Raw genomic sequence first — 127,684 nt, 5'->3', positions numbered from 1 at the left:
CGAAAAATTCCACAGCATGCTGAAAATAGCCACATATTTGGTTCCTACAACTGCTTCTTAACCCTATGACATGTCCTTTCCATATACTACTTTTTAACTTTATTCATATAATATATCTGTGCAAATTCCATTGCCTCCAAGTGTGTGATGAACCCGATTTAATGTTTTTTCATGTTAATGATACTTTAGGAAAGGTCTCTAAATTACAGACAAAGCATCTGTGTTGGGGGGTGCGGTGGCGCAGTGGGTTGGACCACAGTCCTCCTCTCCGGTGGGTCTGGGGTTCGAGTCCCGCTTGGGGTGCCTTGCGACGGACTGGCGTCCCATCCTGGGTGTGTCCCCTCCCCCTCCGGCCTTACGCCCTGTGTTGCCGGGTAGGCTCCGGTTCCCCGTGACCCTGTATGGGACAAGCATCTGTGTTGGACGCTACAATGCTCAGCAGTCCAGCTGTTCAACAAGAAAGGACAAAAGAGGAAGAACAAAATTACCATCGATGAAATTTAGAGGCCAGCAAAAAATATTCGCCATAAAAGAAATATATACGTTTTCATTTTGATGTCATTTAGCTCATTTTCTTAGTCCAGGTGGGCAGCTACCATGTGAGCTCTCCTTACAAAATATTTCAATATTTTTATTTGAAAATGCCTCCAGAGAGCACCTTGTAGAAATTGTGGAATAGGTCCTCACTCAGGGGTCATGGCTGCAATGAGTTGCCTCGCATTGGGAACCTGAAGCCTGGAGACAAGTATTTGAAAGTGAAGCGAGGAATAGTTAGCAGACCATAATTCTCAGTCATGCTCTTAAATAAGGAGGGTGCGGGGGGTGCGGTGGCGCAACAGGCTTGGCCGGGTCCTGTTCTGGTGGGTCTGGGGTTCGAGTCCTGCTTAGGGTGCCCTGTGATGGACTGGCGTCCCGTCCGGGGTGTGTCCCCTCCCCCTCCAGCCCTGTGTTACTGGGTTAGTCTGTGGTTTGCTGCGACCCTGCTTGGGACAAGCGGCTTCAGTGTGTGTGTGTTTGTGCGCTCCTAAATAAGTACAGAATAGCAGGGCAGTTAAAACTGCTGTTTTTCATTACTGAATCATTGTATAAAAATGCACTTAAATGTTTCCTGGTACTTTACTAACTGAGCCACATGTGCTTTTCAGGGCTTTTTCATTTCTCCCCTGGAACAGACCTGAATGAACCGTTCCAGAAGTACCATCTTCTGCTTATCTTGGAAAATACCTCCTGCTGTTCGCTTTTATGAATGAATCGCACGTGCGGCGTTAAACTGATCGTAATTGAATTGAACCAGTGATGGAAAAACACGAAATAAAATCTCCCGAGAAGAGCAACACAACCAAAATGAACAAACAAAGGGACAGAGAAACAGACGTAGAGACAAAGAAAGAAAGAAAAGCTCCTCTTTTAATTGCGCTCTGCTTTCACGTTAAGGTTTACCCTTGTGCCCTTTCGGTGAGAGCTGCCGTCACGGCCTTTATGTGAACGGGACGTCTGTCACAATCTTTCCGAGTTGTTTGTGTATTCAGGGATGAATTTGTACAGATGGAGCTAATTACTAAATGACTCCAGGTAGAATATAACGTACAGCTGGACTCTCTCACCGGACCGTCTGGCAGAATTTCACGTTCCTCTCCGATGGAATCTGTTTATTTCTTTCCCAAGCTAACGGGGCATGAAGACGTGAAAGACATTAGGACATGAAAAAAAAACTCACCGTACACATAAATATATCTTTGACATAAGTTCAGTAAGCGTGTTGGAAACACCAGGAAGTCGTTACCATGACCGCAGGCGGTTCTAAACCGCACTCTTACATTTACTCTTATTCATCTAGCAAATGCTTTTCTCCAAAGTGACGCGCATCTCAGAAAACGAAACGACAGCGCATTACAACTGCAAACGGTCTTTCCGACGAGGGCTGCTTCTGTCATCACTTCCCCGATGCCACGCGTTGCTCTGATTTGCAGCTGAAACATGTATGCTTGCTTAACAGTCACTCCATACATCACATGTCATTAGTGAGAAAAATAGCCATTCTTTCTCCAGCGCACGGAAGAACATCCTGGAGACACAATTTGCATATATGCTAATGGGATGTTTGTACACCTGCTTCGGTGGGAACAGGACATATAAAGCACTTTCCGAACAAATTCAGAGGTGTTAATCATGTAAAAGAGTAAAAAAAAAAACATGGGTGTAAAGTCATTCAACAGGTAACTTGATAATCAAAGGCAGTCCTTCCAGAAAAGCCCTTGTGTGCGGAGATCCTGCACAACGTTTCCTAATGTTGATCAGGTAGAAGTCATCGTCGTTGAGGTGTGTACCGCCATTACTTTGCCTTCCTTCGGCCTGTCTCCAGCCACACAACAACTCTGGCGATGTCAGGACCCAGGAGAGGGCACTCGCAAGCTGGCGGTTACCCAGTTTCAATGATTTCGCTGCCCCCTTCGCAAAACATTAATTACTAAATTTAATTTCATTAATCCGAGTTAATGACGTGTGAATTTAACAACTTGGGAGTGGTTTTGAGAGATCGATCGCGCAGCAGCGCAAGCCTGCTGAGAGCACCTTTAATTACTTATTTTCAGCGTGAGCATGGTAAATAATACTGCTCGGCGTGAGAACGTTGCACAAGGGCCTTCCACCTTGTTAATGGGCTGATAACAGCTGCCTCTCAGAAAAAAAAAAACAAAAAAACAGAAATGATGAATCCCGCCAGATACAGGCGAAACTCCGATCACCGCCGCGCATCTTTTTTTGTGTCGCTGGGAAGCTTTGCCGTGACCTTCATGGAAAATTGAACCCGGTCTCTTGTTCAATGCATTAATAGATCTGAGCAAATTCATAACCGATGCTTTCCTGTTTTTTTCCCCTCCGTCTGCCCCCTGCCCCACTCCCACTAGCAAGTCCTTGGAGTTTAAAGGGGTACTTATAAGAGTAAGCCGTACAATAAAATAGCAGTGTTTTAACTCTGCTGTTTGGAGAGCTTACACATGGATGAAGCTGTTGGATCGTGAACGCGAACTGGGATTCTTCTGACCTACAGGAGCACAGCTCTCCTTCAACAGAGCTCCTTGTACACTTTTGATGCCGCATTTCTTATTATCGCTGAAAGAAGTATATCTGCAGAGTTGCATTCCCATCTTCGACCCAAAGCGTCCGTGAGCACTTTGATGTCTGGCATCCGCCCAGCTACTCATGCAAATACAGTTAAAATGGGAATCCGAGTGTGATGGTAAACACATCTGAGCAAACGCCAATACCCTAGATACGAATGTACTGAGAGGATCCGGCCTCTCGGAAACAGACACGTTGCGTACCCCTGCCTTTCGTGCGGCTCAATTTGAGTATCTTCCAGAATGTTCAGATAATCCTGGAGCTCTTAGATAATGCAGTGAACCAAGACTCACATCACAGTTTGCAGGGCTTGCCAAAAGATCAATACCACACAAATGTTTACTGGAGCCCATCTATCCATCTAGTGGTGCTCGGGGAGGGAGGGGGGCTACTTTAGTACAGAACAATTTGGGCTGTTACACGTTTTCAGGTGCTCTTATGGTCTGTGATGTTAGGGTTTCGTGTTAAAGGAACTTTAATTTGCAGCTTTTTCTGTGGCATTTTTCCCCGGGAACACAAATGCGGTACTGTGGATGTGCGGCCCCTTGCTGTGTTCTGGCTCTGTAGTTAGAGGAATTATTGACCCATCTAGAGAATGCACTAGAGCGGGGAGCAGGGCTTCACCGTGTCAAACTGCCCTACTCCTGGAGGACACGTAAAATGTGGAACTATGATTTGTACACCCCCCACGGGTATGGGCCTATTATAGGCAATTGCACGTTGCAGGAACTGCTTGATTTTAAATGGGACAGTCTTATACAAGCAATCTGCGCCTCTTTGACTGACTTCTGTCTTATGCAATGGATGAAAGTGAAACAGAGGGAGAAAATGTATTTTTAACCTCACATACTAACAAGAAACCAAAATACATTATTTCGTATGGTGGCCACAACCTAAAACAAACAAACACAGTGTCTGAAACCTGAGCCTAACCCGACTACATAGGGTGCAGGGACACACCCAGGACGGGACACCAGTCCATTGCAAGGCATCCCAAGCGGAACTCGAACCCCAGACCCACCACAGAACAGGACCTGGTCAAACCCACTGTGTCACTGCATTCCCCTTAAGAAACATAAAAATTTTCTCATTTTTTACGAATAATTAAAGCTAAACGTTCTTGAAAATTTAATTTAGAATGTATAACCCTTCTGACAGAGGATGGAACTAATTCAATGAACAATTTAGTTTCATTCCAACCAAACTTTTGTTCAGTTTAATAGAGCATACTAGGATTTAGTTGGTCCTGCGCTTTACATGTGGATTTTATTACTGCTATGCTATTTTACGGTCAACCTCTGTATTTAGCTGCCTTACAATCGGCCTTAAAATCCTTATCCGAGTTTTATAGAGCTCGGTGTAGCACTCTGCATTCGCTTCTCTTCATATATTCTTTTGACTCCAGCTCTTGCCACAAAAATCCCCCGATCCCCTGAGAAGATCACACTATAACCTTAACATGTCTTGCCGGATTGAAGAGTGACTCAGTGCAACCGTGCAGCTTCAAGGGTGAAAACATCCAGCCTGAGACTACCCCCAAAAATATTTTGTGCTAAAGGTTACACTGTTTTTCCATTAAATGCCTGTTGCAGCAGCGGTGAAAAGAGGCTCGAGAAACACACAGCATTGTGTCCCTTGAGGGTTCAGAGTAATTTGTTTCACCTTCCAGCAGTTCAGTGTGTGCGAGCTTGAAAGTCCCTTACACCGCGAAGCAGATGAACCTGGTAAATGCAGGCCGGCAGTATATGTATTTGGAAGTATTACCAAAGCCCACATGAAGTATGCATTTATTTAGTTTATTTGTAAACTAAATCAGGCTCTCAGACACTAAAAATAGACACTTTTTGCCGCATAATAAGTGTTTTAATAAATTGGCCACCGTGTTTATGTCGCCACGTCGCTGCTTTACCGCGGATCCAGAATCTTGCCCTTGTTGCCACAGAAATGAAGAACGGAGCAGGCAGCTCCCGTCGGCTCGGCCTATCAAAGGGGAACGTTCGATGGTGGCTTCAGAAACGGAGGAGAAAATTACAACGCTTGCCGAAAGTGGCACTTCACATAAGAACTTAATCACGTTCTGTGTGGCTTCTTGCTCGAACATCCGCTCTTACGTGTTCTTTCATATTTAGTAAATTTTTCTTTTGACCTAGGGGGATGATCTGGAGGATACTGTGTGCCATATCATTCAAAATACGCATTTCCAAAGAAGGCACGTCTGAGTGCGTCAAGGCGCGCGAAGCATTAACCTCCGTGCCGTTGACGGAAAGGTGCCGGTTGAGAAAAACGCAGTGCGGTCTTCTGATGTCAGGTGCCACATTTCCCACATCATTATTCACTCCACATTAACAACAAACACAGATGATGCTGCGTGTTGTACTAGACTCCTATAGAGGTACTGAAAAGCTTTTCATTTTTAGTGCCCTTGGCTGTTAAAAGCAACAAACGTGTTTACGCCGGTGTCACAATTATGTTTCCTCACGCACGTCTGAAACGCTGGCTGCCGCGTCAGTGAGATGACTGAACACCTCCAGATCAGGGCAGCTCTGTCTCACAGGATCTGAATCATCTTCATATGCACTAAACCTAAGTGCTCCACATTATTCTTCACACTTATCGCCCTTATTAAGAACACGGCCTGAAGGGACTCATATACTATGTAACTCACCCTATTACTTATATGGGAGCCCGTGGCTTTCCCTGTCAGGGCCGTTGAAACTTTCTCCTTCGGCTTCGCTGCGAAAGCCTTTCTCGCCCTCATCTGTGCGTAGCGTCTCTGTCTGCAAGTAATTTGAGAGCTCTAAACTTCATCGTATGACCGGGTGAATAGACTGAACGCTCACAGGTCGTCTGCAACAGTTACGCATTATTTAGATTAATTTACAGATGCTATAGGAAGTTTTACTATTCCTATTGTCCCTCTCTCTTCTTTATTGGCCTTATTTTAAATTGTCTTGTAAATCACTGAGAAGTGAAGTGTACCAAACAAGTGTAACAACAACAAAAACAGAAGAAGCAAAATTTTTTTTGTTGTTGTTTCAATAATAATAATAATAATAATAATAAGCGCGCACACACACACACAAAACACTGCCTGAAACCACTTGTCCCAAGCAGGGTCACGGGGAACCGGAGCCCAACCCGGCAACACGGGACGCAAGGCTGGAGGGGGAGGGGACACACCCAGGATGGGATACCAGTCCATCACAAGGCACTCCAAGCGGGACTTGTACCCCAGACCCCCCAGAGAGCAGGACCCGGCCAAACCTACTGCACCACCGCACCCCCATTATAATAACAATAATAACAATATCTAAATTTAATGACAAAACCCTTTACACATTGATAATGAAGACGGTATGGGCTGAAACTACAGATGTGAAGCTTCAGAAACAGACTATGGTTGCAATGCTGCTATTGTCCCATAGTACTACACCATTTCAGGGCACGGTGGCGCAGTGGGTTGGACCGGGTCGTGCATTCTGGTGGGTCTGGGGTTTGAGTCTTGTTTGGGGTGCCTTGCGATGGACTGGCGTCCCGTCCTGGGTGTGTCCCCTCCCCCCTCAGCCTTGCGCCCTGTGTTGCTGGGTTAGGCTCCTGCTCCCCGTGACCCTGTATGGGACAAGCGGTTCACACAGTGTGTGTGTGTGTGTGTGTGTGTGTGTGTGTGTGTGTACCACCCCATTTCTGATGCCAGAGAGTCACAGTAGGAAACTTGTACCATTAGCACTGTGGGGAGTGGGATTACAATTTATAAGGTGTTTTTGGAGCAATTCAGATGGCATTTCACTGGAACATGTACCGTATCCAAAGAGAAAATTTCTCTCTCTGGGGCATGTTCCATTCACAAGAGTAAAGTATTGTTGGAGAGACAGCCAATTGTTAGAACTAGTAACCAAAAATTAAAAAAAAAAAAAAACAAGTTGTACATTTATCTGCTAATTTTAATGGTTGACAGTGCAATGCTTAGCAATTTCATACCATAATACTTGGGTGGTGTGGAAATTTGTCAGCCAGGGGAAACATCAGGATGCAATGACTGAGGCATTGACAATATAACAGAAAGTGCTTCTTCCTAAACACTTTTTGCACTTGCTCTAAAATGTCACTTTGCAGCTTAATCTCTCTTCTTGGTTTGACTTTGTTTTGGGGTAGAGAAATAACGCAAGTAGCTCTGACAGACATACAGAGCGGATGAAACAGCTGTTCTGTAACTACTTTAGAAGTTTTTATGAAAAAAAATAGCGCCTGTCAAAAGCCTGGCGGTTGAGCGAACAGAGTTTTGTTTGCTAAGAACATGACGCACTCAAAAAAGCATTTCCTCGGACTGGTGCATCCGTTTTGTGTTTTGGATGCAAAACACCCCCCCGCTGTCCACCGTTCAGCAAAAAACATATTTGAAATGCACAATGAGGTGAATTTGAAGACCATCTCCAGTACTAATTAACAACGTAATTTTAAGTTGAGCTTCTCCAAACCCATAGGGAGGCGGAAAAAAGGTTGAGCTTTGAGAGGATGGTTCAATTATGGCTTCTCAGATTGATCTGAAATGATGGCCTGCTGCAGGAGACACTCGTGTTTGTCGTCCCTTACATTGTATAATTATTTCTAAACGCTCAGACACACATACTAATCTTGATACTACTGTCAAGTGAGATGTCATGTTCGGATTTTTACATATTTTGGCAAAATGTTAAGCAGAAAAACGTACAGCATATTGTGTTTTTCAGGGCAGATATTGATTAATAATCTTTTTATATCACTCCTCACCACTCTGTAGTATAATAAATGTGTGAACTGCTTATTATAAAGTTAATCATAGGCAGAACAATCGTCTTACCTCAGCTGTCAGAGAGATGTCACACCGAGTTTATTTGGTGACAGCTCAGACAAGTGATATTCCCTTCAGGCAGGAGCGGTAACAGAAGAAAAAAAACAAATTGAAAGGGCTCCTTTTGAATTTTACATACTGAGTGTTTGTAAGAATCTGGTTTGTCTCTGTATGACCCCTCCAAGCATCCTCAGAACTGGGGATTTACATATATTTGGAACAAATAACTGTATACTGGAAATATTCTCAAACAAAACACCATCCTGTCACGCAGTCATCATTTCACCAGTTCTGTCTTCCTTCTCTCAATCAAAAGTAAGATGTACCAGAGTACCCCATTCCCTGGCATGGTATACACCATGGCTACTCAACTCAGTCAGGGAGACAAGAACCTCTTATCTGAGGCTTTTCTCCCAAGCAACATACAATGTTAAGATACTTACAATAATTTGCTCATTTGGACAATTTTGCCACAGCAACTTTTTGCAAGTACATTGCTTAAGGGTATTACAGCAGTAGGTGGGATACAAACCAGCAAATTCTGGATCCAAAGGAAGGAGCGCTAACCACTACCCTACCAGCACAGCACCTGGACTTGTCATCTTCTGTCATCACTGAACCCATCTGACACTTTTTCTGAGCAGTTTTTGGGTTAAGAGACATGAAGAACCTGCTAGACACTTTCCTCCAAGACCACAGGGTCAACATTGCTGATAGAGCTGTCTTGAGATTAATAGGTGTCAAAAATGTGGTCGGATGCTGGAATGAAGAATTATACCATCTGAAATACAATGGGTGCATGTAGTTAAAGAAATTCAAAGAGGAAGCTTAAAGCACCAGTGCTCCTGATCTGCATTTCTTCCATTAGTCTTCTGCTGCGCTGGTTTTGGACTCAGGTTGCAGAGTCTCAGCTAGTAAACTCTGTGAATTTGACTCTGCGAGAGAAGGAACACACAGTCATCCATGGCATGAAATTAGAAGTAAATTACATTTTTAATGATCTGTAAAACAAAAATGATGAAACATGAAAAAAAATTAATATGCCAGGTATGTTAAGATTGAAATGAAAGCGATTTTATTTCTACTTTCATGAAAATATTTATTCATCCTCTGTGCATGTTCTTAATGCAGTAGGACAGTAAAAATCTTCTAGAAGTTTTCAGTGCTAGTAAATGTGGTAATGCCCTGTCTCCCATCCTGTTCTTCTGAGATAGGCTCCAAACCATCAGGACCCTGCATTAGGATAAGCGGTAACTGATAATGACAGAATATTTAAAGGAATAAATATTCTGAGCCAGGGGGTGCGGCGGTGCAGCGGGTTTGGACACGTCCTGCTCTCCCGTGGGTCTGCAGGTTCGAGTCCTGCTGGGGGTGCCCTGCAATGGACTGGTGTCCTGTCCTTGGTGTGTCCCCTCCCCCTCCAGCCTTGCACCCTGTGTTGCTGGGTTAGGCTCCAGCTTGCCGTGACCCTGCTTGGGACAAGCAGCTTCAGCCTGTGTGTGTTAGTTAAGACTGCACCATTATATATGAATGGCATGCATCTGATAAACCATAATCCCACTACAACATAGTAAACATTATTATTTCTTGCAATAAAGAGTCACACAAGAGTATTCATGGAGCATAGAGATTACAGACATGGTTTTGTAATATGGACGTTGCTGGTTCATGCCCCGCTTTCTATTCCTATTGTGCCGTCTTTCAGCAAAGTACTTGTCCTGAACTGCTTTATTAAAAATACCCAGCTGTATATGTATATGGGTCAGATACTGTAAGTTCCTTCAGGCAGAAGTGACAGCTAAGCAAATATATCTATCATTAAATGCTTTAATATTTATTATTGATATAGTCAATATTATAAATGATTAATAATAATGCTGTGTTGTTACAGACTGTTCAGTGATGGAGTTTCATTACCTACTGCATGAAACCATTATTTTATTTCTATCAATGAGATTATGATTTGTTTTTAAATAGCTGAACTCACAAAATGGCCAGAAAAGAAAACTACGAAAAAGGCACAGTGAGGCAGAAACTTATTACTCAGAAGAGACACCCTGAGAAAATATTGCATTATAGCTAATGTACTGAACTATTAGTTCCGTTTGTCATTCTGACAGTTATCCAGAGTACAGCAAGAAGGGATTGTTAGTTAAATATGTCATTCATTGGATATGTATTATTAGTGTTATTTTGATGATGTTTCTTTTTAGAAGACATGCAAAATAAACATCTTTCTTTACATCAGTTACATTTACAGCATATGTATCTAAGGATTACAAAGAAATGTTACAGTTTCAAAACTGTAGGACAGCAGCGGTGAATTTCCATAAGCAATGTAAACACCGCATGAGCTGAGTGAGTTTTCTTTTGATTTCGTCGGACAATTTCCTATCACAGCTGCATACATATTAAAGAATAGGCGCAACAATTCAAGCACACAAACAAAACACAGGCTGCGATAGCAAGCGAGAGCCCACCCACCATCTGAAGCCGCTTGTCCCGTACGGGGTAGCGGGGAGCCGGAGCCTAACCTGGCAACACAGGGCTCAAGGCTGGAGGGGGGTGGGGTCACACCCAGGACGGGACGCCAGTCCATTGTAAGGCACCCCAAGTGGGATTTGAACCCCAGACCCACAGGAAAGCAGGAACCCGTCCAATGGAGTCTATAAGCCGGTTGATTTGCGCAAAACAACCAAAACTTAGAGTTAATCAGCTGAAAACTGACTACTCCAGTTTGATGCTGAAGTAACTAGCAGTGATGCTGACTCAGTGTCCTGCTGTGTCGTTTACCGTACGCTGAAGGTTACAGAGCCAAGCAGGAGAGCCTGTGGTGCCTGTAGCTGAGATCACCAAGCAGCTCTTCGGCTGTTTTATCAGTCTAATCAAACCAAATGGCTTTAGGGTCTTTCTATTCATTGTCCTGGTGCTTTTCACCAAAGCACATTACAATGTAAGGTTTGTATACTAAGACATTTACATTGATGAACCCATTTATACGGGTGATTCATTTCTAATGGAGCAATTCAGAGTGAGCATCTTGATAGAGGGTCCTACTGCAAGAAGTGGGATTTGAACCCAGGACCGCTAACGGCAAGACAGCAGTTCGAAACACGGTGCCACCTGCTGCTCGTTACATTAAAACCTTTATTTGCTGTGGTTTAGCTTTATATGTGTATGAGTTGAAGGCCCAGCTGATAATAACAGGGGGAGTAGCTGACCCTCCGTGCTATGACCATAGTTGCAGAAGTAGGACAATGAATTAAAGAAAAAGGTCTCAGCTGTCATCTGTTTGGACAGGTCCTGGACTTTCTTTTTCATCTTTCTGCTGAACCCAAGCCGCAGATGATGAGAAATACCTAATGACCCCCCTCAAAGCTGAAAAGTTTCCGAAAATTATTATCGGGAACATTCTGCAAAATGAATTTTTTTAAAAAAATTCTTGTTTATTTGACGCAAGACCAAAGAGAGGCACAGAGGATGCCGGTAGATACATCTGTTGAGTACAAAGCATTCCTTGAAAATCTCATTGAAGCATTACGGGAAAGAAAAGAACACTGACAAGGTTTAAAACAGAGAGAAAAAAACTTTGGAAAAATTAAGAGACTTGAGATGCTTAAAACTTCTGAAAAATTGTACTTCTCCTGTTTCAAAGCATAAATCCAAAGTGAGTTGCATCATGCAGACTTTCTCATATCCTAATTCTGGAGATCGTTCAGGAAATCATATTTCAGCTCTCTCCACGGGATTCTCCCAGCGGAATCACTACAGTATCACTGTAAATTATTCAGTGCTCTATACTGTATTCCAGAAAAAGGCTACACTCCCCGTACATGTGCCATCTTGCTGAAAATAAATTTCAGTTCACTGCTATTCTAAATAAACTGATATAATGAGAGATGGCAAAGGAAATTGATATTGCTGCAGTATCACTCATTTAACAGGTGTTAAATTGAACTGCTGAAGAGAAACAGAAATTACGTTATAATTCAAACACATATTTCAGTAGCTATGTAGCATTCATTCTGAACCTCATCTTCAGTCATTAAGCTTGCTAACTAACACCACATTAATAGGAACATTGCTAATTACTCATTTCAAAAATAATAATTACAATGACAGTTTAAAAAGCCCATTTAATACTATGAGGAAAATTGGTTCAGATATTTGTTTACTCATGTTACTTAGATTCTAGTTTATGGTCTTTCTATTGTCTCTTCAGTATCTGCTGATTTCCAAAATGAATGAATGAATGAATTAATAATTAATTAATTAATGAAACTTTATTAATCCCGAAGAGAAATTCTCTTTGGTTGCAAAGGCTCTCAGATATCTCTAGAGGTGCTCCCACAGTAACTGCAACATGTCTATGCCCTCTGAAATGTTTAATTCAAGATTTGTAATAAATATAATTGAACATATCAAACACAAAAAAAGTATGGAGAAACACTGAAGAAAAAGCACAGCGCACCTAATGGTAAATTATCACAAGTTATTAACAAATCTCTAACAAATCTGTATTTTTATGTGTCCTGCTTCTGCAGACAAATATGTGACCCTGTGCTACAGAAGAAACAGGAGTACTGGGCATATTTTGAATAGAGTACTTACATGCTGTAGAGAAAATGAACATATTTTTCAAGCATTTAACACTTATTAGTTTTTTTTTTTTTTCCTAAATTTCAGAGATAGATGTTACGCTGCACATTCTTACGCTGCACATTCTTTGCTGACTTTTACATTAAAAACACCATTCAGGCATTTTTAACTGTTGATTTGGACTGGTATTTCTGAAGAGCCCTTCTCTCCAAAGCTTCTTTATGAGGTTTTACCGCCACCTACTGGCTAAGATTAAAAAAATAAGCTCAAACGTAACCTATTACACACAATTTTTAGGCAGGACAAAAGTCTTGCATAGACTCCTTACTTAAAGCATAATCCAAATGAGAGTATAAAATACATATTTAGTTTAATAGCAGATTAACCTTTTGTAGTGGCACCCCACCTAATGCAGCTACAGCCATGTCCTGCTTACTGTATATAATAATTATGTGGAGAAATGTGTTACTGGGAACCGGTGGAACCAGTATCCGGCGCAGGACCTTCTAATGGATACAAGCTAAATGGTGCAAAACGAGGAAGGAGTTCACCCGATCTCCATCCAGCCGAAGACCACAGCACATTCAATCCTTACGTAGATACAGGATTGTTGTTATTGAATGAACAACAAAGTGGTGTACAGCACTCTCCGGGGAACCCAGTGATCCCAATCTAGTCTGGGTGGTGCCCTATGTCGTTTCCCTGCCCGGAGCGATCCTAACAGCTGGATGTCCTCGCCTCCAACAGGCTTTGGGAAAAGTTAGGTGAGCACATCATGGCTGTCACCATTCCAAGCATCCTTTCACCTGGAGCTGCTTGTTACATGTATTCATTTTGAAAACCAAATAAGCCAGTGGGTTATGGGACATCTTGAGCTTTGATGGAGTTCCAGAATACTGCAATATTTACTGAGGAAAGCCTGTCCAACATTTGCAGCTGAACATAGAGATGCAGTAAATGAACCTCACCTCTCACATGAAGAAAGCTTATAGAAATTATACTGGTTTAAAGTTGCAAAAATTATCAGTTACTGTAATTCATTCTCAAGGACTGCATGTTTTTTTTGTGAAAAACACACTCCCAGCACATTAAGCCTTGAAAAAGCATGTGTTCTGATCACAAGCCTGTCACCTCTTGTCAAATAAATTCAAATATCCATACCATTCAAGCAGTCCCATTAAAATGTCTTTATTTGGACTGAAAACTTAACAGAAGTGTAACTTTCCTGCATTTAAACTGCTGCTGCACTATATGTACATGGAGAAAAGTAGCATATCTGAAAATAATTCATAAAATAATGCCATAACATTGTATCATTGATCAGTTCCTAATATTACTGTAAACCAATAATTGGAAGAGCTTAATTGTTAAAAAGTGCTTAGCGGAGAGTTAATCAATCAAGCTACACATCTTGTTTTAAAAATTCAATATATTAGATTTCAGTTGTATACTATTTCATAATTTGGTTGTCACTGTCCTACTGTAGCAGTGAACCCACAAACATTAGAAAAATAAAGACAATTCTGACAAAAGAACAGAACATTAAGAAAATGCAAATTCCTTTGTTAATAACTACATACATTTATAAATGAGAATCACAACTTTTTATGAAATATCCCATTCAACAGTAGTGCTGCTTCTAGTTTCCGTAGTTTAACACTAGAGATAACAACCAGTCTCCTAATATGTATAATGTAAGCTACACAGAAACGTACTATCTATATACAGCATATTATTCATATTATACAAACTGAAAACGGGTTATTTCCACTTTGTTAAAGCAAAACATAAAACAAAAAAAAAATTGCATATCTATAAAGGGTGCAAAGACTGGACCATTCCATACAGTGGTCTGAATTTTAACATGTCCTGTCAACCAATTGTAATATTCTTCAACTAAAACTATTAACTGAAATGGTACAATAGAAAAAGAGTGATTTTTGTGCCAGAGGGCTGTTGCAAACACCAGTTACTGCATCAACACTATACATATGTAACTGTACAATGTTGAGAGGATATCTAGACAAGATGACAACATGAAAGTGAAGAGTTGCCTTTAGCATGATTATGTAGTTGGACAGATAAGAATTTTAACAAGATTCCATTTGGATATATTTATCAATAACTTGGCCATACTAGCAAAAGTGGAGCTGAGGACAACTTGTCTTCTTGAATCAATTGCATTTTTCTGTCCCAAAAGTCTGTCTTATGTATCATTGTTAATTTGTCTTTCTGTTTCTGAGGAATGTTAAAATCTTATGATTAAGTCTTTTAGTGACACATGCATTCTTCATTTCCAAGTAATAAAAAAAAAAAAAAATAAAAAAAAAGTATAATGATAAAAGAAACTGGATTAGAAACAATGCCATACAGAGTCTTTAGCTAGTCCACAGAGTGCTGGGGCCAAGGGGAACCTTGACCAGATGTTACAGAGTTAGAAAACCAAACTGCAAGGTGGGGTTAGTTGCTGCAGCAGGTGGCCTTGCTGGGCTGTGCCGTCTCAGTCAGGTCCACTCCTCTGTTTCTGACACTGCTTGCTCCAGAAGCTTGGGGTTCATTCTTGGGCAATCTCTTTGCTGTACAAAAGGAACCAAAGAAAGAACCTCACTGAATTTTCTCATAAAGCTGTTTTAAGTCTCAATCTTTTGCATGCCTCATTAAAGTTAAGACATTCACACAGAGTCAGTGTATATTAAAACTGAAAAAAGGGCCTGCTGTAACAGTGCACTCTATGTAGTGTGGGCCACAGAACATGTTCTTCAATATTTCATAGTTATTACTTTGTCGCTATAGATTCTCCGGCGGGAGTGAGGGGGAGTGTAGTGGCGCAGCGGGTTTGGCCTGTGCCTGCTCTCTGGTGGGTCTGGGGTTCGAGTCCCGCTTGGGGTGCCCTGCAACGGACTGAAGCCCCGTCTTGTGTGTGTCCCCTTCCCCTCCGGCCTTATGCCCCGTGTTGCTGGGTTAGCCTCCGGTTTGCCACGACCCCGCTTGGGACAAGCGGTTTCAGTCAATGTATGGGTGGATGAGTACTACTACTACTAATAATAGTACTTTGAATACCAAAATCCCTTGTTCCCACACCGGTGTGGTAAGGTCTGAAGTATTTACTGTTCCAAGTACAAACACGTGCACTGTGAATACTCATTCTACATTTAGCTTTTAACGTTCCCCATTACATCCACAGCTACAGTTTTGGTATCACCTAATAATTCTTAAGTTCCCTCAAAGCAAAACTGCTGTTAAGGTGATTAAAGAATCAAAATCAGAATTTAAGTTCTTAGGGCCAGGTTCAGTATTCAGTTTAAAAATATCCAGCCTTAACTGTTTTTCTTTTGTTCATTCTGATTTAAATAACTGGTCTCAATAGAATAAGAGTAAAATACCAGTGTAATGTGGCTTGGGAACAACAGGCTTTGCAACAGAATTGTTGTGGTTTCACACACTAGAAACACGACCGGTAAACTTAGTCAGCACTCATATTACGCCCCAAATTATCACCTACTGCACTTTTCACTTCACTGTTTGACTCCTACACAGTTCTTGTGTTTTCTCCAAACTCAAGATACCCAAAACATTCAGACCATGTTGATGAAATCCTGAGTTACACTAATAGTGTCAAAATGCTGAAGCAGTGCAACATCAGCTATACAAATCAGACAAAATTCCATCAGAATTAGCAAGGGAACACACAGGAAATGAGGATCCTATCCACCCCATGATCTTGTGCACTGCAATAGTTACTGAGGAAAACACTGTTTTGCCCCGTTTTACGTTGTCATGCAAAATAAATGAAACAGGAAGACACATGAATGCAGCTCCGAGGGCAATGACTGAAATTCACAGGAACACATGCAAACATACCAATTTCCATGAAAATTTCATTCACATTCATGGAAGTCTTTGCTGACGTCTCCATGAACAGCAAGCTGTTGTCATCTGCATATGACTGTGCATCCTGCAAAATAATTCAGCGCTGTCATACAGCAAAGAAAGGATGACAAGAACTGAAACACTGAAAATGACAAAGGAAAATATGCCAAATGTACAAAAGTACAACTCTCAACTAAACAGCATAATAATAGTCTAACGCACATTCCTCACATAACTGGGTGACTTTGTTCCATAAAAGCCTGGCAAATTCCTGTTGTGAGGAGGTCAAATGACCATTATTTCTTTCAAGGTTAGGAAAAAAGGTAGGGGACAGTGACACTTATCCAATGTGGCATTAGTGAAGTTGGGAGCAATCATCCCTATAAGCTGAGCACTTCTGCAGGACACGGTTCATTAACCACACATATAAGACAAAACACTGAACGCACATAAATCATTTGATTTCATGTCATCAAAAATAAGAAAAAAATTGGCTAGCTGCCACCATCAGGCCAGTATACACTATTACCGTTTTGCTGTTCCTGTTGATTTTTCTTCTTTGTCTACAGCTTACAATTTCAAAAATTCCCCTGCTACAAAAATGGGTAAATCATCCTAAGAAGTTTAACATTTAAGTCTCTTTTGAGAAAAGTGGTATCTAATTTAATAGTGGTATTAGTACAGCATCAGCTATTTCAGTTGATATTTTATATAACTAATTGAAGGCTGTGACTGGTTAATGTGAAAGGACGTAGGAAGTATTTACAGTAGTTGGTTTTGTTACAGAAGCCAAATGTCTGTATGCTTTTCGAAATAAAAGATGTAATAAGCAGCAAATAAAATCTCCACGGTGGAAGTAAAGTGACTAATAGGCAAAAAAAGCCAAACTGAATAAAGGGCTGTTGTATAGGGGGAGTATACATTTTTATGATGAACCAGAACCACAAACCTGGAAATTCACTGCTCTCTTGTTAGCAAGGTCAGCCTTGTTTCCAGCCAAAGCTATGACAATGTTTGGACTTGCTTGTCTCTGAAGTTCTTTGACCCAGTTTTTTGCCCGTGCAAAGGACTCCTGCCACAGAACAAAAGAACACACACTGCTGGAACAAATGATCACCAGAAAGCAGGAAACATCAAGCCACTCTATAAATAAAATTCATATTTGCTCTAGTAAGCAAAAAAGTATCCATGTCACTCATGACAAGAGCCTGGAATTTTTCACAGCTTTGCATTCAATCTCCGCAGAATTACAGCTGTTTCCATCATTGTATTACAAATACAAACTTCATACACAATTCCTACTGCAATAACACTTTATACTGCATTCATAATCACTAGAGGCACATGATCAAAAATTGGAATAAATACAACGAGTTCATGATCTTCGCAAACAAAGTTGAAAGACAATGTCTAACATTTTTAGGGAAAAAAAAAGATCAACCTACAACAGGAACATTAAGACATTTACACATTGACACCCTACTAATGAAATTACTTAATTTCAGTCTTTAGGCCAAATGTCACTTCATAAAAATTACAAAACCTACAAAAGCTATGACATCAACTGACAAAGAACTGTGATATGTACGTTTGTTATTTACTTAATGTTAATCCATCGGCAAACTATGTACTGTTCAAAATGCGTGTTAAACAAAGGTGTCACATCGATTGGAATGTCAGACATTAACATGACTGAATGGTGTAATTTACCTAAAAAATTATTAGCACGCTAGTGGTGATAAGTTAATGATTGATGACATTACTGGTGCAACTGAACAGCTGCTGAATGCATGCTTTGAATCCGTCTAAACTTTCTAGGCCAATAACGTCGATATAGCTCTACATGAGCATCTGGCCAAAAGTGCTCAATTTTTGACTACATCTCACATGTTGACTTCTTAAGTTCAAAGAGACAAGATTAATCATGTTAACTGTGTGCTGCACAGGAGTCAAACTATAGATGTTCATATACCTTTTGCCAAGCAGTAACAGATATTCATCAATGAACATATTAACGATTGAACAACTAGATCTCACCTTAAACATCCCAACATGTTTGTGTGTGTGTTGGAATACACATATAATGTTTAAATAGAGAAATACTGCCATTACTCCCAGTCAGTTATAAAAGATCAAGTTCAGTTAAACTACCAATGTAATTTGAGGCAGTAAACAAAAATAATCATTTTCAAAGTCAGCATTGCATACATAACACATTTAAAAAGAAATTAAATTATGATTAAAGGTAGCCCAGGCCTCAATTCATCAATAAACATGGACCTGTGAAACAACATTTAAAGTCACACAAGGTATACATTCAATAAAGCAAAAAACCCTTATGCAAAAGAACTCAGTTGTGATAGTCTTCATGTTAAATTTTTTTAAAGAAAAACTACAAGCACAATAAGCTGAGAGTGAGGGGAGGGGAGGGGAGAAAAAAAAAAAAAAAAAAAACACAACATTCACATTTTTACTGAGTCTGGACCTCTGTGGACTATTCCTGCAATACCTGTGTTCCATTGCTCATCTCTTACTTTGGATGTGACATTATTGTGACTCACTTCGTTTGTGATGTCATACACCACAATGGCGGCCTGCGCACCTCTGTAGTACATGGGTGCTAGACTGTGGTATCGCTCCTGACCAGCTGTGTCCCAGATTTCAAACTTCACCGTGGTGTCATCCAAACACACTGTCTGGGTCAGGAATGCCGCTAGATTGAAAACAGAGGTAACAAAGCTTTCTCTATTTCTGCGTGGCAGCAACAGTCAGCGATTCACATGAGCAAAAGACATTACCTCTGCTGTTACAACAAATATGAAGCTATGATTGAGTTACATATTTTGAAAATTTGACAGTACGGTTCATCCTCGTCTAAAAGTGTGTGAAAGGCATTTGGCTCACCTCCTATAGTGCTCTCCTGGAACTCGTGGAACTGTCCTTTGACAAAACGGAGGACGAGACTAGACTTTCCCACAGCCGACTCCCCCAGGAGCACCAACTTGAACTGACAGATCTTATTTCCAGCATTTGGTCCATTTGGTCGTGTAGCTCCTCCCCAGCTCGCCATGACTGCAACCCAGTCTCCTGCTCTGCACCCAAGGAGATTTGCCTTGCCGCAGATCACTCTCAAACTCTGTGAAGGATCAGAAGACAAATATCTATAAAAATTCACATGCTCACAGACTGATGAATTCATTTGTTAGAAATGGGGGTTAGGCTGGAATTCAATTCAGATTTGTTGGTTTTGGCTTTTTTTTTTTTTTTTTTTAAATTTCCTGGTCCGGCCCACCAATCACCAGCCAAAACACTGCATGATGCTGCCAACGGATTCACTTAGTGAAAACTAGCTATTAACATATACTCGAATATCATCTTCTAACCATTCTGCAGAAAAGCCAAATGTGCTGCAACCATAATTATACCATTAATGGGAAGCTAGCAGGTACTAGCAGGTACTGAAATTATACTGAGCCTAACAGTGTGCACTAACTTGGTGTTCATGTATGAATTAAATGTTAATTAAAATGTCTTTTCTTAAACATGCTGGATTGCAATTCCAAGCTCTAACACCTTTAATCACCTCACTAACTACTCCTAACTCCTGGTTATGTCTCTAGAGATCGTGGAATTTATCAAAGTGCTTTCTTACACACCGTGCTGACACTGAACACAAGAGTATTTCATTAAGCCTTCAGTACTCTCTCATTTATATTTGTGCAGTCACAATGATTAAAAAAAGAATTCTACATACATTCTACAGAAGCCAAGAAACAGCTAGAAGACAGCATGGTTTGGTGATCTGAACATTATTGCCCTGAACAGCAGCACTTTGAAACATGCTACATCCTCAAAAGCACATCACTTGGGATGGAAATGTACTTTGTTGTATAAACCTCAGAGTGGAGCATCCCAGGTCACACTGCTATTTTTGCAGACAAGATGCCTGCAGCCCATGTGGAAACCCGCAAAGTTTGTTAGCTGTCAAACGCCTCTTGGTCCTGAAGTATATCTATCCATCACAAGAGCTCTCTGTGCTTCTTTGGTCACAATGATGTCTTCTGCTGTTGAATTTGGCATTGCTATCAGTTACACTGAAATGACTGTGAAATGAGCACCGATGACACATGCTGAACATCACGAAATTCTTCTCTGGCACCCATGCTCACTTACTATACAAGAGCTCAGCAGGTTCAAGCACGCTAACACAAATACTGCTGTTAGCTACACTACAATCATTCTGTACTTTGTGTTTAACACATTTCTAGCAGCACTGCTACTTGATAAAATCTGGGTAATTGATTGCACTATGCTCCTTAAAAATACTTGTGATGGACTGAAGTGGTACCTGCATTTTAGGACCAATAAATACAAGTGGTGCAGAGTTAAGATAGTGAAAAGCAAGAACACGTTTACCTTTAATCTCAGCTTTCAAGTACCCCGAACACTTTTACCTTTAATCTCAGCTTTCAAGTACCCTTTTAAACTGAATCTGAACTGAATGAAAAGTTCTCTGGCCTTATTCTTTCAAACTGAAAAATTAAAAGACAAAACACATGAGGTATCTGCTCTATATTGCTGGACCAAAAAAGTGCATCATACAACAATGCAACACATAGCAGGGCTATTCTCATAAAAAACAAAGCATCATTAATGAGTAGTGGCACTATTTTCCTCAGTCAGGTGCTGAATGTCAATAATAAATCTCAATCAATACCCAAAAACAACACTGTAAGGATGTAAATCAGTATCCTAAAACATCTGTTATAATCACAAAATATTTCTTGTAACCTTCAAATTAAAATACATCCCACGACAGGTCTAGGGACTTATCTGTGGGCTCAGAGAGAGAGACACTGTCACAAGTAAGAAGCAAATGCATCTGCAGAACAATGTACAGTGAGGATCCTCAACTCTCCCAAACTGTGCAGTTTAGCTTCCCTAATTCTAGTTGCACTTCACTGACACTGTACAGAAGCATAACAATCAGCTAACAGTGTTTAAATGTGACGCTAACTAACTTTTAATGAGAACTTTGTCATTATCATTGCTTTACAGAATTCTACAGTGGGCTTTTGAATAGGAGATGCGGTATTAAGATGTAAGGTAATGAAAAGGTAGCTATTTAGAAAGCAACCACCAGAAAGAGAAAGACCATAGTCATTATAATAATGGCTGCCATGATAATCATAAGAACAATCATAATGTTCTATGCTGTCAGACCGCTGTTGGCTGTAGCCACAATTCAGTCGCATGAAACTCAAACCAAGATGTAATTTTACAATAGATTGCGTAGTTAAAAATGTGCAAAATGAGGGCATTCGGTCTAGACTTTCCAGTTCGCTGAGCACACACAGCAAATACAAATGCCATGACATGCATGTGTGAAACGTGTATGAAATCCAACAAAGGGAACAAGGTCGTGTCAGGCTGTATTGCTTTGTCTTTGTGGAAGAAAAGGAATCCCAGCAAGTCCATTCAGAAATACGAATGACACACAAGACCTAAATATTGCAGTATTGGCCTTTATTTCCCCGTCACCTTTGTCTAAGGTGACAACGTTAAACAATTTTGCAATAGTATACTCATTTATACAGCAGTGCATTTTTACTTTCCCAACTCAGGGTAAGTATCTTTAGCAAAGGTTCAGCAGCAGGAGTGGGATTCAAACCCGTAACCTTCAGGCAACAAGAAAACCTAACCAGTTCACTACCTGCTGTATAATTATAGTATCACTACAATTACACATCTAACATTAACAGTTTGGAAAATTAAGAGCAAAAAAAGACTGAAAGCATGTTTGTATAAACAGGAAAGACTCCATGAAAGCAAATTAAAGGCAAAGGACAACAGACACAAACACAGGAATTCAGTACGTAGGTATTTAACTTGCTAAACAGTCAGAACGTATCACAGGGGAAAATGCCCGCTATACTATGGTAAAAGCAACCAGTGTATCCAACTTGAGCAACTTAAAGTCACATTTGACATTACATCGTGGATGTTTTGGTCTCATACTTACTTGTCGCAACGATAAAAAGAGTTAAATCACCCTTCGCTATACTAGACTAGTATTAGTATGGCCATCAACTTTTCATTTATTCTCACGATGATTTCGTATCTAATCCTCAGTGACCTACTACTCAAAACTAAATAATTATAAACGTTTGTAAAAACAAATAAATACTTACTAGTAGCTCCTGGGCAAACCACCAGGCAGAGTAATATTTTCGGTAACCAAAACGTACGTCGTACCAGCTTACTAGTCGTTACGGTTACTCAAGTCCATTTTAATTTCATATTAAAAAAATAAAAGAAATACAGAATGAAAGCGCCGGCATTTGTACCTATAACTGAATTCGTTTTTTGGGGGGAGTTTCGAGTTTCCAGGCAGTGTTGAAAGCTGTACGTCCGCCTCGCGCCTGCTGTCCGCGATGGCGAAGAAGTGTCTGGCGAAGCAAAGAGTCCGTCATAAAAGACAAAGACGCAGCTAAAACTTTAGACTGTCATAACCGAGTCAAATTGGTTACGGACTGCGGAGAGGCGTCAACCCAGTGGTAGCAGAAGCAGGGTAAATAGTGTAACTAACAGGGTGTGTCGGCCGGTCCTTTTTGAGGAACTGACAGGACTCTTCCTCAGCTCGGCCTGCCGCTGCCTGCTGCTCGCGCTTTTCCGCGCGGACCGAGCCGAGCGAGAGAGCGAGCGAACTGAGCCGCGAATCATGAACATGTAGCTAACCAGCTTCGCCGGCTGCCTCACCTGATGGTAAAAAGCGATGAAGAACGGCGGATCAGAGTGTCCGAAACAGACAAGTTAGTTTAGTTAGGAAGAAAAATACAGCTGGAATACTTTCACATACACCGGTGACAGAATTTTCCTTCCTCCCGACTTCCCTCTAGCCTGGGAGCAAAAAGAGTCGCGTAGCCGAAGACTTCCGCCCCTCATGCCACGTCAAACAGCACCAGTGCTCTGCCACGCAGGGCGGATAAAATGCCTTTTTCCGCCACGCACAGCGGAACCACGCCCATTTCTTCCAACGAAAAGCGTAGCCACGCCCATTTCCTCTAACGCAAAGCGTAGCCACGCCTCTCGCCTACCGTACAGCGAGGGCACGGTGTAAGCTGAGCGCAGCATGTGTCAGTTGGTCTTCCACCCGCGATTAACTGACGAACAATACAATAGTTATTATTTTTACAGTGCATAGTCAGTTATACAGTTGGCTGTTTTTGTGGAGAAATTCAGGGTAAATATCTTATTCATGAATACAGCAGCAGTTGCACAGAATGGAGAAACTGAACTACCTTTGACTTATGCAGCTGACAAACTCTTAGTTTTCAAGGTTGAATTCAGATATGGAAAGCTGCATCAAACAAGAGACAAAAAACTTTAGATAGGACACACGATTATTCACCTAACTTTTTCAGATTCATGTTTTTAACGCTGTTGTCATAGTGAATATAACGTTTATAACATTTTACTTAATGTACGTACACGTTACTAGAATCTCCCATCCCCAACCACCAATGACACGTACAGTTATTATATATTATACTTCCTAATTGTCCAGCGGCCTAAAAGACCACAAGCTTACTGCTGTATATTTTTGGATTCTCTTATGCCAAACCACTAAAAGGTGCATAAAGTTAAGTTTCAAGTTAAGTTTCAAGTTTATTGTCATAGGTACAAGTACCATGTACAAGTATCATGAAATTCTTCTTGAATGCTTCTCCACAGACTATGGACAAAAGCAATAGAAATACTGCACAAAAGAATAACAATGACAATGAGTAATGCTAATAACAATAAATAATGGTAACAATACACACACACTTTCTGAACCGCTTGTCCCATATGGGGTCGCGGGGAACCGGAGCCAACCCGGTAACTCAGGGCGTAAGGCCGGAGGGGGAGGGGACGCACCCAGGACAGGACGCCAGTCCATCGCAAGGCACCCCAAGTGGGACTCGAACCCCAGACCCACTGGAGAGCAGGACCCGGTCCAACCCACTGCGCCACTGCGCCCCCTATGGTGACAATAATAACAATAAATAACAGTAGACAGCCAGAGAACTCAGAACATGAGAATGCTTAAAGTGACAGTGTAATTTATCAATGTGCTTGGAAGGAGGAGCACAACTCTAGTTACAAAAGGTGGCACATTTGTTAGTCTTCTATACTCTTACAGCATTGGGGTAAAAGCTGTTCCTGCACCTAGCAGCGCGGGTTCGAATAGACCTGAGCCGTTTTGCAGATGGCAGAGAAGAGAAAAGTGCCCGAGCGGGGTGACTATGATCTTTCATGATGCGCATCGTCTTTCTGAGGCAGCGTGTGGTGTAGGTGTCCTCGAGTGCTGGTAGCTGTGTGCCCATGATTCCCTGAGCTGTTTTGACCACCCTCTGTAGGGCTTTCTTGTCCTGTATGGAGCAGCTGCCACACCAGGATGTAATACACCCTGTGAGGACGGACTCCACGGCACACCTGTAGAAAGTGTTGAGGACTGTAGTGGACATCCGGGCTTTCTTCAGACGCCTGAGGAAGTGGAGACGTTGATGGGCCTTTTTAATGGATGATGCTGTGTGCTCAGACCATGTGAGTTTGGCAGTGAGGGTGACCCCTAGGAATCTGAAGCTGTTGACCCTCTCTACAACGTCCCCTCCTATGTAGATGGGTGCATGAACCGTATCCTGTTTCCTGAAGTCAATCACAAGCTCCTTAGTTTTACTGACATTGAGAGACAAATTGTTGTCCTGGCACCACTCTCCCAGGAGCCTCACCTCCTCTCTGTAGGCCGTCTCATCATTGTTGGTGATCAGAACCACAACGGTGGTATCGTCAGCAAACTTTATGATGGTGTTGGAGCTGTGACTGACCACACAGTCATATGTGAACAAGGAATACAGCACTGGGCTCAGGACGCTTCCCTGTGGAGTGCCAGTGTTGAGGGTCAGTGGGGAGGAGGTATTTCTGCCAATCCGCACACGCTGGGGTCTGTTGGTGAGGAAATCCAGGATCCAATTGCACAATGTGGCACTCAGTCCCAGCCCTAGTAGTTTTTGGATCAGCTTGGTTGGGATGACAGCGTTAAATGCCGAGCTATGGTCCACAAATAATAGCCTTGCATTGCAGTTTTTATTGTTCAGCTGAGCCAGAGTGGTGTGAAGGGTGTGTGATATCGTGTCTTCAGTGGATCTGTTGTGGCGGTAGGCAAACTGCAGTGGGTCCAAAGTGTCTGGGATGGTGTCCTTAATGTGTCCCAGCACCAGCCTCTCAAAGCACTTCATTGCAATGGGGGTCAGTGCCGCTGGGCGATAGTCATTAAGGCAGCTCACTTTGTTTTTCTTAGGAAAGTTATTATGTGTCATATTTGTACAGTAAGTTGGTGTACATGTAAGATTATGGTGTAGATATGTAAATGTCATTGGTGCCACGTATGTGAAACAGAGAAAAAGGTATACAATATTACTGTATGCCAGTATTATCTCCTCTGGGGGGTGGGGAAAGGAAAAAAAAAAAAAAAACAATAAAAGGGTGCATAAAGTTGTGTCATAGGCTGGCATGTCTCCTGACAAAGTCAGACTCAAAGCACCGAACGATTCCTATAGTTACCGCTACTTAATGGTTTCTTTTATACTAACACGTGCTTCAGGTTAGTACATATCATATGATATGTGGCTCTCACGGCAAACTAAGGAAGACATATGATTATGTAAACATACTATATGCGTCACTGGATTCTATTATTCCAAAGCACCGGAAGATACGCAAAGTTTCGTATCGTTCGTTGCTTAGTTACGTGTCTTTAAACTCGAGCAGGATTCCATTACTGTGGGGATATTATGGTCACTTGAGCAGGTCGTTTGAAGCCTTTTAATTATATTGCCTTTTGAAACGACGAAAGAAGTGACTTTTTTTCCACGAAATATGAGGCACCTAGAGCGAAATACTACACATCGCCGGAGAGTCATAGATCGATTCCCAGATATACGAGCGGTAACGTACATTTTTCACTTATTAAATATCACTTCCGTTATCCGCTTTTAATTTATAGTTATACCAGCTAACCTGTAAGGATATTTCATTGCTAATGTAAAACGTTCGTGTTATCACTGTACTCAGTTGAATGAACTTAGGTTCATGGAACTTGTACTTTTACAGATACAGCTCTATAATAAAACCATTATCAATAATAACGTTTCCTTACGTTAACCCCACTGACTGTAACAGTCCTCATAATTATACCTACCTGCGCGTACATTAACTTTAAATACAGCCTTACTGTTTTTTCTTAATCATTGATATTCATTCAGCAATACAGAAATGTACTTAGGTACAATAAAATATGTTGATTTATGAAAAATGAGTATCATCATCCTGGCATAATAGTGCATTTATTTATACATTGTTTTTTAACAAGACTTGTTTTCTTGCCCCCTCTCCAAAAATACCCAGGCAGGGAAAGCGTTACCCACTGAAGACAGATCACAGGGTTTTCTACAGGAGGTCACACCCAGGGTAAATTTATCATCTCATTGTGATCTGATGATCTTTAAAGACACTCTTAGACTATTAATAAAACTAATCAGGTAAAACCTGTCACAAAAAGAGTTTTGTTATCTATTATAATCAGAGGTGGGTTATCAAAAAACAATAATCAAGTACACTTACAAAATGAAAAGCACACATTTACTTAAAAACTACTCAAACGTAAGGTTAATTTGATTTAGACCAGACCGTTTAGTCTTATGAACTAAACATTGAATAGAAAACAGTATATGTCATTTTATTGCATTAAACCTGCTGTGCCAGTAAAATGAAACATAAACTGGAGCAATCAAATAAAAAGCAGTGTACTAAGTACCATTAAACATTATATATCTGACACCTCTGTCCAAAGCAGTTTACAATGGTAGATTTGTACACTCACTAAGCTCCCTATGAATTGCCCATTTACATATTTGAGTAGTTTTTACCTTGTCATTTCAGGGTAAGTACCTTGATAAAAGGTACTATAGCAGGAGCAGGGATTCACAACTTTGTGTGCTAGACAATGGCTGTAACTGTTATACTACCTTCTGTCCTGACCAAACAGTTATGTTATCCATTTGCATTTTAGCTGACACCTTTATATAGAGCGGTTTACAACTGTTTACTCATTTTTCATACTGGTATTTATGCTACAAAAATATTTGAACTGAGAACCTTCAACTTAAAGGTCATTTTACCTGTAACTGCTACATTATTCCTGCCACATACTGGGAAAATAAAAGCACAAAGTAAAATTATTGAAATAAAAAATGAAAAAGGTCAGATACGCATATTCATTTTTTTATTTAAAAAAAAATGTAGACCAGTCACATTGTATAAACTTTGTCAAACTCGTCCTCCAGAGCTGTCAAGTCTTCATAGTCTTTATAATTATCAAGCCAGCTACACAACAGGAAAAAAGCAACAACTTACTGTCATGTTTTTTAGAGAGGGTGTGGAGTTATGTACAGCAAACATGGCATACTTTGGCAGAGAAGGATGAAAACACAGGTGAAGTGCAGGTTAATATGTAACCAGCATACCCTTTAGAGTTACAATGGATGAGTAGCCAGTACATTTTTCATTGTGCCTGTGGGTCAGGGTGGGTATTTAGCCGCTATACCTTTTAGGTTGGATAAACCCCACATAACCAGACTGGTGGTTCCAATGGAAAGTAGTGGTATTCCATAAGTAGAAACTAAAATAAAGTATAAAGAAACCATCCAGCTTTACTATAAAATTAGGGAAATGAGTTCACAACATTCAAGTTACAATAAAAAATAAATCACTATAAATGGGAAATAAGTGCACAGAATTTATGCTCAAACTTTTCTTAAATCATTATCATTGAACATTTGTCATAACCTGGGTGCAGCTTTAGCTCACCAGAATTAAATAATATTAGGCTCCAAAGAATATAATGTTGCTGACCATGACTGGTTCTTGTTTACAATGCACATACAATTAGGATATTAGTCAACATATCAATTAACAGAAATTAACATAATTCCAAGCTTTGTGCAACTTAGATCTACAATTGTGTTCACGTACTACTTTTCAGGAGCAGTTATTGGCTGTTTAAATGAGTCAATGTTTTTACGTGCATGAATTTTGCAGTTAATTTCAGATAAGCTTAAAACTAGTTAAATAGGAGTGACTCACCAAAAAGAAAACACTTCCTAAAAATCACTGAAGTGTTTCTTAATAAAATTCTGCTCTCACAAGATAGAAAAAAAATAATTAATAAACAAAATGAACTTTTCTTTTCTTTAGTCCGGTGCACTTGAATGAACTAGGTTGTTCGTCAAGCCAAAACTCAATTTTAAACTCTTATCAGTAGTAATGACTGGTCTCATAACCAACCAACCAACCAACCAACCAACTATGATAACCAACAGCATCCAAAGAAATCAATAGAAATCAGCTGACACTGAGGAGATAATATCATTGCTAATAGTTTTAATAGTATTGCTAATAGTTTAAAAGTGACTGTGACTGATGCAGTAATGGCCAATGAAATCCACAAAGACAAAAGCCGAAACAGAAGAGGCAACACTAAATGGTTCACTGTTGGACTGACTTGACTGGTTTTAAGAAGAGAAAGTTAAAGCATTAAATGCGAAAAACTAAAATGTAAGTAGAAGACGGTGACATAAATGTATAATAATAAGGTATAATTTCCAAACACTTTGAAAAGTACATGCATGCACACACACAGTCTGAAACTGCTTGTCCCAAGCGGGGTTGTGGTAAAGCAGCGCCTAACCCGGCAACACATGGTGCAAGGCTGGAGGGGACACACCCAGGATGAGACACCACTCTATCACAAGGCATCCCAAGTGAGACTTGAACCCCTGCCCTGCTAGAGAGCAGGACCCGGCCAAGCCCGGTGTGCCACTGGGCCCCCCGTTTCTTTGGAAAGTATAATTTTTCCAAATATTTAAGTACAAGTAACAGTGAATGTAATTCATTACTACCCACCTCTCATGATTATCTCCTTTTTCAACAGTATATCACTTTTCAAACTCATTTTTCCCATTCCAGTACAACGCAACTTATTTAGCTAAACATAGTTATTATCTTAATGGATGTAAAGAAGCATACTCACATATCAGGTTTGAAGGTAACAGGACTGGAAATCTTTTTTTTAATCTTTAACTGTGCTGATGTTCCATATGGTTTTTCTGTAGAAATATCAAAGATGAGTCAAGATGAGGCTTCAGTAATTTTGTATAAAGCTCATTTGTACAGCACCTTAGTGAGAATGCACTCGGTCTGCATTTAGACCCCCCAAAAGTAAGTCTCTATACAAGTAAGCTTGTATTTTGCAGCCTGTCACTCCACCAGTGATCAAGAAGTTTCTGAACACGACGCGTCCAGAACCGGGAAAGATCCGCGTTTTTTATGGGAAGGCTGACGATCCTGATGTTGCCAGCGCTCTGATCCATGGCTTGCGAACAAAGGGCTCCACACCAGTGAGTTGTCCTAACTGCAGTGCAGCAGAAGTTTTTGAAAGTGAAATTACAAGAGCTCCAGGAACTTGTCCTGGGACTGTAAGATCAGAGTATTTCCTCTGTAGTGATATACCCACCTTTTAATCCTTTCAGTTAAGATCACAATAATGTCTTGTACAGATTTTTATTAATTTCCCTGGTGAAACTACATATTACATATGTGTAATGACATAAGTCAATGTGGTTTAGTTACATGAGACAACATTACTTAATAAATCAGAGATAATTACACTTTTTAAAAATTTCTAACTATTACAGATTAACCAACTTGGTTGGAATGTTGATTCCTGTGGTAAAGGATTCTATTATATTTCTGTGTATTCTAACAATTGTACCTTGTACTATTGCTGTAAATAAGAATGTAGTCCCCAGTAGTGTGTAGGGTTTGGGGAGTGTCATGGCTGAATTTGTTGGAATTTGTTTGTTTTCCTTAGTATAGCACACACATCATCTGAAACCACTTGTTCTATACGGGGTTGCGGGGAGCCACAGCCTAACCCAGCAACACAGGGTGTAGGGCTGGAGGGGGAGGGGACACACCCTGGACAGGACACCAGTCCATCACAAGGCACCCCAAGCAAGACTTGAACTCCACACCCCCCAGAGAGCAGGACCCAGTCAAACCCACTGTGCCACCGCACCCTCTTGCTCTCGAAACCAAATCAGAAATTAAAAGAAATCACCTGACATCTCTTAAGAAGTCATGCAAACCGGAAAGCCACTTTAACATCAAATGCACAGTTGCTAATAAGTCTCTCCCTTCCACACAAAAATCATAGTTTCTCTAGTCGTTGAGTTCTCAAGTGTCACTTGAGCCAACTGAATGGGCCGGTGCGGCCCAGGTGCTGGTGCTTGTTATTCCCTAGTGAACCCATACCAGACCAGGTGTGACTCTTGCCTGCCGTGCATAAATTAAAATTTTCAATGATTATATAACCAGGAAGACTAGAGCATATTGCATGCTACTGTTGAAGGTCATGTGTGGTAGAGTGTGAAGTAATAAACATTTTGTGTTTTGCATCCAACAGGGGGGATTAGTAATTAACCCAAAACCAAAGACCCTCTATCAACAGAAATGGCAGCAGCTACAGGAAGCTGTCTATTTTAGCAGCAAAAATGCTCCACTCGAGAGATCGCATGACCAGAGTGCTGGGCTGCCTAAAGGGCTGGACACTGAGAGAACTACATTTGGTGTAAAGTCTGTCCAATGTGAGCTCAACTGATTTTCTAAGTCATTAAATCTGTCATATAATGTATAGGAAAATGTAGTGATATTAAAAAGCATAAATAGGAGGTGAAAGGGTACTAAACATGAGTGATGTACACTCAGCATAATTCATGCACTTTATACTAAATGCTTGACAATTAAAATTGGTTAAAGCTGTTCATTTTTATCTATTCTAAGTGTATAGCCTGTAACACCTAAAATTTGCTGTGCGAGACTTACAGCTGATTTATAAATGTATGAATTATTGTTTGTGTATGTATTGCTTGCACTACTGGGTCCTCATATTACAAACACAGTTAAAACTTGAAGTTGATTTGTTTGTAAATCCAACCACTACATCCCAATCAATAAAATCTTAATAGTACAGGCGTTTCTCAGTTTATTCAAAGGCTAGGTTCTGTATTTTCTTTTCAGTACATATAAGCATAATAGTAGAGACTTGCCTCAGTTTATTTATGGGTTAGGTTCTGTAAAGATCTTGGATATAACTATTATGAAAATACTTTGTAAGACTTAGTTAAAATTATTAAAATTAAAAATGTTATCGCCACAAACTCCTACTCGATGCTGCTTGTTCATCAAAAGTTCATGAAAAAGAACCAGTATAAATGGAAGCTAAAAGACCACACTCTGCTAGGTATTATTATTAACCGCTATTTAGCTGACACCTTTTTCAAAGGCATCTAACAGTATCAGGTTTGTACGCAAAACTGCTTTAAGTTCACCAATTTATAGAAGTTAGTGGAGTGGAGTGGTTAGATCTGTGGCTTTTGAAGTAAAGCAGTCATGGGGGAGCTGGTAGCATCATGGTGAACACTGTTGCCTTTGGCTCTGAAGGGTGTGGGTTTGAGTCTCACCTCTAGGTATTGTACCCTTGAGCAAGATAGTCATCTTAAATTGGTCCAGTAAAATTACCCAGCTGTATAAAGGGGTAAGCTTTTGTAGGCAGCTGAACATTGTAGTTGCTTAGGAAGGCAAACAAGAGTAAATGTAATATTGCTGTGTAGTTTTTACTGGAGCAATTCAGGGTAAGTACTGCAAGTACAGTACTGTAAATTACTGCACTGGGAGTGGGGACTTAAACTTGTGCCCTTTGATTGCAAGGTAGCAGCCAGGTTTTATAAAATTCTTGGATATAGTAATAATAAAAAATATACTTTAGACTTGTATTTTAACATTTTTGTTAACTTTCAGTTTTATTAAAATAAAAAAAGACTTTAAATTACTGAAAAAAAAATTCTGTTTAATGTTGCCTGATTTATCCCATACATTTGTGCTCCGTCTCTCATCTTGCTGTTGATTGTCAAACATTTTGAAACACTATGAGCTGTAGAAAGGAGTTGATTTAATCTGGTCTGCCATTCCACCTTTTTGGATGTGTTTTATTACCACCTGAATAACTGCATGCACAAATAAGCTTGATGTTTGTTCCCCAACAAACACGTTTAGGAAAACAAGAAATGGTGAAGAAAATAAAATTAAAAATAGATAAAAGGAGAAATATTTGAACATTTGTAACATGAGGACCCAATGCTTTTGAGATTTAACCTGGAATATTCTTCTAAATGATTCTTTCTTAAAGACTTTCTTCTTTGTGTAGTTATAAATGCAGGTGAGATTGTTAATCCCACAAAGACTGTGGAGCAGGTAGAGAAAGAAGCTGAAGAAGGTCACCAGCTCTACATCAAGTCTCACAATGCTTATTTTGTCGGTAAGTTCAGTACAAACACTGATTCTGGTTTTAGTTAGAGTAGTAAATTTACTTTTGTGTATTGTTTAGACAGTTCTGCAAGGCAACGTGCAACTCAGTACATAAAGGTGTATTGTAGAACAGATGGAAAGCTTTAGATACAGACACATGGTTATCAAAACACAGCTTGTTTGATATCGCCATTTTGACATTAGTCAAGTTGCTGCCTGTAGAAATTATGAACAAATAACAACATACACTGATTGCAGCAGATGTTGTTAGATTAATTTACTAAGATGTCTGGAGATGAGGAGAGAAATGGGTTTGAAAAGGATGAGTTTTGAGACCCTTCTTGAATGCTGGGAGGGATTCAGGAGTCCTGAGGGAGAGAGGGTGTTCATTCCCATTCCACCCATCGGGACCAAGACTGACAACCAGCAGGCTTTCAATTTTGGGACCTGTTGTGAATGGGTGAAACAGCCAGAACTGGAGGAGCGCAGTGATCTTGATGAAGTGTAGGGATTGATCAGGTTCTGTAAGTATAGGGGTGCATCCTTTAACTGTTTTGTCGACTGTAACCAGATTCTTCAGCTTGATTATGGGTAGCCACAGCAAACCAGTGGAAAGAGATAAGATGCATAGAAATGCTTTGGCAGGTCAAACAACTCACGCAGCAGCATTCTGTAGAAGCTTGATGGCAGAAACAAGAAGACATGACAGGAGGAGAACACTGAAATAATCTAGGGCTCACATCACCATTGCTTGGAGCAGGAGCTGGATAGATTCTCTTGTGGGGTACTGACAGATTCTACAAATGTTGGAAAGAGATGTTTGCAAGCTCAAATTGTGGCTGTAGTGTGCTGAGAGTGGTAAGGATTCGAGTCAAGTGTTAATCCAGAGACACTGACTGACAATGTAGGCAAAGTGAGCAAATTATACAGTTTTGCAGAGTTCTCAACAAGTGGAAAGACCAGCTACTCAAGGGAGGATTTTATTCTTAAAGATCCCGAGTTATAGATTGGTCATAAAGGTGGGCTTGTCATAGATGTGCTGCAATGCACTGGAACTGGGGAAAAGGGAGGAAGAACTTGTGTGTTGTCTGCATAGCAATGATAGGAGAACCTGTTAGAGACAATTACCAAGCCAAGGGTAACAATACAAATAAGGTCATGGGTGCAGCTCCAAGCTCTGTGGAACACCCATTGAGAGAGTTGTGGGGGTAGAGGTAACAGGTAGTGTTGTGGTTAGAGCTGCTGCCTTTTTACTTGAAAGTCCTGGATTTGAATCCCTCCCCTTTCTGTACTGCCCTTGAACAAGGTGCTTATCCCGTGTTGCTCTGGTAAAAATGACTATGTTTAATAAGTGATACATAATTGTAAGTGGCCTTCTGGAACTACATCCGCTAAGCAAATGTCAATGTAGAAAGAGAGATTCATCAAACCAGCTGGTAAGATTCAGATCATTTCAATGATGATTGTTTAATATAAAGCTGTGCTAGCAAGGTAGGGAGGATGAAAGATGGTTGATGATGTCAAATGCAGCACTGTCAAAAAGTAGACTGAAGTGATTGTGTGTGCAGTCCAGGGAGAATGAACAAGCTTGAACCAAGATGTGATATCCATAAAGGACATAATCTGGGGAAGAAGTGAGGATAACTTATTGTAAAAGGCATTCTGAAGAATTTTGGACTGATAAGGGAGCAGAGAGACCTGTTTACAATTCTATACTGAGTTTGGGCCTTGAGAAGGTTTCCTGTACAATGGTGGCATCTGTGCAATTCTGAAGGCAGATGGGAAGCAACCAGAGGAAAGTGAGGAATAGAGGATGTATGAAATAAATGTAATGAGTTGTTGAGAAATAATGTTTGAAAAGAGAAGAAGGAGTGGAGGGCGGTTGTGGTTTAGTGAGAGAGCTGGAGGTCACAGGTGTTGTTTCTGGAGGGGGGTCGGAATACAGGGAATGAGGTCTTTCTGAGTGTTTTGGAGTGAAAGGGGAAGTGTGGTTTGGAAAATCTGTTGATGGTGGCATCAATCTTGTCTCATTTGTGCCTGAAGAATGAGGCAAAATCTGATGCAGTAAGGATGGAGGGAGGTGGTAGGAGAGAGACAAAAAATTTGTAAAAGGTATGCAGAGATTATTGGTCACCGGCTAATTTGCTTCTTTTGCTGTAGAGACAGTGGAGTCCATGGAATCAAGGAAGTTGTTTTAAGCTGTCAAGTCTGTGGGACTTCTACATTTCTACCATTTCTGCTCAGTGGCACATATTTTTGATCTGTTAATATGCAAAGTTTGAAATTAAGAAGACAGAAAAAGTCAAGAAACGAGCATACGGATGATAAGAGATTGGTGTCAGTATACGGATCAGAGAATAGTAGCAGTTTTAACACAATTTATCACAACCAGGTGAGCGTGTTGACAGAAAGTACAACTGGAGCCGCATTGGGAAGGACCATCGTTTTGGGGTTCCTACTCCCAACTACAGTGACGGACGGAAGGCGGCCGGGTCTCTACAGTGGCTGTAAGGGCTTATTACCTGTTTCGAACGAAGCGCTGGCCTAATGCCATAACACACAGCACAAGATCCCAAAGTCGCAAGGCATGCTGGGAAAAACGAAATACCTCTGTAGAAATCATTGCCGAAAAAAAAGGAAATCTCTACTCTCTGCTGTTGGAATCAGTTTGTAAGTATAAGTTGTCCTCACAGGCAAAGTGATGGGAAGTTGGTGTCAAAGCAATGCGATGACTTCAGAGAGAGGACACAGCCACAGATTGGAAAAGTCCATGACCCGTAAGTCAGCTGCCGCCATTTGTACGTTACGACGTTCAGTGGAGAGAACGTTCACATTTCTTACAGTAGAAGCTTTTTTTTTTTTTACAGAATTGCTGACACTATGAACGTTCCAGAAAATCACACGTTCGGAATTTTGTTTCGGACTGACGGATTTGGTAAGTACATGATTTATCTTCAGTGTTCCATTTTAGACGTATTAATTTTCAGATTATTTCAGTTATTTCAAGTTGTCATGTCTTCAGCCTGCACTTTCACAAGTAGCCAGCAGAGTGCAAAGAAAACGAGGTGTACCTGCAAATTGCTGGACTAATCTCCTTGCCTACAAACGGACCTGACATATGTTTAGAGTTTGTCGAGTCTTACTCCATCTGTCTGCTGTTTGTATAATCGTATGTCCTGTCATTAAGTCCATCCTTGTGCATCTCTACAGTTCTGTATTTAGACACAAAGGAATGCCAGGGGCTGCTCAGCTTAATTTAGCATTGCGATGTTTGTTCGTTCATGGTAATCTTCTTCCTGTCATGTACAGTGTCATAACTATGGGTATCACAGATGAACAAAAATATACAACATATTCCTCCCATCTTAAAAGAGAAGTCCACATTTCTGCTATATATCTGCTATGTATTAGCAAGCTACTATATGCTAGTGTTCAATAGTTTAGAATCACCCAGAAAGAAGTGATACTTTTTATCAAGGTATCATTACATTTATTTTAAAATATAGCCAATACATCATTACTAATGTTGCAAATGGCTATGATTGCTTGAAATGACTGATGTATAATTTATTATTCACATATGACTGCAAGCCCCATTTTCACCAGTGTCTGAAGACTCCGGTGACCTAATGGTAAACTCTTTTCACAAAAGACGGTTGCAGTTATGTTAGCACAGCTGAAACCCTCTATTCTGTTAAAGAAAGCAAGTAAATTATCTTTCATTGGGTTTGCAAGGTACTGGCATTCCTAAAGTTAATTTCTGGGTTCAGAAATGGACAAAACAAAAGAGCTTTTTCAAGAAACTTGTCAGTTTATTCAAAATTAAGGTTATTCCTTGTGTCAGATTGCCAAGAAACTGAAGATTTCATATAAAGGTGTCCACTACTATCTTGAGAGAAGAGGGCAAACAGGATGCAACCAGGACAGAAAAAGAAGCGGAGGGTCCAGATACACAATGCAGCATGAGCTATACATTGTAGACCTTGCCAGCTGCTCTAAGCTAAAGTGCCCCCTTTGCTGTCATTTCTATGGACACACGTTCTCCGGTGAATATAGCTAAAGTCATTGCACTTTCAGTAAGGAACTGCATGAGGGTGTGTGGTGGCACAACGGGTTTGACTGGGTCCTGCTCTCTGGTGGCTCTGGGGTTTGAGTCCTGCTTGGGGTACCTTGCGATGGACTGGTGTCCTGTCCTGGGTGTGTCCACTTTCCCCTCCAGCCTTGTGCCCTGTCTTGCTGGGTTAGGCTCTGGCTCACCACGACCCCCACTCGGGACAAGTGGCTTCAGGGTGTGTGAGTTAGAAAATACTCTGGTGTAACTTCTCTCTAGAATCCACATGCAAGACTATGCCTGAGAGTGTCATTCAACACCTTGTTAAATTCGAGGTGCTTTTTCCAGTGCAGTGGCATTGCTACAAATTCCCCTTTTCTTGCTTTCTTTAGTACAACGCAACCAAAACCTTTCTGCATTCACCAAAGACTTGAGCGACGAGTGCCGCTGTAATTGGCACAAAATCACCATATGCGTTAGAGCCTGGTTTTGCCGGCTGCACAGACAGGCACAGTAAAGTTCTTTGTTTCAGCTCCAAGCGAAAGCACTAGGGAAGGCTCTTTTTATCTGTCGCACTTCCTTTTGCTTCAACAGGATAGTCAGAATTCTCTCTAAAAAAAACTCCACTGCTCTCTATTTTGTTCTCACCGATCATACCAGCCATCGCTTCCGATCATACCAGCCGTTCTGCTCAGCCCCGTTGTATTGTTTTCTCAAACATCTCACTACTTCACACGCAAAATCAATCTTCTATGATCGTATTTGCATCCCTGTAGGATGAAGACACTATCCGATTTCCACTTCCCACAAAATTATTTCGATACACCCAGATTGCTCACTGCAAAATTAATTCTGCGTGGCACTCAAACACTCTGCATTTGCGTTAACTGCCCGTCACCGTAGGTGTTGGCGACCTCCTGAATTCACCGTTGACAGCGGATTACACGAGTGACCCCGATAAATGGTGGTCCCTGGTCACCGCTGTCCGCCAAGATCTGAAGAAGGCCAACTTCAACAAGTTCAGCGCCCTGCTGCAGACCTTCAGTCGTTATGACAAGGTACTCACCCGGGATTGCAGAAGGCCGCAAATCTACATCTCCGTCTCAAACTTTTAGATGCCACAAGAACGGCACACTGTATGGTTTATGTACTATCCACAGAAAGAAAATTCATCATCATTTCATATTTAGAGAAGGATATTATTTCCTTATAGCTATGTGAGTAAATATGTGCACATATGAGTGTACTCTGATACACTGGTATCCCATGCATGATATATCTTACATTATGTTCTGTGCGTTGTGGGAATGGCTTCGGATAACTAATTCTGTACTATGAAGAATTACTTAAAACCAGCAAAACATGCTTACACACAGCAATGAACAAATTTGAAAATATGGTCATAATCATGAGGAATAAATGAATACAAAAGCCAGGTGACACAATGAACTTTCTTTTTTTTTTCCATTGGCAGTCGGGCCAGGGCTTCATCGACAAGAAAGACCTGCACAATGTTTGTCTCCAGTTTAACCTTGACCTCAACACGCCAGTTCTCGAGAGCCTAGTGGAGTTCTGCGAGGACAGTAAAGACGGGCAAATAAACTTCATGGAATTTACAAACGTCCTCAACTGGAAGAAAGAGATACCGGCTGAGCTGGTGGAGCAGATTCGCGCCAAAGGTTAACAGCGGCATTTCTAACAGTATGAGTTCAAAATTTCAGTTCTATTAGTATGTTTAATGGTGGTATCGCACTCTGGAAATGTGCCGGTTTTCTGAGTTAACTGACAACTTGAATGTTTAAAACGTGTCAGAACGTGACGCGTGTTCTGAGATGTTTCAAACTTTCAAGTTGTCAGTAACTCAGAAAAATCAGCGCATTTCCAGTTTTAGTTTAGTTTAGAATTAAGTTCTGTGACCTAAACCAGACTTCTATGTGGAAAATGATGCGGTCTTTTTGCTCCCCTAAACTTACTTGCATCATTGCATTGCCCTACGCCCCGTGCGTGCTCACACAGCTGCAGCCACGGGTGACACGGAGGTCTCCCTCGAAGCGTTGGGTGAACCGCGCAAGTTGGAGCACCCGAAGCCAGTGGATGTGGCCAGTGGACCGAAGGCGACCAGGATTCTTCCCCAGCCCAAAACAGCAGTGCACCATGCTGTTACATCCTCACCGTTGATACAGGGTGTCGTGGGTGGGCCTTCCACTGCTAGTGAGCAAAAAGCAAAACACCTAAAACCTTCCACTGCTTCTTAGACCAAAAAAAAAACCTAAATATTGTTGGAATGTTTCTAGGACGGAAAACGAAGTTCTTTTGATACTGTCAAATCATACACCGTTAATCCTTCCAGAACATCTTAAACGTTGGAATAGCATTCTAATTTATTTGCATGCCATGCAAATCAGATGCCGTGTAAATAAGAACGGCGGCACACATGTGGCCAAACATCAGAAAAAGCAGCTGAGAAGCAGCTGAGACTGGAGGGAAGCTGAAGAGCCAAAGTAAATTGCATCTGCCATGTTTTTCCTCCAGAGGACCACGTACCAGTGTTTTTTTTTTTTTTTTTCCCCCAACCGTAGGCTACTTTTCATGTTCTTCTTTAGATGTCCGCACCTATGGGATCCCCACCGTACGCACGGATTTGACAGCCCCGCAAATAAAGCGCATTGGCGACTGGACGAACTACGGGGACCAGTCGACAGCTTACGGTTTGCTGTACCCCACACGGTCCTCCTTGAAAGGAGTCTACGAGGAGCACTACCTTGCCTCCCGCACCAGAGAGGAGGTACCGGCCCTGCTGCTTTGGGCATGCTGAAAGACGGTTGTTAATCCTGCCACAGTTCTGAGCTTTCTGGCATTTCAATTATCATATTAGTTAAGAACATGATGCATGATGTTATGAACACGACTAATAACGACTAATAATATTTTTACATTAGCGAGAACAAAATGCAGCTGTGTTAATGTCTAAAAGCGGTCTTTGGTTTGGATAGGAGTGTCAGCTCTACAAAGTGATATGTGTTGACAGCTTTAATCTGCTGAAAAGAAATTGTGCAAGTAGGGTGTGTAGCTGAGCGCACCTGGACACAACCCCTAGCACCGCTGTACTCCAGCGCAAATCGCCAACTGCTGCCTTTTCTGTTTCAGATTGCTCAGATTTTCCGCAGTGCAGATGTTACCATTCACGATGAATTGTTTGAGGAGGCGTGGAAGCTGGCGTCCATGAGACACCCAAAAGGAGAAGTTTGTGTGGAGAGCTTCAGGAATGCCCTAAAGGAAATTCAAGCGTATTAAACATTTCTTCTTTTGTTAAACATTGTATGAACTTCTTAAAGCTTTATTAAATGAGAGTGATATATTGTCAGTTCAGCATTGCTTAACCGTCACAATCGTCTGCTTTTTTTTTGTTAATAGTGGCGGCCTCATATTAACATGAGTTAATATACTAATTTTTGGTGTTATTTGTGTTCTGTCAGAGGATGGATGCATCAAGAATCAGTGGGTTGGTTTTTAGAACAGTTTGTACTGCATGTGGAAATGAACAAATCACATCCTTGCAAGGCTACAATCTGTATTAATAATCTCTGATTAACAAGGCTCTACTTTACAGTAATAGCACTGCAGACATACAGTTTACATTATTCAACTGGTGGCAATTAGTTACAGCAGACAGACTGCAAAGTATTTGTTACCGCACACAGGGGTCACTCCACTCACTCAAATTCACTCATTTTATGTAGCTCCTGTAAACCTGGTAGTAACTGTCCTGATGGTAAATTAGTTGAGTGTCCAAAGGTGATACATCAGCTGCTTTTTAAATAAGGGATTCCATTGTATTTAGCTATCTGCCACTGGCCGAAGGATACCAACAATAGTTTACCGAAGACTTCAGACGCCGAGACCAAGGGATGAGCATTTCAGTTCAGGAAACATTTTTATGTATCTAATGATAATCAATTTGGAATAAGCAAAGGAACTGGGAATAGTTTCTTCAGAGGGTCGTACAAAAAGCAGACCGTACCGTCTCAAGTGGTTCTTTTGAATTATGGAATAATATTGCTTAGCGCATATTTAAGTGAGAATTTGGGTGGCCACTCAGCAGACCATAGAAAAGCTATAACCTGGAAAAATAATGGACAAAAATGTTTTTGCCGGGATTTGAATTACGACGCTACATTTCCTCTATAATTCTATTAATCAGCTCCATAATAGAAATCTTTAAAAGCTTAATTAAATCTGTGGCTTTAGAGAAACTAATCACATTAGAGTGAGAGCCACCCTTTGACTCGAACAATGCGCGCGTCGCTCACGCAGACAGACGTCGACCCGTCACGCTCATTTCCTCGGCATCCACCATTGGAGGCGGAAGTTTGAGCGCACGAACAGGAAAGGAGCAGCAATGTCTCCCAGACTAATCCGAGCAAAAACCTCATCATGTAGAATGTCATAATACATAACTGGTAGATTAATGCTCATTTGTGTTTCATCGTTCCCCTCCCTCTGCTACGTCTTCCTTTTGTGCGTATCGTTCAGTGGTTTAACATGTACTGACAAAGTCATTTTTAACGCGTATGTAACGTAAAATTTGCTCAGTTGTCCGATGGCGTGACACCCCACACACAAACTTTTAATTCACACAGGAATACAGCATTATTGTAATCCTGTTCAGCATTTCAATGCAAATCACACTGCAATCTTATTTTCCTCAACTGCTTGTTAAAATCAGGGTCATGGTGGTCTGGATCCTATCTGGAAATACGGTGCACAAGCTGCCAGCTGACTCCTCAGCACCTCAATTTTAATTCCTTTGCATGTTTACTTGGTTCTTAGCTTTTTTTTTTTTTTTTTAAAACTAAAGGATTTAACAGCAACATGATCCTTTCCTGCTTCAACCATTTTATTGACCATTATTTCATTTTCAAATTTGAAGCAACTCAGCTGGTGAACACTTAACGGGGTGAAACAGACAAACAAAATTCACACGGAGGTTAAAGTTAAGTGCACACTCACAATTTTGGTTAGAAATAACATTAAAATTGTTAATACATTCAATACCTTCCATAAATCTACCTTCTTGATGCTTCCACTAAGGTATGTAGTGTGAGGAATAAAAACAGGTATAAAGGTAAATATCCATTCCTATAGTTCATCTGTCCAGGAAAAGCAACTTGACTAAATCAAAGGTGAAAACATCAAATCGTGTTGATGACAAAACTTTTATCGTTACATCTCAGGTAACGGCTCTGAAACCCTACTGCTGGTAAAAGCCAGAATTTACACAAAAACGCAGACATTCCAATTGGTCAACTCCTCTTCAAGTCAAAAAACATACAGCAATTTTCATCGTAACCACTTAGACACTTTATTCAATTCCTCCCAAACAACCTAAGGTTTTTACGCTTCCTGGTGGATACTGCAATTTGGGTTAAGTGAGGGTACGAAATAAGCATTCCTCCTGGTATAACACGAAATGCTCAAGGTACATGGTTTCGTACCATGTAAAATGGCAGACATCAAGGGGGTCATCGATTTCTCTTGACACGGTGACAGATAGAATGCGTGTTCCTCTTTTTAAAGCAAAGCACCAATATCGAACCTTCAGATGTGTCATAACGCATCAATTCTATGTTATATTGCTGGGGGTGAAACTACTGTTGAAGGAACTATTAGAGAAGTTATTTCAAAGCAGCAGCAACTGAGGGGGTGAAGTAATCATGGAATGGGAATGGCATTAAAACATTTTCTGGGAAGAGGCCTTCTGCATCTACCAAATGTGACACAAAAGAAAACTGGGGTGAGGGAGAACACAAAGTGTCCCAAAGGCTGAATCTTCCATATTTTATCTATGTTGCATCACGCAGATCTCCAACGTCCCCTCACTCCAGCTGCTTCCAGTGCCAGATATTGGTGACAATCCACTCGCGATCCAAGCCATCCGTCAGCTCCATCTGAAACCTTGGGTTATGGAAGAAAAAAAATTTATTTATTATTGTTATTATTATAATTATGATTATTTACATGTTCAGACAATGCTTTAACCCAAAGCAGGGGTACCACTAACAATTCCTAGTTGTATACATGGGTGAAACATGATCTACTTTGAATAAAAGCATCAGCTAAGCAACATTTATACAGCTGGATATTTTACTGGAACTATTTCATTTGCTTACACTGTTGTATTAAAGCAGGGAAGCGTGAGCTCATCCATCCTGTTTAACCAGTATCTTACCTGCTATGTAATACGTATAATATTTATCAGTGCAATGCACTTTACCAATGATCATTATCACCTTCAAAAGATACTCTGTCTCACTATGACGAGGAGAAGGGGACTCAAGCATACACACAATTAAAGGTTTTTTGTTAATATGTGTATGTTCTTAAGGCCTGTTCGGTTTTCGTTTCTATACATAAGAAGAAAACCGAACACGTCGGAGAACAGGTGAGGGATGCGGGAGAAAAAAAAATTAAATATTTTCAAAGAAAAACGAGAGAAGTTAGGAACTGTGGTTTGCGTGCCGCAAACTTGACACGAGCATCACGCGGAAGACAGAGGAACGTTACGGCCGAAAGGGCTCCGCAGCACGGACGCTCACTCGTAGACGGCCGTCACAATCTTCTTGGCCGCGCTACCTCCTCCTTTGTCAGTCCTCTTAAAAACCACAGTGCTCTCCGGATCCTCAGGCACGTCTGCGTTGGACAAGTACCAGAACCTCATGAGGACGTAACAAAACTTCCTACCTGGGAGAGAGAAGAACGACAATCTGTATCGTGCAACACGTCGCGACCAACTTGACTCTGCGCGAGTCCATTTGGCCCCAGCGTTACGGCGTTCGGAAAGTCCGGCACAACGGCGACGAGCCGCGACTCGGAACAGTTACCTGTGGCGAGACCTCAGCGGCAACGCAGAACGGAGGGTGAAGTCCAAGACAAGCTCTATCATGAGAGGAGAACTAAGAGAAGTCTCTCTCTCACACACACACACACACACACACACCTGGAACGGGGGGGGACAAAACAAGGGTCGTCACCTGTGTTGTCATAAAGAAGGGACACATTCTCCGGTATCAAGAAAATGATATCGTCCAGGAGGACGGCGAGATTTCGCCTCTGTTCTTCAGTGAGGGCGTCGTACTTGGTCCTCGCACCTTCCACGGCCTGCAGCAGCGAGACGGAGAGGGACGCACACGCTCTCACTCAACTGGACGGACACACACACACACACACACACACACACACAACACGGGGACACAACTCGTGTTTGTGGGACATGATCATCGCGGGCGGGTGCTGTGTGGTGCGTCTCACTCTCTCTACATACCTCAGTGGACGCCAAGCCCTGCAGATCTCCAAACCTCCCCTGAGATATCAAGGTGGACACCTGGACCAAGGCCTGCGGAACGTCACGGCAGTTCAGATGGACACGACGCGGGCGGGGGCTGACAGTGAGTGACAGCCACGTGCGTGGCGGCGACCACTTGCGCACGTGGACACCTTACCTGCTTCGCACCTCTGCTGAAGTCCGCCGACGCGATGTTTATGTCAAAGTAGAGTTTAACAAGGAAAATGAGCACTTTGTTCCTGATCCAGGAGAAGGGGTTCGGAATGCCCACCACAATGATCCGCGGCCGGCTCTCCGTCTTCGAGTCTCTCTCGTTGTCCGTGCTGTAAAACCTGCACGATTTCTGCGCAGCGGCGCACAAAGGCAAACTCCGCGCGCGCGGCACGCGCTCGTTCACCGGCACCACAGTCACAGTGGGCCGGCGGCGCGCGGAAGGATACGCGCGGACACGGTCAGGGCGCTGCGGCTCCACGACGAGCTGCGGCCGCACCGCGGCTCTCACGCTCCAGCAGCGGGCACCTGCAAACACACGAGGCACCCGCTGCATCATACAAACGTCTCGACCGCGGCGCCGTAAACGCGTCCGGATGCTAACATGCTGCAATTGTGACTAAACACTCGCACGCTACTTCCGGTTACCGCACGCAGCTCTCCCACAATGCACTCGGAGTAATTACGTACCGGCAAGCGATGGGTTGTGGATGTACTGCAAGTGCCCGCTAGAGGGCGGCAGAAGCCAAATAAAATGCTCGGGGAGGCGACGCTTTCCGCTTGTCTACGGCTAACGGAGAGGTGCGCTCGCACAGCGGGCCGTGAGAGGGCATCGCGAAAAAAACAAGATAGATGCCGTAAACGCGTTTACAGCACATGTATAAAAATATGAGTTTAACTTGTTTTTCACTTACGAAGAAGATCGATGATAAATGCAGTGTCTTTTTTGCATTTTAATTTCCAGAATTATGAACTCGGGAGTATATTTGTTCATTATGTGTGCATGACCCATGCGAGAGTTCCACATACGCGAGTAGAACATGTTACATGTGCCTCTCCGCCCTTCTCCACCGCCCCCAAGTTTCCAGGTGTGCATAGGTGGCGCATGAAGAGAGCGGGGTTTGCGCTGCACTGGGAAAGAAATGAGAAAAAAAGCGCTCGACTAACATGAAGAAGCGAAAGGGCTGAAGGCACTTTTGAGATGAATGCATGTCCAAGTGCATTCAAACTGTTTTGTTTTCACACGGATCCGGCGGAACACGCCACACAGGTGCAGCAAAAAAAAAAAAAAAAAAAAAAAAAAAATCATTGTTTCTCAAACGCAAATTTGATCAGTAGACCAAAACATCATTAGATTCATGCTGTTCCCGGTGATTACAGGTCACGCGCATTCGCGTTCGCTTCATATCTGTATTATCTTTCGCTGGTGACGCCGGTGACGGTAATTTATTGTGCTTTTATTCTGCTTTTCGCCTTGAACGGCGAGGAGGAGACACCTGCGCCCGTAAGCCCTCCCTCCCTTCCTCCCTCGTTTTATCGATCAATAATTGGCACCGCAGCGCACTTGATTATCGAAATAGCGCTCAGATATGGACACCTTTTAAAGATGTATTATAGTAATTAGCTCTGTCAGTCTGAAACGCTGCTGCATCTGGAGGTTGAATGGAGCAGAATAATAAAGTACAACGATGGATGCGCTGGTGATTTTGCCGCCAGTTCCGTTTCTTTTCAAAGACAAAAGTTGGCATAATGATACACGTGAAAATATTGAATTCACTTTCACTTTTCTTAATGTTAAAACGATAGCAAAATGTTTAAGTATGTCTTATGTACATTTGGTAATGTTACGAAGCATTATTATTATTATTATTATGTTTTCTTTAGACGCGTGCATAAACTTTCACTGATATATTAAGCCTTATTTTTAACTACAGTTTTAAATATAACTTATAGAACATCATCATACAACTGGTTCGCAGACAACTGAAGATTTTGAATTACACTAACGCCCCTATTTTAAAACTATTTTGTTAGTAAATGAACCACTTAGTGTTTTATTTATGTCATGATAAATTAATAAATGTAACCATAGTTCAAAAGCCCTTAGCAGAAAAAAACAGATACATTTCAATTAACGCCAAAATTGGTATTTATAAGATATCCTGCAAACTCTTTTTTTTTGCGTAAAGCTCATAACATTGCAATATGTTGACACTGCAGACTGAGAACTGAAGGAATTTACTGATTCCTTGAAAAAGTTCGTCATTTCCACTTGGTGCCACTAGACAGCGCTGTTGCCCACGTTTCAGCCCATCTTTCAAGCATTAACAAGAATGTTCTGAACAGTGAGAAGAACTGTAAGTAAAACAGTTCTTCGCAGAGTGGGAGATAAGCACTTATATGTAAGTTCTAAAATGCAATAATAACAATTAATTAATAATATATATATATATAGTGCAATTCTTATAAAGTATTAAATGTGTGTTTTTTTCCAGTAGCTGCTTGTTTTAAGGCTTTCATTAGAATTACAGTGATATGACATTTCCAGTGCTTTTTCTATTATTATTATTATTATTATTATTATTATGTAGTGGTACGGTGTCTGTGGTCATCCTTGTAGTACTGCTGTAGTCCACCTGCTACAACAAGTAAGAGCTGTGATGCTCCTGTATTCCTTATAGATCCTCAGTCTTTTGAAGAACCTTTTCACTAGAGGATAGCCATTATTTCAGGACAGATGCATAAACTGGCTTATTGGACCCGAGTACAACAGCTCCAAATGGTAGTCAATAAAGTAAGTTAATCAGTACGTATCAGAAATATTAGCCTGACATTAATATCATATCTGTACATTAAGGTATGCATATATTGTTTTACTTTCTTGTAATTAATTTTTTTCAGTTTTCTTTTCCAGTATGGATGGCAAGTTACAGCAGGATATTCACTGGCAGTCTTTGCATTTGCTTCACTGATCAACTAACTGCAAACACAATGTAAATTTCATGCGACTTTGCATTTGAATTTGATTAATGGAGAGTATAAAACCTTTCCACCTACCCTTCTTGAATTCTCTGTAGACACCTACATGTTGGGCATTGACCATGCGTGGTGAAAACAAAAGCATAACAAGAATATGGTTTGACATACTCATTATTATTAGCTTAATTTAACAATTTTACATTTATGGATGAATGGAAGGGTGAAAATTAATGACAGCGTAGCAGTGGCACAATGTAATGGACTATATTGTAACAAACAGGTACGTTATTAACATTTCAGTAAACAACTACAGTGTCTGGCAGGATTTTTCTGACTGAAATAAAATAGGGTTGACTAAAGCAAAACCCTCCCATAACCAAGATAAAGGTACTTTTTTCTTTGCCTCCAGTGATATGCGGTTTGGTAAATGTCGTATTGTTTAATCTGAATAAATCCTGCCATGACTTCTGTGTAACAATCGTCCAAATACATCCTTGAGCCTGCAGTGCTATTTTTGACTATGACCAGAAAAAAAAAAAAAAAACTTTGTCAACTTTAATGTTATAAAAGCATCAGAAATAACATGCCATGGAGTTAACACCAGTAAACGCCATTTCTTGCTGAACTCTGAGCTTGATGATCAGGGTTCTGGTGAAAGATGCTTCACTTTAACTTTGGCATTGGATAATGAGGGAAATTAGTGCAAAAGCCCTAAGTAATAGTTTCTGATTTTTTTTTTTCCTGCAAATTATTTTTCAACTTGTTTTTGTATCTGTGCATAAATTAAAAAATCTGCTGAAATTTATTATTCATCTGAGATGTAATTAATATGCAAAATTATGCAAATTAAGATGCAATTAGGCTCCAATTCTCTAGTGGAATTTTCCATTATAATTTAATACAAAGTAACAGAGTAATTGGTGTCACGTGTAATTACGGTTACTCAAGTGTACTTTCAGACGTGCAAATGATGTGCTATACGTTGGTTATCCTATGCAAATGTACCATGTGGTGGTTTTTATCACTTGGGGAACACCTAAAAGTGCTTCATTTCATAAAGGGGAACATAACTGTTGTACTTTAACAGAGGAGCTAAAGCAGTAGAAACCTATGTCTGGTTCTAGTTAAGTGCAAAAAAAATTCTTACATGATGTTTTCATGGAGCTGAGATGGTAGAAGTATCTCGTATTTAGTCATGAAATCGGTGGATTCCGACAGATGTTTCTTTCTGTTGTACCTGTCACACTCTCCTCTGTCAATCAATTGCGCGCTGCGTCTCGCGAGCACAAATTCCGTACGTTCGCTCGAGTTAATTGTTATTGCCGGAGTAGCGAGGACCGCAGAGCAGACCTCTAGACCATAACTTCACAGCTGTATGATGTTACCCGCGAAGATGAGGATTTCGTTTGCATATCGATGTTTGCGTTGAATAATGGGCCTGCGAACGAGGCTGCGAAAAGGCCTTCGAGAGGCGTGCTCTCCGGAGGCTAATCGATCGAAGGAGTCGCGCGGCCCGACATCCCGCGCCCCGGCACCCTCTCCCAGGCACGTTCTCTCCCTCCGCTATCGGTCTTACTCGCGATCATCGGCCTGAACAAAGACGTCTGCCCCCCCCACCCGCACCCCCCCTGCTCTCGGCCGCCCCCACCCTGCGTGCCTGCCTGCGCAACTCTCTCAAGGAACATAATCCTGCAACAAAACCTACACACAAAGGAAACTTGAGCACAATCCTATAACACACTGCCACGGTGCACAATGCCCCCTCCCACCAGCCCCCATTGCTGCCTCTTCATGAGCGCTAAACGCCCCATGGCACAAATCAGCCTTCATCCCTTAGACCTTGCCGACTGGCGCCACCCAGGGCTCTTCGGGGCCCCCGCATGGCCTCCCCCTGCTGCTGCAGCCTGTCCTCGGGTCCTCAGTCAGCACCTGATGGAAGACCGCTCTCTGCAAACGTGGGACCGGCTGATGTCACCTTCGGTCCCAAGGGGCTGCGTGTGAGCTTTTATTTCACCATGAATCTGCACAGCGGTATCTTTTGTTATGTATATTTGTTATATTTGTATAAGAATCAAACAAAACTAGCAACCGTGTTACATTTTCCTTTTTTAAAAAATTCCTGCCACCTACCACCCCACCCCCCCCACTTCCAGCCCACCCCACCGCCCCCCTGCCAGTCCTCCTCCTGCATGCCTGCGTTCGATGATAGTGAAGGCACTCAGCCCTGCTGTACAGCTGGTGTAGCCAGGGGCGATGACTGTGCGGTGGAGGAGCTTCGTCTCTGGGGAGTGTGGGGGGGTGGGCGGGCGGGCGGGAGGGAGGGGAGGGGGGGGGGGCGTGCAGGGGGATAGCATTCCACCGGCATCCCGGCGTGCTTCCACTACGCTTCTCTGAAACTGCGTCCAGGGAGGCACCCGCCAGCACCCCAGGACAACCATGTAACCGAACCACCCAGACTGCCAGCGACTCGTCTCCTGTGCCTTTTGCGGTCAGAACCGCAGTCGGTTTAAATGGCTTCCACAACCATTTCATCCTTCTCCACCGCTTTCGCACGTGCATTTTAAGTACTTTGCACTTTAAAGTTTGTCATTCAGTTGTGTCTGCATGCGAGGAATACCGACATTTTTCAGAGCTGGCAGGTTACTGAATCAAATGATCATTTGCAATCATAATTAGAAAATAAGGCCTCTATGTGTATATGTACAGTGTATATGATGTTTGCATGATATATATACGTCCCGTCCCGGGTGCGTCCCGTCCCGGGTGCGTCCCCTCCCCCTATGACCTCGCACCCTGTGTTGCCGGGTTAGGCTCCGGCTCACCGCGACCCTGCTCGGGACAAGCGGTTGTTGATGATGGATGAATGATATAGTTATACAAATGCGCTCACACACATATATATATATATAGACACACATAGATACATGCAGTTTTTTTTCAGAAACTAAATGTATACAGAGAGTATGTCAAGTTTAGTTCAAGTACAGTAGCAGGTGATGTCTGTGATATACAAGGAGAACATCCTGTCATATGACACAAGACACAAGTGTCAGTCGCCAGGTGGTGAACCTGAACGGCAGCTTTATAGGTCAAAGCCACGTCGCAAGCGCAGGTGCGGGTTTCGTGTCGGTACGCGCGTCTCCGAGGCACCTCTTTGTGGGGCTGCGGCCCGGTTCCCGGACACGCTCGCGTTGCCGCAGACGTGAGACGCGAGCGCCACGTGTAAACGCAGCCCGAGCGTGGGAGAGGCGCAGAGCGGACGTCTGATGTAATCTCGGATTCCAGCGCGCCGCTAACGTGCGTGCGCCTGCGCCCCCGGGGCCCGCGCGCGTCGCACCCACACGTGGCGGGGCCCCGCCACCGCGCGCGGTCCTGGGCCCTCGTCCTCAGATCGTATCGACGCCGCCTGCCGAAAAAAAGGCACGCGGATGGGATGCGAGCCGCCTCCTTCGCTTCGGCAGGAAAGCGAACCAGAAGATGACTTATCGCCTGCCCGAGAGCTGAGTGACTTGAAGGAAACCGTGGCACTAGGAAACCGTGGCTGAGGTTTTCAGCCTGCACCACGAGCAGTCACGCCGCCTTGCCTTTTTTTTTTCTTGGATTCAGCATCAGACTTTTTTATTTGCAATTTCACATGCCTAACCATATTACTCCTACATGCATATTCCATGTCATCATAACTATATGCATGTATATGCACGCGTGCATGTGTGTGTGTGTGTGTGCGCACGTGTGTGTGTGTGTGGTGTTCATCGCATTTTCATTATGTTACTAAACAGATGCACAAATCTTCCTAAATATTATCATTTTGTTTTCTTTTTCTTGGATTGCTGTCTTTTGCCAACATCAGATGCTAGTCCCAGCCAGTCCTGCTGTTCATTTCTTAGTTTGTTTGTCTTTTACCTTGGAATTTTTGCCAAATGAATCCTGAAGCTTTAATTAAATTCATCCTACCTTCACAGTCTATATGGTAATAACCATTCAGTCTGCCGAAGCCCACATTAGCCTCGGAAAGCCATATTCTGTATGTTTTAAAATAAAAACAAACAAGTAGAAAAACAAAGAAACAAACTGCGTGCTAGGGTCTCCGGGGTCTTCAGGCAGACTTGCTGGTTGAGCATACAGAAAGAATAATGAAAAATGTCAAGACAGCATAACCAAATAATTTAAGTCAGTAACAAGTTGATAATTTATTACATTGTAAATATTTCAGAAATTTTTACTAATTCCACGAAGCCATTCTTAGAATTGCAATAAAGTTATTTAAAAATGATTTTAAAAAAGTTTGCGGTGTTTCCTAAGAACGCATCTTGTGCGTATGATTAAATGACAATATTTCAGCGAATTACTTTCCCTTATATTTTACTGGAGAAAAATAATCAAGGGCAGCACTGCAGCATAATTGCTGCGAATAGGACAGGATGCATGCGAGTCGATATTTAAAGACCGTCCTTCAGTTATTCTGTCTCTACACTCTCGGTACATCTGTGTACAAAAGCATGAGAGAGGGCGTGTGCAAATGTATTATAAATGCTGAAATATTCAAACATGTTTAATGAATTCTGAACATTTAACAAGCAGAGCTTCATGTAGCTCAAAGGGAAATATTGCTTTGCCTCATGATCTTTTCCTCTAATGGGGTTTTTTTTATATGACAGGCAAGTTTATGAAATTATGGCTCAAATAGGGCATGCTCCAGAGAGTAATTGACTGTACAAACGCCGTTCACTGAGAGCCACTGATATCCCAAAGCCCCAGTGTAGCCGGTCTTGGTCCCTTCTTAAAGAGGACATGACTAGAGGACGCATATTTGTTGAGGAGAAGATTATTATGCAAAGAAATTTTACATTGTACACAGCCAGCTGGTTTATATTCCTTTTAGGGGATTTTTTCTTATGTCTCTTATACTCTATATGCTATTGTGCTGCTCAGATCCTGCAGCCATTCTGCACATTTTGTTGTATTTCCGTGCCATATGCGTGAAGATTCCTTTGTTCGACTGAACGTGAAATCGAAAACGTACGTTGAAAAATCCACGTCGAAATGACAGCCCCGTTTCTATCCAACATCTGCAGCTTCTGATGCCTTTTTTGTGAGATATTTCTCTGCGTTCGGGATTTACTTTCCACACTATCACTTTTTTAGGGCCTTGTTACGAACACTTAGCACGAGGTGCGCTCTGCCTCTCCGCATGCCTTCTATCCTTCAATAATTTCCGGTGGTTTACAAGCAATTTCCAATTTGGCCACTGATGACATAATTCATTAATGTTTGCCCAAAGACGTGATTTAAAATCTGGAAAGTGCTCCTTCAAGCAGAATAGCTATTAGAGGGGCCATATGCACCAGTTTAAGTGTTAAACGGTTTGTTGAAGTCAACCTGGGTACAAGGGATGATAAACATAAATTATGGCTAATATACTGCATCAGTGGTTTTTCAAAAATAAAACTTACTGACACAGGGAAAACACTTTGGAGTCACCGTTGCAGCAGATCGGCCCTAATCTGTGCTTGGTGAGGCGCGTGCTTGGCAAAATCAACACAAACACTAAACACGCGGCTGCACTTCACCTTGGAAATTAAGACGGGTTACTGCGGAGTTCACGCCTGGATGAGCAAGCGTGATTATTTACAACTTCACTCGTATCGGCTTTTAATCAGAGAAAACGTCCGCAGCTCTGCAGCCATACAACCGGCTCCATTTGCCAACGATGAAAAACGAGATTGCCGCTTTAACTCAAATGCACGCACGTATACAGTGGGCCGTATGAGTAAAAACACAGATGTATTGTAATTTAAATTGAGATTATCCTTGCAAAAAAGCATGCTAAGTAAGCTTTTTAATATCACTGCTGGTGACAGCAAACAGCTGTAAGGCTGCGAATTGAAAACTAAAATGACTGCAGATATTTACATTTTTTATTATTGATAGTAAGTCTGGACAGATTTGAAAAGACAATGAAATGAGGGAAAATATATGTGGGATCTTGACAAACCTCACTGGACAATAAGACTCTCTGGTTCGAATTCTGTCCGAATTTTAACGTTTTTAAGCAAAAAAGAAAGAGTTGCACATACAAAAAAAAAAAAAAAATAAATAAAAAAATCAGTAATGTGAAAACATTAGTTTCCCCCGCTGCTGTGCTTTCCAAATTTTCTGGTCTATTGTAATCTTATTTCATTGCTCACAGAAAAAAATCTCAAGAATCCTACGTGGTTTCAGATGCTGACACAAGAACTTAACAAAGGTATTACCCTAATTGATCTTCAGAAAATTTAATAGTTATGCCTTTCATAATCAGAAGTAATAAAACTATTACGCTTGTTCAAGTTTTTTTTTTAATTCCAGAAATGTTATTAATTCAGTAAACAGCACGCTTGGTTTAAGGTAAATATTTTGAAAGGATGGGGAAGGAAGATTTCCCAGTGAGATTTTTCCTAGATGTTGCTTTTCACAGGAGTTAAGGCACGCACAATTGCAGTGGAAATAAAAAAAAAAAAAACAATAAGAGGGTGATTGTTATCAAAATCTTGTTTGCTTCTGCTCTTTCGGTGCTGTGCCATTGGCGATTTCACAGCTGGCCGGGGTCAGCGTTGGCACTCGACACTTGGGCCTTGTGCGTCAGCATGACCTAGTGCCCACGATCCGGGTGTCAACCGAACTCCGGGCCAAAGTCCCGCAAGCGAACGCTGTCCAACATTTCTTTTCCATAAGAAAAGCTGTTGTTTATAAGGCCCTTTTCCCCGACTCGCACCGTTCCCACCGGCGTTCGCAAATCTCTGCGTCTCTCTCTACGTATTAGCTCACGGTCACGAGAGACAAACCCGCCGCCGGTTCTCATGCTATTCCGTTTTGGTGGCCTTCGCATTCTGCAAGCAAAAAAGAAAAAAAAAAAAAAAAAAAATCATGCCTGCTGAGGGTAACTGGGTAACTGCACGTACCACACCTCTTCCTTTCGCAGCGCCCTGATTTCCCTGGGCTTGCGCATGCATGTGTGTGCGTACGTGTGTGTATGTGTGTGAAATCCTTTGCTCCTCTTCTCCAGCTTCCTGGCTGAATCGGTGCCATATCTGGGATGGACTGAGGCAGAAGTGAAGGCAGCCAGGGATGAATATGGCTTAATCTTCACACAGGCCACATGTGTGCGCATGATAACATGGATGCTTTCTTCCTGCGTAGGGTTATTCTCCTCCTATTGCCAGGTTGCTGCTTCAAATAGTCATGTTCTGTTGTGATATTTGCTCACACGCTGAAAGAACCATTCCTCCTCAGGAGAGGGGTTAATGCATGTTTTTGGAATTTAAAACAAAACACTCCGTAATTCCCAGCGCGTTCTCAACGGCAGATAGGGTGTCCCCCAACTGCTGAAGATATGTAAATAATAATATAATAATCGTAAATAAATGCGTATGTCTACGGCTAAGACCTTTTTAATGCATCTTAAATAATTATGTCTTGTTCAGTTCTTAATGATTCTGTTCCATTGTCAACTCGTAGCACTGTTGATTGAATTGTGTTGGACAATGTTATTCCAGTCTAACAGGCTTTAGTGTGTGTGTGTGTGTGCGTGCGTGTGTGTGTGTGTGCGTGCGTGCGTGTGTGTGTGCGTGTGTGCGTGCGCGCGTGTGTCCATGCGTATGCACGTTTATAGGTGCGTTCTGCAGTCAGCTCTCATGCCGTTGTCTCTCGCCGACGATCCGGCACGAAATCACTGCCGATTCTTCTGTAAAGGCTGAGCGTAAATAGTTTGCCGTCTCTTCAGACGCAAGCCATTTTAAAATGATTGCATTATCATAAATGATTTTATAACATCTGCTTGTCAATAATTATCCTACAAATTTCTTTGCCTTTTGACCCCCGGTTTGGATGAACCCCAGGTGTACCAGCCTGACTAATGAGCAAGCAAAGCAGGCCCACATTGTTCCGTCTCCCCCGACACTCCAAACTGCTCAACAGCAACCAAACATCTAGAACAGCAACAATAAAATAAAATCCAGGAATATGAACACGGCACAACTGGATTTCTATGTGCATTGACATAATGAACACAAAAATATTCCTTTTTCCTCTTGTGACTGGTGCGATTTATCAGTTTTCACAATTTCCTTGCAGAGCATGCCAGAGGATTACATGTAGATTTTTGCAGCGCGTTTTGCAGTCAGAAATATGACCGACCGATAGTTTGTACCTTTCCGGCCCGCCAGTGTCTCTCGTGCTCTGTATACATTTTGATATTTCGTGTATAGATTTACTGTGTCACTCTACTAAATACAGCGTCGCATTCGCACACAAAGAAAGGCACCGATCTTACCGACACTGCTTTATGTTTTAGTTTCCATAAAGAAATTTGCCGATAATTTATTTAAAGACTACAATCAATATTTCTGCACCACTGACATTTTCCTTTTTAAAAGTGAAGTAGAGTTCAATGCAATTTAAGAGAAAATAATGCTTAAAATATTAATTTGGTTCACTTAGAGAACAACATAGAAGAGTTTAAATGTGACGTTTAAAGTATGCGAATTATCATTTCTCTGATTAAAAACAGGTTGACAAATCATTTCGAGTGAAATACCGGAGCCATGTTTATTTGTATAAAGTCCGTACCCTGTTAGATTTGAGAATACACCATTATTTCCCTCTTTAAATAGCGACACACTTCTGGTGAAAGAAACAACAGCAACATCAGATGTGCCCTTAATTGAAAAGTTAATTATCTTTTTTAAACCATCAGTTGTCATTTAAGTAGATCAGATTCTGGCGTTGTCCCTGGAGACAAACTTTATTTCAGTCTTAATGGCTGGGGACCCTCCATTTTGCTTAGCTTGAACATTTGGTCACCGAATGCGCCATTTATAGAGTATTGTTTAATTAAAGTGAAATTAAGAGAACTGTGTGCGGAATTTAATTTCATGTATAAATTATTTTTAAAACAGGGGGTGACTCAGACAATCTAACTTTCCATTATCCTTCCCACTTCTGGAAGATGCTTCCTTTATTTCCTCTTTGATCTCCATGTGTTTGTTGACTGCTCTTGAACATTTCTTTCACGAGAGTAAATGCAAGGTAAACATCCAGAATGCACTGCTCGGTTCCTTTGGGAAATTGTTGTTTTTCCTCAAGTTTTTCTTTTTTCCCCCCTTCTTCGGAAATTCTTCTAGGAAGTAACGTAGGATGCAAAGTATGTGAGTTTAAAAGTGAAGCCAATTTATAAAAATAGATGCATTGGGAAAGGACACAGTTGCTTTGAAGGAGACTATGCGAAGTTGGTAATGCCGTTGCATGGTTTAACTGCAGCTTTCTTGATGCAGTTTTAAAAATTAAAAAAAGAAAATGACGATAAAACAATTTAACCTCTAATATGAGGTGATATTTCTCAGAGTATGTCTATAATATTTATTTTTTTTTTGTTTTTGAACTAATGCATGTTATTTAAAAATGTATCAGATGAATTATACCCACAATAGGAGGTATTTATGCCTATTCCTCTGTCTCAAAAAAGTTGGTTCATCCCTTGACTACCCTTTAATGCACTAATAATTTTCAAGCGATTATATTAAATTTTGTGATAATTAAAAAAGATGTTGACACTATCTGCTTGAGCGAGGCACACCTCTGCTGCCCTGTCCCAATCTATACCTTGCTAAAATAACAGAACTGCAGGTCTAAGGATACAGGGCTGAGATTTACAACCACAATAAATCCCCCCTGTTCCTGCTCACAGAGGAAGAAAAGGACTTTTATTAACTCTTTAAATATGCATGTATTTACAACTTACATATCATTGTGGTTACAAACTTTTATGCTGATAAGTACATATGCATTGAGTATTTCCATCATTTTGATGTTTATCACTTTACACATAGAGAGCTCCACAATTCTGCACAAGCTCACTTAAAAAGTGGAATGTCATCCTGTGAGACTTTTTAATAGATATATTTTCTTAATAGATATTTTTACTGAGCACCTTGTCTTTTCAGTCCCTTTGGTTTGTGGAACAACATGAATTATACTCCTGATCCTTTTAAAAAAAAAAAAGAGAAAGACAAGGATGTCATTTAATGTTAAAATACAAATTTATACTGTGAACTGGGAAACATTAATATTTTTCCTTATAACAAGACAGTTAATAATGGATGCAAAAATAGAAATGAAATAAACAAGGCCTTTTTCTGAAAATGGGTTTCGGAGATGTGGAATCTGATTAAGAAAATTTCCAGAAGTTATTTTGCATGTAACAGAGTGTGGCTTTATGTGTAGTCAAAACATTATTTTTAAAAAGGTAACTTGATCCACTGTCACCACAAGACTAAATCTTATCTTCAAACCAACTTAGTGTTATTAGTACCGCATTTGGTCATGCACACAACCGCACTATTATTTTGCTAAGTGAAAATACTCATTTTAAAAGTTCACATTAAAAATACTTATCTAGCTCCTTTAAGGTAGTAATTACATTAGTAATCCATTCCAGCGAAGTTTCTTGCAAGCAGAATCTACATAATGGTCTTTGATGTTTGCTTCTGGTGGTTTAATTTCCTTCCATTTTCATCGTATCGAAGTGTACAATCTCATTCATTAGAAAAAAGATAATTTCATAAAGTTTTGTTTCCTGGCTTGTACAAAATGGCTTTGGTAACTCCCCGCTCATGTCTAAAGACCACATCTTTCAAAACAATGCTAAGAATAACATTTTTCTCTGTTAAAACATGTTTTCAGATGTAGGCCACTGGATCAGTGCCATGACTTTCTATGATTGTCAGAATCATAATGATAAACGAAATTACTTGTTTTTGTTAGTCAGAGCCAACCATGACGGTTTAGATCCATGTATGTTAACGAAGGACAAACTCCGGAAATTAAGGTTCACATGCATACAAGGCTGAGGACCGCACACGGTGACTCAGGTTTCTCATTGTATGACTCAAAATTAACTGTTGGAATGAGAGAAGAGTACTGACTTAAAGGCAGAGATCGCTCAGCTGCTACATTTCTTATCTTTTTAATTAACATTAAACCCATAAAAATTGACATTATGCTTGAGTGTCTCTTCTGTTTTAATAATTTCAGTTTGTGCCTTTTTCCTTGCAGTCAGTTTATGAAGACTAAACAATTATTACATTATAAAGTCATATTACACTGCATATTTAGTTGCTTAGAGAAACACGTTTATTCAAAGTGACTTACATAATGTGATAATCCCAAAGGCGTCGCTAAGTGCCACGACCCTTCAATGATGTGGCATCACTGTGGTTCGGGTCTCAGCCTTTGGGGTTTAATTCTCACCGCAAGCTGCCTCCAGCAGAGATCATACACTGTGTTACCAGTGGAAAATACACATGCACTTGGCAACCCTACAAGTACGGAGCAAGTTGCTATGGAAGGTGTGGGTTTGATTTTCACCTTGCCTTGTCCCTAGTGGAGTCACTACTGTAGTAGAATCAGTTCTGAAACTTGGTGAAAAGTTCTTACATGAACACCAAATTATCTAAATGTTTTTTCCATGCTATTTTTATTACATTAATGCTGTAGACTGCTAAGCAAAATAAGGAATCACACACACAGACTGTCTGAAACCGCTTGTTCCGAGCGGGGTCGTGGCAAACCGGAGCCCAACCTGCAACAGAGGGCACAAGGCTGGAGGGGGAGGGGATACACCCAGGATGGGATGCCAGTCCATCACAAGGCACTCCAAGCGGGACTCGGACCCCAGACCCACCAGAGAGCAGGACATGGCCAAACCCGCTGCGCCATCGTGCCCCAAATAGGGAATCTCACACAGACACATTGTTTGAAACTGCTTGTCCCAAGCGGGGTTGCGGCAAACCGGAGCCCAACCTGGCAACACAGGGTGCAATGCTGGGGGGGAGGGGGATACACCCAAGACGGGATGCCAGTCCGTCGCAAGGCACCCCAAGCGGGACCTGAATCCCAGACCCACTGGAGAGCAGGATCTGGCCAAACCTGCTGCACCACTGCACCCCCCCATAAATAGGGAATCAATATGTTTTAAAACAATCCTGAGGTTCGCTTTGCACTCTGTGACAGAAATATTATCTGTTCATCCATTATAATCACTCGTCCAATGCGTTGCTACGTTACAACAGCATACCCCAGAAGCACAGGGCGTGAGACCCAATACAACGTGGATGGGACATCACTCCATTGCAATCACACACACTCAATCACTCTCACATACACACTCTAAGGGAAATTTAGTTCACCCATTCTCCTGAAACGCTTATTTTACAAGCGATTCGACAGAAAACTGGAGAAAACCAGCGTGAACACAGGGAGAACACAAACTCCACATCTGAACCCACTTGCGAACACACAGCCTAGACGCTGTGAAGCAAAAGCAGTACCCACATCACCCTGCTGCCCATTATAATATTAGTTGTACCATCATTTTCTTAATTGCTACTTTCACCTTTATAATGAAGAAGTTCATTTGTGTCCCACCTTACAGTAGTGTGAAACACATTCTTACATGACATTACTTCATTTAGCTGACACTTTTCTCCAAAGCAACTCATAACTTATCCATTTAGACAAGTGGCTAGCTTTACTGGAGCAATTTAGAATACGTACACTGGTCAAGGGTACTACAGGCAGAGGTGGGATTCAAACCCTCAGCCTTTGGGACCAAGGGTAATGGCACCGATCACCACACTCGCAGCCACCACTTTGTCCCGTTCAACTTTGCTTTCTAAACTCCTTCAGTGCTGTTCTGCAAAATTCCATGACTGAACTACAAGCCTGATTTATTTCCAGTTTCAAGATATGAAGTACATGATGAAATTACCAAAATGAAAGGCAAAAGTCACCTTGCTCTTAACCACGGCCTCTGGTTCATGGCAGAGACCCTTTGTAGCAACTATTTAGGGCCAGACTGCATTTATTTAGTTTGAAAATGCCTCCTTTCCACATACCATACACATTTTGTGTTTTCAGGCCCCCGCTGATATTTCATATAGAAAAGAGCGCGTGTTCCGTCTTCAACACAAACTACGCGGTAATGGTAATTGGCCAGGTGCCCCAGATCACATTCCAAAGAGTATTTGAATTAATTACATTCTGGATTTTGGTTACTGCTCAGGCTATAAAAATCAAATGGGGAAGATCTTCAGTAAAGCCCCTGTGTTTACATTGTCGCAGAGGGAATACAGGCACTCTCCAATTCAAACAGACAGCAAGATTACGGTTAAAAACTCAAGACTTTTAGGAAGTTGCCCCCTGTCTTATATCGGCGTACTGTGTCTAAGACGATCTAATTAGGGCGACACCGTCCATAATTTTATTTTGATACCGCACTCAGCCAGCTCCTCTAAAATACCTTCTCCGTTCAGCGGAAAATACATTTCTCATTTGACTTAGATGCTGAAAAAGTGAGCGCTGTGCAAAAGTTGAAATGCGAACACTTTCGCTGTCGCACACATCCATGATTCCCCGCTGCTTTCCCAGATGCGCGGCCTTGCGAAGAGAAGATGCGATGAAGACGAGACCCCGCGTTAACGCTGGCTAAAAACGAGCCTAAAGATGCTGAGCGAATATTATTCGCGGCCCGCGTGCAATAATGGACCACACGGCCGAAGGCCGAACAGGTGCCGCTATCCAGGAATGTCCGAGTGGAAGAAGCATGTTTAACGTGGGCACGGTGCAATCTTTGTCTGGTTCACTGGTTCAAGTCGAAAGAACCGAGGGTACTGTACTACTGTACTTTCACCCTGAGCAACACCAACCATATAGCTCGCCATCAAAAATGGAAGAAAGCATATAAAAAAAAAAAAAAAAAAAAAAAAGCAAACTTGGGAGTTTTTTTGGCATACGCATGTCAGGCCATGTGCGTCCTGCGAAAAAATGTATTATTTCACAAAACTCGACAACAGACCGCAATAAGCTTCTTATTATAAACTTTGCTTCACGCTGGCAATGCTTTGGAGAAAGTAACCTCCCATCTCCATGTGGGGAGATCAGCTCAACTTCACTTCCTGGTTGCGTTCCACACCGCGTGTTCGTTTTACGCGAGACCACGCGGCGCATTCCGTCGTTTCGGACCGCGCGAAATATTACCGAAGCGGTCGCGCGGCACGACACGCGGACGCCGGTATCCGAGCCGAGAAACTGTGCACATTAATTATGCAAAGTGTTTGTTATCCCGAGTATTCCGTTTCATAGCGTACGTACCAGGGGAGAATAACTTTATTTAACAGCGCAGCATGTGTGCACTGTAGAATTGCTGCCAGAAGGGTTAAATGAGATCCTATGGTATTCAGCGTGAAGTACAGAGATCAATGTGTGGTAATTAGATTAATATTCTTCTCGTCAAGCTCAGTGAGAACATCAAAATAATACTGTTCCCACTGATGAGATGACTCGGTGCACTTTTTATTACTAATACCTTGAGTTTTGGTTTCTTTGTTGTGGGAAACATGTTTTTTTTGTTCTTTTTTTTTTTTTTTCCCTCCGAACTCCCACATCTTACCTGAAGCTAATCATCACACGTCCCTCAAACTGTACGCTGCGCGGCCTGGCCGATTACAGCTCTGCGGATAGCGCCGGGGGGGGGGAGGTGGTCACGCTGACGTGTTCTGCAGGTTTCTTCACAACCTGTTTCGCTTTGTTTCGGCGCGCGGCTACAAGCGTCTTTGACGCTTCTACGTCTAAAAATGCTGAAAAGTATTAATGAACTAATAGTTTCGCGTTTGCTGAATTAACGAGCGCATTTTTGACAGTAAACCTTACGGCGCTGCGAATCCGCAGGCTTGGGAGCAAAATCTCGAACGTTCCGGAGAGCGAGCCGAGTTGGACTATTTGCATATTAGCTTAAATTATGTTATCAGTACTAATTAAATAGCAGCAAAAGGAGACTTGTTATACCACTGAGATAGACAAGGGTGCTAAGTGGGTAATTACCTTGTTACATCTGGTTTGTTTGACTCCGGAACCATAATTTTGTGTCATCACCTTAGAAGGTGAAGAGGGTGACATGTCATGTAGCTGTAGTAGCTGCCCTGTCTTGCGTGTTCGCCGCAGATCACAGTGCAATGCAGTGCTGCTCCATGTCACGTTGCCCACGCAGCCCAAATATAGTGGTGCATGGTTTTTGATCATGATCATGATTTCTTTTTCTCTTGGAGACAATCGAAAGAGTTTTACCATAAAGGCCTTCATTTAAAATAATGACTGTGCAAAGAAATCTGAGACCTCTCCTATCCTATCTTTATTACGTTTTTCTGTCGGTGGTGTAAAATGTGGTAATTTCCATCTTGTGGGTTTTTCTACCTCACTGACCCGCCTTTCTTTGAAAGAACAAATGTGATAGCGAACAGTTCACTGTTTTCATTTTTAACTCCCTGAAAGTAGCTGCAGCTAGATCGGTGCTGTCTTTGAAATCAAATGCGGTCATGGTACGAAATACAGTGGTAGGAAAGAGAGCAAATTTCTTCTACAACAGCGTTCTCGAGAAGTGCTGAACAAGGTCTGCTAGGACCGCCGCAATGACGTAAGAAGACACGTAGTGTTTTCTTGCGCGTTCTGGAATCTGCCATGACTTCTTTACGAGGACTTTTCTGCGGAAACCGATTTACCGAGCGTCCAGTTTCATTGCACATAAGAAAACTAATCACCAAAATTCCTTCGCCTTTTTTTCGGCAGCTTCCTTGGGCTTTCCCGTGCCGCGCATTTTTTAAGTGTGCCGTTTCTTTTGAAACCATTGTACGGTTAAAGGGGAAACAGACCGGTTGTCGGAACAGCGATGCTTCCCGGACCTTGGCTCGGAAAGGCCCTGCAGTTAGCGCGTAGCTTTGAGCGGCTAGCACGCCGAATTGTAGGAATGCGCCGCTCGCGACGCGACACTTGGTGCTGGCATGTCTGCAGTGTGCCACGGCCGCTCTAGCATGCGTGTACATGCATGTGCCGCAGTGCTGGCTTCCTGGAGTCTATGCAAGGGACTGATATGGGGAAGAAATGGACAGTGGCTCTTATCAACACCGATCCAGATGATGCGAAAGACATGCCTTCCCAAATATTTCAGGTCTACTCGCTCCACACTGGGGGGGGGGCTTTCAACTGTGACAAACCTGAGGCAAGGAGAACCTGCTGCCAAGACACTTGAAATTAGCCACGTTTCCCAAGGCTGGGGGCCCTGGGGGCTTACTGGCCTATGGAGACTTAAGCCGCGGCCCCCCTCGGGGATCTCGGCCAACGGGAACGCTTGGCACCGGCTGTTTCTGATGGATCCCAGAACAGTGAATGGATATGATATGCTTTCACCAAGGGCTATTTCCGTCACGCCAAATTTGAAAGGGAAAAATAGATGTGTATGTCTTAGGTGTCCCTGTGTAAACACACACTCTCTGAGCCGCCCTCACATCTCCCACCCCAGGGATCATTATACAATTGCACTGCTCATTTCTGCTAGCTGTGTTTTGATTACCTAAACCAGGACATGCCATTGAGACACTAACTAAAAGCATAGTTTGTTTTTCAACTGACCCCCCAATTACAAATTCCGGTGGCCAAGTGCCCCTCCTCCATTTGCTGCTACAGCTCCAACAAAGAAGCCAGTGATCTGCATATATACTCTACTTTTCAATACACACTGAACTAGCAGTGACCTTCCACAACTGCTCAGGGATCCTGGCCAGAGAAAGCAAATCCCTTTATGCAGAAAGGCCCATCATACAGGCAGAGCCTCCCTATCATTCTGTTTTATGTAGTGCTTATGAGTGCTTGTGGTGATAATCAAGTAATCAACTTTATTTTTGCTTGTGAATGCTGTATGCAGCACTCATCCATGATCTTTTGTATATTCACCATTCACTTGTTTCATAAGGATATTGCGTGGACCGAACATGTCTTATCCATTCATTCAGTGACTGCTCAGTCCAGTGCAGGGTGGTGATGGTCCAGAGCCCATCATGGCAACTCAAGACGTGACACAGGGAACACCCTGGACAGGACAGCAGCCCATTGCAGTGCAATGATATACACATTCATTTACTGGACTGGATCAGATTTAAATCCACATCCAAACCTACAGCCCGGGAACTGTGAGGCACCAGCACTACATAATATTATACTGCTCTATTATAACCTTATGTTTACATTATATTTATTTGGATAAATTCTTTTCATCTAAAATGTATATACAAGAAGCTAAAGTTAAGAAATAATGGAGGATCAGTAGAAAAATCTTTTCACAGCTTATTTTCTGTCACCTGATAAATATACCTATGGCAAATAACTAGAACAGGCAAGAAGGGCTAATTATTTTATTGACTGGTAAATCATTAATTGGAAAAAGTCAATGTAAATTATTTGTTGTACAGTATGAAGGAAGTTCTGAGCCACTTTATAATTTGTATCACAACCTCCGAAAATACGGTCTTGAGTTACTGAAGTTTTTTCTCCCAGTTAACACTCCAAACATACAAATTGGTTAATGCAAATGCAAAGGGGTCAGTGAATAAGACCGCAAACCTTGATGCACTCTGTTTTCACTTATGGTACTGTACTCTGCCAACGTACTATGCCTTCCATTTTCCCTGTCTGGATACGATTAAATAATATGACTGTAAAGTGGGAAAAAAATAAAATGAGAGTTTTTTCCTCTGAGGGAAGTAAGGTACCGCTACTGTATCTCATATAACCCTATGGATGTTTTCAACTGACCTTCAGTGTGAACACCATGCCATTTCAGTCAAAAGTGGTTTAACTATTTACAGATTATTAAGAAAATCTGTTATATCTTCAACTACAAATAAGTAATCGTTGTTATTGAAATTTTGTCATTACTAATCCTAAATTATTAAACTGTATGAAAACATTTTTACAGTATTGTGTGCTGATTGATCAATACATGTTTAACCATCAAAAGCACATTAATGATGTATTACTGTAATTTTTAATCCAGACGCAGGACTCTACATAATTTGCTTTGATTGTTGTGCCTTAATGGTTTTGATTAATACCAGATTGTTGTGCTTGCTAAAGAGATTTATGCTCCAATTCATCTCCAAAAATTTCCAAGCATTTAAAGCTAATGACAAGTGGGGAAAATTATGTGAATAGTACGATGTTCTGAACCGCAGTAGGGTTAGCCTTCAACTCCACCTGTTCTTCCCACAATACTAAATTACATTTTGACTCCTTTTAGATGCATTATAATTGTAATTACTGATTTTACTGAAGGTGTCAGACAAAGACAGTGGCAATTACACATTTGTTTTGTCATCACTGTGAGCAAAGTGATTTAGATGTTCCCTGCCCTCTGCTACACTCAAGGACCTCTCTTCACACTAGCATGAATGAGTCTCAGTTGGCAAATACATGCTAGGAAATGTTTGAAAAATACATTTAAAATACATTTGAAAATAAATAAAATTTAATCTGCGAAAATAATTCATGGGGTTACTAAAAAAGCGCCGTACCATAGATTATTAATTGCTTAATTAGGAACAACATTCTGTATAACATGTTCTCTAAATACCATTCCAATACATTGCAGATAATGTACAATTCAGTCCTGTACATGATGCACAGAAGCAGCACCATCTCCTAATGGGTACTGTTCTCTTTACACTCTCCCTCCACACTCACAAAATTCTAAGGCTGGCCATTACCCCAGTCTTATACCTCTTTTTTATGGATATCTACACAATAACAATTCCAAATCTAAGGAATGCTAAATGTGTCCAATGCTTTGAATTTACTATGAAGGCAACCATTTTAACCCTAATTGCAGAGCACCAAAAGTCAATGAAATGTGTAGAGGAACTACTTTATTGACAAAGTATTCCATTTCTATTTAGGTTTAGGGACCAGTACACTGCCCTGCCGCAGTCTTTCCAAATTGCCATGTAAGTCAAAGGGTGAATGTTAGGAAAAATGGCTGAAACATTAAGTCTTTTTTTTAATGAAGACTTTATCATTTCAATCTACATATCTTCAGTTTAGTATCTTCATAGTTCACTGATGTCAAAGAATGCTCAAAATGATTGTTTAACACAGATTTCACCTTTCTCAGACCTGCCTTTTCTTAGAGAAATGTTAATTGAATCAGGCCTTAAATGCTGCGCTCAAGTGTTTTGATGGCCTTAATGAAGCTGACTCTTGGAGGGTGGATTGCCAAATCCTCCTTGATTGGCCCAGCACAGGTGTTCCCTGTCACAGTGAAGCATTGCCATGGTTACATCATGCTTTCCTGGGGCTCATTTCCCGATTGAACATGAGGTAGTATAACAACTTCACAACTGATCAGAGGTAATGTTAAGTGTGATTGAAAATGCTGGATAACTGCACTCACACATAATCCAATAAAGTGTGTGTAAAGGCACTATTGCCACCCAGTTGCGCTACAACAAATGGGTCCTGTAAAAAAATCACATGTATTATAGGAAATCAGCTGAAAAGTTAGTTTTACTCTATCAATAAAAAGGACACTGGCACAGGTTTATAGTACACATGTCAAATATTACCCGTTGTTCTGCACAAAAATAAATTATGAAACAAGTCATAATAAAATATGAAATGCTGGAAGTTAAAATCAAATCCACAAAAGGACAATCGTTGCATTGTCAATTATCCTCCCTGCTCACACAATTTCTTTCTTTATCCATTTCAAGTGCAAGCATGACAGGTGAACTCCTCCATGTCTCGCTCTGCTTGGGGGTGGGGGTTGTGACAGGACAGGCTTGCAGCCGAGTTGGGGCTTGATTGGGCTGGACTTGGTTTGGCTGGACACTCCATGTTCAGTTGCGCATGTAGATGGTTCATCAGAATTCCTGTTCAACAAAAAGTAAGCTTACCTGCAGAGATTTTAGCTTTTGATTTCAAATGCTCTTTCTTTATCACCTGGTATTTCTGTACTATATATTAATTTTAGTACAAAATTACAGAAGTAAGGAAAACTTAATTCTTTGCTGGTAAGCAATATAATCTACATGCGTACCAGCAAAGAATTAGGTAGGCATGGCCATCACATTCAAATATGTAGAGTGTATCAGTGTAAACTATATTCCGTAGAAACACATCTTTTTGTTCTACCATGAGTTCTAATGTTCCCTCACTCCCTTTTTTGGTTTCATATGTACTTTGCTTTTGAAGGAATTATACTGCAATATATTTTACGTCCACTGCAGTGGTTTTCCATACATGTTTGTCTTGTTTCCAGTTCACTCAGATTCTGGTTATTATTATTATTATTATTTTGAACCGTAGTCCAGGGATACTTAACCTTTTTACTCCCATGGTTCCACAATTAATCAACAAACCAGTCCAGACATAATTGCAATAAATTCTCAGGGAGGCATCTTAAACCACCCTTGTGTCTGCTTTGCACCTTCCCAGGAAAGGAACAGCACACAAGTTAAGAGCCCCTTTCTTAGCTGACAAATTTTCATAAAATGATTTCACTGTAAGACAAGCAACTTTACCATGATTTATCCATTTACACATCATGGTACCTTTACTGGAATAATTCAGGGTATGTACCTAGCTCAGACATATTACAACAGGAATGGGGATTTGAACCGGTACCACAATAATTAGATGACCTACCTGATTATTTATTTCATCCAAACAAGAGCACTATGGTCCTCTACTTCTTGCCGCTTGGTGATCCAAATGACAACGGGTTCAAAAACCAAACTCCACAGGTATTTAGTTTTTGGTTCCGGTGTGATAGGCTGAGTTCCCTTCCTCGGAGCTGCTGAATCCTTTTCCGCATTTGAGAAGAACAGCTGCAACAATATGAATCACACCATCTGTCACAATCACCTTTGTATTTCCTATTACACTCAATTCTTTAGGCAGCAACAGTGATACTGGACAAACTAGCTGTGCTTTGATAAACTTATGACTGTATCTTGTATGAAACAGTCGTTTACCCTGAGCTGTAAGTTGCTTTGTAGAAAATGTTTTGTTAAATGAATATCTGTCAATGAATCGGTAACCTTCAAATGACAATAAAACATCCCTAACCACTATACCACCAACTGACCCACCTAATGTTTTACTAATAGTTCAGTCTTTCATGGGAAATGACTTCTTTACAGGGTTTGTAATTAATCGGAAAGGGCTTGTAAGCATCTATGCATTTTATGACTTGAGCAGTTCTCCGAAAAATGGTAGAGATCACGATGGACATGGACAGTCTACAACATACTAGACTAATAGCAGAATATAGCAGATTGAGTAAATAAGAAAAGAAAAAAACTCAACAAAAACTCCATTACTGGTCAACATTCTGATGCTACATTTTGTAACCATGAAATTCATAAATACACATATTATTAACCCATTATATGTTGAAATCTCAGGGAATTATTTCACTCCAGCTGTTACCTTTAAAAATTACTTTCCAGGCACAGAAGACTCAGCTACTCAGTGGCACATCCTAAACAGAAATCCAGTTGCTTGAATGTGGAGCTGGGTAATTGGATATGTTTAATTAAGCAGGAGTAATAGACCACTCTCTGAGATAGCAGGGGTTTGCTATAACTGCCGCATTCTGTTGAGATTTGAATAACTGAGAGGCACACATAGGAGGGTTTTCATACAGTGCAGGCATACAGGCCAGCTACTGTATTCACGAGTGGGGGTCATCATTCGTGACATGCACAGTTTCTTGTCTTAAACAGTGCTCATGCTGAGAATTTAAAGAGCAAATCATCATCATGTTTTGATTCAGGAGTCCAAGTTAAACATAATACCTTCACCTCCTGCTCTCTGAGCTGCACTGAGCAGTGACTGTCTTTTGAAAGACATTACACAAGTGACAGTAATTCAGGGAACCACTGAAGGCAAATGTGGTTTACCATATAATCTCTGATAACATGTTAAAAGAGATTACTACAAAATGTAGTTTAAATATTCACTGTGTATCTTCCGAAAAATTACAAGATGTGTAAAAATACAAATTATCTTGTAATGGAATCAAATACACTTTTTAAAATTCTTCTTCTTATTATTATTATTATTATTATTATCCTTTGGGGTTATTTATAGCTGTAACGTTTGGGAATTCAAACAATTTTTCTATCCATAAGTTATCAGTAACCACTTGTCCGATGGTCGTGGTGGTTCAGAGCCTAGACAGGACACCTGCATGGCAAATACACACATACTCACTGACACATACACACAATAAGGGCAACTAAGAGGCACCAATTCACGTGACACACATCTTTGTACTATGGCAGGCAACTGAAGAACCCAAAGGAAACCCATGAGAACATGGGGCGAACATACTAGCTGCACACATATTTAGCCAGATTTGAGCCCGTGTCTGAATTCACAGCTCCGGAGCTGTGAGACACCAACACTATCTGCTGTGGCACTGTGCTGCATTATAATCCTGTTTGTGTTCTAATATTCAATAGTTTGGGTAATGTAAAGATATCTGATATGCCAAATTATGTAAAAAATAACACTTTTTTCAGAACTCAGTTTACCTACCTGGTACAATTCTAGTTTCTCATTTCACTGTTCAAGATACGATTTTTTTGAGTGGACATTAGACTGGATGATGAGAATTAACAGTAAAAAGTCTTTTTCACAGACCAAGAAACACACTATGTGAATCCTGCTCTGCTCAGGTCTGACTCTTGGTACTTACCCTGAATTGATGCAGCAAAAATTATCCAGTTGGAAAAAAGGTTAAAAAAAAAAATAAGAAGTTGCTCTGTGTGGAAAACTATCATTGCAATTTGCTTTAAAAAAATCAGCTACATGGACAAATAAGAACACGTAGTCAAAAACAAATATTGCATGCTAATGCCATACTAAGTAAACTGTACTTTTTCAATGGTGGTTTTTTTTTTTTTTTTTGATGGGAATAGCCAAATAATGGGACTCCCGCACATCTCTGGAGTACTGTATTTAGAGAGGATGCCCAAAAAAGGAGCTGTCACATCATAATCATTTCATCATCATGCTTATTTATTTTATCAGTTTGTTCTTCTTATGAAAATGTTATGTTTTATGTTTCTTCTACAGCAATAAAACTAAAAGTTCTCTAATTAACTAAAGCCCAGATTCCTGACTGTGCTTTGGGCATATTTTGTAGGCTCACAAACCTTTAAAATACATTTTCTGTAATTAAAACATACCCACCTGAAGAACATCATGAGATGCTGGCTGTGTATGGTTAGAGTTGTAAACACTAATTCCAGGGTGTCTGACCTCAGCAATTCAAGCAATCCTTTTCTTTCCAAGCCTGTAGTTTAATACCCATCAAAAAGAAAATTGCTGACATACAGTTTTTTGGACCCAAGCATGAAGGGAATTTTTGAACGCTTAAGTTGTTATTTTAAATTATGATTATTATAGGATCAGACACAAAGGCTGCCTAGATAAGCTTTTGTTATTGCTTTGGTTTTTTCTTTCCACCCTTCAGAACTATATTGCATTGGCATTGATTGTATATTGGCACTGTTTTAAAGTAAAAAAAAATTAAAAAATCATTACAGAGCTATGCTGCTCTCAAAAGAACCTGTTGTCTAAAATATTTTACACATATGTACAATATTTTAGCTTTTAAACATTTCCCATCTGACAACTTTGTACACAGAGACCGACTGCATTTTCCTAATAAGCTAATTGCATTGATTTACCCATTTATATAGCGTGGTATTCTTACTGTACCAGTTCAAGGTAAAGGTACCTTGAACAAGGGTACTACAGCACCAGTGGGATTTAAACCACGACCTTTTTTTTAGATGGCAAGGCAAAGGCCCTCACCCCAGTAATATGGAAGAACAGTTTTTTTCTTTGGTGAAGGGGTTTCTATTAAGTGATGATAGCGCAATATTAAGTCATGGAATATTAATCATTATGTCTTCCTTTCCATTTACACAGATGACTGAGTGTTTTCTGTATGTTATTCTTCAAATGTTCTTAATATGGGCTACTTTTTGGTTCTCTCACACCATACAGTTGTTTTTGTCCTCCTCACTAGGAAAATTTATGTCTCAACTTTAAGTGTATAATTGTTAGTTATAATGGCTGCAGTGTAACTGTGAATCTGTAATTTAATATAATTAAGTCAAATTAAATTAAATTAATGATTTACATTACAAAGAATTACTCTTTAAATGATAGATTATAATAAATTAAAAGATGTATATGCATTTTCTTTCACAAGGATAAGTATGTCTTCTGGCATTGTAGATTTTCCAAAACTTTCAATATTTATCCTGTTCATTTACTATCTGTTTATGATTTGGAATTTTTAATAGTACAACAAAAAGATGACAAAATCAATAAAGTTATACTAATATTCAAAAAATAAGAACATGAGGATAACAAGGTTAAATAACAAAACTTCATGGAATTTTTCCAAAATCTGTATTTACATTCAAATAATAGTTTCAAAATACAAATACTGTAGAAGAAAGTACCTAGTATTTTGAAAATGTGAAGAGTAAATCACTTATCTAACAAGAATAAATATTCTAAACTGTTATGTAAATTCATTCATTATTAGTAACCACTCTCCTCCAGTGCAGATGTGTGGTGGTATGGAGCCTATCCTGGAACCATAGGCTGTGAAGCAGATTATGCCTTGGATGGGAAGCTAGGCCATCACAGTGCAATCACTAACACACACATTCCCTTACACACAGTATTGGCAGTATAGAGTCACCAGTTTACCTGAAACTTGTGTCTTTGAGAGGAAACCAGGGCACCCGGAGAAAACCACAAGAACAGAGAAAACATAAATGGATTTTCTCTTCACACAGACTGAGAGCCAGATTCAAACTCATGTCTAAACCCACAGTCCAAGAGCTGAGAGGCACCAGTGCTATCCATTGAGCTTTCATGCTCTGCCTTGTTAGGTAACTTCTTAACACAATATCATAAATATGAAAAATGACCCTCTCAATCTGAAGCATTTTTAGTATATGTAAAGTTCACATTTCACTGTGGTCCATCACAAGTGATCGCCATTGTTATTTTTCCAGTTTTCTAACCACAACAGGCAGAAATGAGGAAATTTGAATCATAATCTGTCCGTGGTTTGCTTCCTCCACTGTCTGGGAGAGCTGCCAACAGATGGTGATTGGAAAAGTCCCCCTGGTGGTGAATGTGTGAATGATATGAATAAATGAATTCCAGCTGCCTTTATTGATTCCAATTGATTACTGTCACGTCAACATTGTTTTCAGCACAGTCTATGACTGCTCTTGACAGCGTGACAGATCAGTACATGAATTGTCTTAGAAGAGTTTATTCTTTAATGTCTTGCTGGAAAACCCATAATGTAACCAGCAGAAAAAGATTAATTTGGAGGTCATTCTCATTCATGTCAGATTAACTTTGGAAGACGATTGAAAAAAGCACATTAGAATTCATCTAACATTTACATTGTGTACCCAATCAGCACCTCAGCTCACTTATAAAATTGCAACAGACAGGCTAATCATACTGAGAACATACCATTCATGAAAAAAGACGTTGTACATGTCGCAATGTGACTAAATGTGAAACAGTCAAGACTTTGAATGGAGCACAACAACCACAATCAATCTCTTCTTTTCTGGGAAACACTGATTAACTGAAAATAACAAAAAATGGTACCTTGGAGTATACTTACAGGTATTACACTGGTTGGTTTCTTTACGTAAGACATACATTTACAGTAAGGTAACAGTTTAAAGGGAAAACAAAAGAAGGGATGTACAGCAACACAACATGAAGAAAAGCATCTGAAACAGTACTACTTAATAAAACTGTAATAATAATGTCTGATATTTCAAAGTGAAGTAAATATTTTTGCTTTTTTTTCTACACGCAGTGAAGTAAAGATGCAAACTTCTTTACTCTTTTGAAGATGCTGTATGTGACAAAGTGCTGTACTGCTTAGGCAACAGGACATGTGCACCGATGGGTAAAATAGTAACAGTTGTCTGGAAAAACAGCACGTTTGTAAAAAAATAACACATTTGCAACCAGATCAGTGGTTTGGTGAGATGCCTAATGAAAATTTTAATGATATACTATAGAGGTTTAAAAAAATTTAAAGAGTAAGGGAATTTAGAAGTTGGTTGCTAATAGCAGCACAGCTACTTGTCAGCACATCATTAGTTTGCTCGACCTACTACAACTTCCACACTATTTCACAACTTGGCTTTTTACTGTACAAGAATGTCATACTGGCAAGAATGTATCAATCCAAAACTTTTTTGGCTCCAGTTAATGACTGTGCCTTTGAATATATAGAAGCCGCACAAGATCCCTTTGAAGATATAAAGTAATACTGCAAATGTAAATGTAAGTGGTCGACAGCGGGAAAAAAGGTTAAAAAAAAAAAAAACTGTATCAGTCAGATTGTCTTGAAAGTTATAGGTTTTAACTAAAACAGCATGGGCTGAGCTAATATTACCATATACCAAATGTGGAAATGGATTTAGGAACAGATTACTGGATGCAGCACCAGCAGGTGATGTTGCATAGCACAGCAACAGCAAAAGGTTGTGGGATACAGCAATACAGCAAGTCATTAGATATGGCAGCAGAAGGAAACATTTGTTGAGCATGGCCATAGAAACACGTTGTGGAAACAATGGTAGAAGAAGGCTTTGCATATAATAATACAAATAAGTTATTAGCTACAGTCATAGGAGCAAGTTGTTAGTTTCAGCCATAAGAACAGACTGTGACATGTATCAGTAGCAGGACATTGCTTAATGCAACAGTAGATGCTGCAGAAACAGGAGAAGGTTTTTGGATAAATTACCTGTAGGAGAAGGTTGTTGATACCAGTATCAGTAGATGTAGGCTCTCAAATTCTACACAGAAAAAGCAAGTTGTTGGATACACAGCAGAAACAGGTTGTTGAGTACGGTAGTTAGGTTTATGGAAGTTTCATATGCAACGGAATGATTCAGTATGGTGTGACAAAAAAAAAAAAAAATCATTTGTAGTAGCAGGTGTATTAAAGATTTTTTTGAATTTCCTCAAACTATAAACATTCTAATGCATATTAAAGAGTACAAAAAAACAGCAAAAAATCTGTGTTCAGCCTTAAGGTATTCTCTTAAGTTGTGGCCTCAAATGAAATTTTGAAAGACTTTATTTTTTGTATTGTTTTGATACAATTCCCAGCATTAATCATTGTAACTATTGGTGAAATCCTCTCCTATTAACATTTATAAATTTCCCTCAAAAAGTGAATTGGATATTTCTTCTATTCCTACAAAGCCCTAATTTTTAAAAGCTGACTCCAGTGAAAATATGATGAAAATATATACATATTTTTTCCATATGAGATCATGCTGATGTAATGATGTAATTCATCTGAAAATGAAAATATATCAAATGTATATCAATATTAAAGCTACTGAGGTAGACGTACATTTAGGAGAATATATTAGGAAAAAAACAGTCAACCCTGACAGTTCTGCTCAACGTATGACTTATCTATTGATTGCTTCCATCAGACATGCTTGGCAAACGTTTCAAAACTGGATAATAGCTGAGTAAATTGCCTGTTCAGAATGGTAAAACGTGTCACTTTTCTGCTTCTTGCATCACTACTGAACCACTGCCCCATGTGTTTCTGTTTTATATTACAGTCATACACTGAAACTTTTCTGTTTTTGTTCGCTTGATGTCAATAACCATCATCCTACCACCGAAATTAGCAAAAAGAATCATTAAAGCAATTCCGGCATCCCGTGTAACAATTTCAGTCAATATCGCTAATATCCATCTGTGGTCATGGACACAGTTGAAAATTACTGAGATATGGAACAACTGTTATGATGACCAATCTGCAGTTTGAGTGGCATAGCTCTGGCTTTTCAGCAATCATTTGTCCACTTTTACCACCCATCTTTGAGATTGAAAAAAATGGAAGAACTGGCTGGCTGCCTTTCCAGTTACATCTCACACTCTTGTTCCAATACTAGTAAGTATTACTGCTACTATTATTTATGTACGTATGTAAGTAGCCATACATGAGACGTCGGTAAACTCCACTGAGGTTCTTAAATCGGATCCTAAGTTTCCAAATGCCGTCACATTCAGCCTTGCTCTGCTTCTGCAGTTGTTCTTTGCCCTGTTTCTTCAGTTCTCAACTTTTATTCTCTTTGACGTACCCTGCTCTAGGTTGTACTTGCTGGTTCAGTGTATTCGGTTAGCAGTGTTAGCTAGGTTACCGGACGCAGGCTAATGGCGCCCGAATTTGGCGGGAAGATTTCCGCCATAAGCGCCTGGACGCTTCTGCGACCGTGTGCTATTCCCTCAACGGACACGGGCAGCGCGCTTTACCACCGCGCTCCCCTTTATAACCTCTCAACGCTCTGCAGACAGAAGGTTTCTCTGCTTCAGCGTGTTAACAATGAATGAGTATACAGCACAGCTTAATGGGGTGTTTAATGATGGGAGGTGGAGGTAGTCTGAGATGTCCCTCCTTCGGACCTGTGAAGAAAAGGCGTGTTGTTGAGGTGTGACCCGGGCGATTCTGGGCTATTAAATTACCACCTCTCGGTAATTTACCTCCGCCGGTGTTCATAAAATGCCGTGGGAATAAATGAAGACCACCCACGGTTTTAATACTTTTATACACGGGGACGCGAAGCGACCCGTGTTACAGGGGTCAAACACTTCACACTTCGCGGGTGTCTGTTCTTTTAGTGCTTTTTTGGCCCTCAAAGTCCTACCGCTGTCTGTGGATACAAGAATCCTAAGAAAAATGACAAATAAACGTCTAACAGACGAGCATTTTGTTGGCAATATCCGCATAATTAAAACAAGCAAGCGTTAATATCCGCTCACTGGACGCTTTTAAAGGGCAAAATGCTTAATTAAGAAGTAATATATATCAGTGAGTGGCAGATACGATAGTGGTTCCAGAAGAGCGTGTGTGTCGGTATGTGTCTAAAATGTTGTTTTCCACGTTTTTCTTATCCTAATCGGAAAGCATTTCAAACTCACCGCGCATTTTTGCTGAAGTGAAATCATCCATATATTAAAGAAATTAACTGAGCGAAGACTGACCTGAAGCAGTCGGAGCGCAATGGCACAGTGTGGAGTTAAAAAGTGAATATTTCAGAGCTGTTCCTACTGTAGTCCGCTACTGTGGTCCACACACACACACACACACACACACCGCACAACTCACTGAGCTAACCAATAAATCCAGGTGTTTAATTGCTCTGTGTTTGCATACTTTGTGTTTTGCACAGGAAAAAAAAAAAAAAAATCATCCAGCACTTAAAGTATCTGTGAAGCATCACTTCCATCAAGACGAAAAATATGAACGAGTTCCTGCAGCCAAAAAAAAATTACGAAGGCGCTCATTATATTAAAAACGCACGCGCTTCGCCACGCGCTCATGTGCGACACACTCTTAGAAAAGGGTGCTGGACTTGTGTGACACTGGAACCACTTGAGGAATCACTCCGTGAACTAAATAGTTGCGTGGGCGGCGAGGTGACCCTTCTCTCTGCCACCTCGGACCTCGCCAAGCGAGCGCGCCGCTGTGTCCTACAGAAACACGCCGCGTGGCGTGAAAACGTAGCCCGTAACGCGCGCACACACTCACCCAAATCGAATAATTTAAAATTGACATTATTTCCACAATGCTGTGCCATGCTATGTGACTTTGCGCACTGGACCACTGAGTTGAGGAGGTGTTTCTGAAGGTAAAGTGAGGAAATGGACATAATTAAACCAGTACAAATTTGCTTCAAGCGCTTCTCTTCTCGTGCATTTTTTCATTGTTTTGAAAGTTTTTCCATTTTTAAGACACATGATCTGTATAATATTCAGCGTATCTTTTGGTACAGGAAGCAGAGCCCTACACGTCGCCAGATGTTCGGAATTCAAACTATTTCTTATTTTAAATATTAAACGTGTAAAACGATAAGTCAACAAAAATTATTACTGGGTATTATTATCACTCGTGGAGGTTGTCAGAAAACACGTAATGTTCAAAAGCAGAAGAAGCGCAAATAAACTGTTTTACATGTATGGGCTTGTAACGTATAATTTAAAGAGTTAAAGGTGCACGAACATTTCACTTTCTTAAAATTCATTTTCCAATATTATATTTTGCTTCATAATCTTTAAGAATTAAAACGTAACAACAACAATAATTATAAGCATTGCTGTCCTTTCTGACATTCATTGTTTTAAAATGATAATTTATAATGTTTTGTACATATTCTATCACTGACTGAGAATAAAGTTTTACTCTTTGCAAACTTCGCTATTTTAATTCCGTACCTAGAATAAAGTCTCTTTTTAGAGACCAGCCTTTAGAGAAATACACTAAACCAGCTTTCAGCCGCAATAATAAAAGTGCTACAACTTTTGAAGCCGCATGTGACCTTAGTTATAGGAAACAAACGTTTTGACGTAGGGTCACACAATTCGTATGGTTGCAAAAACACGCAGTTAAAATGAAAAACCATATTCAGCGTTGGGGAAAGAGGACAGTATGATATCATGTGCGTTTGACATAGGAGCAGCGCTCGGTGTAACGGCAGAGAAAGAAGAAGGCAGCCGCCCGGGGTGTGCTGTGCAGCTGCGAACTCGCTTCATTTTCCAGTTTCGCGAGGATGACACTCACTGTCTCTCCTGCACGGACCACACACTGCCACTCTGCACTTCAACAAACACACACTTCACTTTAACCTCCGCTTTCCTCCTCAGCCACCGCGCTTCCACAGCGAACATGTGCTGTGTAAATATTATAATTGACGAGGGCGAGTGCGCTCCCGCGCCGTCCACCTATCGAGCTCGCGGCGACGCTAGCCCCGTGGGAGGGGGGGACCGGCGCGCGCCGCGGAAGAGCGCAGTGAACAAAAAAAAAAAAAAAACACACACACACCAAAGTGGGTCTCTAGACTGGCAAATCATCGGCGCGCGCATCAGAGGCGAGGGAGGGGCGGCTCGTGTTACCTGACGCGCTCGCGCAGAGCCCTCCTCCCGCGCCTCTACCCCGCGCTCCGCGACACGAGCCGAGGACACTCCGGTGCGATCAGCTCCTCCCGCGCGCACTGCACTAGCCGCGGCGCCGTCCGAGGACTTCCTCTCTGTTCTGGATCCCTGAAGGTGGGCTTTGGATGGAACTCGAGACGTTTCGCGGTGTCTGCTAACTTTGAAGGTATTGTATAAAAAAATTTTACAAAAATGACACATTTCTTTCCGCCGCGTGCCACTCTGTCTGTCTTGACAGCCGCCTCCGCGCCTCCGTCTCTTTAAAACTGCGCGGGGACCTTCAGGCTTTCTTCATCCCGGCGCCGCATTACGTGTGTATTGGTGTCTTCGCGAAATTTGTGGCGTGTTCGAACTTAACAGACTAAAACGCGACTTCTCGCGGACGAGTGCGCGCCTTCTGCGAGGAGGGATGCGCGAGCGAAGTTGCTCGCGCGGCCGGCGCGCGCAGCGCGAGGAAGCAGAGCTCGAGACCGCGCTGCTTCGCTGCTGTCACACTCCGGGCAACTTTGCTGTGTCACCCGGTCCGGCGTGTGAGCAGCTGCAGAGTCTGCGGCGACGCTTAAGCTTAACATGCGGAAAGTAGCACGTTACGTTACCAACAATGCACGACAAAAGTCTCTGCAGTTTGAGTTTAGCTTAATAAAAAAGAGAGAGGGCAGATTTTACACCATGCCGGCCCCAGTGTAAATAGGTAAGCGGTGTAAATTCATGAGGAAGCAGCCGCGAGTGCATCATCATCATGCTGCGTTGCCCAGCAGATACAGATCTCAGAGGGGGTGTTTAACTTGGGCGTGTTTTTCACGTTAGCATCCTTTATTTCCTCCAAATCCACGAGTTTGTACGCCACGTGAAATACTTTTAAATAACTTTGCTGATTTATATTGCATAGGGCCCTGAGGGGTACGCAGAAGTGTGCGCGGCACACAGTGACTAAACCCTCTGAGTGAGTTCAAAATTGAATTAAGGTCCCATATGTAAGGAGAAATTAGAATATATTGGTCAAAAAGATGCGTGTTGATTTTTTTTTTTTAACCTTGAAACACCATCACTTAGTCTGTGCCTAGTGTTTCTGTAGAACATATTAAAATTAAGATGCTCAATTGCGAGGCAAGATTTACTACATGTTTACACTGAACTGACGGCTTACACAGTCATTGCACTTAATTGTAGATGGGCTTGGCATTCATTAGAAAAGTAAGTGATTTCTACAGCTCTTGCTCAGTGCAGTTACAGAGAAAAAGGTGAGTAAAGGTACTTGGCAAACAAGTGCATGCAGCTGCGTTTTCCATACTTCCACAGCTGGACAAAATAACTGTGATGTGAACACAGGGCAAAATAACCTCTACCACTTGACATAAGTGTTCGTCTTTGCTCGTATGTAATTTTCCACTTTGTGCATTCGGGCATTTGTTTTGTAAAATATAGTGACCTTGAGTAAGAATGGTAACTTTGCTGAGATCATTGATGGGAAGTTGCAGGGTTATTGTTCTAGGACTGCGAGGGTGTTAAGCCATTTGTGGTTTCCAGATTCACTATCTATTGTTTCATCAACCACTGTTTAAATGCCTCTGTTTATTTAATGCTGTAAAATGACCTCAATTGCTTCTGAGACAATATTAGAAAAAAAAAATCCATAAAAGTAAACTTTGCAAACCACAAAAACAAAGTGTGTCTATCTATGCAGGATAGGAATTAGAAAAGCGAGTATTCTAGGATGTTACCAAGAAAAATAATTTTAAACAGTAAATACAGCGCAATTAGTTCCACATAGAAAATATCAAATAATGCAGAATCAGCTGCCACATTTAATGCATGTCATCATCAGCCCTGATGATGCGATTGCCAGGGCAGATTTTATTCAGACACCGACACCTAGCTTGTACTGTGCAACAATATTTCACTATAACCTGAGACTGGTGTTTTGGGTTTTTATGCAATTTTTTTTTTTCTTGACAGCAGTCATAATCACTCTTTGAACAATTTTGGACCTAATTATATATTTTGTCATGCACTTCGTTCTGTGAATTGTAATATTTCTTAAGATAGAGCAGGTACTCTGTCCCATCATACGTTAATATAACAATGTTAGGATAAAAAATGCTTAAAAAACTTGTTGACTGTTGCGGACGTTTTGAAGTGATTTCAGTACTTGATCCAATTGAGGTTAGCTGGCAAATCTAAGCAGTAGTGAATACAAGACAGTTTCTGTGTGGTCACTATGGCATGACATAGGGATGAGCCGGCATCCTTTTCTTGTTAGCAGCAGTCCCACTTCTTGTAATTGTTGTTTCACATCAAAGACTGTATACTGGCTGTGACCATTGCTGGTGCTTTCAGTTTTACTCTTTCTGTACAGTTTACTACAGTGTGTTACTCCAGGTTGCTGTAAATGCAAGTTGCACAAAAATGCTCATTAGCATGACATATGATCATATACAAACAGCCAGATTTAATGCCGGATGCAGACCTGATGTCAATTCTAAAAGTAGACCTACAGATGTGACCTAGAATAAAAGTGTAGAGGGTTTACTTGTCATCTCCTTGTGCTTTCTTTTCCAAAATACAACAATATTCCTAGTCCAAGGCACACACATTTCTGTTAATATCTATCTTAATAAGAGAATTTCTGTAAGCTTTTGTTACAAATTCCATTTTTTTATATACAACCTACATGTGAATCTGATTTCTAATAATTTCCTTAAGCTGTATGATGGCACAGATGATAGCATAAAGCAAGTTTACCTGAAAGTTTAATGTGAAATATTCGACTTGCTTTAACACATAATCCTTCATTTACTCTGCTACTAAGCAGTTTGAATACAGAACACTCCTCTTTACCTGGTGCCCCTAATTAGGTACCATTCAGCTTCAGTTGGTCTTTTCAGTGCGCCAAACTGAACGTGCCACCTTTCTCGTTATTGTCAGTAATTGTGGGAAATAAGACAGCTTTTCCAGGCTGTTAGAAACACCCAGGTGATCTCTGCCTCATTCTTCCTGGTCGTACTTTTGCATCACATTCCTACTTAATTGGCACTTAATTTGTCAGATCGCTCTCATTGGAGGTGAAGGAGGTGATACCCTGGGACTGCTAGCGTCACACTGCAATGTCTCTTGCTTATTACACGACACAGGACGTCAGGTGTGTGTAAGCGTACTTCTTCATGCACGCTAACAAACGACAATCGCCAGCACCAAAAGTAGTAAAATGATATGAAAATGTAAAAAAAAAAAAAAAAAAAAAAAAAAAAAAGGCATTAAATACAGAGTCGGAGCAGGGAAAACAACATTCACATGGCCCGACCCTCTGAGACCAATTAGACTGTACAGTACATCAATGATCCTCAGCACAGGAGTGGAGTGTCTGGCCGAAGTCAAATGACTGCCGCTCACAGAACAGATCCGCACTTGTTGGGCTCAGCGCAGTTTTTGTTTTCCATTACTTTGCCTCCACGTAGCGTACGACTGACAACGTGGACGTGGAATGTCCGCCGCCCAAACCTTGTCCGCGCACTTTCCGGGCCCTGCTGCTTTTTAAACCATTATCACAAAAGTTTCTTTTCAGGGTTAGAAAAGCTTCTTTGACAATTTACCGACTGCTGCTTCGAACAGCCTCGTTTATTGCTTTCGGGCCTCTTATGTATTGCAAGGGAAAACAGGAAGGCTGCTGATGTGAGACGTCAGTTTTGTTCTCAAGGTGAAGGTTCCACTGTAGGGTCTAGAGTTGAGGTCTTGCAGCATTCGCAGGTTCAGGAGGCGAAGGAAGAGAAGTGGAGAGGTTTTACCTCCATGCAGTCACCTGTTTGGAACCCCTGTTAGTGGGACCCGATATCCTAAGTGAAACGGCGAGAACTCTGCTCCCCTTGTCTCTCGTACAGATTCAGCAAAACGGCTAAATAACAGCTCAGCAAACAGTGAAATTATAGCTGATGTACAGTAAGACTAGTGTAAATACCTCTTTAACCCCCCAGTGAGCATATTTATTTAAACTGTCGCCAGTAAATAAGGGGCCTGTCTCCCTCTTAATGTGCAGTTATGCAGAGGTTCCATCTCAGTCCTGTTATGATTGCTAATAGTGGAGAAGGGAAAAAAATAGCCCTGTTTGGGAGTTTTTGATGGCAAGCTGTAACCAGTTTTAAAGCATCGGTTTCTTTATAAGAATTGTTTGTGCATTCCAAAGTTCTGAGTCAAAAATGTAAAGAGGGTGACAATTACACGTATGCCTGTAGATGGATCTTCACAGAAATCGGCACGCTGTATTTTTTAAGGCAAATTCATGTCATTAAATGCAAACATTTCGCAAACACCTGCCTTCGATTATAATATGTTGCATTAATACGAAACGCAGAGCGTGTTGTTTTATTTGGCGTGAATCTTGGTGATGTTGCCGTTACCGCACTGCGCCTTACGTTCTTCTGAATCCATGTGGTTTGCAGAAGCGATGGCAAATTTGCTTTTCATAAAATGGAAGGGTTTCACAAGAATGCCAAGTAAATTTTTTCATGGCAAGTCAGCATTAAAGTTACGCAACATCTAACAGTCATGCAGTTATTAAAGAAATACAAGTACACTTTTTAAATGCAAATATGAGTTTCCATATGGCTTTAACTTGTTCGAATTTGGAAAAAATATTTTTTCACAGCCACATAGCATTCAGTTTCTCTCAAAAGCCCATTGTTCTATATTTTTATGCTTGTCAGTGTCAGATCTGTGTAGGTTTTCCCAAATTCTTCCGGTAATGAAAGAAAGAGGGGACACAGCGCTTTGGAGGGATCTGCATCCTGGGTTTTTTTTTTTTTTTTTTTTTTTTTTACTTTGTGAAGATCAGTTTGTAATTCCCACCCACGCATTCCAATAAAACGATTTTAACAGCTGTCCGCCTTTGTTGCTCTGGTAGCTGTACCCCTCTTCCATCGGTACTCTTCATGTGCACGCACGCACACACTCCATCTCTCTTGCTTGTACCGCTTGTCTCTTCTAGCTATGGCAGTGTAAAATAAATCATTCAGACCTCTTTTTTTAGTACTTTCTTTTTAAAGGGATCAGGCAATTTAAATGGAAACGTTTCCACTGGAAATGGAACGCTTAGCGGTTAATGTATTCTGGGTAGCGGATCTTCCAAGTTCCACCTGATCAAGCTGTCACGGGGGGGGGGGTCTTCACTTAAAATGTACAGAACATACTTCATGAGAAGCTTCTATTATGGTGTGTGTGCGTGTGTGTGTAAGGGCTGTTTTCTTGTGTCGGTTTTTTTCAGCATCTCGGTATTGCTAACACCCGCCCCTCTCTGCCCCCATATGTGTAGCACGGCGCAAGACGTGTACTGTACGTTTCACTCTCTGTGTACATAACTCAACATTGTACATTTCCGTCTCGAGACGTCGTGCCGCCCCTCGCTGCAAAAGGCAACCAGTGCAAGAGGGCAAACGTTGAAATCCACTCATTCTGACAGCGCACGCCTTTTCTGGCTTTGCGTTCCGTGAAGCATGCGGCGAAGCAACAAATGACACAGAAACACAGTAAATATCGCAACGGGGCACGGTAGCGGGTATCCGTAGGTATTAGTGTGTTCGGCGTACTGCCGAGTACGTAAAGGAAGTCTGCTTCTTTTCACAACGGGGACGTTTTGGGGAGAGGCCCGATTAACGGCGTGCGGACAGCACCGTCACGTAGATGCGTTCACGTCTATGACAAATACGCGTGTGGTTAACTTCAGCAAACAAATGCGCAGCTATTAGATTCTTCTTGGGCACGATGTCTTCAGCTACACGAATACCACATACGAGCGCTGCGTAATTACAGCACGGGCGCTCCGTTCCCTTCTCCGCGTCTCTTCGGTTACGATGGGAGCGCCGACGTAACGGTCCATCGCACCGTTCGCGGCGGGGTAGCGGCCCACGCTCTCTAACCAGAGGGGTGGCGGGGGGCTCGTTGTTGCCTCCTCTCCGTGTTGAAGAGAGGCTTCCGAAAGGTGAGGTGTGACATTCGGCAAATTGTTAATCGCCCCGTTGGCCGCAGGGTGTTCCACTGACACCGCCGGCACGGTGTCGTGTCAACGCCGTGGAGGTGCTTCTTTCTGGTGTTTTCGCACAAAGGACAAGGCAGGCAGAAAAATGTTGAGCGTCTTTTCGGAGAAACGCAATCCGACCTCGCTCACGGTATTAATAGCCGATATGTTGCGATCCACGAGGTAGAAATTACGGCGGTAATTATTTAATCATGTGACGCTGCCCTGCACCAGTGACAGAAAAGCAATTTTCTGGGCACTGAAACCAATGTTTGTTGATTGCGATGCGGGTAATACATTTTATAATTAAATAAAAGCGAGAGGAACAAACGAGCTGCGAGCTGATAAAGAATCTCCTCAACACACCCAAGATTGTGACGGAAAATTGGTTTTACATCATTAATTACATCAGTTTTCTGCAGGCGGAGCTTGAAAGGAACACAGGGTGTGTTTTTGTTTATCCCTTTTCCACCAAGGTTATCATCAAAAAGATGGCCTTAAGACCGGGTGTCCTTTTCGAGAGCATAAGTGCAAACCCGGTGCAGAAGATCAGTCCTACACACACATCCGGAAACCGCAGGCGTACAACTACATCATGCACATCATTGGCCTGCACGCAGCGGGGGCCGTCGGAGTGCAGTTCCGCTCCGTAAAAGAAAATATTACCCGCAGTAATGCGTAACTGCAAATCACCGTTGTTTATTTATGTCTCTAGGTGTAGTGTAAGTACAGCAAACATCTCCATAAAACCCTGCCCATAAACGACTGGAAGGGGAGAAAACTAACTGCCCGGTATTGTGGTTGGTAATCATACAGCGAGTTCCACACTCTGTGCAGTCCTTCATATTAATTGATATTTGTGGAAACACGGCATCGCAGGCACTCCTTCAAGTGGAGTTTTGAAAAGGTTCCGTTGTGCAAGAACGAACCACAAGGTACGTATGCGCTGAAAGGTCAGGCTATTTAGCGAGAAGTGCTGGCGCTCTGACGGTTAACAATGAGAAGTGTTTGTGCTGTATACTGGAGCGTACCGGCCCTATTCAAGCAAGTGTGTGTGTGTGTGTGTGTGTGTGTGTGTGTGTGTGTGTGTGTGTGGGGGGGGGGGGGGGGGATTTGAGGGGAAAGGTAAATATCCAAATTAAAAATAAGAGTTAATTGTTAATTTTACTAGCTTAATATGGAAAACTGCAATGTTTTACAAATCAGTAATCACAAAAAAAAAAAAAAAAACTAACACAGGAAATCTTGCCATATAATTCGAGAGCTCATATTAATAAATTTAAATGTACTAAAACACTGACATAATTACCTATAATACTTATTTTGTACAACGAGTCAAAGCGGGGCATATCATCCAAGGGTTGAACCGTAATAAGAAAAATTAAAAGAAGAAAGTTTACCTAAATGCCATCCCCGTTCTGCCTATATGTGACACAAAACAGAACAGAGCAATGGATTAAAATTAACAACTAATTTTGCAGGAATTGTCCATCACCTCATTATTTTAAATGCATTTTCAGATCCAGTGCTCCAGATGAGCAATGTGGAAATCCAACATTTTATTTACAAAAAATTGACAGTCAAACTCATTCCTGTCATGTGAAAATATTTCATGTATTTTTGCACCGATCACACGGCATGAAAACGAGATTGACAACTATGGCCTGTTCTGTTTTGAAAGCCCTTCACTGCATACAGAGGAACTTCAGTATTAATCCAACAGCTCTGAAAGCACATTAAACATCCCAAATAAATAGAACATAAAAGAATTATAATAAAAATCCGACTGACCCATACCATAGTCGTTGCTGATATGTGTATAGTACATACACTGGTACATCCACAAAAGTGATTCATCTCTTTATTATTCACAGTGTCGTTTTCACAATTCACAGCTACATCTATCAAAGATGCATCGTATAAACAGATTTGTGAAAAATGACTTTGCACTGAAATTGCTGTCTCACAAATAGTGGTCAGTGTTATTAGATCACTCATGAATTATTTTGCCTTGACCTGTTAAATTGCGATGAAATTAGCCTTCTTGTGGAATAACTGTCCAGCCTCTTGTAAAGGTGTGTTTCCTTTATTAACCTCTAATGTGTTATATTTAAGGAAACAGTATTAAACCTAACTATTTTTCTAAACGCAAAGATATTTACACCCTTCGTAAACATAGGTGTCTCAAAAATTTTCTGCAAAATGGAACAATAAAATGAAATTCACTATCAGAAACACAGATCCGGCATGTTGCATTTACCACAATTGTACTGCATTAGTAATACACCTGGAAAGTGCTTCTGTGAAGCATCGTGCAAAACAGCACAGATGTTTCCGACTTTTACCATCTTACACACAGTTAGTTATTCTTAACTGCATCAGTGCAGCAAGAGATCCCATCTCCTCGGTTCACTGTTCAGTGTATTGGGTGCTATACTTATACCTTTGTCTAAAACACCGAAGCAGTAGGAAATGTCATTGTTGTCACCAAAAATACACTTAGCTTGAAACCATTTGAAACAGGCAAATACTGGGTAGAGGATGAGGCCTGAAACCATTTAAAACTTCAATTAATTATTTTACGCTAACTATGGTGATTAATGATTCCCGTTATATCCCCAGGGGCGTGTCTGTGCATCATACAGTCTTGCAGCATCATAGTTAAGTTGAGCATTTGCTAAAGTTTGTATTAAAAATTATTACCGCCATCCTCATACTGCACAGTAAACGCTTGCTGTTCTGCAAAATACGATGGACACCTGTACCTCTTGCAGAGCCAGTGGTGTATGGAAAACGTCATAATGTGATGCAACAATAAGAATCCGCACGGGACCATGCAAAGGCAGCGGAGGTCTCGCAGGTGTGTGTTAGATGTACACCGTGCGTCTCACACCCGTTCAGTGTAGCACACCTCCGTTGTAGTTCACTCTTTGGGGCAGTAGGCGGCAGCAGTGAGGTCAGGTGATGGTCTGCCCAGCTCTGCTGGCCTTTGGCTCATTTACAGAAAATGTCTTAATACTCTTTTCTGTTTCATTTTTCCCACACTTGCACTGTAACTGAAATGCGTGCATGTATTGGGCGAGATAAGCACAAACACAACAGTGAGGCAGGAAAACTAAGGCTGTGTTTGTGCCTATGCCTCTCGCTTAGCTAACGAACATTCGTAAATATGTGAACTAAACTCGGGATTGCCTGATTGAAATAACCCTGACTATTTTCCCTATATTTATGAAAATTATCCAGCTAATGGGATTTATCCTACTTGGTGAAATACCCTGCTGGTCCCAAGCCTGGACATTGGAAATTCACAGAGAACACCGCATCAGTGGCTACCTGATTTCATCATTTTAAAACATCTCAACAAAGTGCATATTATTTCGTTTGCTATTAAAAGGGCTAATCAGTACTTAAAAGGAAGAGCAACTGAAATGTTATCAGTAGCATGGAAAGTGGTTCTCATTTTCATTGTTTCCCCTCACACAGTGGAACAGCCAAACGGAATTATTCCAACACACTATTGATACACCAGTGTGGCCATTGGCGATTAAAAAAGAGAATATATAGGAAACATAATGTCTTTATTTGGCTTTTATATTTGGGTGACATGTGTCATGTCATATTCCTATCCTTGGAGCTGCAACTTTTGTATATTTACATATACATTTATATTAGCAGGTCAGATAATTATATAATTATAATAATTATATATTAGGTTAGATATTTTAGTTGTGTGGCAGTTGTTTTCATCCATACCTCAGTCAAATCCCAAATGCAGCTGTTTAACATTTTTAATTTGTGCTTAGCTTGCTGGTGAAAGTTTCAGTCATCCAAACGACAGGTTGTACATACTGCATCACTTGCTACAAATTCAGATCCATTACTTGTTAATCACATAGGTTTAGGCTTTGAAATGTCTCCTCAACATATTACATCTAATGTGCCTTAGCTGCGCGCTTAAGGTCATACTCAAAAATGGAAATGTTTATCTATTTTTATACACATAATGGTTTCATTTAATGAGAAAATTGTGTTATTCCAAGAATACGTGTATCTTTTTTTTCCATACTACCTTATTGAGAGCTGCTTTTAAAAAGCAGTGAACTCCATCATTGGTGTACACTTTAAAGCAACAGTAAATGGTAAGCCTCCTTTTGCTCTTCTGTAACTTTATCCTTTTATCTTTAGGTGTTGTTCCATTAGTTAACTGCATGCATTTAAAGTGGTTTGTTTGCACTGTTTGAAGAAAACATTGACCTGAAAAGGGTACTTATTGGCTTTCTAGTATTAATTACTGGTATATCAATACATTTAATAACATACATCTGTATGTGTGCTTTTGGTTAAACATTGGTTTCTTTGAATAACAGAATCAGATTTACTTTAGTAGTATGAAGATGTGTTTATAATGCATTTTTTTCTGCACGTCACATTCTGTGGAAAAAAAAAAAAAAAGAAGCCAAAACAGAACACCTTTGTCTTTTAATATTATATGCTTAACATGTTCCTAGCTTGGTTTCCTCTGTTTTGTCGGTTTCCTGTTTTGATGTTTTCAACTGATGTTCTGAAGTGGTTTGTTTTCATGTTTATAACACACTTAATTTTATTAGCGCACCCTGGTTTCTCATATGCTGTGTTTGCATTTTCCTCAGGTGTTTTTTTCTTTTTTCATGTCAAGATACATATGTCTTTAAATCTTTGAATTTGTTACTGTGGTACATTTGCAATTACTTTTAATGGCAGCTTTTTTTTTTTCCCTGCTGAGAAAGACTCTGCAGCCACCTTGTTTACCCAAGCATATGTTTAATAATACCAGTATTGCCCAGCATTCTCCCTGAAGAATAATAATTCCAAGCCTTGCTGATTCAAAGAGGACATATGATAATCTTTTATTCATTACAGAACAGACATTGCAGAAAACTGCAGTTAAATGTAGAAAGTGCCTAAAAATAAGGCAATTTTGGGAAGTTGAAGAAATGCGATGTCTTCCTATCAGGATGCAGTCCTCGCACCCTGTTGAGGATGTGGGCTGGGTCTTGCCCCTGCCCCTGTCCCTGTCCCACCCCTGTCCTACCCTCCCCCAGCTCTCTGTTCTCAGGGTCATGTCAGTGTCATTCATGTTGTGGTCAGGCGCTAGCAGATCTGATATTCCATCTGCAAATAATAAGTCCCCACCCCCCCCAGGGCAGTTGTGTGTTGCAAGCCCCCTCCTCATCACCTATGACAGCACCTCGCCTTGTGTGAGCAGCATGTGTTATTATTAATTCCCATATCCAAGCCTATTCTGAAAATCCATTCACCCACAGCCCCCTTTGCCTGCCATATGGCGCATGCTTTTTGTAATAAGCAACATTAAATTCTGCACATTTACAGAAAACGCTTCCCATCTTCCACCATCCCCCTCTCTCTCTCTTTCTCTCACACACACACACACACACACACACACACAGCAGGCCATAGTTCAAACTAGTTGTGTGACATAACGTTATATAGAAGGGTCCACTTAGCGATGCGCACTGACTTGTCAGCAACACTTGTGCGTTGAGGGGAACATGAAAAACTTGAGGCGCGCGAGTGCGGCTCCCACGATCAGCTGGCTGAGCGCTCTGACGTAGAACAATGTAGTCCACTTTGCTGGGGATGCGCTGCCCTGCGCTCCCGCCGCGCTCCGGAAGCGCCACGCAAATAGCCCGTGCGGCCGTAAATTCGCATCCCCGAAATGGAGCAGCGCGGGCGGGCTCGTTGCCACAATGCGAGTGTGTGTGTGTGTGTGTGTGTGTGTGTGTGTTCCCTGCGTCTACACACTCCGTGTGCGTGAATGCACTGGCCGCCGTGCGTGTGTTATCCAGTAATAAATGCAGAACCGCCTCACTCTAATCAAGCTGATTAAAAATTCCTGCGCGCCCCGCCGGAAACAGCTCCGTTTTTCTTCTCCCCTTCTCTTTCCTCCACCTTTTTTTCCTTCTTTTTCCACTTATGTTTTGGCTCCCTTTTTCCGGCAGGACTCGAAATGTACTGGGACCGAGAGCCCGCTGTCCGGGGTGTTATTTTCTGCTGAAGCGGGGAGAGAGACAGAGGGGGAAAAAAAAAAGAGGAGCGGAGCTCCGGCAGCGCAGCGCCAGCGAGGGGAGTGATGAGTCAATGCAACTAATAATTTAATGGGGACACGGAGCGGGGAAGGGAGAGAGGGGAGCGCAGCGCCGTCCGGACACAAATAAAAGCCCCCGAAAGCCTGCGAACGCACGCAGCGGCCATGCACAGCACCTGATCCCTTTCCGACGCCGGAAACTCACACAAAATACGGACTTTTGAATGTGTGATTGTTATTTTTGCCCAGTGGCCGCACAGGAGCGTCGCGATGAACAGGCAGCTCGTCCGCGCCTCGTTTTCCTCCCGGACCGAGGAGGAGGAGAGCGAAAGGCGAAACTGAACGCGCCGCTCGCCGGAGCTTCGTTCGTCCTCTTCTTCTTCCTCTCTTGTTTTTCGAGCCGCACGGCCGCGCATGTAGCTAGAGAAGATGCCGAGGGGCTGGTAGCGGGGCTCGCTCGGCGTGCGGGCTCTGCGGACTTTGCGGGGACGGTCGGTCGCTGCGGCTTCTTCAGCCGGGAGCCGTTTTCGTGCTGGATGTACCGGCGGTGTGAACTGCGCGCAGCCTGCCGCCGCCGTCCGGACACTTTCCCCCCACCTCCCTTTTCTGCCCTCCTCACTTTATTTTGCTCTATGTAAACGTGGCGAGCTTTAAATCAGCGCCAGTGTCAGTGAGCGGTTTAATTGCATGTTGCGTTATCTATGCGATATATTATATATATGATAATCGGTCGCTCAGCCGTGGAGACGGCTGGCCGCGGAGCCCAACTACTTCTCACCTGCGCTCTTTTCGCTTTTCCTTCCCCACGCGTATTTTTTTTTTTTCTTTGCCTTTCTGCTATTAAAAAAAAAAAAAAAATCGCTGTCATCGAGCGGCACTTCTTGGTTTGTGCTGTCGCGGCAGCCCGAAGAACTTTAGACTTCAGTGTGTTTTTGTTCGCCTCGCTCTCGCCGAGAAGTTGGAGACGGCGCTGCTGACCGCTGACTTGATGCGCTCGCGAGCCGCAGGTTGGTCTCGCGCGCACCTGAGGCGCCTCTCCTCACCTGGACCTCCGCGATCACAGCGCGCGCCTGCCCGCCTCTGGCACCTCGCCGCCGCCTCTCCTCCGCTTCTCTAATAAGCCTACATCATCATCATCATCATCATCAGCAGCAGCTTCTGTGTCACATACCGTGGACGTGCATGTTGTGTGTTTCTGCTGTGCGAGTGTGTGCGCGTGCTTGTCAGCACAGACCTGGCTTGAATTTTCTTTATTTTATTAATTTTTTTGGAAAAAAGTGTGTGAAAGGTTTTAAGTCGGCTGAGGTCAGGTGTGTACTTGCAGGCCAGGGACACGGTTGTGAATAAGATGTATGTGTTGTGCCTTGTGTTTTTTTTTTTTTTTTTTTTTTTTTTTTTTTTTTTTTTCCTTTCCACTGTTTGTAAATGTTGCAAGCAAGGTTGTTAATTCCAGTGAAAGGTAAAGCAAACCTTTGTTTGCTCTGTTGCACCGCAGACACCGTGCATTCTACACCTTTCAAGTTCATTTACTCAACAGGTCTGACTTTTTCCACCACCTGGCATGAGAGCAGTAGCGGGGGGGGGGGGACGACAACATTTTCTGCATCTGCAAGTGGAACTCTGTCATGTTGTGTGTACACACTGTATGTGTCACTGCACGCAATACACCCTCAGACCATTTGCTCAGATTACATTGCATCTGCAGTGATGCTATGTGCTGGTGTCAGAGGTCAGGCAACTGTATTTGTGTGTGTGTGTGTGTGTGTGTGTGTGTGTGTGTGTGTGTGTTTCCTCTTAAAGCTCTGAGTACTAACAGCAACACTACTCAACTATGCCCTGTATAGAACTGCCCTTAGAAAGCCAGTTTCTTTTACTAATTTCATGCATTGGGGAGGAAAAATTATTACATAAAATGTTTATTTCCTTTAAAAAAAAAAAAAAACATCTTTTTACCCCCACCTTTCTCCACTCAGCCTTACTAGGGCTATAGCTAATACACATGATTGTGTGCAAGTAACGATTTTAAGGTTTAATGTGCTGTCTAATGTGGTAAAATTGCAGTGGAGTGGAATCTTGTGCAAATTAATGTGTTTGCATAAATATTGTCTTGTTTCCTGACCACATGGGAATCAGTTCTGGGACAAGCATACATAATACATGGCCTTATAAAAGGGATTGTGACGATGGCAGTAACACTGCAATTGCGAAGGAAGAGGGGTGAGGGGGGACAGGTTTCACACATCAAATAATTATCAACGCAGTAGGTATTTTTGAATAGTTCAGATGTGATGTTTTCACTTTTTAAAATAATTGGCAGCATATGTAGTTGTAGATGTTTCAATCAAATGACAATTCATAGACGGATAAATTAATATCCTTCAGATGATTAGTATTAGTCAAAACAACTCTGTACACTTGAATGGCTTTTAAACAAGCAGATTTATTTCTCTTGCTTTGTGCATGCGCATACAATACACATACATTGTGGCACATTCTCTGCAGTAATATGTTGAATGTTTAATAATAGTTTTTAGCAATGCACTTGTAAAGCAGAGTATTTTACTCAGTCGTAGGTTTCTTTGAACTTTTTTAATGACTTTGTTTTGGGCTACCTATATTGTTGCTGGAGGTCAGGCCCAAGGCATAAGAGGTCAGATTTTTTTTAACCTTTTATTTAGCAAAAAACTATATTTGAAAAGAATCTGGCTGTAAACTGATCTGCTTAACATGTTTAAACGTTCTCCTTGTTTTAAAATTTGCAGGTGACCGTGAGCAGTGGTGCTGAGTATGATGGACCATCTCAGTGAAGCGTGCCTGGGGAAGGAAAATTGTGACCTGTCCAGCAGCATAGGGGACCCCAAAGGGCCCCCCGCTAAGATCGCACGGCTGGAGCAGAATGGGAGCCCCCTGGGAAGGGCCCGTCTCGGGAGCACAGGGGCCAAGATGTCAGGAGTTCCCCTCAAACCCTCAGGACACATCCTGAAGACCTGCCACAAGAAAGGTAACCCACAGCATGTAAGGGGGGCATGCATGTGGTTTCCGTGTATGGCTGCAGTGATTTATGCGTGGTGTTCTAATCACCTTGAACATATTTAAAGGGTGTACTGCGGGTTAACGGTATATGTATTAGAAAAAGGACTAGACTGCACTTTTGTACCCTATTCCACTAGCCACCTTTTACAAAGATATCTTCAGAAAAATTCACCTGTCTTGGCCTTTTGCTGTATCATAGTTTTTCTCTACCAGGTGTTTTCCAGAGAAATGTGTAGTCCTCAGAACAGTATGACTCTTTAGCTGTTCTTGTTGTTAATGTGCCATTTTCTTTTTGTGTACTTTGATTAGTTTTATTGGAAAGGATATAAGTAATTTAGATGTGTGGTGTATGATTATGAGACTGTTCTTTTGTATGACTGTTCTTTTTCTTGGAGAGAGAAGATTTTGCTAGTGATGCTATTTTTGTGGCTCTTTTAACTGTTCTTTTAGCTGACGCTTCAGTTGCGTTTTCCTTTCTTTCAGAAAGTTTCAGTTTACTCTGATTTGTTGTTTTCCATATGAAATTTCTTAGTGAAAACATAATATTTTGAAAATCCCACACATCAGTGTTTGCTGAACTTCACAGCAGTATGCATTGCGTGAGCGAAACCACATTTACCATAGCCTGTGTTTTTTTTTTTTTTTTTTTTCTTTCCATTGGTTGAAAACAAAGCGTATATTGATTCTGAAATGAACCTACACAGCAGTCTTTATTGTTGGATCTGTATCTATTAAAAACGGAAAGGCAGTGCTTCAGCACATTCCTTGGCATCTGGTCCCTATTTATTGATTGTTTGCCAGGAATGTTTGGGTCTTAAGAAAGCGGGGCTGAGAACATTAAAACAATTTATTGCAGCTCCTCAAACAGAGTGCACTAATTGTTAGCTCTAGATTGGTGAGGGAATAGTATTAAACAAGAAGAAAAAAAAAAAAAAGACTATTCTTTTGTCAAAGTTTTAAGTCTACAACGGAGCATTTTAATGTGGTGGTATTATGTGATATTTGCGAAGCAAAAGCCCAACACCATGACCATTTTAGTTGAGGGTTTTGTGGACTTCCTTTCTTATATTAGCAGCAACACTGTTTGCAGAGACACTTAAACCTTTGGGGATGTTTGGTTGCTTTGCTGCTTCTTCCAAAGCACATTGTGAAGGTTGTCAAGAACTGTTAATAGGGACGCTCTGCTGGGATCTCTGCGGCTTTACAGCATATCCTTGCCTTTCGCGTTAAGAAACGTGGTGCCGGGTGCTCGTAGGTTGTGCTTTTCCATGTTATGTACCGGAATGGTGATGTAAAAAATTTCATTTGGTGTTTTAAGATCTGCTGTAGTAGACCCGGTCTTTGGTAGTGACTGGAGTCCCCGTTCTTTGGTTTATAGGGCTGAATTATGTGCCTAATAAAGGTTACAATAATAGTAATAATCACTATAGGAAAAAGAACACTTATCGTCTTTAAGGAGAGCACAGGTAGTGCTTTTGCTTGATGTTTTCACGTTACGATATGCCAAGAAAGGCTGTTCTGTTAGTGCGGGCATCCATATGGATGCATGCATCGGTTTCGATACGGTCAGTTTTATCGGCAGGTCGTCCGCCTCACGCGTCGCTTCTTCCGCACTGTGCGTCTCCCCAGGCAACATGCTTCCCGTATTCTGCGTGGTGGAGCACTACGAGAGCCCCATCGAGTTCGACAGCAAGGAGGAGCATGCCGAGTTCGTGCTCGTCCGCAAGGATATGCTCTTCAACCAGCTCATCGAGATGGCCCTGCTCTCGCTGGGCTACTCCCACAGCTCGGCCGCACAGGCCAAAGGTACGCGCACCGAGAAAGCTGCCCCGAATCCACTTCCTGCACTGGGGCGCCGAGTAAATAATAGCAGTAATAGGAATATCGGATCGCGATTATGACGATAATTTTTTATGTGGCACAATTTATAATCCTTGTCCACTTTATTTTGCATGACAGCTTTTGATAGTTGCTTCAAAATGTCCAGCTGTTTAAAAGCGGTAGAAATTTAAAATGCTTTGAGTAAAAGTTTTGAGTAACCAGTAAAGTAGTAAAATGTGGTTTATTTAGACTTGCTTATTTGTAATTAACCATAATGGTTATCTGTTTACTGATAGCACTCTAGAAGTGGTGTAGATGTGCATCTTGGGTGCTGTTCACACACACCTTTGGCTCTTTATGGTAATCGTGCTCTACGCCAATGGAAATGGCTCGTGTTTGGTCTGTCCCGTTCAGGTCTGATCCAGGTGGGCAAGTGGAACCCCGTGCCCCTCTCGTACGTGACGGACGCTCCGGACGCCACGGTGGCAGACATGCTACAGGACGTCTATCACGTGGTCACGCTAAAAATCCAGCTGCACAGGTGAGTCGCGGCCCAACGGAACGCCGGTCGCTCAGGTCACGGTTTCCAGCTGGCCGGTTCCAGCCCGCTCGCGCTCGGAACCGGCGTGGCGCATCGCAGCATCCGTGCGTACTCACGTGCGCGGACGCTCCCGCGTCACGTTTGTCCGCAGCCTGGCGCTGCCGTTCGGTTACTGCTCTTCACTTAGCGCGCACAGGGCGATGAGAAGGCGCTCGCTCGCTCTCTCTTTGGCTCCCCCCCCCCCCCCTTCCTCTGGAGCACACACCAGTCAGGAGACGGGAGGCTGTTTATTTCCAGTCCACCAGCGCTCATACACAGATAGCTGTCGCTCTCCACCGCTCTCTCCCCCGGAGGCACCGAGGCAACTACGCACTTTAAGGTGTTCCTGCCAGAACCTCTTCCTCAGCCGGGTGCACGTTTGCGTGCGTGTGTCTGCGCCCTTGTGTGTTTTTCACTATGTATGCTTCCATACTAATAAATCCTGTGGGTTGTACGCAGCTCTCGGGAGAGCACAGGTAGTGCTTCGCTTTGTCCTCTTGTATTAGCACGGTTACGTGACGACACGTTGTTTTCGCAGCTGTTTAGAATTTTATCATTGGCCGTTCTGTAGGCAGCGGGAATTATGTTGCGGCATGTTTCGCACTGTATGCATCTGATAGCTTCGGTGGAAATTATTGAGGCCATTTGAAAGACATTCACGCAATATCTATGTATGGTTGTGCACGCAACGTTGTTTTTCCGAATCTAGGCAGTAACACCTTAAATTGTTTCACCAAGCACATCACGCAGGAAGGTAGAAGTAACATGAAATAATAGTCGCCGCATGCAGCTGATGTATAATTCATGCATCAATACAGCAGATGTGTTGTATAAAGTAATTAACTAATCAGAACAATCAGGAGAGAGGGAGAGAGAGCAATCTCCAGATGCATCTGCTTGATGCGCCAAATGAAATCTGTCTGTCTTAGAGGAGAGCTTGCAGCCGAGAGGCAAGGCCTTGTGCTCCATTTCCCCCGACACGCACATCCCCCAGTCCCTGTCTGCACCTTCATCTTCCTAACCCCGTGTGTTCTCTCCGCTCACAGTTGTCCTAAACTGGAAGACTTGCCTCCAGAGCAGTGGACCCACTCTACAGTAAGAAATGCCCTCAAGGAGTTACTGAAAGACATGAACCAGAGCTCTCTGGCAAAAGAATGTCCCTTATCACAGGTGCTGGAGCCTTCCGGAAATCCCGTACGGACCACCATGTCCCTTTTTCAAATGCCCAGAGTTTGGTACAATGGAAGTGGGGAGAATTGCGGTGGAAATCAAAGCCTATTGTCATCCTGGTACTGCACACGAAAACACGTCGTATAGCTTTGCTGTGGTACATTGTTTATGAAAATGGCTCATTGTCACGGCCAATGTAATTTTTTTGAAAATTTGGAGGCGTTTGTGTTTTCTTCCGAAATTTTTAAGTCTTGATGTTTAGTCCACCCTGGCGGCGTATTTATTTTAGCGCTCTAATTAAATATGAAATTGAAGTACTGTTGCGAGTACTGCGCGATTCCTTCTTAAAATGCACGATGGAAGCTGCTGTACGTTCGTATTTAAGGACAGAATCGTCCAAGCTCTGAAGAACTTCCATTTGTATCAGAAAGGGGATGTAGTCAGGTGAGGCCTCACATCTGCTCGTGGCTCATCAGGCAACGTTTCTCTTTTCAAAAAGGCCTTCTCAAGAGGCCGTACCCAGCGCCTGAAACAGACAACCCGCCCCGCCCATCTTTCACCGACTCCCTGCACCATCGGTCCTCACCTCACCTCACCTCGTACTGGCGCTGACTGTAACCTTAACGCTTTTACATGGTCTCTGAAAGTAACACGTCTTCCCCTTTGTATTGTGGCTGCACCTCTGACTGATCGCTGTGTCTTTGAATGCGGTCGCTCAACTGACATGGACTTAGAGAGAATTTGGCCCGCTCGTGGAGTCCAGGGGTCTGCAGGTGAGCTGCTGCGGGGGTCCCAGAGCTACTGCACACCAAAAATGGATGGTGGGCGAGAGGAAGGGCTGTTTGAAGGTATGGATGATTGACACCTCTTATTGGATTAGGGTGTCCTTGACATTCAGGTTCTTAATCCTTTGAATGCGAGGTTCACAAACTGAATCGACCGCAGAATTACCCCATATTTGAACAGGCATTAAAGGGGAGATCTAGAGTATAGCGTCTTTGTCTCTAGTCGTGTTGTACTTCTGGGGTTTTTTTTTTTCTTTTAATTCTGCTAGATTCCAGTTTTTTTCTATTTGTCCTGCAGAGAGCTCAAGTGCTTTTGAAGTGGGGGGAGAGTCCAGTGAGCCGTGTTGCTCGTTGTACGATATCTTTCAACTGTTTATAATTTCGCTTATTAATGTTGTTTGGCAACGGCGTCGGGGGGGCGTTACTTGCCCAACTTGTTTTTTTATTATTATTATTATTATTATTATTTTGTTCTCAAGGCTCGTCTCTGTCCTTTCTCTAGGTGTACATTTTGCTCTGTGATGAAGCTTAACCCCTGTCGTCTTTGAAACTGCAACAACAAAAGAACCCCCCCAGTCACCCCCCACCCGCACCCACCCAGCCGGAGCCCCTGAAAGAGCAGCTGTTTAGTTGCGTAGCAGCAAATAGCCATCAAAAGCCATTTCTGTGGGCCACGCTCAGGAGCTGTCACAGGCTAAAGGAATGGTGTTGTTTTTTTTTTTTTTTTTTTTTTTTTAAACCCCCCAGTTGGTGTCAAAAGAGGCTGTAATTAAGATGTGATAAAAGGGGGCTACTAACCCGTCTCTCGAGCACAATGGGCGTGAGGTATTTGGTGGCCCGTGTGAGGGCCTGTACGGAGAGGGAGGGAGGGAGCGAGAGAGAGAGAGAGAGAGAGAGAGGGGGGGGGGGGGCGGCGAATGAGCAGCAGGATGATCTAAGCATCTTTGCTAACCTCGTGGAGATGGGTCTGGCTGATTACTGTATTTGTAAAACTTCCTGTTCAAATTGCTACCTTTTAAAGGGCCCCTGCTTCGTCGGCCCTACCTGTTGACGGCTCCGGCTTCCTACTCTAACCAGCATTTAGTTTTCCCTGGTTTGTGGAACATTAGTGGCAGTACAGGACCTCAGGAGAAGGAGGGTGTGGGGGGGGGGGGGGTGATGTATTGCAATGGATGCATGATTAATGAATTACATTTATTGCAACATCTGTGTCAAGATGGTAGAATAGAGGACTCTATGGTGGACCCTGCTGAGCGCTGTTACCAAGCTATATTCCTGGTAATAGCGGTAATTATGGTGCTGATTTTTCCAGAACACAGATTTTTTTTTAATAATTGTTAAAAAAAAAAAAAACAACAAAAAAACTCCAGACCTGGTTTCTGGTTTAATGAAAAATGTCTGAAACCTTTTTGTCCGTAAATGATTACTTTTCTGTATCCAAGTTTACTTTTGTCCGAAAACCCTCAGCAGTGATTGTCATTGCAAACGGCTCAATTGAAACATCGCTGTTGCGCGCAGCCGAGTGACGCCGAAGCTCCGGTGCAGGCCGGGAAGGGCTGCGACGCATCGCTCCCCGATGGGATCCTCCCGTTTAAGCGCAATGACCAGAATGAAGCCCGGCAGTTTGTTTGCCGTTTCCGAGCGCCGCGTGTTGAACGCCGCCGATCCGTCTTTCTAATTAGGAGAGAGGAGACGCTCACCGGAGCCTCGTGTTCTCCGGTGAGAAGATGTTCAGCCAGAAGGCTCCTCATGCCCCCCAAACGCTGCGCTTTTTCCCACAGAAACGCTGAAGATGGCATACCTGTAACTTGAAAAACAGATGGTTTTTGTCTTTTGAATATTTATAACAAACAAAACAATATCTGTGCTTTTCACCCTGAGGCCAGCGAGGTGTTAAAAACATCGGTTCGCTTTAATAAAAGAAAATCTCGCCTCGTCGTCGGAGAAGAATGCATTAAAATGAAACAATTTCCGAGGAATAATAAAAAGTGGGATCAAATATAAATATGTTGCAGAGTTACGACTGAGCGAAAGTAAAGGTCACGGCACGGTATTTTCTTTTTTTCCTTGCCCTGCATATCGTAGGCAAATGCTCATCTGTCTGGATCACGTTTGAGCAGGCTTTCTTTCAAGAAGTCGCTTTTCTTTGGCGAAACGCGACTGGTTCCAGCAGCGCGGCGTTTCGGTAAAATAAACCGAGCCGTGTCGCAGTGATGCCCGCTTGACACCGCTGGCAATTCTCTCCACTCTTAGACTGTGGCATTTGCTATAAAGGGACATGCAGTTTTACAGTTTTACTTTGCTAGAAGACACGAGTAGACGTGCATGTCTGATAAATGTTGTCTTCAGTAGTTTATGCACCAGAACTATTGAATTTACTTTAATGGGCATACAGTGCATGTTTTTCCCCCCAGACATTACAATATTGCATTTTCTAGACCCTGAAAAGCTTTTGTACCAACTCTCATCTCTCTCTTTCAGAGTATGATTTCCTCCATTGTGAACAGCACTTACTATGCAAATGTCTCTGCGGCGAAGTGTCAGGAATTTGGTCGCTGGTATAAACATTTCAAGAAGACAAAAGATATGATGGGTAAGCAAAGTACAGTCATACAAATATTGTGCACGCGATTGTCCCGTTGTAGCTCCACTCGACAGTCCAAATATTTCACTTTTGTATCACTTCTCAATTTTTTGCTTCTTTCAGAGCGGGGAATTGTCACTTGTGTTTTGAGAGTTGGGCGAGACAGTAAACGGCTTCTTTTAAGTATGTGTTCTCGCATTGTTGCTTCGACAAAAACTCCAAAGCGCAGTTCTTACAGGTGTATGTAGATCACGTTTTTCCTCTGACGTATACTCTTTGTGCTTGGTCCAGTGGGTATTTTCGAGAGAAATTTTTTCCCTTTTTCTCTCGTTTTTATTTATGTTTTCCCCCTTTTTGAAAAACAATTCTCTGAAATTGGGCTTGCAAAGGCTGCTGTAACACCTGAATTTTGTATTTTGCTAGAGTAGCGCCTCAAACTGCTGGCTGTTTACGCACTTTATTTCCTTAAATATACATGTAAGGACACCCACCGAAGATCCCTTACTCTGCGCAGGCTCCACAGCATTAATTCCGAAATTAGCCGTCATCCTCCTCGTTGACCCGGCGCTGGCTGTTGCTCCACCCTCCTGCTTAAAATACTCCCAAGTCCGCAGCGATAGGAAAGGAAAGGGGGGAGGAGCGCTGCGGCCCACTGAACCCGAAGCATCCCTATAAACTGTAAACCGCAAGTGTCAAGAGTTTAAAGAGACATTCACGTCTGCGCTCGAACCCAGAAGACGTTGTGCTTCTTTTAGCTGTCTGCGTTCCCCTCTACGTTGCTCAGAGTAACGATCAAATTAGGGAAAGCAGAAGAACGTCGTCGCCGATAGTTAAAAATGTATTGTATGTAGGAGGGTTTGCAGCATGGAAAATTATGTGCGGTTACTGCTGTAAAATTAAATCTAGTCTATTTTAAGGCTAAATTTAAAAAAAGATTATAATTTCTACTTGACAGTTTACATATGTATTTTTTGAAATGGGGAAACAAGGTCATTGCTGAAACTGCCATCTGAAGGTAGAGCAAACTATGAAGCCGCGTTTGACGAAATGAAACAATGCATTGTGAGAAAATATTCTAGGTATTTTGGACTGAAGAAACTCAGACTTTTCGGAAAGGTGACTTGTGTGCAATGTGCGCTCCGTGATGCTGCGCGAGGGGGCAGCGATACCAAGTAAGGCTGCTCGACAGAGTCTCCACATCCGTGCCTTTGTGAGCGCAGAGGCCCTGACTCGTTCTCTCCCTGTCTCTCCCCTCCCTCTCTCCACACCTCTGTATGTCTCCCTTGCGTGTACCCGCACACGCGCAGTCATGCGCCAGCCCTCCCAGCTGGAGGGGTACCTGGGGGCGTGTGTCCTCCACGAAAGCCCACGCAGCACCGCAGTAGGTACGTCACACGTGCCGCGCCGGGTCCGTAGCGATGTCCTCCACCTCCGTGCTGTTCTCCTAATGCATTTACAGGTTCTCTTATTTATTTCTTCATTAAAAAGTGTTACGGATGAGCTTCCAGTCAAACGGCACATGGCGTTTTCAACGGCCCGCAGCTGCTTTTGCCCTCTCCTCTCCTGACGCGTTCAGCTGCGTCGCGATGGGACGTTTCCGTCAAATGGTGCCCTCGGCTCGCGGCTTCCTTACCTCTCCGTGCTTGGGTTCCTAAGGGAGACGTAAGACCCGCGAGCTCGGAATCGCGTTTCGTTTCAACCGCATGCGCTCTGTGAAGAAACACCTGGACGTTCCAAGTCCAGGTGGATAGTTACGTTCACGTTCATTCATTCATTCGGCAGACTCTTCTCCAGAGCGAGATGCATCTCGGAGAAAAATACAATGAGTGCGTTACTTCGACAGAAGGAGAGATTTGGATGCAGACGTGTGAATCTTGAGTGCAGTCAATCTGTCGCTTTCCACCATATGAACCCGTACACATTACACGAGTAGCTGCATGAAGGCTTTTTAGTTAGCTAAGTAGGCTTTTTGAGGCTCTTTCAAATTAGTTTATTAATTAGGATAGTCGTCGTTTATGATTATTTGTTCATTTAACTTTTCTGCCAAGCGCGTGCCATTTGTACCCCAAGCTACTTGGTTATTTTACCCATTTATACAGTTGGGCAGTTTTCACTGTATCGCTTGAGGGTAAGTACCTCGATCGAGGGAGGCGGAGTTCAGAGCGCAGATTTTCACTGAAGGTGACTGCTACAACCCCTGCTCCACCTGCCACCTCTTACCGGTGTGTGTTCTGCTCTGCCCTCCGCTAAAGTCGCTGCTGGCGAAGGCTCCTGAGTTTGTGTATTGAAAAGGCTTCGGTCCAGTACCGGGTGTCCTTGCAGGGTGTATCTCTCCACACCCTGCTGCATACCTCCCGTCATAGCCCTTTCGCAAGCATTAGTTGGTTGGTTTCCACAAGGCGTCATTTTTGTCGTGCTTTGGGTCTTCAGAGGGAGCACCATGCCTCCCACCCCTACTGGCCCACATGCAGACATCAGGACATGGGCAGTAGCGAGGGACGGTGCAGGGCCATCCGGGGCCTTAAAGGGAGCACTGGGTTTGCCCTCTGACAGTTTGTGTGCGGTGCGGACTTTGGCAGGACCCACAGAGTTGGGAGGAGAGAAGAGAGGAGGGTTTATCCAAGACATGCAGTTATTCAGTTATCACTCCCATACCAAGGCTGGTCTCTGCTGGTTTCTCTTCTTCCGTTGCACTATAGATCCATGTCTGCTTACATTAATGCTTGTGAAAAGCTAGGTAATATTTGAGCCATACTGTATATATGTTTGTAAAAGATTGCAGCATTAACTGATTTCACTTTGGCAATTTCTGGATTCTTTGTGAATGCAGCACTTTATTCAGTTTGTTTTTGTGTGTTTTTCTCCAATTATCGTCTAAAGGGCTACAGCTGAAGAGGCTTCAGTTTGGAATGCTGATCTTCTCATGGGATTCTCATGTTCCCACATAGCACTTGACATTGGCTTTGATGTTTCACTAACCTGTGTCAAAAGGAGATAGTCACAGGGTGACACTGTGTCGTTAAAAATTCCAGAGGCGCTGATTTATACTATCGGAGGGTAATTTGGCTTACGCAGGACTCGCCAGGGTAGCCTAGACAAGGAGCTGCGATGTTCGTTTTTAAGAGTTGGCCAATTCCGCATGGCAAGCTGTTTGTGTTTAAACCTCTCGAAATTTTTACACCGGCTAACTTGCATAGCTTGTTTTATGATTAAGGATAAACAATGATTCAGTTGCGTCTGTTCGGAGCAAACCGGTACCGCTGTCATTGATAGTCTGTGCCGACTTGCAGCTTGCCTTTTTTTTTTTTTACTTTTTTCACTCACGTGATTCTGCACTGAACATAATACTTAAATTTCATGAGCTACCAGGCAGCAGCTACCTAATGTATGTTTCCAGTGGAGGCGTCTATGTTTGATGGAAAGTAACTGTATACTTGTGTTTGCACACAATTCAGACTCGTTTCCATCTGATTGGAGGTCACAGGAGTTATGGCTGAAATTTCATGCAAAACACATGCTGCATGTGCAATGTGTTGTAAAAAAGTCTTTATTTATTTATTTATTTATTAGTTCGTTCCTTCGTTCATTCATTCATTTTATTTGGACATAATGGTTATATCTGAAATTCCATAGGAGCCCAATTCTTTTGGCATTGAATTAATCAGCAGGGTTTTTGTATATATATTTTTTTGTTGTTGTCTTTTTTTTACTCTGACATTTTGATAACAATACCCCATTCACTGTTTGTGCACAGTGAAAGAGAAGGCGGTTTTTCATTTATTTGGTTATTTACTTGTTTTTGGCTATGGACCGCTTTCTGTTATGAGCTGTTGTGAGTCAAATCATTAATATGCTTGTTTTGAGCCCTTTTTTCCCTCAATTTTTTTACATGGATTTTTTTAAAAAATAATATCTCTGCTCTCCATATTCAATGATACTGACCGACTGCCAATGAAAATAACCAATATTGACATATAACACAAGTGATGGCAATACAGAGATTCCCTTGAATCAATTCATAATCAAAGAGCAATTACAGCATATGAATCTTTCCACCCATGACTTCTAGCTAGCTAATTACAGAATCTTGCCAACATGATTGGTGCTATGATCAATATTAATTAAACAGAGGGGGATCAAATTTCCCCTGATATTATTGTGAAAGAGGCTGCAAGAATTGTTTGGTAGCTTTCTGAGCAATGAGTATATTATTATGGGGAATAACTTGTAGCCTCTGAGTCAATGATAAATTAAATGCACCACACAGAGTGATGCACAGGAATTACAGAAAATATAATTTATATTATTGATTGTATTGTCTATATGAAACCTAAAGGATGCGTAGGGATTGAATTTTAAGATCACACTGTGTTCCACATAGCCTTATTTAAATCATTGCGTTCATCCTCAGTTTTGCATAGCTGAAAGTAATTAATTACTTGTGCAGAACAGATTACAACGAGCCATTGTAGATTTAAGGTCCTAGTCTCATCTATGAAAACAGAAAATAAAATAAGCGAAAGAGATGTCATTGCTGGTGTTTGCTGCAGCACGTGGAATAATCCGCCTAAAACCAATATGGTGCTCGTTTGTCGGGGTGTCTTGTTCCACCTGCATGTGTGTTAGCTGAAGCATACCCTCATTTAAAGATGATTAAAAACTTTTGATGGATATTAAATGAGTGTCATTTTACCCAGCACTTTTAGTTTCCATTTTCCATCTATATCTGTGCCTCGTACTGTTGCAGACCGTGTTATTCATCACACTTTCTCTCTCTGCATTGATGTTTTTCAGCTGAGATGGACAGTTTGTCAGACCTGTCTCCGCCTGGAACAAACCACATGGGCTTCAGTCAGCACCCAACCCCAGGCAGCACAGCGGAACAGCCCGCCTCACCTGTTCCCATCCCCCACGGTGGCCAGGCCTCCGCTCGGGCCCAGCTGCCCGGCCTGCACCCCGGTCTGGTGTCCACGCCCATTAGCCCTCAACTAGTCAACCAGCAGCTCGTCATGGCTCAGATCCTCAACCAGCAGTATGCCGTCAACCGACTCTTGGCCCAGCAGTCGCTGAGCCAGCAGTACCTGAACCACCCGCCCGTTAACCGGGCTCTCAACAAGCCACTGGAGCCTCAGGTGTCCTCCAACACGGAGGTTTCTTCCGAGATCTACCAGTGGGTCCGCGATGAGCTGAAGAGGGCGGGCATCTCGCAGGCAGTGTTTGCACGAGTGGCCTTCAACAGGACGCAGGTGAGTTCTCACGTAGTGCATCTTGCCCACCTAGATGGTCATTCTTGTACAGGATTCGCTGGACTCTCCAGTGGTGGAGAGGTCTTCTTACGTCTTTGTTGCTTAATTTCAGGCGACCTCCCAGCCTCTCAATATTACGGTGTCGTGCCTTTCCGTTTTCATAAATGCCCAACAAGATGAAAGAAAAACTTAATTTTCTCACTTCTTGATATTGCATGGGGTGGCGAGGCTGGTAGGTGCCATGCCGAATTCTGAGGGCATATTGTAGCGTCACTATCCTGTTTGCCCAGGCCCGCCGACTGGCGTGCCAAGTTCAGGCAGACATAATCAAGGTTGGATGTTTTCTCAACCTAGTAGTGAAGCAACAGCTGCAGGAAACTGCAGTGGGAAATCGGATTCCCTCAGTGCTCTCGACGTGAGGGAGATTTTAATGAACCCCGGCAACATGTCAGCGTAGTTACTGTGTGGCCTCTCTCAGCGTGGCTGTACATTGTTTTAATGATGGTGTGCAAAAGTGCAGTGCCATTCACCAAAAAAGAATGGGAATTGATAAGTTGGCAACACAATGAGAAACTTAATAGAGGTAATGCTCCCCAAATTATTATGTAGCATATTTATCTAGAATTTTTTTTTTTTTTTTTGGAAGGATCACCCTTTTATATTTGTTGCTGTGCATTTTTTTTTTTTTTTTTTTTTTTTTTTAACGTCATGTTGGAACGTGATTAATTTGCAAAATGCCTGCAACTGACAAGAAGTGAAAATTCTGACTTTGTCTGAGAGGTATGACTACCTTCTTAAATCCTTTTTCCGAACGGTGTTCAGTGTGTTTTGTGGCTCTTTGCAATCCAAATGACACAGCTCCATGTTCCTTATATGTCTCTGTGGGGGTTTTTCTCACTGTTACAGGCATTTTTTTTTAATTCCGTAGTCAAGACCAAACCTACATGAATTTGTAATGCAGGCAAAGCGCCAGGCTAGGACTGAAGCACTCTATTGTTGTTAAAGGCAATTATTAGAACAATTTACCCATGAATGCCTGTTGGGATCGAGCACCATGACAACATATTCTCTGTCAGGTGAGGTGGAGGAATCTCTGCACAGTAACACACCTGGCAAAACGCCAGCCCCGAGAGGGCGGCGGTGGGGGGTGGGGGGGGGTGGAGCTCGGTCACGGACCACCACTAAAAAATGTCTGATTTCGGTCGACAGCAGCGAAGGGACCGATGTTGTCTGAAGATGTGCTGCGTATTTTTTTACGAGGCTGCAGCAAACCACGGTTCTTCTCCAAGGCTTTGATGTCGAGAGAGCCTGATAATATCTATTGGAATCGGAGCACTGAAAGGCGAGACCATGCGGAGACCAAACAGTCAGATTCCGTGCAAATTGTGAGCCTTTTTAATTTGTCCGCAGCATAAAGAATTTGTAATGAGTTCTTGATAGCTCTTATATTTATTGTACTCTTTCGGCCGCTCTTTAACGAACGTCACTTGTAACGACGTGTAATGAGAGAAGGCGTGCACCTCGACGTGGCGGCCTTGTTAGCGCTCAGATTCCTTCCCAGATTAAGCCTCTCAGCAGAAAGTGCTGCTGAAGCAGCAGGAGCCAATCGGTAGGCGCAGGAGTGGAGTAGCGTTGGAGTAGGAGTGGAGTGTGGTTACTCCAGCCACTAGAGGATCTACTCAGTGCAAGAGCGTTGAGAAGAGTTGGGTTGGGGTGCAGTCACTGCAGCCACTAAAGGACCCACTTTCGATGTCAGACCCAAGGGGTTCCGTAGACCAGGGAGCATCCGGGGGGCATTCCGCGTTTATACTGGAAGCTTGCAGTAGCTTGTATTGAACACATTAAGTCAAGTTAATTAGCTGCTTGAAGTGTTTACCACCTCAGGTGGAATAGAAATGTCTGATGTGCCACCCATCTGTGTGTCTGCACTTCACCTCTGTAGCATGAATAAAGACATCATTTAAAAGTCACTGGCTTATTAATATTTGGCTCCTAGAAAGGGGATGTCTACATGACTTCTGGTGTCCGTCAGACCCGTGTCTGAGAGTGTGAGAGAGATTCCCGGCAGTTTGTCTTTTTATTTATGTTTTTAACTTGCTCTTTTAATGACCGTTAATGGTCTGTACCAGACCTTTTCTTTTTTTATGGATACACCTAAAAATATTCTTTAAACGGTCATTTCAATTTATACCTTAAGGTTATTTTCTAGCTTAAAATAGAAAAAGAAATTTGAACTTAAAGGAGTTATCCACAATCAATTAGAATTTAATTTTAGCCGTCACTTGTGTCGAGGCCTAATTTAGATGCAAAAGATAGTTTTAGTGACTATTATTTTTAGGTATAGGGGATGCAGGTACGGTGAACCTGGAGTGAATAACCCATACTGATTGATGATGTAATGCATCAGAGGCCAGTTGGCGTCGCATGTGCCAACGCTCTAATGGGATTCCCATTTTCCATTTCCACTGGTAGGGCCTGCTTTCGGAGATCCTGCGCAAGGAGGAAGACCCCAAGACGGCATCCCAGTCTCTGCTCGTGAACCTGCGTGCCATGCAGAACTTCCTGCAGCTGCCGGAGGCCGAGCGAGACCGAATATACCAGGAGGAGCGGGAGAGAAGTCTGAGCGCTGCTTCGGCGATGGGTCCGGCACCGCTGCTTAGTACCCCGCCTAGCCGCCCATCGCAGGTACGCCTCACGTGTGCTCATCACACAGAACAGGCAGAATAATGTGGTCTAAAATGCATCCTTTTGGCCAAAGGTTAAGTCCTTGGTGAGGTCCTCCTATAGGCCCCTTGAGAAAGGCACTTATGAAGTGCTACTTTAAAATGTGTAAATGTAAGTGGCTTCAAACTGAATTATTATGGTAGTCAACAAAAGGCTTCTGCTGCTACAGCAGGAACACAAAGTGTGATTTATCTGATTTCTGAAGGTCTGATTAATGTGGTTTGAACCATCAGAATAGTAAATGTACGTCAAATCAGAGAAATACATTTTAGTACAGGCAAATTACCCTGATTCTCCCCTGTCATTTTCTCGCTGTTTCTCCTCTATATCTACTTGAACCAAATTGTATTATTTTTTTAAACACGTTGCAACTTTTCCACTTGAGTGGACGGTAAAAGTGTTTCTGTGTTTCACAAGAGTACAAAGACAAATTCATTCTGACGGGGGGGAGGGAGGCCTTTTTTGGGGGGGATAATGAGGGCTCCGATTAAAAGGGGGGGGGGGAGGATGCTTTTAGCGTGGCGGACGGCCGCCGGCATCTCGATTACAGCTTTGGTGCCCGTAATCGAATTTTAGCTACACTTCAGAACTACGGCAGGTGGAGGAAGACAGCTCTGCACCTTGAAGAACCTGACCATCAGTCAGGCAGTTTCTTACTTGTCAATGGCGAGGTTCAAATGAACAGATCTACATCCACATGTGAGAAGGCTGGGAAACGGCAGCGATGAAACACTGCAATGGTAGCAACCAGGTCTCCGTCCTTAGACCTGTCTCAGAAAAGCTAAACGCTCATCTGACACCCATATGATGCTGATAATCCCTTGAAGGACTGCATATATGGATAACGAAGCTACAATGAAAGCATGGATGTAAAATCTGTAGATAATCCACTGTAGTAGAAGTGCAGTTCTAATGATTTGAGGCTTTGACTAGGGGGCTTCTGTATGACTTGTACAGAAAACGATCCTTGATGAGGACGCAAACTTACTTCCTGCCACCCGCCAGTTATGGCGGACTCTCTGATGCTCCTGTGTGATCATATTTTTCATGCAGAGGAGAAAATAGGACTGCGCATTTATGCTAATGCTGAGAGACAACAAAACACAGTTTAAAAAATAAAAAACTTTAACCAGCACGATTTTGCCATCTGCATTCTGTGACGGTGCTGGGTGACTCTTTTTACTTTGCATGCAGAATTGTACCAAGTTGGCCAGAGGTCAGAAAATGGACCGTTTAATCTGGTTATGATGCATCTGGTGAAGTTGAAACTGGAATGGATAGGGATAGGTGAAGTGGAGTATGCTGTGGATCTGTGCTATTGTTCAAAGTGAAATTCCCCTGTTAATGATTTCGAAAATACACTCTATGTTGTGGCATAAATGGATGATGTCATTTCTGCCCTGTCCTGCAGAAATCACGTGGCACATATCAGCTTCTAGCCTCATTTTTCTGTACATTTCACAGTGTAGCTGGATGTTACATGCTGGGGTCTTTCTTGCTGCTGCCATTGCAATTGGAGGAAGCTAAATACATTCAACTGCATACATTTTATTGTGATTTGCTGTTTTAATTAAGGTATTGAATACTATCCATACTATATTGAAACCGCCTACGCAAAACGGAATCATCACGTACTTTCGGCCAGGATCGGATACTCGGCTTTTACGTAGAGGCTCCTCCCATCTCCTCCGCCCTTAACAAATTGTGTGTCGTCTTTGTTTTTTAACGTCCTTCGCCTTTTTGCTGTTGTGCAGTCGCTTGTGTAGACAGGTCTTCAAGTCATATTGCATGACATTCAGCTTGAATATCCAAGATGTTTGAAGTTCCGTTTTTGTGCACTTCTCTTTCAGGTGTAAGATGTGACGAAATGCATTTAGGACCCCAGCTGTTGCGGGTAGGATTCTGTACATATTCCGGACGTGCTAATGAAGCACCGTTTTCTTTCAGCCCCGGAGAGAGGAGTGCAGCAATGCCAGGGCTGAGGACTGGAATCCCAGAATTCCTGTGGGCATCTCTCCCGTGAGTTAAACTGACCACCGATTCTTTGGTTTTCTTGCCTCGTTCATTCCACCTCCCGTAAGACCGCTTCGGCTCTCTCTTCGACTTGTAATCGTTCGCTTCATTTCAGTTTGTGTGGACAAATGACACTGCCTGTCTGGTTGGATTCTTTTAATGCTGTGTCAGGAAGGAAAAATTGTTGTTAAAATTACACCGGATTGTCACCTAAAAGGTACAGATATTTTTCTAGACTCATTCAGGCTTTAATTCAAGCCTTTGTGCTAAGGCTTATTTAAAATATTGAGGAACATTGGATTAGAAAGCATGCAATAGAATGTAAGTTCTGACTTTTTCCTTTGTAGGAAGTTCTAATATATGTCTTAAAAAAAAGTCACCATCAGGTTGGTTCAGTGACACGCATTTTATCGTTTCGATATTAATCTGCATTATTTTCAAGCTATGCTCAGGCAGGTGCACATGACATTAGCTTTTTGTTCATAATGTGCTTGGAACTCAGGCTCCTTTGGTTGCTTTCATTAATTGAAGGTGCTTTTGAAACCAGAACTTCGGGCCATGTTTAGAAACAACACGCCATTTTCATGCGGGTGGCTTTGTCCGCCAGTGACGTTATATAATTACATTTAAAATCAAACATGTAACTGCTGTGATTTCATCAGAGCTTTTCAAATTGGGTGCCTGTAGGTGAAGCCGTCCCCCCTCCCCACCGAATGGAACGGCAAGTCCGACAACTGCATCCTGAACATAAACGCCTCTATCTATGATGAGATCCAGCAGGAGATGAAGCGGGCCAAGGTTTCCCAGGCTCTGTTTGCCAAGGTCGCTGCTTCCAAGAGCCAGGTATGACCAACCCCCCACCCCCTCACAGCCACAGTTCTTACGCCTTCCCTCTACAGTATTGAAGAGAAATGTTGGATTTGGCTCTTCCCAAAAGAGCACCAGAAACAATAAATGATTAATTCATATTTGTTTTATTTTCATTTTCCTACTTTCTCCCACAACTGCATGTAAAGTTTGTTTTTAGAAGAACAATATGGATATAGGATAGGAAAAAAAAGTTCTGTGAGGGTGGAAATCTGGTGTTTCCAAATAACAACGGGTAGAGACATTGGCAGAGCAAGAACTTTTTCCGGGTCTCAACTCGCGCGCGGTACACGTTTCAGTCTCTTCCTTCGACGCTCGCCCAAAAATGTTGACAACAGACAAAACCTATGATTGATAAGAGCTTAGGAATATCAAGAAGTACGTCGCAAAACCCTGTAATTTTTTGCACAGATTTTTGCCTTGTGGGGCTAAAGTGGTTATTTCAAGGTGTGCGACACAACGTTTCGGCATACATTTGTTTATCTGTGCTTTGTTGGAACTCTTAGTTCGAGCAGGCCCTTATCAAGAGATGGAACCGTGATGATAAAATAACTGATGGTTTGAATCTCACAACAGGCCTCTTCCATATTTCGACAGTTTTAATAAAATAATAAAAAAAAAAAAAAATAGTAATTTTCTCAATTTGACGAGACAAAAAAAAATGTATTTCGAGAGGCCTGAATTTGTCATTGGATTTAGCTGACAGAGCTGATTGGAGGCCGGATAAGTTTGTTTTATCAAATTGTGGTTGGATGCACCCTGCAGTGTTTTTGTTAGCGAGCTCAAAGCTGCGAGCGGAGAGGGGTGGAGGGGTGGAGGGGGCAGGCTCAGGGCGACAGCCGCATTCACTGCGAAGACTCTCCTTTTGTGTGCGGCGGAGAAACGGGTTTCCTCTGCGCGCCCCCTCGGCCCGTTTGTAGCTCCATTCGGGGCTGGTGTGAATGTGGATGGAGCGGCCGATAAGGACCGTGCTAATTACGCTGCTGAAAGGGGGCCTGGGAGAGCAGTTATCTCGGGCTCCATCTCGTAATGTGCACTCCCCGGGCAGCTGGTCCCTCACCCCACCCTGCACCGGGGGTGCTGGCAAGGCAGTGTCACGGGGGGGGGGGGGGGTGGATCCACAGAGGTTCGAGGGCCAGCTCGCTGCCTCCCTCCCTCTCCCCAGGGGGGTGCCAGGAGGTAGCAGCGGGTGGGGAGGGTCAGGGTCATGGGCATCTGATTGGCTGGCTGGCTGGCTGGCCTGGACTACCGGTGAGTGCAGGAATCCTCCACGGTGGCACGCTGTGGCTGTCTTGTCCTGGGGTCCTGGCACAGGCGGTAGGGGAGGGGGGTGTCTGGCGTGGGCACCAGTGCGGTTCTCCTGGCACAGCCCTTGCTCAGAGAGCGGGGGGAAGTAGGGGTGGGGGGCAGCCATATGGTCCCCTCTTAGGGTTAATGACCACAAAAGGGCTCCGTAACAGATCTGATCCATTTGTGCTTTCTTATTTTCAGATTTGGATGAAAATTTGTCCATTTGTTTCTACATGAATAATTCATCCGAATTCTAGGCTGTCACAGGAGCTGATTAACATTACGCTTCTTTTTTAAAAAACACAAATCAGTTTTTTTTTCTTTTTTTTTTTTTTTTTTTAACACACAGATATCAAAATTAATTGAGTGAAAGAGAAATATTACTGCCCTCTTAATTTACCGAAATGTAATTTTTGCCACACGTCTTTCCGCTCTGTCTCTCCGTGGTGTTCCGCTGAGGAGCGCAGTCCAGTTATTATGCCCGCGGAAGGGGTTCAAGAGGCTGCCTTTTCCATCCAGAGGTGGCAACACGGCTGCTGTCACGCGAGGAGCATGAGGCGCACTCAGTGTTGCCCGCACCGGGGCTCTCTCCGAATGACCACTGCAGGGAAAGTGGGTTTGGTAATTAGCAAAGCTCTAATGAGACAGAATGTCACTGATCTGGTGCTGTGCTGGCGTGTGGGGGGGGGGTGTTGGGGGGGGTGTGGGGGTGGGTGGCGGGGCAGCCTGCCATCTGTCATGCTGCTCCCAGGGGCGGGGGGAGCACATCGCTGGTCCACAGCCCAGAGGGGACTGCTGGACTGCCGACCTGCATCCAAAGTACATCCGTCTCCCTCTTTCATCCCAGACGCTTGTCCCTCGTGTGTGTGTGTGTGTGTGTGTGTGTGTTTCTTTGTTAAATACACGTAATTCCACTATCTCCTTAGCTGCTCATTCTACATTATATGTTCTTTATCCCTGGTACACTTTACATCAAAATGCAGAACACACCCCTCCCCCAAATTCCCACAATCCTATCCCAAAGGCAATGTCCTCGCCCCATCCCGTGGGCAGATGTCAGGGGACCTTTTCGGGAGCTCGGCTTAGCGCGGCCTGGCTTGCGCCTGTGTTTGGAAGGCGTTGTGGGTCACCTGACTGGAACAGGTGTGGCCATCGTAGGGGGACGGGCTCAGAGGGATCAGACGGGCTCCAGGATGTTGGAGATCACAGTCGGGCCCGTCCTGCTCGTTCATCCAATCCAGAGGGACAGATCGCATCACGTCCTTTTATTCCCCCCACCCGCTGGCAAGGAGAGAAAAGGGAAAATTTACTGTAGGCCCTTTCCAGATAGTTTGTTCTACAAGCACAAGAAACTGGAATGGATCTTCCTCCTTGAGGTTATACATGAGCAGAAGGGAAACCAGCACATTACCGAAGGGAAAAAGGCCATGGTGCTTATTAATTGGTTGATTTATTTATCTGGTTGCTTGGATATTAGGTTTCCAGGGAAACGGCTACAACGATGCTTTACTCTCTATTATTAAAGGCGCAATTTCTTGAACTCGAGACCCGGACGTTTGAATAATTAATTTGGCGTATGAATTATCCTTCCCAAAAGAAAGCTGTTTGCCCCTGAAAGGAGCCCTTTCAGTCATTCTTCAACGGACGGAGCAATCCACGCATGGGTTTTACCCATATGCCTCGACGTCCACCGTGCCGCCGATGTCGCAGCCGCAGCCTTACCCAGCATCCCGTGTTGTCTCTTGCAGCGATGCGTTTGCTCCTTCTCGGTCCCCCTGTCCACCAGCCTTCCTTGGATCTGTCCTCACCATCTTTCCTCCCTCTTTTCACCCCCCCCCCCTCCTCCTTACCTTCTTTGCATCTTTACCCCCCACCCCCGTGGGCTTCTGTAAAAGAGAGATTTGGGTCTATTATCTGAGCTGCAGAGATCTCCCGCTTACTGCTTATCACTCCCAGAAATATGCTTCTGATTTTTGTAGCCTTTCTCTGTCTCCTCTGGCAGACCACACAGGGCTTGTTCTGAGTCCCATTCTCGCTAATCTGATCAGGCAGGCAAATACGCCGGGAAAACCGCTTTAATGATCCCCCTAATTACCTCAAGTCAATACCAACTGTATTATTAGACTCCGGGAAAATATTCCATTAGGGTCCCCCCCGTGGGACTCCCCGCGCGCGCCGATGTCACGCGCGCCGCGCCCCCATGCTTGTAATTAATTTTATTTACACACGCAGGAATGCACAAGGTCGCACCTGCAGCCTGGAGCCGCTCGCCCGGCCCCCCGACTCGCCCGCCTAATCAGATCTGTCATAATTACCATTGTGCATGCTTCTGACACACGCTGTGAAATATTTCAATTTAACCGCAGCTACCAGCACCACCAGATGCACGGAGAGAGCTGCTGCTTTGGAAACATTAGTCCGAGTTCCCCCCCGGCGCCGCCCCCACGCCTCCCTCCTTCACCGCCTGCTTCTTCACCGTCTTCTTCCCCTCCCACCTTCCTCTGCTCTCTCTCTTGACTTTGTCGTTTACTCGGCTGTTGGTGCACACGCACCTTCTCTCTCTCTCTCGCTCTCTGTGTGTGTGTGTGTGTGTGTCTCTCTCTCTCTCTCTCTCTCTCTCTGTCTCTCTCCCCTTTTCTCTGACACACACTGCTATATCCTGTAAAATTCTGAGCACCTGATAACAGCCGATTAGACAGTTTAACCACAAGCAGCCTGTTCACTTTTTAAAATTGAAACTGCGCATGACAAGTGAAAATGCCGTCCATCTGTTTCTTCTTTTGTTGCGCGGAAATAGAAAACTATTATTACTTTTTATTTACTACTTCGTTCCCCCTAAATGCAATTTTCAGTACCTCCGTCTGCTTGGTGTTAATGTGCTACAAACTTGAAAGAAGGAGGTACGCGGAGGGTGTGTTATAACGCAGCTAAGTAAAACAGTTTGCCTTAGTGCTCAGTCATTATAGATGCTAGAAATTACCAAGGACTGGAGGCTTGAAAGTGATGTGGTCGTCAGGATTGTTATTCGACAAAAAACCAAGTGAAGCAAATGAAAGACTAACCGTAGCACTTTAAAAAAAAAAAAAAAAAAAAAAAAAAAAATTATGACTGTCCACTATTAAGGAAATACACTTGAATATGCTTTATTTGGTTTTTCTTCATCAGAGATGCACAGTTTAGGCATAGAAATGTGGTGTATTTCTACTGGTCTCCTATGTGGTCTCCTATGTGGTCTCCCTGGCCAGGTGTTGCACCTTCAGCACAGATTTACCATCCTCACCGTTTGAGGGTTCGCCCCTACGCACCACGCCGTCTGTCCCGCTTCCTGTCCATAGCCGTTCGTACACGGCTGTGCGCTTACCTGATGGTAACTCTCCCGAGGTCTTCTGGACCGTGGCTTTCACCATTTAATAAATACTGTAGGGTGCGTGTACCCCGATGGAGGCGATAACTAAAATTTTAATTTTCGCTTGTATGCGAGTGTGTGAAAGGGTGTACCAAACTGACTAGGAAGCAGTACAGCTGACTCGTGCATGAGACGGCGTATCAGTGCTCACGTGTCATTTTCTCCCGCGTGGTCTTGCTGAACGTGGGAGTCACCTGCCGGCGTTCGCAGACAGCAGCGTTCCTGCCGTGACAGAGTAGGTCGCGACCTTCATCGCCAAAGCGTTGACTTCACACGCTTCCCAGCTGTGGTACCCGTGCGTTGGGCGCACGCATCAGACGCAGCAGGCGCCGGTGTTCCGTGCCATACTTTCACCAAGCGGCGAACGGAACGCCTTGCTCCGGCTGAGCAGATGTTCAGATACGTGCAGGCGGAGCGCAGCCGCCGCGCTCCTATCTTTTAAGGGTTTATTAAACTGTTTTTGCTCGTCGGAAGATGGAAACTTCTTAGATTCCTAAGGTTAAACTTACTGGAATATTATAAGATTTAACATGTGTAATTAGGCTGTGGTTTATTACCTTTCTAAAGGTGGCTAATTAGTTTAACTTAGTGTATTTCTCCCTAGTTTTTTTTTTTTTTTTTAACAGCTGCCGTGGTGACTGTGGAATAAGGGGTAAACCTATCCTACTGCAGCCTTTATTCACTACTTAAGCTTGACAAAGTGGCGGATGGTCAGTTCACACTCAACCGAGGTGAAGGTAAATTACCTGTGTAATTCTACTCGTGTTAATTAGCTATAATTCTCATAAATCCTGCACGTTTCTCAACTGCTGTCATTTTTAGGAGGGTGGAGTCCAAGAGGCGGGTTCGATTCAAGCTGCCCGCACGTTACTCCGTCTGGACACACCTTCGGGTGTCAGTTGCGGCTCCGGGGAAGCGAATCCCAGGACGCGTTGCGCTCGCCTCCCGCTAGAGATAGGCACCAGTACGCTCTCCTTTTCGTCTGCTCACGTTTATAGTTAGTGACCGACGGCAACATCCTCTCGTGTTCTGCGGTTTGTGCCGTGTGATCTTTTGCATAGAAATGTGGTGTATTTCTACTGGTCTCCTATGTGGTCTCCTGTGTGGTCTCCCTGGCCAGGTGTTGCACCTTCAGAAACGCTCTTGTTTTGGCCATTCTGCTTAGAGTATAGATGCTGGCACGCTACCTGTTTTTGCAAGCGGAGTACGAGTGCTGGTATGCATACCACACTGATGCCGTGTGTAACAGGTCAATAGAAATTTTGCTAAATTGAACATCTCGCTGGACGTTCTTGGGGAATGTGGAAGTTGTCAGGGGCCACCGTGTAGACGGCGGTCACCTGTGTCGCCTGTTCTTTGGCTCGCGTCTATCGACGGTCGGGGCCACCAGTCCCATTTTTACCCTTAGTGTAAACCCCTTGCCAGCAAAATTTAAATAACAGCTCAGAGCAGTTGTATTTGCATAATAAGATTTCCTCAAAATGCGTTCGTTTCAGTCTATTTTCAGCGCGTTTGCTTATTGTTGCGGGAGATCCGCATATGCCACGAGAACACAAGACGAGCGTGCATTAATATTTCCCCGTCGGCAGATGGACGCAATGAGCGCTTGCCGGCGCCCGTCTGTGCCTTCGAAACACGGCGCGTGCGACGCGACGGCAACGGCAGGTTTCGGCACATCGCGCCGCGCTTTGAGTTTATCCGCGCGGCGTCGTGTGTGACGCTGGGCCGGCGCCAAGATCAAGCGGAGGAAAAACAATGATGCTTTTTGTCTTACTCCCTCTCATTCCTCTGTTTGACACAAGGACACCTCCTCCTCGCCCCCCATGCTGCTGTCAGGTAGCTGGTGGGTCTCAAATATGAATCCTGGGCTTTAACTTTCGATAAGTTCGTTTGTTTCCCAGATGGTTTTTTGTCTCCCCGACCCCTTTATTGTGTTTTCGTAGGAATATTAAAATAGATGGTGAGAGCTGGAAGTGAGATGACCTCTCTTAAAACCTTGCGATTAAGATAGCTTCAGAAGTCGGAAAAACTGTGATTTAGTCCTCTTGATTTTGCTGGACTCGTCTCTCGAGCATTCGTAGTTTTTTGTCACATTTTTTAGTAACTGCTGAAAATTTAAGTTGGACTACCTAGCTGAATGTATCAGCAGCAATAAAGAATACTTTAGGAATATTAATAAATAGCCGTATAGCGCCAGTTCTCTTTCCATTGATCACCTTTTGTGTCCGGCGCCTTTGAACATTGTTGGCTGAGCATCCGTCCCACGATTATAATATTGTGGGTGATTTGGCGATGACGCTTCGTGGGCCCCTCCCTCTCCCTACCGGTGCGGGCCCTTGCGCGAAGCGACCCGTTTATCGATGTGGCGAGTTGCCCCCGCGCTGCGACGGACGTGAATGGGGGGCTGTTCTCTGACAGAGCGGGCCTGTGCGCTCATTGGCAGCGTGTGACCGTGCCGCGCTCGCACACAGCTCGCCCGCATAGCTGGACGGGGCTCGCGCATGAATTCGCCCATTGTGCTCCCAGGGAAATATTTTTATCCGAATGCCTCGTTGCTATTTTTTGCGCTGCTGCACAATGGCGTCTGTGCTTCCAGTGTGCACGGGCGGAAAGGTTTATTACCATGTAATTCTGCACCTCTCGACCTCGGCGCTGATGGCAAACGGGGCCCGAAAGTAAAGTGTTCTCTTTGACTCTTTCCCTTCCTTTAAAACCAAGCGGCGACCCCGGCTCCTGCGTTGTCTCCCTAACGGGTTTTACGTATTTTTGTGTTTTGGGACCGGCGTCTTTCTGAGACACGATGACGAGGGAAGAATCTTCCATAACAATAATAACGGGAAGATGGCTTGGTTGAAAGTACAGTAGTGATGTGAGGGAAAGCCTCACTTTCAAACCCTGACCGTGCGTCGTGTTGCATTGGCGCGTGCTGCTCTGGTTTCTGCATGCAGTCAGCACCAGTACTTAGTGTAATATGAAAGGTACGTCGTTCTGACGATGAGAATGATCTGTGACTCTGCTGTGAAGCAGTTGGTCGTCTTGGCTGCTCTGTTTTGTCTCTTTTTAAAACGGAGCAGCTTTGCAAGCAACAGGCTGACAGGCATTGGTTTACTGGAATAAAAACTGTCCTGTTGTATAAAAAGGCTCCAGTGTAGCATCTCTAGTGAGCACGGTGACTTCTTATCAATACTCACATTTAGTACGTGGATTTCCATGCAGCTACCGATGAGGTCACCATCAGTCTGTACCGTGTTTACCTAAGATTAAGTATATTTAGACTCCATTCCACTTCTTTTTTTTTTTTTTACATAGTACAATCAGTTGCAATCTTTCGTACTCTGTGTTTCATTTCAGCCGGTTTGAGATTGTACCAGTTCGGATGACGTTGTTACTGTGAGGCTGAAACGGGCAGAGTTTGCTCCGTTCCGAATCCGCCGAAACCAACATCACAGCGAGAAGAGACCCAAATCCCTCTGCATGCAAATTGAAAAAAACATAACAATAAACATGGCAGAGGAACAAGGTGGGAAGGTTCCCTTTATGCCACCTCCACCCCTCCTCTTTAGTTTTCTTTCTTCTTTCTCTTTCTTTTTTCCTCCTTTCTTTCGTTCTTCCGCACCCCCTCGGGTTTGATCGAGGGTTTTGGGAGGGGCTCGGCCCGAGGACAACAGGAATACTCGGTTATCTCTGTCGCGCAGCGCGGTGGTGTGGCTCCGGTCGGCCTGTGCATCTGCTTGCGCGCGTGGTGGACCGACAGCCAGGGCTGTGATCCGTGTGCAGTTCCAGGAGCGTTGCACGGTAATCCCATGGAAATAAAAGGTGCCGCCATGCTCTGGCCTGGAGATTATGCACAGCGACCTGTCGCGCTGCCAGTGTTCATCCCGCCGACCTTGCCTTCTCTCTCTGCCTGCCTGCCTGCCTGCCTGCCTGCCTGCCTGCCTGTCTACCACCACCCTGCCCTTTCGCTTGCCGTCTCACACCTCTTCGTCCTGATAGAAGCTCGGGACTAAGCATTTGTCCACCTCCCTTGCTTTAATAACCCAGCGTACCGCTTGTATTCCTTTAAGTATGCTTTTTCTCTTATTTAACCTCAAGTGTGTGACTGTGGGGGCGCGGTGGTGCAGTGGGTTGGACCGGGTTCTCCTCTCTGGTGGGTCTGGGGTTCGAGTCCCGCTTGGGGTGCCTTGCGCCAGACTGGCATCCCGTCCTGGGTGCGTCCCCTTCCCCCTCCGGCCTTACGCCCTGTGTTACCGGGTTGGCTCCGGTTCCCCGCGACCCTGTATGGGACAAGCGGTTCAGAAAGTGTGTGTGACTGTGTATCACATGGCTACCACAGGTGTGCTTGTATACCTACAGCAACACCTTACTGGTTCACGGAAGCTGACATGTGCCGTTTCTCATTCCCCCCTGCACAGGGTTGGCTGTGCGAGCTGCTACGCTGGAAGGAGGACCCCTCCCCGGAGAACCGGACCCTGTGGGAGAACCTCTCCATGATCCGGCGCTTCTTGAGCCTGGCACAGGCGGAGCGTGACGCCATCTACGAGCAGGAGAGCAGCGGAGGCCAGCAGCACCACGCTGAGAGACCCCCTCACCTCCTGCATATCCCCACAGACCCCCTGCAGGTGACGATCTCAGTCCCGTCTACGGCCCAGCAGATAGATAAACTGATAAAATATCAACTAACACTGTTATTAAATTATAATCTATGAATCTCCAGTTTTTACTCCTGTGCATAAAACCTCCCTTTATGTAACTGCACTCTGCAAAAGAGGTTTGTAGCAATTTGCTCAAGTGTTTGCCTTCATAGATTCGTTTCGATATGCATTTTGGTACTAGACTTCAAGACCGCAAGTCTACTATCAACTGTATTCATGAGGTTAATGATGTCTGGATTCTGTTTTGAGAACCACAGGCTTGCATAAATACCTGAACAGCAGATCATCCGCAGTTGACAGAGGCCTTACTGCACCTCACACTACATATATACTGTAATTGATGCTCATCAGTTAAAGTGTGTGTTTTGCAAGCTTAGAAAGTTAAAACGCGGTTTGGTAGAGACCTGCTCAAATAAAAGAGCGATGCAAATTACCTCCGCTACTTCAGAGTAGACCTTAAAAATAGTTTGTCACGAGGCAGAGGACCCTAACGGTGTGTTTACTACTCCCAGGATGCCTCATTGTTCATGTGGAAAGTGTTTTGTTCAATCTGATATGAAATAAACCAACAGAACAGCCATGCTGTGAAAAGAAGAGAACATGATAGGATTATCACACTCATTCAATTTGCTTTAATCAGTGAGCACAGACTCTGTATACATATTGAGTTTTGTTTTTGTCTGCTGCACTTGAATGTTACATGGAGCGTTGTACATAACTTCACAGTGAAATCAACAGAACAAAGGATAAAGAGCCGTTACCGTGTTCTGTATATATGAATAGGTGTCCTGACAATAGGTTGCCGACAGCTTGATGTTTCATTGATCACATTTGCTTGTTCGGCTTCTTACCCGCAGAACGGATTTAGGAGGAGGGACTAACTGTGACTTTTCACATTTGGTCGATTGAAGTGGTGTATGAATGGCAGGTGGAATTCATGGCCTGCGTTTAAAATTGGTCGTCCGGGATCTTAAAGCATGATCCCGTTGGACGCATTTCTTCTAGGGAGCTTCGTGGCAGGCATACTGCGGTACGTTACCTACGGTCATTCGCCCGTTTCTGCAGCATGGCAACATAGCACACATTCATTCACACGTACAGCCACTCAACAGGCAGTTTAGACCCACCGGTTCACCTGAAACATGGCTTTGGACCGAGAGAAGAACATGGAGCTCCAGGAGGATACCTGCGTGAACATGGGCAGAACTTATAAAGACTGCATAGAGCGAGTCAGATTTGAACCTGTGTTCAAACCCACGGCGCAGGAGTTACTCACTGTGCCATCCACGCAGCCCATCAGTGCCTGTCTGTGGATATGGTTTGGTTTCCATTGCGGTGTGGAGTCTCACTTATTTTATTTTTGAACCCCTTCTTCCCATAGTCTCAGTCCCACTCACAACCTCAACACCCGACGCTCTTGTCGCAGCAAAACCCGTCCCAGCCTCCGCATTCCCAGCAGCCCTTGCAGCAGCAGCAGCAGCAGCAGATGGGCCCGCGTCTGCCTCCGCGGCAGCCGTCCACAGCCTCGCCGGCTGAATCCGAGGACGATGCCCGGAGCAAACCTCCGCCGGCGAGCAAGATCTCGCTGGAGGCCCTGGGTATCCTCCAGAGCTTCATCCAGGACGTGGGCCTCTATCCGGACGACGAGGCCATTCACACGCTCTCGGCTCAGCTGGACCTGCCCAAACACACCATCATCAAGTTCTTCCAGAACCAACGCTTCTATGTCAACCACCACGGCAAGCAGAAGGACCACGCAGGCTTCCAGGAAGACATGGCCGACTTCAAGGAGGGCGAGCTGCTCAAGGACATGAACGAGAGCACTCAGACCAACAGCACCATCTTCTCCATTAAGATTGAGGAGCACCTGTCCGGTGACATCCATTCAGAGTCAGACCACGATGCGAAAGAGTAGCATTTCCTCATTCCTTCTCAACTTTCTGCAGTGTGACTGTAATGCTATTTAAATAGACTGTGAAAAGCAATGGTATTGCAGTTTTCTTTTAATTTTGTAAACCATGTATTATTCACTGTAAGTAAAAAAAAGAAAAAAGAAGAAAACCCGATGCATCATTTAATAACTTGCACAAAAATTCTAAATATGTTACCGTGGATATTTGCAGATTGCACTTGATGTGCATTGTTTTTACACTGGATTTGAGCTACTGATGAAGTCAGTGGAGTTTAGACTTTGATAGATGTTTACGTTATGTGGTGTTCACTGGATTTTACATGCATATACAGCAACGCAGAGACAGTGAAGTCTATGACAAGGCCTTAACGTGGAGGTACTGAGTCGCACGCCTGCCGGCAGCAATGTTCCCTCAAACGAAACCGAAACTTGATTTCAGATCACTCAGACTTCGGAACCAGGCAGAACCACGTCTTGGAAGTATGGCTCAATCTTTAAAACATTGTTAGGACACAGTGTGTATATGTGCACACACACCCACACACCCACACACCCACCCGCACACAAATATATATAATGTACTTTACACATAGACATATTAACTGTAAAAAGATAGTTTTAAAAAAACTATGCCAACAAATGCCTTGTATTATATGGCACTGCCGATGTTCAATTATTTTGCAAAAGGTTTGTCACTGTAACTTACTGAATATCCACACGATTTAAAATGTGAAACAACCTTTGTTTCCCCGTCTAATTTATTTGCTGATTCTTATGTGTTCTGATGTAATTACTTTTTTGGAAGGTTCTGTTGCGTATGGCTTTTTTTTTTTTTCTTTTCTCATTTTACTGATCTTCTATTTATAATTGTAATTTTCATGGGCAGTAAATCAGAAGTGTCTTACACGTTTTAAATGGAAAATGTGCTTTAAAGGTTGCCTATAAAAAGTGCTATATGTCAAGCAAATCATGCTACAAGCTTCACAATTGTTGTATGCAATTTTTACTATCATGCAAATAAGCTTAGGTAAATACTAACCTATAGACCACCTTAGAGAGAGTGAGAGAAAAAAAAAACATATGCAATTTATGTAAAAAGAAAAAAAAAAAGTTTGCAATGTGTCTTCCTTTGGTTAACAATCCAATTTGAAGCTATTCCTCTATAAATATTCTGTATAAAAAAAAGTGTTTCTTTTTTATGAGTTTATTGGAAGGAGAACACTGGTTATTTTGTTATAACTGACTGTTTTATAAGTGTTCCTCTGTTTTCTTTATGCAGAAATGTTCTAACTAGGAGTGGTTATTGATTGTTAATGACACAATTAAACTGTTTGTATTGTACTGAAGATTCTTGGTGTTTATATAAGCAAAATTCATGATGGGAGGAGTTTTATGACACGGAGGAATTTCCTAGGCTGTGTATATGACATCAACATGAATCTAGAGCGCATGTGTCCATTAATTGTGAAAAAGAAAGAAAAAAAAAAAAAGTTTTTGCTGTTGATTCGTTACATGTTTTTTGGGGAGAAGGGGTTTCGTGCAACTTTTCAGCCTCCAATTCTATATTACAGGTAAATGGACGAAACAGTTTATGACCAGCCAAGAAGAGTGTCTTGACAAGCAACAGCATATGACAGAGGTGACAAAAGGAGGCAGATAATAAAGCAAATGAAACCTTTTTTGTACCTGCTAGACTGGCCTTTTGTTTGGCTTGAGCGGTTGTGCGCCACTGTTGCCGAGGAAGTTCTGCAAACATCTCGACTACTGTGATGACTCAGACTAAATTAATCCTCCGTGTTAATTTCTTGTTAATTATGCATACTTCAGGAAGCGATTGCTGAGACCTGAGCAGGAAGAAGAGGTGCTGACCTCTGTCTGAACTCGATTTGCTCCAAGATGCCAGGCTCAATGTGTAAATTGCACTTTCCCTTAAATAGCCCCACACACAGCTACCGTTACAGCTGTTCCGATCCTAAAAAAATGTGGCTTTCGCCGCTGCAACTTTCCTAACTAATAAAGTATAATATTCATTAAAACTAGAATGGGAATTCTAGAAAATTGTGCAATTTTTCATTACTTTTAAATTACTCTAATGGGCAGATGGGTCAGAGTTTATCCTGATTTAATGCTTAATGTTCACTGTCCCTAGCCTTAATCCTTAAATTCTAATTCAAATGTGTTTATTGGCATGACAAGGCAATTAGATTTGGCTGTAGTTTACACAAATGCAATTCATTATATTTATACAAATAACCCAAAATTATTTTATGTATTCACTTTTTTAAAAATTAATTAACACACTCAGAAGACATTTATCCAGCATAATTCCTGCGGAAAGCAAAGCGCTGTTGGATTTGTGTTGATCAGGCTATGCTTGATGAAAATGTTGGTGTGTTCTGCATGGAGCCCTAATTTGCCCACTAGTTAGTGAACATTAGTTATTAAATGCTTCGCTGCAAACAACTTTCACTGTTCCTCAAGAGTTTCTAAAGGAGATGACATTTTAATAGTTCTGCCAATCTTGGGTCTAAGCAGCATGAAAGGAAAAACATCTCCTTGACATTTTCTGACGGGAAGCGCATTTACTGGACTTTCTTGGGCATATTTCTAACAAAGTTCTGGGAACACATAACTGAGCACTAACTGTGTCCTGCAAGATCATATCCCGCTTCAATTCGGAATTTGAAAGCATAAAAAGTCGAAAAGAGGGAAAGTGTTGACTTCTCAATGTCAACTGTGAGTGACAGCATTTAAGTTTAAATAACACGAGCGGGACCTTCATTTACATCAAAATGATTCTTTTTTTTTTGCAATGTACAACCGCTTGTCTCAAATGGGGTCGCGGCAAACCGGAGCCTAACCCAGCAACAAGGCAGCAAGGCCGAAGGGCCGAAGGGCCGAAGGGGGAGGGGACACACCCTGGATGGAACGCCAGTCCGCCGTAAGGCACCCCAAGCAGGGCTCGCACCCCAGACCCCCCACACAGCAGGCACATGCCAAACCTGCCGCACCCCCCCAAATTGTTAATCCAGCTTTGAATTACGATTGCAAAATTACAAACAGCAGTTCACGTGCTGATTTGGCTTCATCAAAAGTGTCCGTTCAAATGTATGCGCTTTACGACTGCAAACTATTGGTTTCAATTGTTCTATACATCTCACATTCATTCCTGTTCTTTTACAGACTATAGTTCACCTTGTTTTGTTTTTGTCTGTCTTCCAAGGACAAAATGATTTCTAAACTCCTTGGAGTCTTTTATTATGCTTAAACCCTTAATTTTTTATTATAATACAACATTATTATATCACATTTTGGCCTACATATCTGAGTATAGGAACATCCTGTGCTGTCTCCTGTCTTCCACGCAGAGCTGTTATGATCTTAACTCTGACTGATACACAACACGCTTAAGTTTAGGATATCTGACTTTACTTGTGGGGAACTTCTTAAAGGCAAGAACCAGTGTTTGACCTTGGGAGCAGTGCGGATGGTGACCTCAGCGGGGGTCACCCGTTTGCTCTCGCCCCGTCGGTCCTGCGACTGGCAGGTGGCGAGTGTCCCATCTCCATCCCTGGTGCGTTCCTCACAGCAGCAGACCTGAGACGGAGAGTCTACCTTGCGCACGGGGATCCCTCCGCGCCTTCGCCGGTCGGCCCCTGGGACTGCACAGTAAATCAGACAGGAGATGCACCAGAAACACTAATAGAGTTACCGGGAACGATAGCAATCTCGGCTCCGCCGCTCCCTGCGAATCAGGCACTTCTTCTCCTCCTGCCGGGCCGCTTGGCAAACCTAAACACTTTTAACTGTTTTCCAATCTGGAAGAGCCGGAGCAGAGGGAGGACTGTGGGAATTAATACCATAAATCGCTGTGGAACCCCTCTTCCCTTCACAGTTTTCAACGGGAAAGATTAAATCTGAGAGGCTCACGGGTATTGATGCATCTTTCTGAACATATTAATTTTAGCAACACTGCACACACATGAATATGCATGCTGTGACTGAGAAAAAATGCACAGGGCTTTATATTATCATAATTTCTTTTATTATCATGTTTCAATGTTCATTTCAGTTTTTTGCTTAAATGCATTCACCTGTCAAATGTTATTACCATGGTCACATTCAAGCACGTGCATCTGTGTGCCGTTAGTTCTCTGTCTGCTGCAGTTCTGTCTTGGACTGGGGAGTATAATCACAAGTGTTCAGACACAAAAGGCAGGTATTAAAAGTTTGATTATCAAAAGGAAACTGCTCAGTGATTTTTTGTTAGTGTCCCAAGTGATATGTGACATCAACAGTGTAATCAGCACTGAAATATATTCAGAAACCTCAGTCTTATACTGTAAAGGGATTCTGATAAGAAATCCTTGCAAGGAATTTATTTACAGCCATAATTTTTCTTTCTTTCATGAAACGGAAGAAAATGGACAAACAGTTGATGCTTGTCTTCAGAATGTCCTATGATTTAAATGCAATAGTCTTACACGGATGATGAAAGTTAAAAACTGACATGAGTAAATTTCTTGTTCTGATTTTGTGGATGACAGATGCAGGTGGTAAACCTTTTGTCCCTGTTTATTACTTTATTATTAATGTCCCATGAGAAAATGACTGCTCCATATGAACTGGACAGCAGGCCTAATATTGCAGAAGGACGTGTTCTTCTAGTATGAAGGTTGCAAAGTCCATGGCTCCGCCCCAGTACCCTTGAGCGGGACACTTAACCCAAATTGCCCCGAAAATTATAATCTACGATTAATGTTGTAATAACAATAGCCCGTCTTCTGATCTGTCTGCCCAGTTTAATAGCAGGCAAAGAAACGAGTGACTGGTGTACCGCAACGTAGTCGGTTCACACCCCGGCTGTGGGCAGACACAAGTAAAGACAATGCCGGTTGGGAACCCCAACCTACACGTTGGCAGCACATGTTTTCACAGTCTGAGGACTGCCAAGATCTTAACAGATACATTATGTTAGTAGAACAGCTGCAACTATAGACAAGCTTGCTGGCCTTGCAAACAGAAACAGTCATTTGAAAACATGACTGATTATATCAGCAGCTTTGTGTTTTATCATGTTCAAGCATTGACTTATGAAATGCTAAAGTTATGCAGCAGTCCTAGATGCCCTTGCTGTGATCATGTACTACAAATGGAGAAAGTCTCTCAAAGGAAGGTTTGGAGATAACATTTTTAAAAATCTTTTCCGTGAATTAAACTTCAGTGAGAAGGCTTGTCTGACGCCCTTCCATGATGGTGGGCTCTGGGTCAAAACAAAAGTCTGCATCATCCTCCCAAAAGGTGTGGTCCA

The 127,684-nt window shown here is 42.6% G+C and overlaps 4 protein-coding genes and 1 long non-coding RNA gene across 11 annotated transcripts; 2 read left to right on the top strand and 3 right to left on the bottom strand.

Annotated features, from left to right (window-relative positions):
- Positions 1–13,710: 13,710 nt before the first annotated feature.
- Positions 13,711–23,372, bottom strand: rab5ab (RAB5A, member RAS oncogene family, b). 2 transcript variants are annotated; one of them, XM_018740553.2, is made up of 6 exons: positions 23,177–23,372; positions 19,322–19,553; positions 18,979–19,130; positions 17,367–17,489; positions 16,409–16,502; positions 13,711–15,123 (listed from the first exon to the last, which is right to left on the bottom strand). In XM_018740553.2, the coding sequence occupies exons 2-6, from the start codon at positions 19,485–19,487 to the stop codon at positions 15,008–15,010; spliced, it is 651 nt and encodes a 216-aa protein (XP_018596069.1). In that variant the 5' UTR covers positions 19,488–19,553; positions 23,177–23,372; the 3' UTR covers positions 13,711–15,007. The 2 variants fall into 2 exon arrangements, with proteins under 2 accessions (XP_018596069.1, XP_018596070.1); XM_018740554.2 differs by lacking the exon at positions 23,177–23,372 and adding an exon at positions 22,765–22,834.
- Positions 23,373–26,235: 2,863 nt separating this feature from the next.
- On the top strand, positions 26,236–40,279 carry efhb (EF-hand domain family, member B). Of its 2 annotated transcripts, none has more exons than XM_018740667.1 (13): positions 26,236–26,407; positions 26,867–26,929; positions 29,773–29,916; positions 30,984–31,164; positions 32,784–32,894; positions 35,277–35,391; positions 35,578–35,661; positions 35,752–35,819; positions 37,839–37,993; positions 38,410–38,614; positions 38,952–39,146; positions 39,539–39,720; positions 40,083–40,279. In XM_018740667.1, the coding sequence occupies exons 1-13, from the start codon at positions 26,339–26,341 to the stop codon at positions 40,227–40,229; spliced, it is 1,719 nt and encodes a 572-aa protein (XP_018596183.1). In that variant the 5' UTR covers positions 26,236–26,338; the 3' UTR covers positions 40,230–40,279. The 2 variants fall into 2 exon arrangements, with proteins under 2 accessions (XP_018596183.1, XP_018596182.1); XM_018740666.1 differs by having other exon boundaries at positions 39,515–39,720.
- Positions 40,280–41,823: 1,544 nt separating this feature from the next.
- si:dkey-82o10.4 (m-AAA protease-interacting protein 1, mitochondrial) lies at positions 41,824–44,928 on the bottom strand. 2 transcript variants are annotated; one of them, XM_018740651.2, is made up of 5 exons: positions 44,435–44,928; positions 44,257–44,328; positions 43,967–44,093; positions 43,532–43,676; positions 41,824–42,890 (listed from the first exon to the last, which is right to left on the bottom strand). In XM_018740651.2, the coding sequence occupies exons 1-5, from the start codon at positions 44,825–44,827 to the stop codon at positions 42,812–42,814; spliced, it is 816 nt and encodes a 271-aa protein (XP_018596167.2). In that variant the 5' UTR covers positions 44,828–44,928; the 3' UTR covers positions 41,824–42,811. The 2 variants fall into 2 exon arrangements, with proteins under 2 accessions (XP_018596167.2, XP_029101738.1); XM_029245905.1 differs by having other exon boundaries at positions 43,532–43,625.
- Positions 44,929–66,787: 21,859 nt separating this feature from the next.
- On the bottom strand, positions 66,788–78,220 carry LOC114912560 (uncharacterized). Its single transcript, XR_003798319.1, has 3 exons — positions 78,163–78,220; positions 67,810–67,991; positions 66,788–67,034 (listed from the first exon to the last, which is right to left on the bottom strand). It is a non-coding gene; the product is annotated as an uncharacterized LOC114912560 (long non-coding RNA).
- On the top strand, positions 78,207–123,408 carry satb1b (SATB homeobox 1b). Of its 4 annotated transcripts, none has more exons than XM_018740738.1 (13): positions 78,207–78,367; positions 93,053–93,291; positions 94,953–95,129; positions 95,559–95,685; positions 96,771–96,819; positions 100,161–100,272; positions 101,571–101,648; positions 105,058–105,509; positions 107,982–108,194; positions 110,181–110,252; positions 110,934–111,089; positions 120,222–120,428; positions 121,843–123,408. In XM_018740738.1, the coding sequence occupies exons 2-13, from the start codon at positions 93,078–93,080 to the stop codon at positions 122,374–122,376; spliced, it is 2,391 nt and encodes a 796-aa protein (XP_018596254.1). In that variant the 5' UTR covers positions 78,207–78,367; positions 93,053–93,077; the 3' UTR covers positions 122,377–123,408. The 4 variants fall into 4 exon arrangements, with proteins under 4 accessions (XP_018596254.1, XP_018596251.1, XP_018596255.1 ...); XM_018740735.1 differs by having other exon boundaries at positions 96,771–96,894; XM_018740737.2 differs by lacking the exon at positions 78,207–78,367 and adding an exon at positions 91,109–91,297 and having other exon boundaries at positions 96,771–96,894.
- Positions 123,409–127,684: the final 4,276 nt, after the last annotated feature.

The sequence above is a fragment of the Scleropages formosus genome, chromosome 18 (assembly GCF_900964775.1).
Source record: "Scleropages formosus chromosome 18, fSclFor1.1, whole genome shotgun sequence".
Lineage (NCBI taxonomy): Eukaryota > Metazoa > Chordata > Actinopteri > Osteoglossiformes > Osteoglossidae > Scleropages > Scleropages formosus.
This window is presented reverse-complemented; position numbering and strand designations above follow the sequence as displayed.

Bases quoted from the DNA above. Each gene is read 5' to 3' on its own strand.
- rab5ab (XM_018740553.2), bottom strand. From the start codon at position 19,487: ATGGCGAGCTGGGGAGGAGCTACACGACCAAATGGACCAAATGCTGGA. The intron at 19,131-19,321 runs GTGAGCCAAATG...TTTTCAATCTAG, and splicing joins CCAGGAGAGCACTATAGGAG to CGGCATTCCTGACCCAGACA. The intron at 15,124-16,408 runs GTATGTTTGCAT...CCTTTTGTACAG, and splicing joins TGAAATTTTCATGGAAATTG to CAAAGAGATTGCCCAAGAAT.
- efhb (XM_018740666.1), top strand. From the start codon at position 26,339: ATGAGGCACCTAGAGCGAAATACTACACATCGCCGGAGAGTCATAGAT. The intron at 35,820-37,838 runs GTAAGTACATGA...CCGTCACCGTAG, and splicing joins GTTTCGGACTGACGGATTTG to GTGTTGGCGACCTCCTGAAT. The intron at 39,721-40,082 runs GTACCGGCCCTG...TTTCTGTTTCAG, and splicing joins CCTCCCGCACCAGAGAGGAG to ATTGCTCAGATTTTCCGCAG.
- si:dkey-82o10.4 (XM_018740651.2), bottom strand. From the start codon at position 44,827: ATGATGCAGCGGGTGCCTCGTGTGTTTGCAGGTGCCCGCTGCTGGAGC. The intron at 44,329-44,434 runs GTAAGGTGTCCA...GACGTTCCGCAG, and splicing joins TCAGCAGAGGTGCGAAGCAG to GCCTTGGTCCAGGTGTCCAC. The intron at 42,891-43,531 runs GTGAGCGTCCGT...CCATAACCCAAG, and splicing joins ATTGTGACGGCCGTCTACGA to GTTTCAGATGGAGCTGACGG.
- satb1b (XM_018740735.1), top strand. From the start codon at position 93,078: ATGATGGACCATCTCAGTGAAGCGTGCCTGGGGAAGGAAAATTGTGAC. The intron at 95,130-95,558 runs GTACGCGCACCG...TGTCCCGTTCAG, and splicing joins CTCGGCCGCACAGGCCAAAG to GTCTGATCCAGGTGGGCAAG. The intron at 108,195-110,180 runs GTACGCCTCACG...GTTTTCTTTCAG, and splicing joins CGCCTAGCCGCCCATCGCAG to CCCCGGAGAGAGGAGTGCAG.